At 36.3% G+C, this 144,179-nt stretch overlaps 2 protein-coding genes across 5 annotated transcripts; one reads left to right on the forward strand and one right to left on the reverse strand.

The window, feature by feature from the left end:
* Positions 1 to 43,866: 43,866 nt before the first annotated feature.
* EXOC5 (exocyst complex component 5) lies at positions 43,867 to 85,115 on the reverse strand. The gene is made up of 18 exons (XM_081050471.1): positions 84,835 to 85,115; positions 73,110 to 73,204; positions 72,350 to 72,497; positions 70,342 to 70,536; positions 69,508 to 69,572; positions 66,883 to 66,911; positions 65,618 to 65,727; positions 64,287 to 64,331; positions 64,044 to 64,184; positions 62,865 to 62,947; positions 61,586 to 61,795; positions 60,165 to 60,312; positions 55,859 to 55,967; positions 52,825 to 52,945; positions 51,192 to 51,278; positions 48,571 to 48,679; positions 48,159 to 48,374; positions 43,867 to 47,498 (listed from the first exon to the last, which is right to left on the reverse strand). Exons 1-18 carry the CDS (start codon positions 84,859 to 84,861, stop codon positions 47,310 to 47,312), a joined length of 2,127 nt encoding a protein of 708 aa, XP_080906597.1. The 5' UTR covers positions 84,862 to 85,115; the 3' UTR covers positions 43,867 to 47,309.
* Positions 85,116 to 85,231: 116 nt separating this feature from the next.
* AP5M1 (adaptor related protein complex 5 subunit mu 1) lies at positions 85,232 to 107,077 on the forward strand. Of its 4 annotated transcripts, none has more exons than XM_081047493.1 (9): positions 85,232 to 85,608; positions 89,802 to 90,447; positions 95,045 to 95,272; positions 96,664 to 96,803; positions 97,734 to 97,819; positions 97,908 to 98,026; positions 99,525 to 99,621; positions 100,901 to 100,979; positions 103,583 to 107,077. In XM_081047493.1, the coding sequence occupies exons 1-9, from the start codon at positions 85,535 to 85,537 to the stop codon at positions 103,599 to 103,601; spliced, it is 1,488 nt and encodes a 495-aa protein (XP_080903619.1). In that variant the 5' UTR covers positions 85,232 to 85,534; the 3' UTR covers positions 103,602 to 107,077. The 4 variants fall into 4 exon arrangements, with proteins under 4 accessions (XP_080903619.1, XP_080903617.1, XP_080903618.1 ...); XM_081047491.1 differs by lacking the exon at positions 103,583 to 107,077 and adding an exon at positions 101,256 to 102,976; XM_081047492.1 differs by lacking the exon at positions 103,583 to 107,077 and adding an exon at positions 101,359 to 102,970.
* Positions 107,078 to 144,179: the final 37,102 nt, after the last annotated feature.

A 144,179-nucleotide genomic window follows, 5' to 3' on the forward strand; every position in this document is an offset into this window, starting at 1 on the left:
AAATCTCCTGCCTGTTTGGGAAGGCTCCAAAAGAGTGAAAGTGAGCAGTTGTTACCAGCAGTGTTTGGATGAAAATGTAAAATCTTTGTCTTTAAAAATGTTTGTTTAACTGAGGAGCGTTTACACAACTTGCGGAGAATTATAGTAGAAGAAATTACATCTTGCTTCTACCCTCATCCATTTCTCCACCTGCCAATTGTCCCCATTTTAGACTGCTGGGGTATTAGTGATGCTCAAAATGATCAGAAAGAAATATCAACCCTGTTAAGATGAGGAAGAACGCAACTAGCTCACAGAGAGGAATTTTCATCCCTCCTGGTATAAACACTTTCAGAATAATTACATCTAAAATAAGTTTGTTAATCAGATTTATGTTCTGCTTTTTCCTTGCCCATTGCTCATGAACAGAGCAAAGAATATTTTTAAAGTTGCTAAAATGATTGACCGTTTGGCAAGCACAGAACTCTGTACCCTATAAATGCTGCAACCTGTAAATATTTGTTGACTAAATTTTAAAAAGTGAATAATGCTTGTATAAATTAGTGATTAATGGACTTACGTTCTGTTTGGGGAGAAAAACCATTTGAAGCAGGGGTAAAGTAATGAATGTCTCGGTTTCTTTGTAACATTCTCCTGTTTCCTCTTCCCTAAATTCTTTCCTATCAGCCAACCTAAAAATGGGCACCACAAATCCATGCCATTTAATAAAGGGTGAGCCAAAATGTAATGGAATGGCCCCTTTGTTCCAAGTTTCTAGAGTCTAAGTCATAATATCCTCATTAACACTTTCTTCTTCTCATATTAATGTAGAAACTATAAATCCCACAAAAGCATATCTATTCTTTATCATATTGAGATGATGATAATGTGGCCAAAAGAAAAGATACAAAAATACAACCTCAGGATGCCGTTGCTGTTTATGAAACCTCTGGTGGTTCCTGAACCAGATCATGGGTTTCATATGGGGAAGCTTTTACAAAAAGCTCATGATTCTTGGGCTCACTCAAAAAATATCTGGTTCAGTGCGTCTTGCTGAGATCTGGAGATCTAGTTTTAATTTTTTGTTTTAAAAAAACTTCCTTTCTTGGGGTCAGAGATGTCTGGGAACTATTTCTTCACTTTGCAATAGTGTGGTCCTGAAGAAGCATTCAAGCACATGTAATATACAATATGAACCCAAATACAGGAGATATTATAAAGAATATATTTGGTTTCCTGTGAAGCAGGTACTAAACTGACTGAGACACTGACGATGAGATTCTAGATTTCACTTACTTTATGTTGATTGTTCTGCAATGGCTTGGAAAACAACTAAGTTGTTTTGAAAGAAGCACCTTTGTACTCTATCAAGGTCAAACCTTTTACTTGATGTATTTAACTAACCATGTAAAATATTACATCAGCAAGCCTACGAGGCACTTAGAGATATATTCACATTTGCATAATGTCCTCTGTAAGTTAGTCTTTGGTCCTTAAGGGTGTTTAGAATAACTGCATGCAAGAATATATTTAATCCAATCTCATTTTAGCTTTTGCTCTTTTAAGATTTCAAAATTAATAAATCCTCCTGATACTCCAAATTACCATGAGCTTTTATAAGCATAACTTTGTAACTTTAACCCATTTATGAACATACCCCACAGGCAAATGTACTAATGAATAAGAAATAACATTAGAAGTTTAAAAGATGGTCTCTTTATGAAGTAATGTAAGAAAATCCTGTTAGCTGGATCAAGTACAAAAGTGTGATTTCTTAAAAAATAGAAAATCCGTCACAAAATTACATGTAATTACAATAACCAAAGGATAGAAAGTAAGAATAGTTGAAGTACCATGCATTATTTAACTTAGCACATGTTATCACTTGCTTGCATATGGATGAAAGCAGGAAGAAAGGAACCGACAAACTCTCTGCCTGTGGCTAAAGAAATTGTGGTATTTTGTACCTGACTTCCTGGTATGTGAATTCTTGACCAAAGCTATCAACACTCTTGACAGGTAGGCTGTGCTTCAAGCTCCTTCAGTCATTATCTGATGGCTCGCTCTCTTCTTTCATGCCCTTCTCACTACCGACCTCGTTATAAGGTTACATTATAGAGTAAAGGAAGTGCTAGTTCAGAGCCCAAAGAAATACTACAATCAGTTTGATCAACAAACTACACCTCTCCTTCGGTGGGGCAGAAAAATGATGCATCATATATTATTATTGTAGGCATGCCTACATGTGAATTTCTACCTTCCAAATCAGGTTGTAGTGATTTTATTCACCGCAACAATGTCATAAATACCACATTGCAAAAAGGCCTATTCCACATACTACTAAGTTTACTGACTGGGACACTGAGACACAGAGGGGGGAAATCACTCCCCAATGTCACACAGCTAAGTCCCCACCTGAGCAGAAAATGGAATCTAGATTCACTGACATTCCAATCTTCTATGGTTCACTGAAGTGATATCCAAAAAGAGAATGAAATGTTGCCATAAAGCATCTGAAAGGAAGACTATGAAGAAGAAGAGATGATATCAGATAAGTTCTGAATACAGAGCAAGAGTCCAGCATATAGACTGGCAGTCTTAATGATAGAACAGACTATGTAGCGTATCTGTGGCTGAGATTGCCAGAAGGGGTCTGGCCCTGGGAAAGGTGAAGAAGCAGTAATCCAGGGCATGCTTCCAGACTGCAAAAGTGGAGGCTGACTTCCGCAGGCCACTCCTGGAACAGGCACACTCTGGCATTGTTGACAACCTTCCTGGAAAGCACCATGGCCATCCAAAATTTTTGTATTACTCATGTTTTAAGTAAAACTGAAATGTGAGCAAAGACTTCTATTCAAAAGCTAACTTCAGACTTATTTATACGGTGAAAAATTAGGAATAACTTAAATATCCAACAACAGGAAAACAGTTAAGCAAACGATGGTATATTTGTATGATAAAAAATATTTAATGTCATGGGCAAGTGCTTTCTCTAAAATATATAGTGAAAAAAGCACATAAACTTATACAATAAGATGATTCCCAATGAAATACATTAAAATGCCAATAATGATTTTACCTCTGAATGGTAGAGCTATAATAGGGTTTAGTTTTTTGACATTTTTGATATTTTCCAAATTCTCAATAATGAGCATGTATTACTTTTATAATCAGAAATACAATAAACTTTTAAAAAATTGCCACATTGTATTCTTTTATTCTGTTGATAGATGAATCAGTATTGTTTAGTGTGCAAGAGTATATGTAAGGATGTTCATTGTAACATTATTGGTAAAAGTGAAAAATTATAGAAAACATAAATGTCTATTAGCAGGAAATAGGCAAATAAATTAATAGTAAACTTTGTTATTATTATAATTGTTGTTTTCATTATTAAATAGGTAACATGTATTGGTCCTTACCATATGCTAAACACAATTCTAAGCATTTCAAATGTTTTGACCTTTTTAATTCCCGCCATAATTCTTCACAATACATACTATTATTATCCTCACTTACAGTTGAGATATCATATTTGTATAATATACATTATATCTAGCTTTTAAAGAATGAGGTAGTCTGATGTGCTGACATGGAAAGATGTCCATGATATATCACCATGCGAATAATGAAAATCACAGAAGAGAATATTTAGGATGATTCTCTTTTTTGTTTTTAAAAATGGTGTATACAAAAACATTTGTAAGCATTTGTATGTAAAAAAGTTCTGAAACAACAAACTAAATTATTGATAGGGCTTTCTCTTGGAGGATGAGAATGAGAAGAATAAAGTATATACTTTAAAATTTTTATTTGAAAACATATATTTACTCTTTTTTTTACATATATTTACTCTTGTAATTAAAATGTGATTATGGCTTTTAAAAAACAAAGAAAACTAAAATTATCATACTTTCATACAACTAATACTTAGGAAGACAAAATACAGATGGAAAATATCCACAAGCCAATAACAGAAGTTGAAGTGCGTAAGCCAAAAGACTCTTAATGTTATCTTAGCCAAAGCTATGTAGATTTTAAAAGTGGGGATGCATGTGAGCAAATTTACTCAGAGAAGAATGAAAACTATAAGTTTTGAGGGTACAAAGAGAACAGCTTGGTGAAGCAAAGGTTATTTAAGTAAACAAAGGAAATCAATTTGATGAGGTGAGATAGTCTGTTTACATCTGGGGCTTGATTGTGTAAGTACCAGGTAACTGACATAAGTTCTAAGACAAAAAGACAACAACATAGTATGTCATAGAATATGAGAAAAAATTGATCATACAGATGATTCGGACGGCTTGGCAGAAGAAGAACCCATAGGTGGTTAGAGCTATTTCAATATCAAGGTATAAGATAACCAGAACCAGGACTCAGAAATGGAGAGGAAGAGACATATCAGGACAATCCCATTCTTAGACCCAGACAAGAGGGCTGGGATCCCCAGCTTTAGAAGGCCTCACATATTACAAAATTTAAGACCTAAATTTACTAGAGAGCCATGGACATGTCTTTCTAAATCCAATGCTCTGAATTACACAGCACAACCCATAACTCTAAACATTCACTTGGCTGACTAACACCTCTTAGGTCCTACTGAAAAGTTTTTGCATCTTTTATGCCCTAAGCCCTTAAAACAAAAGGTAGTGATGTTCAGGCACCTGTGTCCAATACTACAAAGGCTGTCAGTTGTGCTACTGCATACATTGGAAACAGATATTGCTTTGGAGTACAGGAGGGCTTGAGCAGCCAGAGTGCTTGGGTTCAAGAACAACTTGTAAAAGCCCTCCTATTAGCATAAATGCAATAGATTGTTGCATTAAAAATATATTTTCCTAGTAATATTGAGCATCCATTTTCTTGCTTCTCTTTGTTTTCCAGTTTGTGGTCTCCGAATCCTCATGAATTAGTGTATATTTAAAACAATTGCACATAGGAACTGAAGAATATTTTGCAATATGAAACAGTTCATTTACTCTTAAATTTGAGGACCTAGATATAACATGAATGTAATAAAGATTTTGAGATTGCTGGTCAAGATGGTGGAGTAGGTGTGCTTGCATTCTCTCACAACCACTTCAAAATTATAACTAAGCTACAGAATAACCATCACTGAGAATTGCCTGAAGTCTAGCTGAACAGAAATACTACAACAAGGACATACAGAAAAAACTATGTTGAGATTGGTAGAAGGGACAGAGACACAGAGTGGGCTGGTTCCACATCCATGTGTGGCAGTTAAAAATCGAGAGGGATATCTTGGCTGCAGAGGTCCCCCTCTGAGGAGTGAGGGGTCCCAACCCCACACTAGGCTCCCCAGCCCAGTGTTCCAATGCTGGGAAGAGGAGTCCCCATAACTTCTGGCTGTAAAAACCAGTGGAGATTGTGGCTGAATAAGACAGAATCCCAAGTGCTCCTCTTAAAGGGCCCATGCAGGGAATTACTTAACGACAAACTCACTTGCTCTGAGCTCCAACGCTGAGGCAGCAGGAACATAGGGAGGAACTGAGTTGTCTAGCTTCTGAGTGAGGCTGAAGTGCTGGCAGAAGCCACTATTCCTTTGTTGAGCCTGCTCCCTTCCCAGCATGCAGACTTAGGCAGGTGCCATATCTGAGTCTCCATCAACTTGGCTAATACTGTTCACCTGCCCTGGTGATTCCCTCAGACCCTGCCCCACCCAATTTGCAGGCTCACCCAAGCCACTTCCAGTGGCTTTTCCACACAATCAGCATGTCTTGGCTTATTCTAGGGACTTTCCTAAAACCTCTCAAAGGTTCACAAACCAGAAAACAAGCAGCATGTGGTTTTGGTGTGTCCCGTACCTCTTACTAAGCAGCCACAAGCCCAGAACTAGTGGCAGCAGACCTTGGTTCACAGCTTAGCCTCTCCCAGGCACCTTCAAGGCGAGTGTGGGTGGTGGCCATCTGTGGATTGTTTTGTAGCTCATTCCAGATGGCCTCAGGCAGTGAACAGGCTGTGGCTCAACTTGGCCTGTGGTGGGGCCACTCCTAGGAGGCCCCAGGGCCGGTGCACTCTGTGGTTGGCTTCAAACCAAGCCAGAGCACCACTCAGCTGCCTCCATGGATACTACAACCAAGGAGCAGACTGGGCAGGCACCAGAGCTCTGCTAACGCAAATCCTGCTCTGTAGGGTCAGCCCCTGCATCATAGTTCCTCCACTGTAGTCATAGCCAGTAACTACAACAAATCAGCCCTAGGGACAATCCCTCCCATTAACATGCAAACAGCAACTGAGGCTCAACTACAACAGGAGGGCACACACAACCCACACAAGGAACACACCTACAGCATTTGGCTCAGGTGACCAGGGAGACTGTGCCATTGAGACCCATAGGACACCTACTACATAAAGCCACTCCAATAAGACTGGGAGACATACAGATATAACTAGTACATAGAAACAAATACAGGGAGGCAGACAAAATGGGGACACAAAGAAGCATGCCCCAAATTAAAGAACAGAACAAAGCTACACACACACACACACACACACAAAACTAATCAAAATGGAGTCAAACAAAACAATCTACCAGATGCAGAGTTTAAAACACTAGTTATAAGGATGCTTAATGACCTCAGAGAGAACTTCAGCAAAGAGATAGGAAACATTAAAATGGAGATAGAAAACATAAAAAGAACCAGTCAGAAGTGAAGAACTTAATAACTGAAACAAAGAATACATTAGAGGGAAACAACAGTAGATTAGATAAACCAGAAGACTGAATCTGTGATTTGGAAGATAAGTTAGCAGAAAACATCTAATCGGAGCATCAAAAAGAAAAAAGAGTCCAAAAAAAGAAATGAGGATAGTTTAAGTCTTCTGGGATAACATCAAGCATACCAAAAATTGCATCATAGGGGTATCAGAAAGGGAAAAGAGAGAGCAAGAAATTGAAAAGTTATTTGAAGAAATAATGATGAAAAACTTCCCTGACCTGGAAAAAACAAAAACAAAAAACAAAAAACACAGACATATAAGCCCAGTAAGTGCAGAGACTCCCAAACAAGATGAACCAAAACAGGCCTACACCAAGACACATCAGAGTAATAAAAATGCCAAAGTTTAAAGACAGAAAATCTTAAAAGCAGCAAGACAAAAGCAGTTTGTTACCTGCAAGAGAGTTCCCATAGACTGTCAGCTGATTTCTCAACAGAAACTTAGCAGATCAGGAGGAATTGGCATGAAATATTCAAAGTGATGAAAAGCAAGGACCCTACAACCAAGATGATTCCACCCAGCAAAGTTATCATTTAGAATTGAAGGACATATAAAGAGCTTCCCAGACAAGAGAAAGCTGAAGGAGTTCATCACCACCAACCCAGTATTACAAGAAATTAGTCAGAGGGACATCTTTAAGATGAAAAAAATATATAAAAAATATGATAATAAAAGGCAATAACTACACATCTATCAACAATTATTTTAAATGTAAATGGATTAAATGCTCCAATCAAAAGATAGTGCGGCTGAATGGAGAAGAAAACAAGATGCTTACATATGCTGCCTACAAGAGACTCACTTCAGATCAAAAGACACATACAGATGAAAGTAAAGTGATGGAAAAAGATATTATGAAAATGGAAACAAACAAACAAAAAATCTGGAGTAGCAATACCAGACAAAATAGACTTTAAAATAAAGGCTATAACAAGAGACAAAGAAGGACCCAGTAATCCCACTTCTGGGTAATTATCTGAAGAAACCCAAAACACTACTTTGAAGGAACATGTGCCTCCATATGTTCACTGCAGCATTGTTTACAATAGTCAAAATATGGGTGTCCACCGATGGATGAATGGATAAAGAAGAGGTGGTACATATATACAATGGAATATTACTCAGACATAAAGAAGAATTAAATCTTACCAACTATAACATGGATGGACCTAAAGGGTATTATGCTGAGTGGAGTAAGTCAGAGAAAGATAAATGCCACATGATTTCACTTATAAGTGGAATTTAAAGAACAAAATAAACAAATAAAACAGAAACAAACTCATTGATAAAGACAACATTTTGAGGATTAACAGATGGGAGTGGTGTTGGAGGGATGGGTGAAAAAGGTGAAAAGATTAAGAAGTACAAATTGGTAGCTCCCAAAAAATCATGGGAATATAAAATATAGCATAAGGAATATAGTCAATAATATTGTAATAACTATGTATTGTGTCAGATGGGTACTAGATTTATTGGGGTGATCACCTCGTAAGTTATGTAAATGTCTAATCACTATGTTGTACACCTGAAACTAATATAATATTGTATGTCTACTGTAAACAAAAAGTAAAAAAAAATGTTTAAAAAAGTTTTTCACTATTTCCAATAGTTTCATTTTGACAAGAATCATTAATGAATTTGAATTCATTTTAAAAATTAAATTAAAAGGTTAGCTTAATTAATTTTACTTTAAAATATTTAAATTCATCATTTGTAGTTTGCCTTTTAATTTTAATAGATAAATTTAATATTTTAGAAGGAAATAACTTTTTTGAAAATAAATGAAAAATAATTTCAATTTTCAAATTAATTTTCATTTTTCAATGTTTAATTTACATTTTTTATTAAACTATACTTAAATTTTTATATTTCAATACAATGACCTTTCACTTTTTAATCCTTTAGATTATCCCTATCAATAGATTACAATTTATGTGAAAATCTTGATTATAACAACATAATTGGTGATTTTGCTAAAAAGACATGAAAATAAATTTTATTAAATATATATATGCAGAATAATTTATGAAATAAGTATATCTTTATTTTCTCACTCATCTAAACGTTTCCAGCCTATCAACAATACACCCAGACATGTGCAATTATAGTAATTAAATTTAGTTGTCTTTGACATTTTGCCAACTTTCAGTCACATATAAACCATAGCTTTACTCATATTATTCTACTCTGTCATTATGAAGATATTATTTGTCCCAGCATAAGGGAACATATTTTATTCAATAGTTTGTGAGCTCAATTTTTTATAACTTTTAACTATTTAGACACAGGATATGTGGGTCACTACTATTTTACTCTTTCCCTGGGTCCTTCAAGTGATAGGGCATTCTGGATTCCAGAGCCATTAATACGAAAGATGTGGGGAGCAAAGGAAAGGGAGCCATTAAGGGCAGAAAAACGATTATGAATCTTGTAGAGCCACTGACAAGAAAAGGGAAGTTGGATTGGGCAACTGGAATCCATCTGTCATTTCACAAAGCCTGGTGAGTGTGAGTAGTTACAATCAGTCATAAACCCGAAGTCTTAAACGGAGGAGCTACAAAGTCAGAATCAGTACTGTCAATCAGAAATAATAGGAGGATGACCTTGGCATCACCCCTCGCAGGACACCACTTGTATAGAAGTCCCTGATGACTGGAATAAACAGACATTCTGTTGAGTAGGATCAGATTTAGGTATTTGTACTATGAACAATTCCAGAATGGTTCTTTAATTGAGATTTCAGAAACATAGCTATTAATTATTTCATAATTTCTATATTATACCATATGGTTGCTAGAAGAAAATTTTGCTCAGTATAGTCTCTAGAGCTTTACTGTTACTGCTCTCTGAAAATCACTTTCTTTTCTCTTAAGTAGCCTATGCATTGGGGCATTGTCTTACATTATGTGGGTTCAGGTGACCTCATCCTCATGTTCCTTACATTTTATATTGAGACTACATTTTTCTCTTAGGTTACCTGATACTTTAGAGAAAGGGATCAACTACTGTCTACTTGGCCTCAGGTTTACGGCTTGACTGGTCACTTTTCCTTTCTCCTCACATTCACCACCCACTCATGGCCAGTAGTTGTGGTGGCCTCACACTGACGTGAGGCAGGTCTGGATATGTTCCCCACAAATTGGAGAGGAGAAAGAAGAGGACCTCAGCAAAGAACCATGAGGAAGACTACCCCCATTCAAAGAAAAAACAGCCTTTTCCTTCCTTTCAGGTCCTTCTGCCCCAACCATTACCACCCAATTCTTCAGCAAACTTCCAGGGTCAAAGCAATGCTTTCTGCAACTCTGACCCACACAAGGCAGTCTTTCAATATTTTTGAACCTTTTAACAGACTCTCCATGTCATTACACGAGGTTAAGATGTAGTATCCCTAACCCCTACTCACGTTCAATTTATGTTGTTTTTTAAATTCAGTTCAAGTCAATTTAGGGGGAGAAACAAAAGTGACATACAACATCAAAGTATTCCCATGTTCAAAATGATCCATTTCTGAGATAAGGTTTACTAACATGAGTATTCCCAGTGTCTATCCCCACTCCTATCCACACACATATGAGTCCCTCACAGCTAAAAGAATGTTGGCTGCTTCTCTCCACTCTCATCCTCTAAGCATATATTTTGGCCTTTGACAAACTAGTTTGGGCTCTTTGCGAGATAGGATTTGAGAAATGAGTAGACAGAAAAAAGACCCAAAAGAAAGAGGAAAGTGGTAAAGAATCTTGCTAGTGGGGCCACTTCCACTGCTCTCCTTTGTTCTAAAAAAAATCTAGAGGATGAGTAAAGCTGAAATTAATCTTTTTTTAAAGACGCACAAATGGTTTAATTGTCCTACACCATGAAGAACAGAGAAAAAGGGAGGGAACAGAGAGAAAAAATACCACAGTAGGTGTCTAGAAATTATTTACGGGATAGTGAGAGTCTCTAGAACTGCTAGGGTATGGAGTAAGTGAGAAGGAAAGAGGGGATTTTTGTCTCTGCGGGATATGAAATATACCTCTTAAAATGTTGCTTAAGTGATGCAGGTAAGAATTAGAATTCTTTTAATTTCTTGTGGTTGCTAGGCTTCTCCGAATATAATGCTTCACAGAGACTGGGCTACTTGAGCCTAAGTTAATACTTGTTTTTTCTTTCGATTTTATTGAGATGTAATTGACATATAATACTGTATAAGTTTAAGGTGTACAGCGTAATAACTTGACTTTCACATATTGTGAAATGATCACCACAATAAGTCTAGTTACCATCCATCACCTCCTATAGTTACAAAATAAAAAAAAGAGAAAAAAAGAAAATATTTTTGCTTGTGATGAGAGCTTTTAGGATCTACTCTGTTTGCAACTTTCAAATATACCATACAACAGTATTAGCTACTGTCATTTTGTTGTACATCACCAATACTTATTTATCTTATAAATGGAAGATTGTACTTTTTGACCACTTTCATCTGATTCCCCTTCTACGGCCCCCCTCACCTCTGATAATGACAAATCTGATCTCGTTTTCTTTTTTTTTTTTTTTTGTTGTGCTATTTTTTTTATTTATTTATTTATTTATTAGTTTCAGGTGTACAAGACAAGGTAATACTTAGACGTTCATCATTTATATCCCTCACACTGTGAACCCCCCTCCCCCCATCCACTATCCCTCCGACCTCACACTGAATCATCACATTATATATATATAAAATTATAGTTGGCATTCATTAATGTTTAGCTTCTGGTGTACAGTGCCATGATCAGGTATCCACAGTATCCCTGAGGTGGTCTCCCAAATAGGACGCATGTCCATCGGATACCCAACAAAATCTTTACAACATTATTGAATACCTTCCCCAAATTAATTTTCAAAAAAACCCTGAGGCCATCTTGTGGTTACCAGCTGCTTCCAAATCCCTTCACCTTTCCCCTTATCCCCAACCCCCCCCCACACACACATCTAACAACTCTCGGTTTTTCCTTTGTGTCCCCAAAACTGTTTCTGATTAGTTTATTCACATAGTCTTTTCTTTAGATTCCATATATAAGTGATGATCTCGTTTTCTGTGAATTTGTTTTGTGGGGGATTTGTGTGTGTGTTTAAATTTTTTTTATTCCATCTACAAGTGAGATTATGCAGTATTTGTATTTCTCTGTCTGACTTATTTCACTTAGCATAATGTCCTCAAGATCTATCCATGCTGTTGTAAATGGCAAGATTTTCTTTTTTTTTATGGCTGAGTAATATGCCATTGTGTATGTATAACACATCTTCTTTATCCATTTACCTGTTGATGGACACTTACATTGTTTCCAAGTTTGGGCTGCTGTAAAAGTTAATACTTAAGTTACCTAATTATATCAGACTCTGGTTGGAAAGTCTTATATGTTAAAACTCCCTTTTAACATTCCACAGGGTGAAGACAAACAGAAGAAAGAACAGGGGGAAAGTCATATTTAGGCAACAATGAAAATTTTAGTTGACCTAGAGATGCGTTCTCAACACCTCTGATGAACTCAGCATTTCCCATTGACATGCTTTCCTTTTTTTCTCCCTTTTAGGAATCTTTTGGAGCCACCTTCAAATGTTTACTTTCTTTCTCTTCCAGGAAGAAATGTAGAATTTGAAAATGATGGCCTCTTTTCTACCTGAAAAATTTATTATCAGAGAGCTTGCCATGTTCTGTTCCTTGGCCTGATGGTAGATTCAAAAATGCTCTTTGTGATAGATCATAGGGCTGAACATTTTTTATTTTTGCAGTTTTCTGATGTGAGTTTGTGGGTTTCACAATAAAAGCAGAGTTTTAAAAAATTTTTCACCTTTTTATTGTTTTTAACCTTTTTATTGCTGTTCACTAATAGTTAAAACTCAAAATGCGGGGGGGAGTGAAAGAGCACCTTTATTCTCTTTGATAATTTGAGAGTTTGGGGAACAACTTCAAAATTTGAAAACACTTAGTTTTCACATTCACTATTCCTGTCTTACTCAGAAATTCACAAAAAGACTGACTCATTTTACAACTACTCTTTACATACTTAGAATTTAGAAAAATCCTGGAAATACTTTACCAAATACTACCTCGCCTCATTTTTCTCACTTTACTATTGAAAAAAATCATACTTATTTTAAATTTCATAATGTGATGTCGATATTTGCTTAAAACTCTGCCATGTTTATTGTTTCAAGAAGTGCGGATTACTACCTGTCAAGAGTTTGCAGTCAGATTCCAAAACACAGGGCCTAACTTTGAACAAGAACCCATGGAAATTGTTATGACCCATTTTCATGAGAATATAATCTAACTCTATAAACAGCCACACTTTAAGTATGCCAGATTTGGGAATAAAATCCCTTTCGGTCTGTGAAGAGAGTTGAAATTGTAATCAACTATTTTCTAGCTCATAGAATCCCATACGGTGTTGGGTCATTTTGAACATGGGCATACTTTGATGTCGCGTTATCACTTTTGTTTCTTCCCCTAAGGGAAACTCACAACACCCTCTATTTGAGGAGCTGCGCTGGGTGGAAGCTACTCCCAAGAGCCTGTTGATATCTGTTGGCAAAGCCACCCGAGCAAGTCACGCGTGAGTAGTTTCCTTGCTAATGTTTTGGCACATGGCGATTATACATTGCTAAGTCTTTGTCAGGCAGAGACCTGTTGCCAATGTTTGTTGTTCATGCCTGGTGTTATTAATTTTCTTTCTTCTCCTCCCCTATGCAAACATGCTCTGTTGTAAATGATAAGGAGAATAAGCAAGGAAGCTAAAGGTTGCTGTCCTTTCCCTTGACTTGCAAGAGCAAAGGGAGGTGAGGTGCAGGACCGGGAGAGAGGAGGGTATCAAACAACTTCAAAAAAGGAAGTTCACTGCTAGGATTTCCTAAGTCTGAAGCAGTTGTATGCCTTCTTGGCAGCACACTGGAATCACTCAGACGAAAAGCCTGACGTCTGGACCCCTCCCCCCTGATTTAATGTGTCTGGGGATAGGATCAAGTCTTTATAAGTTCGTGAGGTGATGCTCATGTGAAGTCAAGGTTGAGAACCACTGTTCCAGACGCACTGAGCCATCGCCATGATGATCTGCTCTTTAATCGTTTTTTATTTTCTACCCAGACTCACTGAATTGTACCATCTCGGTGACGATGGGACCATGTTATATTTATCCAGGACTGGCAAGCCCAGCTAGTTTTGCCCTCTCTTTTGAGGCAGCTGTGATATGACAGAAAGAGCACTGGATCTAGGTCCGAGGACTAGACAATTCTGTTCATAGCTAATTGAACTATAATAAATCATGAACAAGTTATGGCAGCACTCTGAGTCTCCTTTTTCTAAGATACTGGACTTGGGGAAATTCAGTGACCATTATCAATGCACCTCACACAGTTTTAGGCATATGGCCATAAATAGCTGCTCAGTAAATATTTTTGTCTTAGTCTCTGTTTTTATAGATGAAGGCACTGCACCTCAAGGGATAAAGTAATTGTCTAGAGCTCTTTCTATCATATCTGAGGCCATGAGATTTCTTCTCTGGGTGTAGATTTTTTTAAATAATTAGACAAATGGACAACATATCTCTTAATTCTATCCATTGGTCACTCCTTATCTGCTTCCCCTATCAACATACAACCATGTGGTTCAAGAGGATCTACAATCCAGGAGCAAACAGATGTGTTAATGCTGCCTCAGGATTTCCAGGGTTGGACTGCTCACCAAATCATAGCTCTGAAAATACTCCATTTTGGGGGTCCCAGACAATCTATCTACATGTCTTCTATCTCCTCCATCGACAAAATGGAAAAAATTCCACTGGAGATTAATTCTTGACTGCATGGCACTTTAAAGATTAAAATGCACCACATTAAAAAAAAAAAAAGCAAAGCATTAACGATAGGGAGGAATAGGAAAATCACCAAGGGAAGAGGTAATAACAAGTGAATCAGCCAGAAGGTAAGCCTTTACTAAAAATGAGCAGCACAATTGATATAAACTTAAATTTCCTGTCTTGATCCCTGGAGAATTGGTAGTTTACTTGATTGAGACAACAAAAATCAAATTTCCTGGCAAAGCTGCTGTGCTGATATAAAGGGCAAGACTGTTTTTTAAATTAGAAAAATCCAAGGTAATTTAATTGTTTGGTGAGCATTGGGGCACTTTTTCTGTCTCTCCCTGTCTGTTTCTGTTTCTCTGTCTCTTTTTCTTACTCTCTCATTTGTTGAACTTCATATTCAAACATGTCACAGTTGGTGGTGTTTTAAGTCAGGTATTAGGACAGCTAAATATCTACCCGTAAAAAGAAGCTTTTTCTTTCCAGTACTGCCAAACGTGTTCAGAGGCCACAAAATATTTTGAAAACAGAAAACACTGCTAGGTACTAATATAGACACTTGTCCTTCATTATCACCCAAAAAGATTCCAAAGTTCCCCCAAATATATCTTATTGGATCGAATATTAAATGCTAAATCAGGTACATGTTTTCTAGAAAGCTACAACATCAGCTAGGAAAACATCCTTTGCTTGATATTATAAAGTTTGTCTTTCCTGAAATGCCTTCACTGTCCCTTGAGACAACTACATTTTGCATTTCCAGTAAGGCCCGAAACTAACTTCTTTCAAGAAACCTTAGCTGCTACAACTTACACTGCAATAACTCCTCTCCAAGTCTGTAAAGTAAAAAGTAACAAAAAAAATTTTATTTAAACATTCAAAGGCAAATTTGAATATGATAAAAGTGATGACTGGCTGCCTCCCCAGCACTGTTCTCAAAGATGGTGGTGGGTGGGAAGACGTGGTGGGCTGTTGGAAGGGAAAGGGGAGCCTACACAGGTAACGCCATCAGGAAGCAGGGGAGCCAAAGGTGGTCCCCATGTCTCCAGTTTTCCTGGATTGACCTAATGAAATGAATGCCAACTATCTGGGAGATTCCTGGAATCACTGTCTCTTTCCTAGAAGTCCTGTCAATCCCAGGACCCCAAACCATTCCACGTATATTTAAGTCGGAGTAGACAACTGCCACCAGGTGGCACCAAACTGTGGCCAGGATCAGGATGGATTTAGATGGCACAGACCCCTGGAACTCCCAGATGGCTAGTTAGCCAACCTCACTCTGGTCATTTCATTAATCTTGCAATATGATGCCAGGTTTTAAGGAAGTGAATTTTTTGGACCGTACTTCTCTCATCTTGGAGAGAGTTTTGCTCTACTTAATAGTGTACTCAATTTTATACAGTTTTATTTCTGAACTTGTATAATTCAACTCCTAGCCAACCTGCAAGTTCACTGAGCAGAGAAGAATCATGTTTTCTCTCACTCTTTTGTACCCCACAGTGTCTAATGTGATATGGATGATGGGTAGGCATTCAAGAACTACTGCTCTCATTGCATTGTTGAAGCTTTAGTACAGTATGAATTGTCTCAGTACAGATTTCTTTAACTTCCTGGATATAAATGTGTCTTTCCAAGATACTCCTCCCCCAAGTACATTCCCTCCCACACACAAGAGGCTCTTGCACTTGATTCTATCACTGGCTACACTCTCAAGATACAACCCATTCATTCCTTTATCAGAGAACTAACAAAAGAACAAACCATCTTGACTCGAAATATCTTTGTGATTCCATTGCTCAGGAATAAACATAACTTTCCACTCTTTCTGATTTTCTGGTTTGCACATAGCTACAGATCAAACCTCTATTTTTCCTATCTATGCTAAGTGATTGAGGAAAATAGAAACACACACACACACACACACACACACACACACACACACACACACACACACACTGTGTCCTTCTCAGGAGGAGCCACCAGCATAAAAGTCTGGAATGTGCTTGGCTTTGCACCCATCACAGCAAGGCATTAGAAATATTGGATTTAGTGTTGTGAGTCCACAGATATAAAATTAGGCCGACAGAAGTCTGGATCTGGGCCTCACTCCATACTGCTAACTTGCAGAGCACTGGTAGCCAAAAGGGTTTGGAACGCTTGTCTCTCTACAGATGCTGCCATTCATTTCTGTGGGAACAGGACCACTTACATCTAATTACAGTTTCTGCTTAAATTAACAGGACAGACATGACAGCAAAAACTTCTTCAGACTAACTGGTGGGGAGACCTTTAGCTGACACAGCTTATGAAGTAGTTGGCTTGCAGCAAAGTCATGTCAATTTTAAAAAGTAATTTAGAATTCATATGATTCCATCCAGCAATTTGTGGCAGCCAGCAGAAAAAAAATGTGGGGTGGGGGTGGAGAGGCAGCGGAGTGGGCAGGCAGGAGCACATACTATTTTAGAAAGAAGAATAGATTATTTTACAGAGTCACCAATTTTAGAGAGATTAGGTTATTTTACACAATACCATTACACAGCTAATAAGCAGTGGAGCTGACGTTTGAACACTGACAGCTGAACTTCAGGGCCCTTTCTTTTATAACCACCTCCAAGGATATCTAGCACCCAGACACACATTGAAATACCACTTTATCAAACAATTAAAGGAGATTCTGTGCTTAATAGTGGTTTGATGACAGTTTTACTGGCTTTCATTCTGGCCAGTCAACTTTACACAATGGGATCCAAGGTGAATTGAGCCTTCAGGATTCTACAAATCCCTAGAATGGGCCACTAAGAGACCCACAGGATTCAGTCCCTGTAAAAGTCTGCCTCCAGCCAGCAAAGGGTGCCAGGCTGCCCTTGAGGAGCTGTCCCCGCAGATGCCCAGGGTTCACAGAATTTGCCCCCAAACTGTCCTCTTGCCTGTTCTGTACCGTGTTCCCTCTCTCCCTCAGTGAGCTAAACCTCTCCTCTCCATCTATCTAACCTGCCTGTTTGATGCCCCTTACCACATTTCAGCTATTGTCTTCGTGACCTGGGCTCTGATTACCAACCCTTTACGTTGATCAAACAATCTGGCAAATGATCACTTTGGCAGGCGGCCAGGCTTAGAGCCACAGACACCCACAGACTCGCTGCCCCCAGAGACAGCTCTCACCTGAAACAGACAGTCCTGTCATCAGGGACATATGGATCTGGGATGCTTGCTCCACTTGGAGTCTAGAGAAGGCCAGGGAAGGACCCAGTCTTATTATTTGTGAAAGTAGTTACTAAAAATCAAGCTTGAAAAAGTTGTAGTGTTTCACAGCATACTACATATAAGGATCGATGTATTAGATATATAGATACAATATATACGGAGATATGTATGCACACAGGCACACAAATAATATTTTCAAGAGGAACGTCCTGCATTTAAAAGTCATATTTTTAAAATGAAGCACTTAAATAAAGTTCTCTTAATTGCTCCCCCTAATTCCTGATGTGAGGACAGGAAGTCCCTCTTTTAAAGGTATAGTTCCAGAGACTGAATCATCCGAAGAGTCAGAATCAGAAAACGATAGCTGAATTGTCTACAACTAACTGACCTTTTTTTTTTTATGTCACATAATTTTCTACAGTTCAGAATAACAAATTTATTCCAAGAAGCTCCTAAATCAGAGGTCAGCAGACCACAGCCCCTGGGCCAAAATCTAGCCCACTGCCTGTTTTTGTAAATAATGTGTTATTGGAACAGAGCCACGCTCATTTGTTTACACACTGTCTATGGCTACTTTTACATCACAGTGGCTATGCTGAGGAGCGGTGACAAAGATCCTATGGCCTGTTAAAGAAAAAACTGCTTCCTTTCTCTACTCGTAATTTCTGACACCAAATGTGTGGGTATTTGCCCCCACCCCAACCAATCCTCCAACTCTCCAGACACCGGTTCTGAGACTAATCACCCAGGGTTACCGCAGACCCCCAGGAGAAGGGCCCAGCCCCCACTTTGGACACCAACCTCAAGTCCCAGGTTGTCCCTTGTACTTCTGACCAACAGGTTATAAATCGGGGTTCTCACAACCGGTTCCTCTGGTTTGATAATGTGCTATGACAGCTCACAGAACTCAGGGAAACACTTAGGTTAATCGGTTTATTATAACAGATACAATAAAGGATACAGACGAACAGCCAGACGAAGAGGTATGTAGGGTGAGGTCTGGAAGCGTCCCGAGTGCAGGAACTTCTGTCCTGGTGGAGTTAGGGTGCACCATCCTCCAACCACATGGATGTGTTCACTAACACAGACGCTTTCAGAGCCCTGAAGTTTAGATTTTTATGGAGGTTTCATCATGTCGGTATGATCAATTATTAACTCCATCTCCAGCCCCAGAGGGTAGCAGGTGGGGCTGAAAGTTCCAAGCTTCTAATCATGGCTTGGTCTCGCTGACGGCCTGTTTCCATTCTGAAGCTATGTAGGGGCCCCCAGCCACCAGTCCTCTGGCTGACATACAAAAAGATACTGTTACCACTCCAGAGTCCAAGGGTCTTAGAACCTATTAAGTCAGGAATCTGAGTCAACGATCAAATATTAGAACAAAAGATGCTCCTAGCACCCCTATCACTCAGGAAATTTCAAGGGTTTTAGGAGCTCTGTGCAGGAAATGGGGACAGAGATAACATGTATTTTTTTATTATACCACACCCACAACATCCAAGCTACTTACTATCTGATCCTTTGCAGAGAAAGTTTGCCAACCCCCTTCCTAGGTGAATAATATGGGACCTATTAGCTTGCAATGTAGATTTTAGTGACAAAAAGTTGCCTCTTGGTAAGTCTACTTTAAGGCTAACAAAAACACCACCTCTGATGTTCAGAATTCAGGCCAGACTGTTCCAAATGGCTGATTTTTAAATTCATACACTTCACAGTCAATCATTGAAAACTCAATCTGGAACTAAAATACCAAGACATTTTTGCCAATTACTTTCTCCAGGGGGTACTCAAGTTTTAAAATAAAATCATCATCCTTTATTCTTATAGTCTCAGACTAGCAAGAGTACATATTTGCCTGGCTGATTTAAATAATTAAGAATAACTGAAAAACAACAACAAAAAAGCAGCTCACAGTGCTAACATAAAGTCTCCATTTCCTTGTAGGTGAAGAGAAAAAAGTTGGGGGGAAAATAGTGATAGAAAGTTATTTCTCCTTATAGGACAAAAAACACTGCTTCCAACTAAATAAATAATTGCTCATTTAAATAGCATTTGACTGAGTGATAATGAGATAAGACTGTAAGTTCGTGGTTTCTGCCCCTCTAAAATCTCTTCTAGACACAGAAAATAATTCTAAAACATGAACACTGAATAAAACAAAACATACTTATATCTGTGAACTTGAGGAGGATGAATGGGGCCTCCTCAAGTCTTGTCCTGGTGTTGAAGAAGCAGAGCTTGGGAAGTTAAAAAGCAAGTGCTGGGTTCATGACTATCATTACAACCATCTCTGACACCTTGGGCACATACATACAAATTTGATCTCTTTTGATTCTTATTCTGTTCATTTTATTCTCTATTTAAAAGGTGTTTCTGTTTTATTGATGCTAGACCATTGTTTGGGTTAGTCTTCTAGTTGAGGGGAAGGAGAATACAGTTTTCAGCATCTCAGTTATATCACTGGCATACTGTCTAACACTCATGGCTTCAAGGTAGAGGTAACAAAGGATTTGGGCTGGAAATCCCAAGCAGTGAATTGGGTCTCATCTCTACTTCTGTCTAGCTATGCGATCTTAGGCGATTTGCCTACTCTATGCCTGAAAAAACGTAGATCATAAAAGAGGTCCTAACCTGCCAAAATGCAAAGCTGCAGGAATAAAATGAAGTAGGAGATAAAGAATAATTCTTAAAAAGTGAAAGTCTTAATAAAAATTAGCATTTTCTCCCAGGGTATGTGTTTTCAATTCAATTTATCAAACATAAATTGAACATGTTCTTACCTCGAGTGTGCTGACCATGTTAATACAGAAACCCCATTAGTTTGGATGTACAAGGACTAGCAATTGACTCGTCTTCCCCCAGCCCTCGTTCTCCAATGGTGCTGTTTCTAACCTTCTGTGTGGAGGAGGTGGCTCTCCAGGGGAAAACACCGGGGACCAGTGAAGCAGAGGGTGGGGTCCCACATTCCCCTATACTACCATCCCAATCTCCACCACTGGATCATGCAAGCTGAGGTAATTAGCTGGGAAATTTGGGGAATTGCTACCATTGTCTTGTCAGTCCCAGACAGCCACAAAACCCAGAATTTATCCACCAGTGAAACATTGCCACAGGTGTTGTCAATCGAAGTTGGGAAATTAAGAGATTTGGATGGTTCTGTTCTACCCAGAATCCAGAAGCTAGTCAAACAGGATTGCCCTGGCCATTTCCTGGTCAGAGTGTCACTCACATTTCAGCCAATTTAGTTTTTCAGCTCCCACTTGTCCCATGATGATGAGTAAAAAATGAGACAAAAATTGGCTTAAAATGGCGGGGGCGGGGGGGAAGCCAAAGATTACTGGCTCGCACCTGATGTATTTGGTGGTGAGGAAACGAAAAAAAATCTAGCATTTGACTTTACTGATAAATCTTTGGTGAAGGGCTCATTGCCACGCAGTAGAACTTGAGTCCATGACCAAATGAAGAGGGGATCTTGCTTAGTACGGGACCTATCTCACTGAATCTCAGAACTGAATAACAACTGGAAACCACTTTTGAATTTGTAAGTGCTGAATGCCTCTTTGCTTTATCAATTAGAACTTGAGAAACACCTCTTAGATCTCAAGACCAAGAATAAGGAAAGGAAGTATTTTCCCCGTGGTTACTCAGCTGTTAATGTCATACTGAGGATCACATGCAAAACAAGAAAATATACATTACGACAGTATGCTGTTTACTTTGTACTCTTACAATTACTGTTGTAACATTACTGTTGCAAGCGCCATTTTACACAGATCTCCAGTACATTTTGAAAGCAAAAACTAACACGTAACTCTACTTAGAGAGTGAGTATGACCAGCAGTCCTTCAGATAGCCACTCCAGTGGATAAAGAAAAAGTGATAGAAATGGAAATTTTAGCCTTCAGCGCACTGGTACTATCCTCCTTCAGGCCACCAATATGCATTATGATCAAAGGAAAGGCAATTTAAATTTGTTGGCCAGAATTTTTCCCCCCAGCCTACAGGCAAGGCTGTTTTATTTGCTTGACCCTCTCTAGTCCGAAACTATTTATGGTCAGATATTACCAAACGTGTGAAGAGCCACAGAAAAAATTACATTTCTTTTAACCAAGGGTAGGGGAAATAAGTTAATTTCATGCTATTTCTTGAGGTCAGATAACAAAATGCACATTTATCCAGGAAGAGAAATCATAGACTTCTCTTCCCCAAATTGGTAGGCCTGAAAATAAAAGCCCCCGAATCCAGGAAGTTGATGAAGTGAAGGTCTGAGAGTGCAGCCAGCTGGATGGAGAACCCAATGGCAGCTAGTCAGGGTGCTTTCAGAGCACAGAGCCATAGATAATGGCTCCTTCCCTGGGTGACGACAAGGAGCGTACCTGAGAGAGGCTGCTGAAGATCCTCATTTCTACTCCCAGTGATCCCAGGGGAGAACACAGGTGGTCACAGCTCTGTAGGTAGCTGACTTCGACATCAGTAGTTCTTCAACTTGAGTGAGCATTAGAATCACCCAGAGGACTTGTTAAAACCCAAATTGCTGGGACCACCCCCAGAGTTTCTAACTGAGAAGGTCTGGGGTAGAGCTGATGCTTTGTTTGCATTTTAACAAGTTCCCTTTGGTGATACTGCGTCTGTTGGTCTGGAGATCGCCCTTTGAGAATCACTGTCCTAGATCAAGACAAGGACAGTCTTAGAACAGGAAAGGATAAAGAAACGCTTATATTTCCTACTGAATTGTATTTGCATGGCAGACTCTATCGTACAGTATTGATGAACAATCGCAAGCCCTACCAATAAAGCGCTACTCAGAGACTGCCTTGGATTAATGTTTTAGGGGACTCTCACGTCCCCCAGGGAATTACGGACCAAGAAAGGGGCCTTTAAGAGCAGAGAGACCAGTGGGCCCAAAGCTAAGATAGCGATCTTGAGAGGAACTCTAGTCTGATATCCTCAAAGCCACCTGACTCACTCTGATGGTAACAAACTGAGGTGGCTTAATCTGGAGCCCTGCTCAGGATCAGATCCACCACCGCAGCAGGCCATGCACATCTCTCTGATGCCAAATCCAGGGGCAGAGCACCCAATGAGTGATGTACCTAGAGCCTGGTGACGAAGACTCTTGAGCCAAGGCTTCAGGCAGGCCAGAGGATGAGCTCAGCACATCTGTTCTGAAATGATCCACAGACCAAGAGCAGACAGATGCCTTAAAAATACCCCCAAATCACCCAGTTCTCTTTCATGCTATGCTGAAGAGATTTAACAGGCCATGCCTATGGAAGGGGCCTTAGAAGAGGGGGAACTCCTTTGCACAGCATGTTACAGTTTACAAATTAATTTTCACATGTATTGTCATTTGATTCTCATAATTCTGCAAGTGTAAGTATTAGCACCATTCCCATTTTATAGATGAGAAAACGGAAATCAGTAAGGTTTGCTCAAGGTCAAAGACTTGAGACTCAAACCCAGGCCACGCCCGCTCAATGCATGATGCCACACTGCCTCTCAGAGGCCATGGAACAGATGTACAGCAGCGGTCCTGGAAACGTTCTAAACAAAAGTCAGGGCAACCAACAAAACCAATTAAAATTCTTCATGCCAAGCAAAGTGACAAGTGAATGGGGCAAAGGGCAAGCTGTTTGGCCAGCAAACAATGGAGAAGCAAACAAAAACAAGATAAAACTGGGATTGCTTTTTTTTTTTTTTTAAAGCAGACATTTACACAGTGATTTCACAATAACAAAACAAGACATTTCTCTGAGGGCACACTTCAAGGTTCTTATATAAACTATCCTGAGGTATCCTACTCCCATAGATATATTTTAATACTCAATTTTGCAATAGTTTTTAATTTTAAGATTTTCCAGGAAGAATCAGTAGTAAAGGAACTGAAACTGCTTTGTTAGAGGTGGTCCATTTCCGAAACCCAGCGATGTTGAGAATGCTTGTTGAGACAGTTTTTAAATATGTATTCATGAAGATGCACTTTTCTCATAAGCTCATCTTCCTCCTTGCTTCTTATCTCTCTTATGTCCTGGGTCAGAGCAAGCCCTCGGCAGAACTGACAAATAGAAGTTTATTTGCATCATCACCTCCTCACACCTAATCTCCCCGCTGCCCATCTTCCTATAAAAATCCCAGGTACTTTTTCCTACTTCCCTTCACGCAAGGACTCAGTTGTCTTTCCTTCCCAAACTCTGCCCTCTAGAAAGGATATGATCAAATTTTTCACACTCTAGACGAATGAGTTCCAACTTTGCTCATCAAAATCATCTTTTATGCCTGGGCCCCACCCTAGAACAACAGAATCAGAATTTCTGACTATCAACCTCTGGCCTCAGTATTTAAAAAAAAAAAAAAAAAAAAAAAGCCTCCATGGGACTTCAACATGTAGCCAGGGTTGAGAGTCACTGTAGAAACATTCATGGGAAGGCTTATTATATTACCTTTTCTGAAGCTATTTATATTTTATATCAGAATAAAGCCTTACTAGTGAGATTTCTCAAGCCGCCCATGAGATTGATGCAGGTTAGAGGGAGAATTGGAGGGAGAAGAGAGGATTTCTGTGTTGAAATGGCCCCCATATGGGTGGATTTCCCACGGTTTACATCTCCACTTGTGAGCCTCATGGGAGGGTCCTCAGACATGTGCCTTTGGCTCAGGATCATTCTATCTCATGGTTTGCCTCTCTGACACAGTGCTCTTTGACTGGTGTTCATGTTGTCTACACTTAGACCTGTCAGTTATCTCTTTTTCCCCCATGCTGTCAGAATATTTTCTTTCTTAGGCCTGATTCAAATACCTGCCTATGACTTCCAGCATTCAGCTACGGGAGTCCTTACTCCCTCAGGGGCCCCTATTAACATGGTAAGTGCTGTGATGACAGTCCCCTGGTCTTCCTGTAAAGAGATGGATTAAGGCTGGCTGTCTCTTTCTGGACAAGTCTCACAGGGTGGCAGTTGTGGTAGGATCACTGAGAAAGCAGGGTCTGGTTCTTAGTTTTGTGGGCTCTGAACCACAGTTTGATCATCAACCCTGAGAGCAATCGGGCCTTTATGAGGTGGACTCATACTAATCCTCCACACAAGTCATAGCCCACTGTATGCATTTTTGAGATCTTTGATTGCCAAATGGACTACTCCTATTGGCCAGCCTACACCTTAGCTTAGGGAATTAAATTCATGGCAAGAGTTTTCTTAGTGAGACTAAGGACAGAGCAAAAGTATGTAACAAAGAAGTGCCTCCACAAAATGCTTCCTGAGATCCTACCTAGAAATTCTAGAAAACCAGAGATTCCTACATTTTAGCCACAATCACTGCCTCTTCTTCTCCTAACCTTAGCAACAAAGACCGGCCTTCTAAGAGTTTGACTTTGAGAGTGGCAGAAGAATCAGTCCAAGAGAATACCTTTGTTGAAGGGATATTGCCAGACAGAGTCAATTACCCAACATCTACTGTAGTCTCTTCAACCAGACCAGTGATTCTCAAATTCTTCTGCACGTTAGAAATGCCTGGGAGCTTTAAAAAAGTCCTGATACTTAGAGCCACACTCCAGAGCAATTAGATCGGTGTCCCTAGGGGTGGGAGCCCATGGCATCAATATATTAGGTGTTCTAATAATACTATAGAAATGTGTTCCCTATGAACTCAGGTTATTATTATTTTTTAATTTCCCTGGGGTCAGTCCAAAGAAAAGCAAAGTTTGTGAACCACTGCACTATATCTGTCAAACCAATTAGCATATCCACAGATTCCTCTCTCCCTCAGATAAGCCTGGAAATAAATCCCTATCCCTTTTTCAGTCTGCCATCCTGTTTAGGATGGTTCAGGGTAAGGAAAGTTTATATTTATATGCCACACACTGAAGAGGTCTTTATATACGCTGTCTCATTAGTTCTGAACATAAGCTGCACATCCCAGTTCACAGCGCTGAGCTTCCTGAAAATATGTACGTCAACCACAATCTTCCCCAGGTCTCCTCACTCAGAAACTCTGAGATTGGGGGCTGGGAATTTGAAGATTTTTTAAAACTCCTCAAATGAGTTGGTTCAAAACTAAGGATGAGAATTGCTGAGCCATGTCAATCACCTGGAACTTGTGACTTTTGGCACTTGTCATAATAAAATCAATCTTTATACAGAGCCAGATTCTGGGGTGGACCATCCAGGCAAATGCCTGTGGTACCAATATGTTAGAAGTGCTGAAAATACCACAGAATGTGTTGCCAGTGGACGCAAGTCTCCATAAATACCTCCCAATATAAAGGGCAAAATGTAGCATGGTCCCATTTCTACTCAAGTAGATAACTTTCAGAAGAAATTAAAAGGGAGAAAAGGAAAAAGAGAAAAGAGAGAAAAGAAAACAAACAAAAGAAAGCATTTTTGCCAGTGTTGACCCCTCCTCACGAAACAAGTATTTGTGACACCCACAGTGCTCACATATGTGAATCCAGCCCTAATTTCATGTCAGATTTCACTGATGCTATTTAGATTGGCTGTTTCCAGGTACACTGTGTGAAAAAATAACAAAGCCAATGATGCTGCTATTTGTTGAGCACTTACTACATTTCTGGTGCTAAGTCTTATTATAACTTTTTTCTTCTTACCAAAGCTCTTCCTCTATAGGGAGAGAACCCATTCATTCATTCATTCATTCAACAAGTACTGACTGCCTGCTGCAGAAAAAGGCAGTATTTGATCATGGTAGGTACACAGGCTTCGGAATGACAGCATGAATTTGAGTCCCCACCCTATGAGCTCCTGGTTCTATGCCGTTGGACAAGTGATTTATTCCTTCTAAGCCTCCGAGTTTCCTCCTCTGTACAATCAGGATCATAATATCACCATAAACAAGTAACTCATTAAAGCACTGAACACAATGTCTGATAACTATTCAGTAATCACACACTATTATTGCTGCTGGGTACTAACTGTGCTGCTAGCCTGGGTGCTGGACACTTTTATCTCATGAGCCAATTCACCCATCCATTTGTTTACTCAGCTATTTAGTAATTCAATCAGTCAACAAGTCATTTTTAAATGCTGCGCTAGGCTGTGGGAGGCTCACAGGTAAGGAGGAGACAGTAAACAGTGATGAGAGCAGCAATGGAGGTGTGTGTGTGGAGCACCCTGCAGTGCAGAGGGAGGGGCCAGGAGCCTTGCTGAGGGCAGTAGGTAAAGGTTTCATGGCACAGAGGACGTTCGAGAAGCACCTGGAAGGAAGAGTGCAGCCAGTGACATGAGGGTGGGAGGTAGGGAGAGGAAGGGCATGCCAGACAGGGAAACCATGTGACAGGATAAGTTTCTAGGATGATGGCCGTCACTGATTGGAAAGGAAGGTCCTTGATTTTTCCTTGTATTTGGCATTCTGAGGGGTTGGGATTTAATTCTTGAGCCTGTAGACTTAGGTTTCCCGACTATACTTCTTACAAAATCCTCATTAAGATTTGATGAGTTACCTATGCAATTCTTATGAATAAATTCAGCAAAGCTGTAGGCAAGTAGTGTTTTCATCCTCACAATCACTCAATCATTTTCCTGCAAGAAACCGAAAGTCCAAAGGCAAAAAGGAAATTGGGGTTTAATAACTGTTTGCAATGGATATTCCAATATGGTTTTCATACTATCTTTCTCTTGGGTTTATAATATCAAACACATAATTTGGCAGCAAAAATGGGCTTTTGAAATGTTACCAGAAAGAGGTATTATCAACATTTCACTTATTAGGTTAGAATATATACTAAACACAAAGGATTCCATCACTGGGGTTTCTGTGGGCAGAAAGCTGAGCTGTGCTGGTGTAGCCATAAAACACAGACAAAACCTGTAGCACTTTGTATCACTCACCCCCACACCAGATACGGCAAGAAACACTTTCTGAATGTTCCTGCATGCTCCCAGCAGCCAGGATGTCTCCTGGGAAGTATCTTTTAACCCTTAAATCTGGACCTTTGCAACACAAAATAAGGGGGAAACACTGATGACTATATATGACAGTGATTGCCTCTAAAAATAAAAATAATATTTATTTTCTTTTTATACTTTTCAGTATTTTCAACAATGTTTTACTTTTCAATGTTTCCCAAAATTACATAATTAAGTGTATCATAACGAGAACACAGGTCAAACGCTAAATTACTTGGGCTTCACAGATAGCTCTTGCTCCCTTCTCATAAACCCATTTCGCTTTGGTTAGTGCAACTGTGACAGAGAAATGGATGCTAGTGCTTAAATGCATCAGTGAAAATCACTATTGCTACTGTTGTAAAATTCATCTGTTAACTTTCATTCCTGGGCATTTTCTTTCCTTAGTTATATCTTGTTTTGGAGTTTATGATTCGATTAATTATATTTTAGTAACGTATGCTTTTAAGTCCATTTATTTTCACAGCTGATAAAACAATAGGAATACAATGGCTGAACTATTGATCTATTCTGTTCCTTACAAAAACTTCACCAGAAAACATGTTATAGGAGCAGGAGCTTCGAGGTAATTCACTAAAATTTCTCCCAAGAACTTATAACAACCCACATGAAGCCGGTAATGACAACATATTATCATTTGTAAGTACCAATAGCTAATATATTTTAAGAATCAAATCAAGATTATTATAATCTTACAGATTGCTTCTTCTCTCAAGAAATTAAATAATAGGGGAAAAAAGTCACCTTCTGGTCATAGTCTTACACAGCAAGAAATATTTTCATTGTAAATATACCTATTAGAGCCCTTAAATTTCAAAAAGATGATGAGGAGGATGGATCTTGCATACTTACTAATCTGTAAATAGAGCACCAGGCCAGGAATCAATTCTGAAATGCAGCATCAATTGCACAGGCTTCCACTTAGTTTTAGTTGAATAAAAGCCCTACTAGATACGCAAATAACATCAAACTTGCCAGATTAAAGAGAGGCCCCTCATACTCTAAATCATGATTGTCAATCATCACCCAGGATTAAGGGATATATTTTAAAAACCTAAAAGCAAGCGCTTCCTTTTAACTTCTGCCTACTGCGCATTTTGGATTATCGCCCAGAAATAGTATTACTTGAGACAAGACTGCCTCCCTCCTACCATCTATGAGAAGTGCATTGTTACCATCTGCTGTTGTCTATTTGGAATAAAACTCAGCAAGGCATGCAGCTTAATGTTCAGAGCCCTTCAGCAGCCTATGCTTGTGTTCAGAATGCAGCTTCATATTTAAATGGAGCTGATTTTCGGTTTAGTCAGTGTTTTCTCAGCATTGCTATCCTCCCCACCAGAAAGAAGCAAATTAGTCTAAGAGCTAAAACGACCACAGCATATTCACATTGGAAAGTGGAAACTTCCTTTAAACCCTGCAGTGACCAGTGAAGCTTTACTTGTAAACTCTCCAGGTTTATTCAGGTGAATAATTTTCCCATTTTGTATTTTCTCATTAGCATTACCCTCTCCAGACATCCATATTACTTTCACTATTAGAAAATATTCTTTTAAAAGGCATGTGTTCTTAGTGAATAAGACCCCAAAGATGTCATAATCAAAGAACCTTAAAAAAAAATGTGCACGTATACATATATATGTGTGTATGTGTGTATGTGTATATATCTGTATATATATATATATATACACACATATTAGGAAACTTTTTAAAAGAGTTGTAATAGGTCTAAGAAACAACAGGTTTTGTGAAAGACATGCAAATAATACCTCTAAAGTATATATAATCACAGGTTTCTTAAGTGTGGGAGAAAAAGAATCTGGAATGGGAAAGACATTTATTTGTCTATATTATTTTGTCCTTTTTATTTTTGATATGCAAAATGTATTAAACATTTTTTTAGCAATAACCAATAATGTGCTTATTTAAAATTGTGAAAAAGAAACTATTAACATATACTACTTCTTCAAATTTAAGATAAAATCCCACTCCAGCACTAATCTTATCAGAAAATAACCTTTTAGTAAGATTATTAAAACAAAGTGTCAATTGATGAAAAGTTCAGCGTTCTATTAAATTGCTAACAAAACACTGAATTACAACCCAACAGGTTGCTTCATTGAATTCATTCATCTACTCCTGGCAAAGACATTCCAAATTTGAACTTAATTAATATTCCTTCTCCTGGTTTCCATAGTTTCTTTTTAAACATGAGTACCAGCAGAAAACTGGCAGTAACTTTACTCATATTCTCAATAATAACCCCCTCTGGCTGTCACTATGTATGAAAAGGAAAATGGTTTTTCATACTCAGGACTGCCATTTTCATGTCTTTTGTTTAAAAATATGCTAGTAACGATTCTTTCTCCCTCTCTTATTTCGTATATGCAGTTTGACGTACTTAACTCTTTCCCTTCCTGTGCTCCACACAATGCTCAGATGAAAAATGAATGCTCAAGAGTACGGTAGTAGTGTGGCCATTTTGGATCCAAACAACAGCCTCCCGGATCTCCCTTCCTATAACCTCAAAATTGCAGTGATCCACAAAAGTGGGGCCTAATAATTAAGTGTTGTGGTAGAAACCAATATCACGGCTGGAAATTTAGCTGGGTGCAGAAGATTGTTTTGTTTCTATTATGTTTTAACACCTGAATGAAGATCTCTTTGGTCACTAAACAAAAGAATGAATTGGCAAAAAACTGTATCTATGTGAGTACATGGTATGTGGGTCCATGAAAGTGGTTCGTTTGGGCACAACGAATTCCCTATATTCCATGTATTTTCTCGAAGGCTAGGTATTTTCACATAGCCCAAAGAGGATAAAAGCAGTAGCAGACCTAGTCTTGTATCTCCTCTCTGCCTTGTCTCCTCTTGGAGCCACGCTTGGCCTTGCTGGCCTGATTGCCTTCTGTGAGTCACAGTATCTCCAGCAAAATGCTGCTGGGGCTGTAGCAGCATACCAAATCCCTCTGTGTCCGTTTCATTTTAATCTAGAATGTCCTCCTATTTCTGCCATGACGCTGTTGCTATCTTTTTTTTAGAGTTTGCTCTAAATCTTCATCTAGCAGCTTCATCTCTGTGCATTTGCACATTTTGCACTGTTGGTGAAAATATCTCTGCTGACTAAATGTGTCTGCTGTGGTTTACAATAAGATTTACAGCATTACTAATCTGGGATGAGATGCATTTTTCCAGGTTTGCACAAATCAGGCCAGGACTACACATCACATCAGTCCCTGTGGTCCCTGCTTGTGCTGACCTTTGCATTCAGTCCTCATGCGCCATCGATGTCAAAGGTACACATACATAGACCCCACCCAAGAGGCCACGGGGTCATTGACCTCTCTGCCTACTCCTCTTTGGTCTTGCTGACAACCATGGCTACTCCAACAAGCAAGCACACAGAGCAGTTTGTTCTCATGGCCACTACTGGCCTTGTCTTGTCCACCACGACTCTGACTCTGAAAGTCACTGATCCCTCTGTTTTCCCCTGACAGGGATTATTTATCCTATTCCAACGGGTTTGAGTGAGAAGAATAAACTTACAAGCAAAAGACAGCTAGGAATACAACATGCCAGGAAACAAGAGACTGTTTTGTTTCTAGTTGTATATTTCTACAAAACTTTCTCCCTTATCCTATTATTATAAGTCGAAGGACAAAACGTAATATGAAAAATAAATGTGCCTTGCATTGAAAGTGCTGTCCCCACCACCTGAAAAAGTCCTAGGAATAAATTCAAATAAATAAGGAAGAAATGTGCTAACCCTGAATATAAAATATCTGCATAATATCTTCGAAAAACATAAAACCAGATAGAAAAGCATACCACATTCTTGGACGGAAATACTTTAATATTCTAAAAATGCCAATTCTCCCCAAATTAATATGCCAATGCAATGCAGTTTCAATCATAATCTCAACAGACATCCAAAGTGTGCCTATCTCCTCTGCCTGTACATATACTCCACTGTACAATCAGACTTCACTGAACAAAAGCATTAAGTTCAAAGATAAACTCATGAAGAACTTCGAGATGATGTCAGCAGAGTATTAAACCAAGTGCAGTCCCTTCAGAACATGGACCTTGTGTCCCTGCACAGATGCCACTCTATAACGTGAAGCTGACCCTGCCATCCTGTCCACCACATGTAAAACAAGAAACCATTCCCTGAAAACTCTTCTTTTTATCTCTATCCTGATCTTTTTCCCCCAAAAGCACTTACCATCTTCTAGTGTAGAATTTACTTATTAATTGTAATGATTGGCTTCTGCTGCTAGAATGTAAACTCAATATCTGGGAATTTGCTCACTGATGTATTCCATGTGCCTAGAACAGTGCCTAGCACATCGTAGTTGTTCAGTAAATACCGAGGGTGCCAAAAACATGTGTACACATGACTTGTATTCATCTTTTGTCATTGGTGTATATCAAGTATTACAATTTTAATACAGTTTTTTTCCTTTCTTAAAACGTGTATACATTTTTTCCACACCCTCTGTATTTACTCATCCGAGTGAATGATAAAATAAACACTTGAGTGCTCATACTACCTCTGTCCTAGGCTAATAAAACTCTATGAGGTGAAGTTTTGTGGTGATTCCTCACTGGAAATGTGCTGTGTTGACTTCTAAACCTTGGGCACCCTTTCATGAAGAGCAAAGGAGACCTTAGGCCTCTCCATTCATATGCTTGTATTGCTGCTCATTTGCAGGTTAATTGGGTATCCTGAAAATGAGTCCAAGTTGTCTTTATTGCCCATCTTTGAAGTTGGACCAGGCTTTGGTTCTGGCCTAGCTCCACATCTAGGCAATATTATTACCAACTGGCCTATGAATTCTTACCCACGGGCTCTAAATAACAAAGGAAAGCCTCACTCCCTCAATTATTCATGTTGGTTCACGTATTTCCAACTCTGCTCATGCTATGAAGGGCCTCATGAATATTCAACTTGTGCATATTTAAGCATGAAAGTATGGATTTCTTTAGGTGTAACAATTTTGAGAAGCTACATCAATCAAAATCCATGACATGATTGATTATTAACAGAGTTGAGCTCTAAGCAGGATTATTGGGATTTTTCACTTTTTAAATGTGTTGGTTTGTTTTGTGAAATGATCAGGCTTTTAAGGGTTGCTAAATAGTTCGGATTTCTGGTGGTAGATAAATCCATTCTATTCTGAGATGTACCTGTTGTTTGGGGATAATTATCCAGAATAGGCTTTTCTGTTACATAAAATTAAGAGTTCCTCAGTTGATCTTGGAGAAACACGTGAGTCATCAGGAGTCCAAATCCAGATGTTATAATCTGAGCAGCTGATTTTCCAAGAAATGTAACATGGTGGTGAAGAGTACAGGTACTGATATCGCACTGCCCATATTCAATCCTATCTCTACCTTCCCCTCCCTGAGTGGATTTACATTGGATTTCTCCATGCCTTGACTTTCTCATCCATAAAAGGTGATGACAATATTACTATCTACCTCATAGTCTGTGTAGATTGACTGCAACATCATTAAAAGAACATCTGACACAAAGTAAATGCTCCATGAGTGTTAGCTATCATTATTAGGAGTTCTTAGTAATTACATATGGTGTTGGCTGTGCTGGACTCTTGAAGCATTGGAGAAATGCTTTCCTATATGCAGATTTAGATGGGACTCCCTGTGTTCCCATGTGGTGTTATTAAAATAAACTAATTTGGGCTTTGAGAAATCCACTATACCGTGACTGGCCTTCTAGTCCCTCTCCCAATCATTTTAAAGCAGAAAAATGAATGGGCCTTGGAATCAGGAGTGTGCGGGTTGGGCAGAAAGAGTCTCTTTGTGTCTGGATTTGGAGCATGAAAGTTCTTGGAGAGTTTTGTTGATGGCGTTAAATTGGCCTCAATATCTGGGAGCTGGATAAACTTCACAGAGCCCCTGATATTGAATTTGGGGCTCATGAACCTGAGAAAAATCACTGTCAATGGCAGAGGAAATCACTTTTGGAGCTGTTCTTTGGTTACACCCCAAGCAAGCAGTAAAACTTTATTAACCACTGTGACCTGAGGTTTATGGGGAATTCAAGATGTTAGATTGGAGTTGTTAAAATTTTAATGTTTTTTAAAAATTAACCTTTTGTAGACCAAGCCAGCAAAGCAGTACATTACACTATATATTTCTGGTTATTCTACCTTGTATATTTCCGTAATGTTTGAAATATTTATAGTATATTACTTGTATATTTCCATGATGTTTGAAGTATTTATATTACTTTAGAAATGAGAAAAATATTGTATATACATGAGTTTTAATCCATCTACACAGGAATTACTATAGTGGGGTCTTACCGTTTTAGGTCAGATGAAGTTAATTATTTCAAAAACAGCACAAGCCAGTTGAATTATATCCAGAAAGTTCTAGAAAATGCGCCTCTGAATAGTACAGTATTTTTAGTAGTACCTCTGAATTGTATTTAAGTTATGAATATAAAACTGAAGTATTTGTTATATTCAATCATTTTCTTTCAAATAACCTTTGTATTAAAATATAACAAATTCAGAAAAGTACACAAATTGTTAATGTACTTCTCTATGAATTATTACAAAGTAAACACATTCATGTAACTGTGCCCAGATCAAGAAGTAAAACAGCACCCCAGAAGCTACGCTCTTGAGATACTACCCTCCTCAGGCACTACCTTTTCTTCTCCTCAAAGGCAAGACTGGAATTGCTGGGTATGTGTCTGCAGTAGAAAATAGCAAATAGTTATCCAAAGAGCAATATATCTGTATCCACTACAAATGTATATAAATTCCACTTGCTTTACATTTGTCAACACATGGAATTGTCAAGGTTTCTTAATTTTTGCCATTCTCTGGAATGTGTAATGGTGTCTTAATTGTGGTTTTAATTTGCAATTCCCTGATAACCAATGTTGTTGAGCATCTTTTCATGTCTATTGAGCATTGGATGTCCTCTTTGGTAAATTGTGGGTCAAACCTTTTGCCCATTTTTCTATTGGAATTTTTTCTTAATGATTTATAGAAGCTCTTTATATATTTTGAGTATTAATCTTTTGTCAGTTAGGTATATTGCAAATGTTTTTCCTACTCTTTTTATTTTCTTAACTCCCTCCCACCAACAAATTTCTTCAAGAATCTTCATCCCTTTACATCCAGTTCCCCAACCTTTGGGCCCCAGAGATTCAGAGGCTCTTTCTGTCCTTTGGTTCCCCTCACTCCTGATTGCCAAGTCCATTCATTTTCATGCCTTAGCATGATTGGAAGTTCCTAATTTTAATGTAACCCAACTTAAAGTTAACTCTTTGATACTTGCCAAGATTTTTCTGTCTATACAATCATGAATATATTTGCCTATTATCTTATAGCTGTTTTATCTTTCACATTTGGGTGCATAATCCACCGAGAATTTGTTTTTGTGTATGGTATTAAGTAGTGAGATTGAGATTCATATATACATATACTACTCATCAGTACCAATTTTATCATAACTCAAGTATTCATGTATGTGTTGGTCTATTTCTGGACCATCTCTTCTGCTCCATTGGTCTACTTTTCTATCCTTTTGTCAATATCACACTGTCTTAATTACTGTAACTTTGTAATAAGTGTTGTCATCTAGTGGTGAAAGTTCCCCAAGTTCTTCTTCTCGAAGAATATCTTGGCTATTATTGGACCTTTGCATTTCCACATGAATTTTAGAATCAGCCTGTCAATTTCCACAACAAGCCAGCTGAGATTCTGATTCTGATTTTATTAAATCTGTAAATCACTTTATGGTGATTTATAACATTGTCTTCTGATCCGTGAACATAGCATTTCACTCCCTTTATTTTCTCTCAATAATGTCTTATAGTCTTATGCATAGATGTCTTTCCTGTCTTTCACTAGCTTTATTCTCAGGTATTTGATGCTTTTGTAATAGGCACCATTTTTTAAATTTTACTTTCAAATTATTTATTGGTATGAAAAAAAATTTATATAGTTAATTTGTAGTATATTGATTTTGAATACAGTAACCTTGCTAAATTCACTTATTATAACTTGTCTATAGACTCTAGACTTTCTATGTACACAACCGTATCATCTGTAAATATAGATAGTCGTATTTCTTTCTTTCTGCCTTAATAATTTTTTTCTTGCATTATTGCATTGGCTAGAATCTCCATTACAATGTTAAACAGAAGTGGTGGTAGCAAGCATCTTTGTCCCATTACTGATCTCAGGAAGACAGCTTTCAGTATGTCACCATTACGTTTGCATATATTTTTGGTAGAAATTCAGGTTAAGAAAATTCCTTGATTCCTAATTTGCAAAGTGATATTATTATCCTCATGATCAACAATGAGTAATGAATTTCACTTTTTTCTGCTTGTATTGAGATGATTTTTTCCTTTAATTCTGTTAATATGGTAAATTTTATTGATTTTCAAGTATTTAAACAACTTTCCATTCTTAAAATAAACCTAATTTTGATATATTTTCCTTTTTATGTATCACTGGATTTGGATTGCTAATATTTTAAGATTTTAGTATATATGCTAATAAGAAATTGTTCGATAATTTCTTTTATTATAATTTCTTTGTTTTGGGCATCAAAGTTATATTGGCTTCATAAGAGTGTTGGGAAGTTCTTCCTCTTCTATTCCGTGTTTGAGAAAAACTGGTATTATTTTTTCCTTTAATGTTTGGAGGAATTAATCAAGGAAGTTATCTGAGCCTAAGTTTTCTTCACAGAGAAGAAATTATGGATTCACTATTTTTAATAGATGTAGAATTGTTAATATTTTCTATTTTACCTTGTATCACTGTTGTTTTACTAATTTTTAAAAGTATAGTCACTTAATCTAATTTTGAAAGTTTATTGGCAAAGAGTTGGTCATATTAACCTTGTTTTCTTTTTAATGTCTGTAGAACATGTACAGAAGTTTCCCTCTTCTTTTCTGACATTATCTGTTTGTACTTTTTTTCTAATCTGTTCTTGCAGAGGTATATCAGTTTCATTAGTCTTTACAGAAAACCAACTTTTGTTTTTACTGATCCTCTCTTCTGTACGTTTTGTATTTTATTAATTTGTTATTTTCCTTCCTTCTATGTGTTTAATTTGGTGCTTTATGCTAACTTTTTTAAATGGATATTTAAATAATTGTTTTCAGTTCTGCTTCTTTTCCAACATATTCATTTAAGATTAAAGTTTTCTCTAAGCATTGCTTTAGCTGCATAGAAAAATAAGCTGTATTTTTACCATTCAGTTCAAATATTTTCTAATTTCTATTGTAATGCTTTTGATTTCTGAGTTCTTTAGATATTGTTTAATTTCCAAGTGTAAGAAAAAAATTTAATAAGAAAAATAATTCTAGCTTAATTCCACTGTAGTCACAGAACACTCTGAATAATTTCAAATTTTTGAAAACTGTTAGGACATTATAGTCTAGTACGTAAGTCAATTTAGTAAATTTCCATGTGCACTTGAAAAGAATGTGTATTCTGTGTTTATGTGTAACTACCATTTACTTTTATATCTCCTTTATAGAAAATCAAAATATTAAAATCTATTTTAAAGACACCTCTTTACCGATAAAAGTTAAACATGTATTAAAATATTTACTAAATATTTTGGAATTTTAATGAAATTTATATCTATAAATATCTTCCTTAAAAATATTCAATATTTGGAAATGCTCTTTGGAGCAAAGCCTTTGGTAATCACAATGAAATAATTTGATTTCATTGTGTTAATAAAACTGTTAAAGCAGAATAAAAAGCATCTGAAATATAAGCATGATAATGTGGGCTTTTTTCTATCAGATTTTGAAATAAATTACCTCTAAAGGATTTTGCTAATCGTTTGATTAACCAGTAGCCTGCTTTAGACAATCCAGTTATGTCAAACTTCCAAAAGATCCAAAAATATTGTTTCAAAACACCCATCTAAAATCCATCAATTAAAATTAGTTTGTGTTATAGCCACAACTTGTAATTCCACTTTCCACATACTACTGCCAGTCATTTTTGTTAACATCACATGCATTCTTTGGGATTGTAGTTAAATGGCTAAGAGCTATGTTATAGATCTGCAGTGTCTTCCCAGGAGCAGCTACCTGACATCCTCACAGTTGAAGTGGAAAATTCTGGCTCAGAATTGGGAATCAAGGTGTAAAGCATTCCTAGCATGTAAACAGTCCAATCATAGGAAGTCATCTATACACTTTACAATTTAAACTTTCTAAAGGTCTGACTTCGGGGGTAACTTGTGTCACTCCATTTGAGTCTACCCATTATATCCATACACTAAAATGCTAGAGAGCTTTTTGCTTTTTTGCTTTAAGAAAACTCAACAATTATACATTTATCAAATAATATATTATTCAAATTTCAAAACCATCCCATGTTCCACACACACACAAAAATGAATTTTCTTCTGCCACGTTTCTAGTATTTCTGAAAAAATGCAGATTAAAGTTTTAAAATGTTTATGACCATAACTTCTGATAACATTCTTCCAGCACTCATTGGCATTCCCCCTAAACCTACTTAAATCAGTAATTAGTATTCACCAAGAAATCTAAGCTAAGAATCTTGGAAGTACCTTTGATTCCTTCTCTACGTAGCCTTCCACATCTAATAAGCAAAAGGTAAATCCCACTGGTTTATTCTTCCAAGTGTTCCCAGAATCCATCAACTTCTCTAGTTCAGGCTTTCACTATCCAGATTAATGCAGTTGCTTACCTTCAGCTTTCTTCTCCCCTCTCATCCAATGCATACATTCCTATGAGTCATGTTTTTAAAGAATTGCTCATGTCAGTCACCTACTTAGTCATCAATGGTTGGTCTTGTTATCTTTATGATACAATCAGCATAACACTCAAGACCCTTAATAAGCTAACCCCGTCCCAAGTATTCCAACTTGCCTTTTTTTGATTGACCACATACCCTGAGTTCTACTCACAGGAGTCGTCCCATTCAGTGAATATACCAGTGACTCATGTGCCACACCTTTGCAAGTGAGTCACTTCTACCTGGAATGCTCCTTCCCCTGCCCCATTTCCTGAAATGCTCCCTGCATTTGTAAAGTCTAGCTGAAATGTAACTGCCTTTTATGAAATCTTCTTAGAGGTAATCATAGAACAAAGAGGTTAGCACATTGGCTCTGGAAGCCTGAAGGTAGTTTGAATTCTGACTCTATTACTTTTGAGATATATAACCTAGGTCAAGTTATCAAATAACCTAGGTCAAAGTTATCCCTGTGCCTCACTTGCAAAATGGGAATAATAGCACCTAACTCTCAGTGTGAGGATTAAGTACAGTATGTTCTTAGCAAGGTGCCTGACACTTAGTAGGTGTTTAATAAAAGATAACTTTAATAGCTTTGATTACCTACACCACCCCCTACCAGTCCACAAATTTATTAACAGCTCCCCCTGGGCTCTTTCAACACCTGGTTCCATGCTACTATTATAGAGTACTTTTAATTGTTTGCATAAATTAACTCTCTCACTTGGCTAGACTTTTGAGTGCAGGATCCTTTCATTTATCTTAATAACCCTAATTTCTAATGTAGTGCCTGACAAAGAAGAGAATTTCAATAAATGTTTGTCAGATGAAGAATGACTGAATGATCTCAAATAGGACTGGAAACACCTTCAAAAAACCAATAGAAGTGGTGAAAGACAATGAAAAATGATCACAAATGTCTTTTTCTCCCCACTGTACAACACTTGCACAAGGTCATACAATTAATAAGTAAAGCTAAGATGCACATCTGCCATTTGCCTGATTCAAGAGCCTTAGTTCTTAATCACAAAGGTATATAAAGCACTGGGGGAGGATTTGACTCACATATTCTCAGTTGGGTTCAGACATGATTTCTTGAGCTAATCTATTTCTGATGCCACTACAAGCTTTTAATAGAAAGCCTGCATTTTCTTGCATTTAGAATTACAGAATTTTAGCCCTAGCAATCATAGACCTAACAAGGAAACTGAGAATTGAATAATTTGCCCACGTATAGACTCCTAGTTCATATGAAGTTTAATATGTATTAAGCCCAATCCAGATATAGACTCCTTTCTCACATAAAGTCTATCTGACTTAAATGTATTTTTATTTTTTGGCCTACAAAACAACTGTATGATCAATTTCCCTTCGAACTTTATTAGTAAATATCCTATTGGCATTCAGTCCTTAATAGTCAGATTTCCATTCACAGTTTCTCTGATGTTCTCTGTCATTAATTAGGAACTACTCTTAGTAGTAGGGAGATATATTATAGAAAATGCATAATATGATATGCATTTCAAATTTAATTGCTTCAAAATACAAGTTCTGGGTTTTTGGCACAAACACTTTACCCTTCTCAATTCAGCTTTACTAATTTGCTCACTACAGTAAAAGAAAACACACCAAAAAGTTTTTTCTGAATGCTGAAATTATGAGTAACATTTATTTAGAATTTTTAAATCTTTACACGTTTTCTGTAATGACCGTGTTCATTCCCCCAACTTTGTCCTAAAGCCAATAATGTTTCGGTGCCTTGCTTAAATGGGGTAAGGAAGTCCTCCTCCTGAGTGGGGGAGGTGAGACACCCAACATGTAATGTTGGAGCTCAAGTGGGGTGAGGAGGGAGCCACACAGATGAGTGTGTTTGTGTGTGGAAATTTAAAATATACTCATATGTATGTGTGTACCCCCTAGCACTGTCCACTGAAGAGGAATGGGGGCAGTGACTCCCAATCATAATAAGCACACCTCATCCACAAATCATGGCTTCTAAATACCAATTTCCACCAAAAGGTGGATAAATGGCTGACTGCAGAGCTCAGGCAAGGAAAATACAAGACGTTTGAAAAAGTACGTGTGTCTAGAAGTAAAAAAGAACTTAAAAAATGATGGCAACATATCAAAAGGACACAGGAGCCAACACGAAGGTGCTCCCCAAAGGCCAATATGGGACAATTTGAGATTCAAAAGAAATAACAGATAATAATCCATTGACTAGAAAACTTGAATCAAACTGATGTTAATTAAAATTTTGATTAGGAGGACATAGATATAGCTTCAAACTGTGTCTTCAGAAAATACTTACAAAGGGAAAAATAGCAACTTTATAGTGAAGAAGCCTGATAGGTAGTACCATAAACAACAGATCAAAATGAACATCAGCAGAAATGATGCAAAATGAAATTGTGCACTACCTGATAGGATGCAACGAGAACACAAAATTACTCCTGTAACATCTTTGCCAAAGAGGTACAACTGGAATCTCATCATGAGGAAACAGATCAATCCAAATTTAGGGACATTTTACAAAATGACTGGCTACAGTCTATTAAAGAGCCATGGGTAGCAAAAGTCAAGGAAAGACTGAAGAACCGTTCCCGAAAGAAGAGATCCTACAACTTAAGGTAACCCATGATTTTGAACTGAATCTTCATAAAACATTGGGACAATCAGTGAAATTTGAATGGTGTCTGAGAAGTAGATGGGAGTTATATTAACAATGCTCACTTCCTGATTTTGATGTATTGTGGTTACACAGAATTCTTTCTTTAGGAAAACATAAGTACTGAAGGGTAATGTGGCATCATGACAGCAACTTCCTCTCAAAGTGGAAATATTTTATTTGTACAGTATTTACAACCTTTCTGTAAGTTTGAGATTGTTTCAAAAATTTTTCTTTAAAAAGCAGAATGCAGAAAACTAATCAATGATTCTTATTATTCTTAAGAGTTGATAAAGAAATTCATGAGATATAACTCTAAAAAACATAATTTTCATCACAATGAACTTTGTCCAACTCCTGTTTCCACTGTGCACACACACGTTCTTCAAAACTGTTTTTTGTGCCATTAATTCACCCAGAAAATTTCTCACTTACAGAATCTTATTTAAGCCGCACACACACTCACTCTCTCCCCCCACCACTAATTAGGAGTGACTTGTTCATAGGTGCTGTTCACTACAGAGAAGCTAAGTGACTTCTATTTTTAAAATCAAACAAAAATGCAGGAATTACTACAAAAATAACATCTCCCCCTTGTGGCAAAAATTGAAAACACATTCTACTGGAGAATCCTAATAATGGAGGCACTTAGTATTATTCCCTATAAAGTATTTTCACATTTCATGTGAATCCCCTAAATAGTACACAGCATTTGCAAACAATATATGTAGAGGTAGTTTCACAGTTTCCTTTAGGTCTGCATTGTCCAGATCTATTTGGATAATATTCTCTATAGCAAAAAGCTGCAGGTTTGATAGAACTGCCACCACAGAACACGCAAGTTCAAAGGAACAAAATTTACCCACAGTATAAAGATTAAAATGATAAGCAGGTAAAAAGGGATGGCTTCATTCAAAAGCACCTGCCTATTTAAAATTATAGGGGTATTAAGAAGGCTTCCTACCTCTCAAAGTTTAATCTAAAAAAATGTGAAAGTCCACCACTGGAGATTAATTCCTTGGATTTGGTTCCATCCAATCTTCAGACTTAGTTTAATATTGAAGATACTCTGGAAAGGATAAGATATTTTCCTTCACTTAAGATCACTGATGTGAAAACAAGAGGCATTCACTCATCTTACTTCCTTATTCTGTATTTCTACCCCTATTCTTAAACCTCTATACTTCTTCCTATTAAGTCACTAGCCACTAATATGTTTTACTGACCTTCCAGTGATTATAAAGTAATTTCAGTGGTTTCTAAAAGTAACTTAATTCCAGGTTCAGAATTTTAAATTAAAAGTGGCTCAGCTGGATACTGTCTCTTCAACACAGTAATATAAATATTAGTATCTTGGCTAAAATGAATTATTGACAATTTTAATACATGTTGCACAGTACATATGAATATAGGAAAATACGTGTTATCAGCAGCATAATGTTGACCATGTTCTAATCCATTCCACCTGCTCAAATATTAGTGCAAATAATTATATATTTGTAATGCATCACTGCTGTCTAGCACAAATCTATGCCTTCTGAATAAATGACTTTCCTCTGAGGTTGTTTGCTGTTTGGAGTATGATGTGATGTATTCATATTTAAATTGGCTTTGTATGGTGAGACAGACTGCAACCTTCTAAACCACTTAGAAAATGAGCAAGTGTGGTTAATCACTTGTTTCTCCCCGCAAAAGTGATATTAACCTCAAAAACTGAAGTTTACTGTTATCTCCCAAATAATAGTGTTAAAGGATACAGGGCCCAGTTGAAAAATATCAATCTTGTTAATAAGCCCAGGGTTATCAGCCTCGCTGCTCCAAATCACCAATTAAAATTCTTACTCTCTAATGTGTCAAGTTTCTCTCTCATACACACTTGAGGGGTTGTTTCTCTCCTAAATTTGGAAAGAGAAAGGATTGATCAATGGTAGGAATAAAAGTTAAGAAGTTAAGGGAATATTTTAAAAGATAAAACATGCAATTTTTGACTACATAAAAATGACTACCTATTGTTAATACACTGAGTACATTTTCCCCTACATTTTCACTCTAGCATTAGCCATTTGTAGCTACCAATGCACTAATCAACAAAATTGGCAAACTTATGACATTAAAATAGTCTGTTTTTGAAGGCAGAAATACTGATTTTCTCATTATCTTCCAAGATAGAGTTGTCATTTACTCCCATGTTACAAAATATGGTACAAAATACCTGGACACTTTCTACTGCAAAAAATGACTAAGCAGAAACAGTACTATGATTATGTAATATACTCACTAAACAGAACTTTATGATTAAAATATTTCTATTAGATACAAGTTAATATTCAATTAAAATTTCATGACCACTTATAAAATTTTAAAAACCAAATCTAAAAACTATGACCACGCATTAGACATACTTAAACAAATTCAATAGCAAATTAGATACTGACACTGTATATCAACTTCAATCTAAACACAATGAGAACCAAACATTGGATGAAAAGAAAATTAGATTAAGCAAAACCAAGGAGCCTATCAAACTAAAGGACCTACTGAGTGTTACATAAGAACAGTGTATAAATAGTGAGCAAAAAGATTTAGGTTTCAATCTGAGCCTTTTACTAGCTGTAGACCTTCAGCAGGTCTACTTAACCATTTTGTGCCTTAAGTGTTTTATCTATCAAATGGATATAATGGTACCCAACCACTAGGGCTACTCTAGAATCAAATGAGATAATGTATGCAAAGAGCTTAGCACAGTGCATGGGACTTAAGTCAATAAATGTAGCTATAATTATCTTTATTATGAATCACAATTTAAAAATTGCCGTTTTCACTCTGTATAATTATTTACCTTTAACAATATGGGTTGGTCTTTTCCTCCAAAGTACACAACATATTTCAGGATAGACTTTCTCAAGCAGAAAGAAGTACTACAGGAACTAAATACAGTTAAACTAATTGGATGAAAGCACAGAATGCTTTGAATGTCAAATTCTCCATTAGAAATCAGGGAAATTCAGTATCCTTCTAGGAAACACGTCACACTTCTGAGTCAATGGGAAACATATGGGTAATACGTAGAATGTTTTTGCATTAAAAAAAAAGTTAAACTTCTTGATGTGAGCTTTTTAAGTCACTAACAAATTATGCACCTTATTCTCACAAACAGTTCAAGCATGCCCAAGGCACTGCCTTATAAACATGACCACCCATAAGGGGTTCTGTGGCATTTCAGGAACAAAAATCTCTTTATCTCGATACTTGTAAAATATTCAACATCATAGATGAGAAAAAGGCATTTTAAAGAAGCAGTATAATTCCCCACTTTGAATCAATCTACTGGATGATAATTCAATTATTTCATTGTGAGCCAGAAGGCTGATATTTAGTGAAATATTTAAAATCAAAGAGGAAATAAAATGGCCTAAAATATACCATGAATTAACCTATTTCTCAACTCTTTTTAAAACAAGTAAGGTGCTAAGGACTTGCAACCATGGTGATACTCATAAAATGAAGCTAATAATTGTATTGAAATAGTCAGATAGAAGATCCATTTAGCTGTTATTTAATAATTCTTCATAAGAACTATTTACTCTGGTTGACTGCCTTTTTTCAATATCATAACTTACAGAAGCTAGACTTCCTTCTTAAGCCTGTGTTCTGTATTTCAGTTTCTATACCATTTTATGCAAACATAACATACTCAAGTTTTAGAAAAATAATTCGCAGTGTTTTTGAGCATATTTTAAATTGTAAAACATTACCTAAATATTGCCTGCTACCTCATGTGGAATTGCAGAAAATTGCAAAAATTATCCTTATTCAAATGTAGGCTAAAGTTACTAATATACAAAGTCTCATTACTGCTACCTAAAATTTTACCATGGGCGTATGAAAAACATTTTACTTATTAATCGTCTCTTTTGAGCCATAAATTTTGGGCAAAATTTTATAGTGGCTATAAATATGAAAAATACTTTAAAAATTGGAACACAAAGAATGCATATTGCTATTAATATAGATATACTTTTAGAGTGTTTAGGTGAAATTTCTAATCTTGTCAAGTATTTTTATAGTCAAGTACTTTCCTGGTAAAAAAGGAAATGAAAAGATCTATGCTATGAAAAATAAGGAACATCTTAAAAATTTAAATAAAAAGTAATTTACAAAATTTAGTATGGATGTCCTTAAAATGTAAAAATTAAGTGAAATAAAATAAAAACAATTGCAGGGAATTTGTTTATTGAACATTAATGTTAACACTTCTAAATTAAGTATTCACTTATGAGTTTTGTCACTGCCCTATCAATAGACATAATGGAAAATATTGCACAGAACTCAAGCATGGAAATAATAATTAACAAAATATCTATGCAACAAATATAGGCTGTACATTTTAAAAATTAATCCAAACAAAATAATTTAAGCACTTCTCTGATTTAGAAGTCTTAAAATGTTCTCTCGTGTTTTGAGATTTCCCCCCCTTTTCTTTGTTTTTTTTTTACAAATTGATACTGTGTACAAAGAGTTCAAATGGCCAGTAAAACTACTGCTTTAAAATTGTTGGCTTTAAGTAACAGAGGTATAATTTGAATTCACATCAGAGCTTTCTAAAATGGCAATAGTACAAGCATATGACTTTCTCTCCCATCCAAAACCTGTTCTGGCTCTCCCTTGGCTAAGGAATAGAAAACTAGAGAGCCTTCTAAAGCTGCCACAATTTCCTAAAATGCTTTGATAAAAGTTGGCATACTTCGTTTCTCTTGCTTACCTTGATAACACTGAACTAAATAGAAAATAAAGAAAATTCAGTCAATAGTAACTTAAACAAGTAGCTCTAGACCTGAAAGTTTTCATAAAGTGGATGACCATTCAGAAATATATTCTTAAAAAAAAAAAAAGTAGTATTCCAAAATTAGGTCAAAAAGCCTACATTAAAAGAAAAAAAGTGCCAAGAATGAGTTGAACATTAAAGTTTATCTGTTCCTATAAGACTATGAACAAAATGGAAGCTGAAACACTACATATAGCTAAGAGAGCAAGTTTATAGTTATAGAGCAATGGCCTTTCTAAATTTCACTTGATGTTTAAAATTTTATAAGTGATTTATTATGTCACCATATTAAGCCAATTCAAGGAACTATATTCAGTAGGGATTGCTTCAGAAATGCCTTGAAAAAAGATAATGACAGAAACTATGGATTTGAAAACCAACTAGCTTTGCAAACCTTGTCTCTAGACTTAGAACATATGTTACCTATCAATTTCCAATTCCTCTTAAAATAGAAGACTACCTGCATGTTAAGCCATCCCATCTTATTCCAGTTTAGCATTAAAACAAGTATTAAAGGACTGCATTGTTGCTAAATTTTATCAGTATTTCTAATACGCACCATTTAGACTATACCTCACTTTTTTACTTCCCTTATAATATTAAAATAATGAATAAATACGGTCCTTATGTCATGGTCCTCCTCATCTTAAACGAAATATAAAATAAGGTAGTTTTATTAATTTCTTGCTAGCATTGACTTAAAATTTGTTTACCAAATAAGAAATAGTAAACTTTTAAGTTTTTTTACCCAGAAAACAGATGTATTTTGATCCATTTCTCATATATACATAAAATATTTAATCATTTAGTTTGTTTGTAATATTTTTCTTGGAATAGTATTATTGTTGTACCTCAGAAAAAATCCAATCAACCTACTACAGAAATTATGCTCAATTGTTAACCTTTTGAAAAAGGCAAAAATTCTCTAGGAAAACCTAAAATAATTTGATTAACAATTACCAGTGCTGAAAATGTCATTAAAATCGACAAATAATAAATGTAGTTTTACTGTATTTGACCCATTATTAATACAAAATAGGAAGGTGAAATTTCCCAATGAAATATGTTAAAGAACATGAACCAGAACATTGGTAACATTGCATTTGCCTTCCAACACTAACATTTTCCAGGATGAAAACCGTGACGCGTAGTTTCACAGAATTTGAAACTTGTAAGTTCAAGAGTGGAATTAAAATTCAACTTAAGGGGAAAAAATAAAATATGGCTAGTAGTGTCCAAACTTCAAAAAAAATCTCAAGGGTAAGTATGGCTGCTGTTTTCCCAAACAGTCATTTTTCCATAAAATGTTGGCTATGTCGTATATCCTGTGCTTTCTATCAACCAAGGCCTGCTGAAGTATAACACATTTCTCTTCAAAGTTCAACCTCAGCTGAAATGTCGAGCAAGGCGGGCAGATCTATAATCAGCACGAAGTTGTACGAAGGAGTGAAGAATGGTCTTGTCCAGATTAGCAAGTTGTTCTCCTGAGCAGACTTGCTTTAAGTTATCTGGGGCAACTACCAGAAGATTGCAAAGTGCATGCAGAGTATCAAAAAGCTGTAATACCAGTGGAATCTGAATTGAAATAAGAGAAGGAAAAAAAACAATATTGAAACAATAATTCCTAGGGTTACAATTAGTTTGCAAATTCTTCTCACATATGTACTTTTAGTCGGTACTTACTAATGTGGAGTTCAATATATTAGAATTTTTAAAAGCTCCTGAAGTATTAAAACTCAAATATTTCAGTTGTTACATAAACTTGGTTATAATGTTTTTGAAAAGGTTCATATTATGTCAGTTTTCTTTAATAGTAACATTTTGTGGACTAGAACTAATTATCATTAATTTTCCACTTTTCTTAAATAATTTAACCTTAAGGAAAAGTGATTTTAGAGAGATATACATGAAGAAGGAATATATTCTGCTGATGTGTAACATATATAGCATCAGTAATAGAAGCCAACATGGTCATTGGGGCTGTGGAACTGAAATACGGCCTTGTCTCAAATAAAGCATGAAGCAAAAATGTGCTAATATTGAAAATATGATTAGAACAACACCTTTTCAGTTAGGAAATGTTATTCCTCACTACTATCTATACTATAAATGTTATTTCTTCCACTAATATCACAAAAGTTAAAATATTTTTAATGATTATGTCAGTACAGATTTTTAACGATCTGATTTATGTTCTTGAGCCTATTTACAAGTTAGATGTTTGTGAATACATACCTTGAAGTCTTTGGCACACTTCCTATATTCAGCTACATCACAAATTGCTAACATGCCACCCATACAACTGTAGGAATATTGTTGAAGATGCTCATAAATAAGTCGATGAAAACGTACTCCAAGTTCCATCAACACTGTATCCACATTCTTCCCATCCATGGAATTTTTAATCTTCTCCACTTGTTTTCTTACATAAGCACAGACTTTCACACAGGCCTGTAAAATTTTTTCTACACTTATTATATAGAAACATGTATCAGCTTAGCTAAGGAGTAAATACATATAGTTCCTCATTAATCTCTAAGTATAAAAGAAAAAAATTTAAAGTATAGGAAGATATACCAATAAAAATGTTAACAAAAATAGTAACAAAGCAGATACTCTTACTAGCATATCAAATCATTTTACTCACATTAGTACATTGAATCAAAACATTGTTTTCATCTTCTGGCTTAAAATCTGTTTTCTTTTGTTCTGCAGCCAAGATATGCTTCATCTGTCCAATCATACAATTTAATGTCCTAGAGAATTAAGAACACCATATATTTGATCCATTTAATTTATTTATATTATTTATATTAAATTAAAAGTATTTAATGTCATATCATCATAAAAGTATTTTACTATTGGTAGACTTTAGATTTTAGAAAAAGTAGGTCTTGGTGTCAAAGAATTCTTGTTTTTTTATTAGCTTCCTGTTCAAAATGGAAAAGATTCATTTGCCCAATACTTTACTTGAATCTTAAAAAAATTAGAAGCCTGTGAACAGGTAAGAGGAACATGAGTTTCAGTCTAAGGAAAAGCAGGCGGCTGGAGAGAAGTGGTACTGAAGACCTAGCTGAGAAACGAGACAATGGGTTTGTAACAGCACCAGTAATGTTTGAGTTACGTGATATTTTCCAACAGCAATCAGCCACCCAGTTATGGGAATCAAAAAGACTGCACTGATTCAGAGCTTAGAATCTGTAAGACAGTTATGGTTAAAGGAAATGGATTTGGAGTAATTATGAGAGAATAATTCACGACATGGACCAGGCATTCAAAGCACAATAATGAATAAAGTAAAGCTAGCAAAACGGTAACAGATTGGCAAAAGCTATTAAGGACTAGAGTTCCCGTTGAGGTAAGAAAGCAGGTACGTGTAGCTGGAAGAATAGGAGGTTGTGGGCATTGAGTAGGGTATTCAGGTTCAAAGTTTGTTACCAATGATAACGATAGGCTATGAAAGTAGGCAGCTAAAGTGGAGATGATCAAGAAAACGAATGGGTCACACACATGGAAGTAGAAATAACCTAAGACATAAGGTTAAAAGAAAAACTATGAGTCAGATGTCCAAATCCTCAATAAATGTAGGAAACTGCCATCAATGACTGAGCGACAACAGCAATAGCAAAGGGAAGATGATGCGAGCTTCAAAATCACAGGAATTCTGGCCTAATAGTAGATGGATATTGGCCTGAGCATGGATGCAGGTGAATGCTGAGCTCACCTCTAGGCCTCACTGTACACGAGTAAAGGAGAATTAGAAGTTCACATTCAAGAGACCACCACAGACCACTGTGACTTCAACCAGACAACTAATGCAAAGACTTTGAGACTAAGACTTATATGGAAAGATGAAAAGAAATTACCTAATATATATCAAGAAGACAATTAGGAAATATGTATTTCCTGTATTTTTGAAGGCTTAACATATTCAAGATCCCCACCTCCCAAATATGATTTTCAGGTATTCTGAGGCAAAGCAAGAAGAAACAAGTTAATATGAAGAATTTAGTTAGGAAAATACATACTTCTTAAAGTGATGATTATAATGTACATAATGTATATGTATACATTATAATTTTATTAAATGAACCTCTGTGTATGTATAACCCCATGTAGCTCTGACTGAAAACAAAGGGAGAGACTAGTTGTTAGGATTCTTCTAAGGATTAATGCTTCAGTAAACTAGTCTCAGTAATTAATTCTGTAATATCCTTATGTTTTCCAGTTTTATTCTTCCATTTTGTTTTTCTTTCTCTTATTATCACATACTCTATGGTAGTTCTTGATCTTAGTAAGAAGATAAGTGGCAGGTGAGTTGTAAGTTTGTTACTATTGATAAAGTAAAAATTATTTATTTTTTTATAAATTAGAATGGATTCCAGGTTATCTTTAGAACAGCACGATAACAAACTGCATTCGAATATGCTTTCTTGAATGGAAGAGAAAGGAATATAATTACAGTAAATTAAAAAGATATGCCCAAACCTAGTAGCATGGGCTTTAGAATTTGAGTCCCAGCTCTACCACCAGAAACTGTAAGTAGAATCTTGAGCAAATTTCTTTAAGCCTCCACTTTCTCATCTGTAAAATGGAAAGATACTTTCTACCTAATAATCAGTCAGGTAAAGATCCTTGCACTGTGCCTGGCATATAGCAAATACATGATACATGGTAGCTATTATCATCATCAATAAATACATGCCCACTATCATCTCAGAAAAAAGAGAGACCACTGCTCTACACTATGAATAGGTAATTAACTACAATAAATAGTACAAAAAATCTTTGAATGTAGAGTTTGCACTCACTTAATGGAAATTACCTTTAGAAAATTAGTATGTTTACTTAAAGCATGTCAGATATAAGCCTGGAATTTCTTAATGAAAATAAAATCCTCTATGTTACATACCATTTTTAAGGAGTTTGGGAGGAGAGAAAGATGGGGAGAAGGAGTAGGGGGAGGTTACAAAAAAAGGCTTTCAACTGAATCTAGTTTAAAAGTAAATCTATTGTACACCTGAAAATAATTAAAAAAAATTAAAAAAAATAAACATACTGAGTTTGAGAAATAATAAACTTGGGGATCCAATAAAAAAAACATCTAATAAGGATGAAAACAACATGTAAAAATAAAGTCAAACATTATAGCAGGATGGTGAAATTAAGATGAAATTTTTTCTTCTCTGAAAACCAGTTTTATGCTGCTATAATGATGTATTTACAATTTTTAAAAATGTAAGAGAAAAAGTAAAACTAACAACTTGCCTATCAATGCCAGTATCCAATTTCATCTCCATTTGTTCAATTATTTCTTTTTTCTTCTGAAGGCATTCAGATAACTTAGGAGAAGAGCTATTGAATATTTAAAGAAAAAAAAATCACATTAGTAGCCTTACAATTCTAAAAGTTTTTCATGTGCATATGTGTATTGCTATATACATTTATAAACACATGTACACACATACATTATTTTGATATACGCACAAATCCAAAAACCATGTAAGTAATTACAGATGACCTTGAACAATATGGGTTTGAAATGTATGGGTCTACAAAAAATGTGCATTTTTTTCAGTAAATATAGTAAATATATTTCCTTTGCCTTATGATTTTCTTAATAACATTTTCTCTAGCTTACTTTATTATAAGAATACAGTACATAATACATATAATATACAAAATATGTGTTAGTCTACTATTTATCTTATCAGTAAGGCTTCCGGTCAACTGTAGACTATTAGTAGTTAGTTTCAGAGGAGTCAAGTCATACATGAATTTTAGACTGAAGGGGTGGGGGGTGTGGTGGGAGGAGGCGTTGATTGGCACTTCTAACTTCCTCATTGTTCAAGGGTCAACTGTACTTAGAATTCACTATGCCCAATTCATTATAATAGTCATACTAGAAAAATTTAACCAGTTCATAGAGAAGAAAGAGGAAGATTTAGATTTGTTACTTACATCTCAGAGGAAACATTCCTTAACAATATACTAATAAAAATATAATTTTGAAAATTTGGGATTATTTGGTTTCCTTTTTAATTAAATATCTGGTATAATAGTTAAGAAAACTCAGAGAATATCACTAGTCTTAAAAATACAGTAAATTGGACTAATTAAAATTTGGAGACTAACTGCCAATCCAGTTGTATTTAGCTTTCCTACATGAAAAACAAAAATTTGGAAATCACATTTGTCTTCTGAATGCTATATAAATGTCAAAAAGACCCAAAATATTAAGGATATGCAACCCATAATAGTTATGTGAATTCTTTATGTGGCTTTATTATAGCTCTCTAAAAAGTAAATTTCCTTCCAAAGTATGATTCAGAGATCGTAAGTGATCTTTTATTTTTGAGATTGCTTCTGGACTAATTTCTTGGCATATTTGTTTATAACAAATTGTCTACAATTTTATCTTTTATAAGAATATTTTTCCTCTTTTAAAATAGTACTACACATACAATTTTATAAAACATGATAACATATACATTACCTTACTTAATCCTCACGTGCTTTAAAAGTTCACGTAAATTGATAGGAAGATATAAACTAAACCTTACTTAATGCCTCATCAAAGCCTGTCCTATTAATCTCATAAAATTTGTGTTGTATGTTTCTATATTATAATAAATAGGTACAAGCTAGAGGTCCTCTTCACATCAGATATAAGTTGATGACATATTCAGTCTTTTCAAGTACAACAAAAATAATACCACAGTAGAAAGAGAAAACAAAAAGGCAAGGAAGAAGGAAAAGGACTTTTACTTTTTATTTCACACCTTCCTGTCCTGTTTGATGTTTTTATGAACATGTATTACTTTTAAAATTTAACAAAGACATATGTGGAATATTGTAATCTTCACTGAAATACCAATGGAAATCAGACAATTTGACTAACCTTATTAGTGGCATAAGGTGATCATTAAACTGCTTGTCAAAAAGATGAAAAATAGTATTGGCCTGTTGCACAACGTCCAAAAAATAGAGATTTGCATTCCTAGAATCTGAAGAAGAAATTCCTAAAATTGGAAGGCATGTATATGTTAGAATCATATTTCAGGAAGTTCATCTTGGTAACAGAAAAAAGAATGTGGTTTTATATATGCAACATAAATAAAAGGAACTGCTGTTTTAATACATCAGCAATTATTTTCGTGGACAGCAAAGTAAAATTAAGCTTCATAATGTAAGAAAATTCATCCAAATTTTCACCATCTACTCAGTCTTCATAATTTGCTGAATAGACTGAAAAATAAATCAATTAATGAATCATCTTGAACTATACTTTTTTCTTCCCTTTCCCATTCTCTTGTGCCCAATGATTGACCTGAGACATGAATACACTTCACTATTTTTCTTAGGAAAATTAAAGGCTACAAGACAAACTTATAAAAGAGGCAAAAATAAAGTCAATACACATGTAGGAAATACTAGTCCTTGCTACTGATGAGACTTGAAAATTAAGGCAATATTTATGCATATTTTAAACACTAAATTATTAAAGTCTTAAAAGAATATTCAATGATGTACAGAAAATCTGATACAGTCATACATACCAGTAGCAGTGTAAATTAATGGGAGTAGCAGTGTAAATTAATGTTTTCTTTAGGAAAACAGTTTATATATATATATAGAAATTTTTTAAAAATTGTAAAACACTTTGATCTGGTCATTTCACTTCTGGGGTTTTACACAAAGAAAATAATTCAAAACAAAGAAAACACTTTAAGCTCTACAGTGTTCATTGTAGTATTATTTATGTTACTAAATTATTGAAAAGATACAACACGTCTAAATAATAAGGATGGTCAAACTTTACAACATACGTATATTACAGAATTTTATATAATCACTAAAAACAATAGCAGTAGGAACTAAATAGTTGCATGGAAAATATTTATGAATATAAGGGACATTCTTATCCTACCATGAAATTTTCTAAGTCTTTCCAAATTGTAAATACTGCTGTTAAAATGAAGATGCTAGATTTCCATACTAGCTAAAGAAGAAATCCTTCATACCATGTGGATTCAAATTCATGTTACTTTTTTTCATTATCTTTTTAAATCTTCACATCTTTGTGGTATTATTATCCCAACACAAATTACCCCACCTTTAAATCATTTGCAAATGGCAAATGTTAAATACTTGATGTCAAGAGTCTGCTGTAATTAAGAAACAAACCAAAAAAAGTGGGATACAAAGCTCATCTACACCACGAGAGCAACTATATAAAAAAGTGAGAAAGAATAAACCACCAGGTTACTAAATTATGGACACTTTGCTTCAAAGTTAGAAACTTTATAGAATGTTGTTATATACAGTCAGTAAGTATTTTTTGAGAATCTGCTACATGTGCTTTCTAGGTGCTAGACTATATGGTGAATAAGACAGATAAGATTCCTACCCACAAGAGCTTATATGCTGTTCTCTTTACTTAAAATACTATTTCTCCAAATATTCAGTTTACTCCTTCACTCTGGTTTATGTCTCCTCAGAGAGGCTTTCTCTGACCATCCTTTCTAAAAAAGACCTGTGCCCTTCAATTCCCCATCCCACCTCTCCCCATTACTATTTTCTATCTTACTCAATTTTATTTTTCTTCCTAGTCACTTGGCTATCTTTCCCACAAGAATGTAAGCTCCATGAGTGCAGAAGGAGGCACTTAGTAAGTATGTGATGAATGAATGAATTCTGGTGAGTGGAGGCAGACATTAACAGATGAAAATTTCATTGTGGTAAGTACTCTGAAAAAAGTTAATCCAATGATGACATAATGAGTAACTAGGCTGGGAGAGGAGGGCTACTTAACTAGGATGATCAGCAAAGTCCTCTCTCAGTAGGTGACATCTTAGTTGAGATAAGAAGGTTGAAAAGCCAGACAGACCTAAGAGCTGAAGGTAAAGGGTTTAGGGGATGGGAAACATCACATGCCAAGAGCCTGAGTAAAGAAAAAGAATGAAGGTCAGAGTGCCTGGGGTAGTGAAGGAAATGCAACAGAAGATGAGGATGAATACATAAGAAGACCAGCTCAAAAGCCAAGCTTTTGTAAAGAGTTTGTTGTTGTTTTCCCCCTAAAAGTAATAGAAAGACACTAAAGGATCTTAAACAGGATAATGATAAACTGTTTCAGAGTCAGTAATTTGGAGAGTCAAGAATGTACACAGGGAGACCAGTTAGGAGTGGACAGAGATGGTGTTTAAATTAGAGTGGTATCAGTGGAGATGAAGAAAAGTAGATGAATTTGAGTTATTTTGGGAAGAATATATCACAGTTGATGAAAAGGAAGAATTATGGCAACTCCTGGGTTTGGGACTTGAGCAACTGGCAAATAATAATGCCTTTTAAAGACATGGGAAAGAATGGGAGAGGAACAAAATTAGGTGGAAGATAAAGTGTTTCATTGGGATTTGTTAAATTTGAGATGCACACTGAACAGTGGATAGGTTAAGCAGGCAAATGGATTAGCAGTACTGGAATTTAGGGAAGAAATCATTAATACACTATTAATACCAGTAAATCCAAAAGACCCAAAGCAAAAGAAAAATTGTAATATGAATCTATTCCTTTCCAGACTTATTTTCATATATTTTCCTTTCATTACTCAATTGCCTTAACCAGAATTGATGTCACCTTCATTTCTATTCCCTTGACATTTTATAACTTATAGCATGGTACTACATTCTGCCATATACTGTAGTGATTTATGTAGCTTACCCTGCCATTCTCAATATAATAAGTACTATGAGAGAACTGTGTCTTTGTATAGCTTTTGGCACCTGACAAATCCTTGCATTACAGAAGCGCAAAGAGCATTATTCATTGCACCGAACTGAATTTGACATATAGAGTTGAATATATAAAAACAACATTATGCATATGCAAGCAGGATCAAAGGAATTTAATACAAAGGATAACAGAAATATACTTACCAGCAAGTCCTGTTTCCAAAGCATAATCAATATGCTCAATACATAAAAATTCCACAAGAATGGTAAAAATTCTAAAGGCATTCCTTGGTAGATCAGAAGGATCAGAGAGCTTTAAAAACAAAAACCAAATACATCACAGCTCAAGTCTACCTTTAAAAAAAGACAACCTATTTTTTTTTCCAGCAATCAACATTGTATAAGATATAGTCAGTATTCAAGTATCAAAATGGTAACTTACATCTCTTCCTCCACACCCTAAATGCATCTCATGTACATACAATGCTCTGTATTTGCCTACAACACTACTGCCTTAGGTTAGATCAATGTTTTTCTGACTTGCATTGCAATCCATTAGGGAATTGTGATCAGAAAGAGAGAAGAGAGAACCAATAGAAAATAAAGCATAATGTACACAGTAAAACCAAATGTAGTCATGAAATTCTCTCTCTCTCTCTTTCACGCACACATAAATACATATAACAAATGTACACTGGGCTGCCATGTAAAATGCATTTCTTAATGTGGGTCATGGTCAAAGAAGTTTGAGAGCCACCAAATGAACAAAGGGTATTCTAGCAAAACTCAGAACAAAAAGTATTCTTTATTTTATTGGAGGGTGGGGATGAGGAAATCAATAAACAGATGCACTATAAAATATGACCAGTTCAAATCCCAGTTTCATCACTTTTAGTTAATAACATTAAGATGTTATTTAATCCTACCAACCCTTAATTTCTTCATCTGTAAGATGGGAGTAATATGAAGACTTATATCCTAAACTAAAGGTGAGAATAAAATGCATGTTAATAAAATATGAAAATGCATGTAAAGTACTTTTAGGTGCAGTGTTTGGCACACAGTAAGCCCACAATAATAAACGTCCATTTTGATGTTAATGCCGCTGCTGATTAACTACTCATTAAAAAAATTATTACCCTGTTTCCCAGAAAACAAGACCTAGCTGGACAATCAGCTCTAATGTGTCTTTTGGAGCAAAAATTAATGTAAGACCCGGTATTACATTATATATTATGTTATGTTACATTATATTATATGCTCCAAAAGACGCATTGGAGCTGATAGTCCGGCTAGGTCTTAGTTTTGGGGAAACATGGTAGTAGTCATGCTGAGAAAATAAAATCCTTCTTTAAAAGTTAGAAAATTACCTCTCTACTTCTTAGAATTCCTTCTTGTATTATTTATCAATTGATTGTTGCCTATTTTTAATTTCCATTCACGCGAGCTCTCAGAGTAATGCTTATTATCTGATATACACAGCTGGGAGTTGAAGCGCATAACCCACCTTAAATCTGCTAAATCTCCACTAATTATAAATACTAATTTGGTATTTCTCAATTCCCTTCCTGGTCTTCTTAATACCACCCCAACCTTTACCCTTCATCAGTCTCTCTACCGCAACCCTTATTCCCTTTCTTTGCTCACAGATGCTCTTAACAAGCATTAAAGAATATAGAGTTATCAAAAGAAACTATTAACAGACAACCCAATTTTAAAAATGGACCCAAAAAATCCCCCCAAGACAAAAAAAACCCCAAAGAGTATATATGGATGGCAAATAAAGACATGAGAAGATATCCAATATTATTAGTCATAGGAAATTCAAACTAAAACCATAATGAGGTATCACTACACACCTTAGTCAACTGTCTAAAATTAAAAAGACTGATCATACCAAATGTTGGAAATCATGTGGAGCAAATGGAACACTAACACACTGCTGGTAGTAACGTCAAATGAAACAACAACTTTAGAAAACAGTTTCTTAAAAAAAAATACTAAATCACTACTACCATATTGCTACTAAGTATATACCCAAGAGAAATAAAAGCACTGTCTGTATAAAGACAGACATGAACGTTCATAGCAATTTCATTCATAATAGTCAAATACCAAGACCAATCTGGAAGTCCATCAACAAGTAAATGGATAAACAAATTCTAGTATATTCATGCAGTGAAATAGTACTCAGCAACAAAAAGTAACATACACACAAATGGATGAATCTTAAAATAATTATGCTAAATGAAAGAAGCCAGAAACACAAGCACATACTGTACTATAAGCCCATTTATAAAAAAAAGTCTAGAAAATTAATCAACTTCTTGGAGATATCCTATTTAGCTTTCAAGACAGTCCTCAAATGTCCCCTTCTTGAGACCACATCAGGGATGATGTAGATGCCTGATCACTGCACAGTACACCTGAAGCTGAAGCTGAACGATAATGTCAACTAAAATTTATAATTTTATAATTTATATATATGTACTACATATAGTATTTATATAAATATTTATATAAATACTATATAGTATTTTTATATTTATATATATAGTTACAAGAAGTGGAGTACAGCATTAGGAATAGAGACAGTGGAAATGTAATGGCTGTATGCGATGTCAGAGGGGGTACCAGATGGGAGAAGGGGGGTTATCACTGTGTGAGGGATATAAATGATAAATGTCTAACTATTAAAAAGAAAAGATCAAGGAAGGTATAACCTTAAAGGATCAGTGTTTTTCCCCTTCTAGAAATTTATGTAGAGAGAATAATCTGAAATTTAAACTGATTTGCCAAAAAATTATCACAATGTTATTTCCAATGTTTAAAACTGCTATTGAAATAGGGGAAAATACCCAAATGATGGAACATGATAACACCTATTCAAAACTAAATTCTGCAGTATTTTTTTCTTAGTTAACAGAGAAAAACAATGTTAAGTGAAAAAATGGGATCCAAAATTATAAATTCATACTTATTTTGTAATCTTAACCCTATTTTTAATGTATGAATTGGAAGATATGTCAAATGGTAACAGTAACTGGTGTTGGAATTACAAGAGGGTTTTTACTTTCCTTTATACCATTTTGTACTTTGAAACTTTTCTCTAGTAGATAGGTAATGTTTTTGTAGTAAGATAAATATACAAAACACCAATAAAAATATTGCTGCCTTTCCTCTCTAAAAAAAATTAAAATGTCCCCTTCTTTTTAAAAACTGATCTATAATGATATAAAGCAGTTCAGTGGCTGACTGAGGACAGAAGAGGAGGGAAAGGAAAGGAGGATTATTAACAGGGCAAAAGGAAACTTTTGGGGATGATGGATGTATTCATTATTCATAATTTGTGTGGTTATAGATTCACAAATGTACACATAATTTATCACAGTTACTAACTTGTGTAGTTTAAATATATGCAGTTTACTGAATGTCAATGATATCTCAAAGTTATTTCTTAAAAAAGAAAGGAAAAAAACACCAGTCTGCTTGTTCATTACACTGCCCTTTTTAATATCCCTTAAAGTTGCCGTCAACTTTAGATGCCGTCATCTACAAGGTCAAGTGCAAATTTCTAAGCCTGGCGTATAAAGAGTTTTTGTCTACCTGTTCAACCTCCTCTCTTCAACCTCCCATGTACATTTTATTTCAAGCTTTTCATGCTGCATGATTGATCTGTATATATGTCTTTGTACATGTACTATTCTCTCTACCTAAAACAGCCTGCCAGAATCATCTTCTTAAAGATTTCCTATTTAGCTTTCAAGACACAGGACTCAAATGTCCCCTTCTTTTTTAAGTCTTCCCTGATAAATACTCTTTCTCAATTTCTTACCCAGGCAGAGCTGGTTGCTTTCTCTTGGTCCCAACCGTGCATAGCTACCTTGTACTAATTCTTTATATGTCTACCATCTTTCGCCACACTATTCAAAGGTAGTGTATTTATCTAATATTTATATCCTCAGTGTCTAATCTAACATGGCAGCTGGTACAAAGTAAACACATAATAATATTTGTTAGATCAGATTCAAATATCCAGTCTCCACCTCAATATAGTTCTCCAAATAGGAAATAATGATGGATTTGATTAGCTTAGACAAGAAAGTCTATACTAAATTGAACTGAATTTCAATCTTGTGACTTTCCAGACACAAGGTCATGATTTAGAGTTAGATGCTATGATTCAAACAATAAATATGTTGACAGCTTCATGTTAGATGATGTGAGGCTTTAGAAATATTTTAACATATTTCCAGCATTCAGAAAGTAAAGATATTACTGGACCAAATATACCCATCACTCACCCAGATGTGCCATATTGTAACATTTTTACAAACGTACTTCTAAATAATTTTAAAATAATTGTTCTCTAAAACAAAAATCCTCTGTATTTTTAATGCAAAAAATAGTCGTTCTTAACCATAGAGCAGATTTATATCTTAGTACAAACAAGGCAAAACTTAAAATACATAATTATATATAAATAAAATGAATTTACAATTACTCTTACCCTATGACATCTTTCAAAGGCTTGTTTGGTTTCTTGTAAAAGATTAACTACCACTTCTTGGGACAGGAAGGTTTCTCCATGAGTATCGATACTTGGCCCCAATGGTAGGTTGGTACGTTGTCTAATTCGCTCTTTCAAATCTTGAATACTAGTGCATTATATCAACAAATGAAAAAAAAACACTTTACATAAATTTCAAGTAGTCTCAAACTTAGTATACATCAACAAAGAAAAATGGAACAATAGCCAGGAGAACCTAAAAGTTCTAATTCTAATAATTACTTCTATAAAGTGAAGCAAGTCTTAGATCTCTAAGCAGAAGACTTTCATCTGAATAATTAGATTTGGGGTTATGATCTCTCAAGTCTCTTTCAGCTCTACGATTCTGACTCAACAGCTAAAAACTCCTTGTTTGGTTTCACTGGAAGTGGGCTATTCCAATTAAGTTAATATTCCAGGTAACTAATGGTCCTGCTTAAAATAAACTTTAAAATTTTAATATTTAAAAAATACATTTAAACATATTGCACATTTCTTCATTATTGTTAAACAAGATATATTAAACATAATTTAGCTTTTCTAAATGACCAAGGCTCACTTTGAACATTTATTGTCTGGTGGTATCATTGGAAGGTTAGATTTTTTTGTTTGTTCCTAGAATATATAGCTCCAGACTACTGCAAATTAATCTTTTTTTTAATTGTTATGATTGGTCTTTAGTTTTTCCCTTCCTTTATTTGCTACTGCCTTTCAGATGTCACTTTTTATTCCTAACTTCTCCCTGATCATTATTTAATATGACATACTGGAAAATAAGAAACTGATTTCGGTGTGTAAGTATGTGGACTCTAGACCCCAATAATATAGCTCCACAGAAGTCATTCTGCTTCACCCTAAAATCAACTGGGTTCTAGACAGTTGAGATCTGGATTACTGAGGTGCCATCAAATCTTACAGCAAATCACTTTCTTCTAGTATGCTGAAATCTTACAGCAAATCACTTTCTTCTAGTAAGTTTTAAGATATTAATATTAAATAATTTTATGCACAAGTCATTAAAAAACTCAGTGTACCTAAATTATGAACTATTTGCTGTTTTTTTCCACACCTTCAACAATCAACAAAAAAGTGATACGCTTCCGAGTTAATAACCTGGAATAATTTACTGAGTCTGAAAATACAAAAGAAACTATCAAACTCTTTATAATATTGATATTCTACTTTACATTTTAATCATTTTATATTAGGCTATTTGAACATGTAGTTCGAGAGAGAGGATTTGATCAATAGTATAAACAAACTGAGTTAAAAGAGTTCTTCAAAAAATTCCAACAACTGTCAATATTTGACGTTTGTCCAAACATATAATAAAGTTCTTCATGTCTTTAGTTTTAACTATGATATTTAACAAAAACACTCACCCTCCTGTGCCAATGGATCTCTTTTGATGGTTTTTTGAATCATAATAGCGCTGTAGGATCATAGCACTTCTGCTTTTCAAATATCCAGTCTCCACCTCAATATAGTTCTCCAAATAGGAAATGAAAATGGATTTGATGAGCTTAGACAAGAAAGTCTGTTTATCAGTACCTAAGTTAAACTCCATCAACTTGCTGGAAAGATTTGTGGTTCTTTTCATGGAAAAGGGGGAAAAAAGATTAATATATATTTTAGGTATAGTAACCACACTAAGAAATATATACATTTCTACAATATGACTTTAACAGCCTATGTTAAACCACTATTTTTTGAACACTGAGATGGTACTTAGGAAGCAGAAAGCAGCTGTAAGGGTTGTATGTATATAACTAAGGGTTATATGTAGAATGACTACCACAAACAACATTATGGTTTTGAAAACTTTCATAAACTCCTAGGAATGACCTAGGAGAGGAAACTGAAGCAATCAACCAGTCTATAAATGGCAACAAGCGGGAGAATGGCTTCAAGCATGCCCTAATGCCATTCACGACATGGTACTCAAGTCAGAATACTGAGAGGTCTATTCTCTATTCATTCTTTTTTGTCTTTGTCCATGTGGACTTTCCTCTAAGTTTCTGTTTCCCATTGTTGAAGACAGGCTCACAAAAATGTTGTTATTGATATGAACTTCTGAATTATGGTTACTTTTGAAAACCATCGTCCCAAAATAATGACACTGAAGAATAACAGCAATAGGGTTGGGTAAAAATTCCATATGAAGCTTTTCAAATAATATTTCTAAGTGTAACACTGCCCTTTACAAAAGACCAAGACAGATTCTCACATCAGACTTCAAGCTGAAATTGTCATTCCTTTTAAGAATTTGTAACTTCCTTTGTCAATTTATAAAGTTTTAACTGTAGATAAATGTAATCATAGTAATTCTTAAAGAAAAAAAACAAAACAAAGAACAGTGAATTAGCTTACAATTCAAATCAGAAACAAAATTCTCAAATCTTAGTTTAAACAAAGTAAATAAAGGTTTATGTTTCATTAAAGTACATTAATATAAAGCATATATCCAATTCCTTAAATTAATGTTCTAAGAATGCTGCTCTTGTACAATACTGGTCTATGCAGCTAAGCATTTAATGCTAAAAGGCATATTTGCTATTCGACAAACTGTTATTCAGAAATACCTGAATACTTCCTCATTTTCCATTTAGAAAAAAATAACATCTGAGATCTTTTACTGTTTTCTAATAATTAAAAATATACCTTGTATATAAATCATAGAGATTTTTGAGATACTGCTCTGCATCAGACCTTCTACATTCTTCTAGCTGGTCTTTCACAAAACTCTAAAAAAAAGTCAACATTAATATCAATTAAGTAAATATGAAATTACACAGTCAAGATGTTTTCCCCCTAAAATTACTCCACATTCTTAAACTGTTGTGACGTAATCCAATGGAAAAGGTAATGCATAGAAAATAAAACAATATAAAACAAAAATAGCTTTTTAATTTTACTGCTATATTTATTTGTATGTCTATATCAGTCTTGCGAATAAGTGTTAAGAATTTCAAATTATCTTTTTTTTTTTTTTTTTGAGAAAATAGCCTATCCTGACTCATGAAGTACATTTTAACAATAACAACAAGAAAAACCCAAAGAAACAAAACCTGAGGCTATACCAATATAGTTTTTTCCTTAAAGTAGCATTTACCAAACTGTGCTCTGGGTAACACTAATGTTCCTTGAGACATCAACAGGCATTACTGTAAAATTGGGGAATGCTGCACATTACAACATCACTTTAGAAAACCACAAATATATTAGTACCTTGAAATACATTTCTAGAACCTCGTGGTTCTAGAAAACCACAAATATATTAGTACTTTTAAATATATTAAAAGTCCTGAATTGTGTTTTAAAAACAAACATTTATTTAATGTTCCTTAATCTAGTGGCAAACATAGGTTAGAAAATGTTGCCTTAAAGTATAGTACTATGGGAATAAAGATTGTAAATTAAATTCCTGGGCTTTTTTTCTTTTCATGTAGTACCCTATTATAAAAAAACCTGCAGACTGCACTTGTAATTCTCATTCAATTTCACAAATGCCATCTATTGATTAAGGTGAAGACCCAATAAAAATAAAAACCTGAGGCTACAGTACTCAACCTGTTACTACTATTACTACTACTATTATTGGTACACAAAATTCAAACATATGTTCTGAAGACACTTAGTGATTAGCATATTTTCATGGTGAACAACAAAATATTTTTTTAGAAAGTGTGATACTGTCATCCCTTTCCCTTTCACCGAATAAGATTACTATTCCTAAGGGCATTACATAAGTACACTAATTTTTAAAAAACTTTCACAATGTAGAGATAAAATAAATCACATATTTCTTTTAAAAACTACTTAGTCATTATTTAAAATTACCTGTAGTTTTATTTCAAACACATTTTGAATAAGTTTAGCCAGTACTGTTTCTGGATTACTGAAGATATCACCAACTTGTTTGTTCACCCGTTGACAGAGTATTGCTGCATCTTCAAATATATCATTTCTCAAGTAAGCACCCTAAACAGCAGAGGCATTTTACATAGTAAATACATATTTTTTAAAACACAATTTGGCATAAAATAAAGTCCAATAAATAAATAAAGTGTACTGTTATGTTACCTCCTGGCACTGCTTTATATAAACATCAACACAATGGGAATAACCCTATGAAGAAGAAAGAAATACATCATCACTGTTCTGCTAAAGTAATAATCTCAATAAAAGAGGTATTATATGCAATAAAGTTATGTCTATGTCCCAATGGATGGCCAATAGTTCGTGAACTTAAACATAATTAATTGTAAAAAACCTATAACCTAATATAGATATCTTCTCCCAGGTGCTATCTACGATATTGATTAGCTGGTTCATATCCTTGTAGGATTCTAGACTGAAAGAAGAAAACTGAGGTACAACTGAGTTCTTTATAGTCATTTTGTCCTATCATCACCTAGCCATCTCCTTTAACTACAAAACATGCGCACACATGGGCATGCATGTTCAGGTCTTGATAAAATGTTTTATGTATATGTATTTCCTCCTTTCCTCTTGGATTCAAAGCATTTGCCTTCCCTTGCAAGAATATAGACAGGGCTGCATTTAACCGACATTCTGGAATTTTACTTTAAAAATTGAATCCATTTTAACAGAATGTGTTTAAATAAAATAATTTGTTACATGAAGCTCACTATTAGTTTTTATTAACAAATCATACATAAAAACAAGTAAAGTAAGCAATATAAGATATACTTTTGTCTCAAGAGCCATTCTTAACACTCAGATATGTTACTTCAATGAAAAGTTCAATAAATGGCCTATATTTCCCTAATCTGATACAAACCTAAAGAAAGAGATTGAAGGAAGCACTATTTCTTTAAGCACTTTGTTTGCAGAAGTACACTCCATACAGGGATTCTCTCCCTAATTCAAGTTCCAGGAAGATAATTCTGTAACACAATATTCCTTTGTATTACCACTTGAGATCCTCTAGATTAAATTTAAGTCTTTTACTAGTCACATTCCATCTACTCCCTGCTTCCTACATTTCACCAGAAGTAGGAAGACTTGACATTAAGTCATGTCTTCTTGTTTTTGACCTATTTCGTAACGTTTGACTGAAGAAAAAAACCATTACAAACCAAGAAGGCAAACAATATGATTTTCTATGTCAAACTATATGAAAATTCATATATAGCTCTAAATATATTGGTATCAAATATACATATTGGTATTTGATATAATATTAATGCTACAGAATAAAAAATCCTTATTTAAATAGTATTAAATACCTAAAATTTAGTATCACTTAGAGATATGAAATGTATATTCAAATTATTCAAAACAATGAAAATTATCATTGTAATAGAGGAAATCAGAGACTATAATATATAGAATTCATATAATCTCCTCAGTCTTGAAGACTAATCATCAGTTTAGTTTTTACCGTTTACCTTAAAATGAAGTAAAACTGCTGCTACTTCTCTCATTCTGGAGATCTCACCTCTTCTTTGAGCACTGGTAAACTCCTGAATTAGTTGGCATTCTAAATCATGGTATTTACCTAAAAATAAGAAGAAAGTCATTAGCTACAATGAGACAGACAAGGTATCCAAGTTATTTACTAATATGTGAATTATTTACAAATATAATGACTGTGGATCTAGCCTTCTTTTGGAAGAATTACAAAAACAATGTGATATTACAGGCAGTTAATCTTGACCCCTATAATATACTATGGTATATAAATATGTATTTTCAAGACAAAAATTTTCCCAACTAGCAAAACAGTGGAGCTCCCATAATCTGAGTGTCATTTACAACTATTACTAAAAAAAGCAACTGACTGGGAAAACCTCCTGGATGTCATTTCTAATAGCAGGACAAAGGAAAAATCTTAAACTTGAAACTATGGAAAGGATAAGGAAAAATACAGAAATCTTTACTAGAGTTGAGATGCCTTTACCATGAATAATGGTAAATTCAACACCAAATTTCACCTTAAGATAATATGTGATATTTGATTTACTACCTTTTTGAGGCTATTATGGTTTAGAATGAACAAATGAACTTTGGACTAACCTACAGTGATCAAAAGCATTGCCAGGAAGTCCAACTATCTATGTCATCCTTATTCTAACACTTTTGGGGAAATAGGTGGTTCTTTGAACCTCCCATGCAAAATAGCCTCCCAAACAGTGACTCAGGCTACCATGGGAGCCTGCAAATATAATGGCTTTTCCAGAAACCTAGAATGATCTGCCTAAAATAGAATCCCAAGATTGACAAGAATCAAACTAATAAGGAATTAAATAGGTATTAAAATGCTCATATGAGCTTAGCATTTTTTAAAAAAAGAAACTGCTTTAGTACATATATGTATGGATACAAAACAATCTCCAAGATACACTGTTAAATTAAAAACAGAATGTATAAAGCTACTGGTATAACATGCTACCAATTATTTTTAAATAAATGGGGATAGTAGAACTAAATTCCATACATATATACATGATTTATGTCTGTGCTTAAATACCTTTAAAATACTCTGGAAGAAAACCCAAGAACTGGTAATGGTTGCTTCAAGGAAGAGGAATCAAACTCAGGGACAGGGTAGAAGGATGTTACTGTTTCCACTATCTCTTACTATTTTTTTTTCTTTTACACAAGTAATTTTGTTACCTGTTCAATATAGTTAAATAACTAGAACCCCACTTACTTGCAATTTTGGATTTTACTTCTGAAAATCTGAAAGATAAAAACCAATGAAGTTCATTAGTTGTGACAAACATACCATAGTAACATAAAATATTAATAAAAAGGGAACCTGGGTTTGGGGATCTATGGGAACCCTCTGTACTAAAGGTCATCATAAAAAAAGACAAAAAGACAAAGCCAGAGGGAAAGAGTACTGACAGGAAGCATGCCAGGTGACAAAACTGAATTTGGGCAATTCAGATGGGGGAGCTGGTTCTTATTTAGAAAATTCACATTGAATAACCAATTCCCTTGTTAAAGCGGGAGGAATTGTATGAGGCATTAACAACAGTTCAGCCAGCCCCAACACTGAATTATTGTCCCGACTCACAGTCACTGGCATTTTAAATTCACTTGATATTTGCCTATCTCCTCTCTGCTGGGATTTTTTCATCTAACGCTCCATTATTGTTATTAAAAACAACAACAATGATAAAAAGTATATAAAAATTAGTTATTTTAAAACTAGAATAAAATAAAAGCCATAAGAAGGACACAGCAATGCACCTAGCAGATTAATCATTCAATCTTTGCAAATTCAGAAACGAAAACATCACACATATTATACACTAGAATTTTTTCAATTTGAAAATACCAAAGGGAATGCGCATTATGGAAAATTAATGTTGAGATCCCATGTAATGAGTTTGAAGAGAGAGGAAAGTGGCTAGCAAAAGATATGCCAAAGACAGATGAAGAAAGTAATAAAAATTTAGAGTTACACAAAATTGATAAACAGTCATGTGCCAATTAATGACAGGAATGGGGTCTGAAAAATGCATTGTTAAGCGATTTTGCCATTATATAAACATCATAGAGTATACTTACACAAATCTAAATGGCATGGCGTATTACACAGCTAGGCTATATGGTATAGCCTACTGCTCCTAGTCTACATGCCTGTACAACATGTTATAAAACAATACAAGAGAAAATGATGCAATCAAAAGACTGGGTAAAAACACGATGATACATGAGGCTGCTGCTGGGGTAACAGCATACTGTTCTACAGCAAACTTTTTTTTTTTTATAAATAAAAAGAATATACTCTAAAATAATGATTAAAAGTATAGTACAGTAAATACATAAAGCAGTAACATAGTCGTTTATTATCATTACCAAGTATTATGTGTTGCACATAACTGTATGTGCTATATTTTTATAGGACCAGCAACACAGTAGGTTTGTTTACACCAGCATCACCACAAACACATGAGTAATGCATTGTGTTACATTGTCACAATAGTTACAAGATCAATAGGTGACAGGGATATTTTTGGCTCCATTATAATCTTATGGGACCACCATCGTGTATGTGAGGCCTGTATGACCAACACGACATTATGTGGGGCGTGACTATATCATGGTAGATCACCGACGGATGTAAGGCCATACTGATCTTTGTGAAAACATTAAATCTGATTAGGACATATATTCAAATCCAAGGCTTGCTTGACAGGCTAAAACAAAACTGTAAGAAGTGCATGTAACTGTAATTGAGAAGTGGAAGAAGATGAGTACATGCATGTGTGTTTTGCAGAGGAAGAATAGGATGAAGAGGGGGGAAGAGAAGTAGCCAGCAATTATCACGCACCTATTGCGAGCCACACATTTTACCCATTTGAGTAAACAGTCCAACTATGAAATGAGAGAAAGTTACAGAGGTTTTTATGGGTGACTTTAAAAATCATTACTGATAATGCTGGGCAAGTATGAGATTACTAATAATAATTAAATGAAAGATGATCATTACTGCTAATCCTTTATGATGACACAGAGCTCAGAGTAAAATAAGATACATTTTAGGGGTAAGAAATTCAATCTCTATTTTTGGGATACAATGGTCAATCTTTAAGTATAGCAGCTCATTTTCATTCTACCTGTACCAGAGGATCATCAAGTATTACCAAAAGAATAACAGACATATTGTCTGTTATAAAGGAAGACCTATTTCTTTCAGGTATTCACATGGGGGAACTATTACTACCAAGATTTTATTAATGTATCTGACATTCACAGACTAAATGAAATCACGAAAAAATTTGCTTCTCAGCAAAGTTTCTTTTAGGATAAAGCAGGAGTTAACCTGAAGTCCCTAGGGACAAGTTTATGGATAGGATAAAAAGTCTACAACTCCATAAAATTGTATACAAAAATCTGTGTGTACCTAAACTTTTTGAAGAAACTTTATAGCTTTCACCAGTTTTTCAAAGGTGCCTAAGACCCCACAAAACTTAAGAACTCTCATCTAGAGATAGGAAAAAGCAGCTGAATGGCCCCACCCACCCGGTGATCAAAGTCCAAAAAATGAAAATTCAGACTCTCACTTTAGTCAATTTCAAAATTCTCCTTCATCAATTTTTTTAGAAGGAAAACAAAGGATTGAAATTATTTCCTGATATATTATTAAATTTAAGTATTAAGAGACCATATTTTTTCAATCAACTATTGTATACTGCACCTTGTACAAAGGAGGTACTCAATAAATTCTTGTTGAATTAATGAGCAAAATCATATAAGGAAAAATACAATTTTATTCTATAAATTACACCATATATCCAAATTAGCACTTAAGAAACAAACTTGCCTATCAAAAGGTAACTCCTGGGCAATTAGATGCAATTTCTGAATGATGTCTGCAGCTTCCTTTATCTATTGAAAAAACAAAAGCAATAAAATTTTAAAAACCCTTACGTATAAAAAAACAAATTTATATTTGAAAATACTAGTATGTTCACAGACCCTCTCCCAATTTTCTTTTAAAATCCACAACAAATAAAACTTTGTGAACAACAGGAATACATTTGAAGTATCAACGAGTTGATAAAACATAAACATTTGCTTTGCCAGCACTGAAATCTTACGATTTTATAATGCCACAATCCTTTCCCAATGAAATTTAGTTTGTTTACTCTGAAAAAGTTCAACTCATTGCTTGCTAAAAGCAGAAGTGCAAGTTTCTTCTGAGTTTATGAACCCAAAAAGGATAAACAAAATTCATGAAAATAGTTTGGGTCATACTGCTGCATCTATCCCACTTTAAGCTAAGTGAATAAAAACAACAACAAAAATGTTACTTCAACTTATCAAAGATTTAGGTCAGACCACCCCCTCATCCAATGAAATGTAACTATTCAAAAACAACAGAAATTCTGTTAATATTAAAAGTCAATTACAGAAAAGAAACACTCATTAATTCAGATACCTCAGCATTTTTAAAGCCACATATAATTTCATCAACAAAAATGCCAAACAACCCAATTAAAAATTTGAATATAAACACTTCATAACAATAAAAACTTGTAATAAGTCAGCTACTAAGTGATTTGAAGTCTGACTATGGAAAGTAATAATTGTAGTTTATAATTAGGATATTGTTGTTAATGCTGTATTTTGCTTTTATCCTTCTGACAGTGCTTACCTTTTCAGAATTTGTAAAAACATCAGATTTCAATTCTCCATCTAAAAACTCATTAAAGTATTTCATCAATTTCTGAGCCTCCACTGCCCGTTGTCTGGGTGTGTTTACCCCTTCCAACTGGTCACCTAGGTGACAGACCTTGGTTGCTACATAGCTGATGTGCTCATCTAGTTCTTGGAAATGTTGGAAGGCAACCTAGAAAAAATGTGCATAAGCATAAAATACAATGACAGAACCCAGTTTATAAAGTCAATGTCTATCAAAAACGAAACCACCAACTAACTCGTCACTACTCTCAAACTTACGTAAAGGTAACGTAGAAGTTATATATCTGAGATGATACACAAAAACAATTCATGCCCATTACATCACATAATCTGAAAACTTTTTAACAACGTTGCAGACTTTACATTTTTAACTATTAAAATCATATTTTATCATGAATACATTTGCTAATCCACAAAACAACATGGATACTTACTACTCATCTGTTTAACAAAGTTCCTAGCAACACTTACTCCTAAATAATGATTCTGAAAACAATGACATAAAAGGGACCAGTCATCTGAACAGCTCACTTGCTACTACACTAAAATGAGCCCCAAATGTCAGAAGACATAGATTAAAAAGAATATTTAACAAAAATTTATTTTAAATATTTAAAGAGCAACGCATTATAAATAAGGTAAAATGGTTTTTGACCAGCTTTGAAAACAGAAGACTGCAGCAATTTTTTTACTGAGGCAAAGGTACATTACTTCTTAGCCCCTTTTCCCTGGGTCACTGATTGTCCTACGATAGATGAAAATTCTGTACCATGAATGCCTTAGAGTTGCCAATAACAAAATTGCTGATAATTTAGTATGGTCCTTTTGTTCTAATCTAAAATTGAGGGTGATAAACTGCAAAGATTTACTGTTTTAAGCATATTACATGTATTTCCGTATTTAATCCTTGCAAAAAACGTATTTTATTTGTAGATGAAAAAACTGAGGCACAGAAAAGCTGAGTTGTTTGAGATTACACAGCTGATATTTGGCAGAGCAGATTGGATCCATACTTTGTTAGATTAACTATTAATACTACTACTATTATTATCAAGGGAAAATTCCATTAGAAGTATTTGGAATCTATCACCTTAACTACTTAAAAACACATTTTCTATCTTACATAATCACTGACTTCTTTATTAAATATTTTCTCATAGCCATATAAGCTTAACTAAAGGAATCTAAATAAATGAAATCCGAGCAGAGATCAGTTTGCTAATCCCTAAACACTAAAGAACAAACAGCCCCCAGGAGGCAGCAGAGCTAAACAATGTTCCTCAAACTTACAGTTATAAAGGGCAATCAAGTTTCAGATCAGACTCAGGCTATCAAATGGGGTTTGGAGGTTCCAGATTAAGTCTAGGGCCTAAGAAAGGGCTAAAGTCTACTTAGCTCCAGGGCCAGTCTAGTAATTTGGTTCTACTCCAAAATGGACTAAGGAAGAATTCTGCATCCTCTTGTCCCACAGTTACAACAGAATTCTCACTGGGACACATACCTCAATGACTTTTATGAAACTTCCCAGACTAGGTTCCTCTAGGGAAAACCTGACCCAGGCAATAGCTGGTCTCGTGTTACTTTGTTTTATGATTAAATGAGAATGCAAATGGCTACGCTAAATATCCCAGCTAATAATGAGCCCCTAAAGATACAGGTGGGCTAACGTATCATTCTTGCAAGTTTGCAATGTTAGAGGGGAAGCAAGGACCATACTGCATTAGATACTACCCCATCCTAAGAAGAGAGCACTGTAATCCCAAATCAACACTCAATTGCAAGCCAGTGCCCAGAGTGTCTATAACAATTCATTAACATTTTATCCCATGGCATGGGAACAATAGAAACCTCAACAAGTTACTACCATTTGACTAGACTTTTATTAAGAACTTAAAACCAGAAGGAAATAAAGATATTATACCGTATGTAAACTATTCATTACTAGCTAAATATTTATTTACCTGATTGCTTTTCTGGAGCTCTTGTACCTTCCTAGCAAATTCCTTGGCTTCTTTCTGACACTGTTGCTCTAGTTTCTCTACTTTCCTTTGAATCCTTTCATCCATGATCTGGAGTTCTTGAATATGATTTACAAATTCTTCTAATAACCTAATAGATAAAAAGGAGAATATGTATCAATCCATATGATTAATTTTAGGAACCAGCCAGTTCACTTATAATTGTAAATAAGGTATTAACAAGCATTTCTTGAACTAAGGATGATCATGTTAAACTCTACAGCATCTTGTTAGGAATTATCTCTGGCGTGAATGAAAATCTCACCTAAAATCTCCAATAACCCCCAGAATAGAAACCAATTTCAAAGGAACAGTCAAAAGGTAAATGTACGACATAAAAATAATATTGTGCATTCCAGGGTATAGTGACTTTCTGTTCCCCCAATTTACAACTATAGTTAAAACAATATAGTCAACATGAGTTTATTTTAAATAATTTAAAGGTAACACCAACTCTATTACTAATTAGAGAAATATTAAATTCTTATAATGTGACAAAATCCCTTCCCTCATACCAATTAAAGCTCTTCTCTAAAATAAAAGGAATGTAACGGGGGCGAGGGAATCAATCCCAAACTTCTAATACTTGTTTCTTTTAACTAAAATCCCTTTACATGAACACTGAAAGGAATTCCAAATCACATCTATTCCAGTAACAAATTTGTACTAGATTGGGTCCATGAAAACAATTTTTTTACTTCACCTTTTAGGATCAAAAGCTTCAGATCCCCCTCTAGAGCCTCCTCCTGGGGTTCTCCATACAAGACGTTCAATATACTCATCTGCCACAAAAGGCTCCTAGTTAACAAAATAAATGTTCTTTAAAAAAGTTTCATAGGAGGTAACTTAAGAACACAAAAGTGAAACAGGTTTTACTATGTGAGAACTTAAAATGAAATTAAATTACTAATACCAGTTAAAACTGGAAAAGTGAGCAAAGGACACAATTTATAGAATAAATACGAATGGTCAAGAAAAATAAAAGAGTATGCAACTTCACTAGTAATCAATTATCACTTTTTTATCTCACAAAATGACAAAGTTTTTTAAAATTATAATATGTAATGCAAGAGAGGGTATGAAATTCACACTCCCATTATGTTAGAAATGTTAACAGGTACAATATTTTTAGAGGGCAATAGATAACACTTAGGTAACATTAAAAGTATTACAGATTCTCTTACTCTTTAACCCAGTAATGCCACTTTTAAAATTTTAAGGGAAAAGCAGATATGAAAGCAAAACTTTTTGCAGAATGTTCATTGAATACTACATACAATATTGAAAACTTTGTTTAAATATTCAACAAAATTATTACTGAAAAATTACAGTAAACTTACAGGATACAAAACTACATTCCTATTAAAATCATGTTATAAAAAATTTAATGAAGTGAGAAAAATGCTCACACATATAAATCTAATGAAAAAGGCAGGATACAAAATTTTCTAAATTTTCTCAGAAAAAAAGCATTAATTATATTATTAGAGCAGAAGGGCCAAAAAAGAAAATAAACATTCAAATGTTAACCATCAGCTGATAATGTATTTTTTATAATACATAGTAATTTACATATTTCCCATACTACCCTCTTTCATGCAAATAAATACCATATATTGGCTCCCACTTAACATGTGACTTAATCAGCAGCATTTGCTGGTGATTCCAGTTTAAATTCTTATATCTATAAAATTTCCCATTTGTTAATTGTACTTTAAAAACATTTTCATTAACATTCACTGAATAATAAGATTGCCACTGCCAAGCACTCTGTTAGGTTTTGGAATAAAAAGATGTATAAAACACAAACTGTACCCCTGAGAAACTCCCAGTCTAATAGGAAAAAATATATAAAGAATACAATAGTATTTGATGAGTAAAATTAAAAATGCATGCACAAACTTCAGTATTAAAATTTCTGAGTGGCTTGTTAAATCAGTAAGTAGTTGGTGGATGGAACTGGGATACTCATTAATTCAGCAAATGTTTACTGAGCATCTACTACGTGCTGGGCACTGTTTTAGACAGTATAGAGTACAGAAATGAATTCAATAGATCTCAAAGAAATAATAGTGAATTCAAGGCCTCATAGAAATAATCTTCTAAGTAAGGATGCCAACATTAAGTAAGTAATTACAGAAATAACTAATTACAATTGTGATAAATGTGAGGGAAAGAAAAGTCCTGGATTCTCTAAAAGTATATAACAGAAACAGAGATGATGGGAGGATAGTAAGGGATGGAAGAAATAGCAAGAAGTGGGTGTTGCAACAGGCAAACTTTCTGAGAACCAGAATTAAGATGAGACCAGAAGAATGAAAATCAGCCAGACAAAAATGGAACGTATAGTTTTCCAGACCATTAGGGAAAGAGAAGACAGAGCTTAACCCATTAGAGGACTGAGAAGTAAGCATGGACAAGATCACTGAAACTACATGTGGAAGGGATATAGAGAGAGGTGACAATTAAGACCAATGTATGATATACAACCTCGTACTTTTTATCATCATCATCATTATCATCATATTGGGCACTTGGTCTATATACAATAAGGGCTTCTAGAGTGGGAAGTCCAAATAGAAGTTTCTGAAATTGCCCCTCTCTAGTCAATGTAATAATAAGTCAAGTGTAATGGCAAAAAATGAGTGCTACTTTTTAAGCTCTAAAACAAGGATCAGACAATATTTTCTTAAAGAGGCAGACAGTATTTTAGGCTTGTGGGCCATATAGCCTCTGTTACAACCATTCAACTCTGCCATTATAATACAAATGTAACCACAGATAAGCAAATAGGCAGGGCCGTGTATCAGTAAAACTTTAAAAACAGACAACTATCCCAAGGGCTGTAAGTTTGATCTAAAGGATGCAGGGGCGATGTTACCCATCATTTTCTCATTTAATTCATCAGTCTGGGTTTTGCAGAAATCAGACAAACCCTGGAGGATAACTAACTCAAAATTGACCAACGTAATATACCATGGTAGACGGCCAATGATTTGGCGGTTACATACTTTTCCATTCCTATCAACAAAGAGAATCATCAGACAGTTCAGTCACAGAGAACTGACAACAGTATACATTTACAGTTTTGTGATCTCCCCTACCCTCTATTATAACACGATCTGTGCCATACGGACATTCTGCAGAACATCTTATTGATCCATCATACATTGATATCATGCTAATTGGGCTGGAGTAAAGATAACACGTACTCCAGAGAGTGGGACATACACTACACAAAGATTCAAGGGCACACTGAATCAGTAAACACTTTAAGGTAGTCAGGGGCATACCAGACATCTCATCAAAAGTAAAGGATAAATTCTTCGATCTCCCACCATAAGGAAAGACACACAACACCTGGTAGGCCTTTTCAGGTTATGGAGGCAGCATATTTCACACATGCTCTAGCACATATTATCAGGTAACACAAAAGCAGGAAAAGGCTCTGCAAAAGTGAGGGCCATGAAACCAACCAATCGTATTAAAGTAATCAGTATTTACTAAAGTATTTAAGGTATCAGTGTTGAAAAACAATGTCATGGGCATTATGGTAAGCCCCAGTGGGATAATCACAGCACAGATCCCTGGATTGTGAAATAAGATCATGCCATCATTAGCAGTTAATTACATATGTTTTGAGAAACAGCTGGTGTGCTACTGGACCCTAGTAGAGATGGTACTCCTGACCACAGGACACAATGTGACCATGTCTCCGGAACTATACACCATGAGCAGGGGTCTAATAGATTCACTAAATGACAAGTGACCCAAAAACTATCCATCATAAGGTGGAAGGGTAAACCCCAAATCAAAACATGAACAGGACGAAAAAGCAAACTGCATAAGCAGATAGCTCAAACTCCCATGTCTCCCACCACTACTGCACTAGCAGCATCCCTCCCTCAACTCACACCTGTGGCCTTATGCGGGATCTTTTCCAACCAGCTGATGGAGAAGGAAAATGCCTGAGCTTGGTTCATGGAGAGTTGGCTAGGCATGTGGGTGCCAACTGAAAACGGACAGCAGCTATAATTACAACTTCACTTAGAGGTGATGGCCTTGAAATTCAGTGGCAAGAAAAACATCCTCCAGTAGTCCAGTAGCAATAGGCAAAGCTTCAGGAAATATACCTAGTCATTCCCTTGGGTGGACAGAGAACTGACCTGAGGTTATAATACAGTGTATGGACTCACAGACAAAGGCAAAGGGCCTGGCTATCAGAGGAAAATGATTAGAAGACTGAAGACAGGGAAGTCTGGGGTAGAGCCATGGCAATGGAACATGAGAGTGGGCATGAAGTGTGAAGATCTTTGTATTACATGTTAAAATCTACCAGAGGACATCCACCATGGAAGAATTACACAACCAAGTAGACAAGGTGACTCTGTTGACATCAGCCAGCCTCTGACCAGCATTAGCACACTGAACAGAGCAAACAGTACAGAAACGACATGGCTCCATCAACATGAGGTCCTACTTACCAAGGCTGATCCAGCTACTGTCAAAGCCAAATATTTAGCCTAACCGTGGCAGAGACCAACTCTGAGCCCTAAAACAGCCCCATCCTTCAGGTACACTACTCAGCCATCTGGTGGCTTGACTACATTGGGCCCTTTTCATTCTGCAAAAGTAATTCATTCTAATGTGAATTAGAAACATTCTGAGTTGGGTTTGCCTCTCCTCAGAGGGAGTGTTTGTTCCCCTGGCATGAGATCCCACATATCACATTAGACCAAAGGATCCATTTATGGCAAAGGAAGTGACCATGGGATCCGCTGGTCATATTACAAACCACACCGCGCAGAAGCTACCAGTCTGACAGAGCAGTGGAACAGACTGCTGTAAGCATAGCTGAAGCACCAGTTCAGAGACAATACTCTATAGAGGTGGAGCACTATCCTCCAAGGTGGAGTATACGTTGTGAACTAAAAACCTTTATGTGATGCTGTGTCCCCAAAAGGAAAAACACATGAGTCTGGGAACAAGGAGTAAACTCATGCTGCTTATAATAAACCCCAATTTGTACTTGCTATTCCTGCAATTCTGGGGTCTACAGGGTTACAGGTCTTGCTCTCCAAAGAGGGAACATTTCTGCCTGGGAACATAAAAGTCCCATTAAACTGTAACTATAGGTGCTGCCTGGGCTGCTTATATTCAATTGACACTGATCATCAGGAGGCGGCAGGACTGTTATAAACAACGGGTACAGGGAATAATATGTTTGACACATACCTCTCCTCATGAGAATCTCTTAATACTTCCTTGACCAATTCAAAAGTACATGAACAAGTGTAGCAACCCTGCTATGGCAACCAGTTAAACCACCAAGAATGGCAGAGGTACTAGCTGAAGGTGAGGGGGGTTCAAATGGAAAGTAGAGGAGGGAAACAGTGCGTATGAGTTGCAACCCAAGACATGCTGTTCATCCCACGAACCTTCTTCTCATTTTCCTGCAAAATAAGAACCCCAAATGGAATGCTGCAGGAGCTGCTCCCCAAATACAAATAAAGAAGTGGAGTCTAGTGGCACTGAATTGGTCTGTGGCAGATACAATGATATGTCATCCAGATCACCCTTCAAGAAGGGACTTGCCCTAGCTCCTAGCAGTGCTGTCCTCAGACAGCCTTCACCTCACAGTATTTTCAGGAATACCCTAAGCTGCAAAGAGCCACTTCCCTCAATGTTATACCTTTCCCAACGTGGGGAATGACTGACTAAGATGGGAATATAAAGGCCTGACTACTTTGGTCCAGAGCAGGACAACTCTGACAGGTCATTTTAGTTCCAGAACTCCCCTTAGGGGCCACCAACACTGTCATTAGACAAGCACTGTAGTTCTACTTTTCCATAGGGGCAATCTTGCCGCCTTGCCCTGCTGCTTCACAGATGTTCATTCCAAGGGTACTTCCTAACAAATATTCTGCACACTAAACTCTGCTTCAAAGTCTGCTTCTCAGAGAACTCACCCTGCAACACTGTAGTGGTCCAGTCAAGAGATGATAACGGCTCAGACGTAAGTGAGGGGGCAGTGGAGGGGGCAGTGGCGGGGTGCTGAGAAATGGTCGTGATATTTTAAAGGATGTACTCACACAAATTGCTGATAGATTAATGTGGGAAGAAATTTTAAAAAGGAATCATGATTACTCACAGAGGTTTGCAGGCTGAACAAATGTGTGAATGGTGGGTGGTGCCATTTACTGAGACTGGGGAAAGATGGAAGAGGGAGTGGGGAACTAAGAGTTTTGTTCTGCATTTGATATGTAGGAGATGCCTATTAGATATACAAGTGAAAACACAGCACACAGTCAGAAAAATAAGTTTGTATTAACAGGAAGAAACTGGAACTACATATAATTTTAAAGTATCATTTAAAACTTCCGAACTGGATGAGGTCATCTGGGAGGGAGAAGGGCTTGCCAACATTTGGAGATAGGGGGAGAAAATGATCTAACAAAAGAAACAAAGCAGGAGGGACCAGTGAAGAGGAGGGAAAATTAGGAGGAAACTGCGTCCTGGAAGAAAAATGCAGGTTTCATCTTCAGAGGCAATCAAATTACCACAGAGTTTAAGATAAATCTACTACTCGTCCCAATGTAATAGGAGTTCCAAAAACGCAAAACAAAAACAAACAAAAAACCTTTCTGATTATAAAACCAAAAAATCTCGGTAACTTCCTTTCTCAACCTTGCTACAAAGGTATTTTTAATAAGAAAAAGATCGCCAAATTAACAAATTCTAAGACTTCGAAATGACCAAGTCTTCCCAAGAGGATTCTCGTAGATCCATGTCAAGAATCCACCCCCTCCCCGAAAAATTTTACGAACTTGACAAAGGTATATTTTCACCTTCTATTTTACTACAGTAATTAAAAGCAAAAACTGCCAAAACAAAAACAAAGATGTCAGAAGAATGCATCATAGACTAAGATACTAGATACTAAATTCAACGTGACATAATTGGTTACTAGGGTGTTGCTCTATTAAACCATTCATTTCACACTCTACAAATGCCACCGATTACAAGAAAAACATGGGGTTTGTGGTCATTTCTATTAAAAATTAAGGCATCAAGCCATTGGACAGGATCATAAATCCCTAATTTAACATTCTTTCTTTGAGAAAATCCAACTAAACTTTTATATTTTCTTATAGCATCTTTCCCAAAAATAGATTCAATACAATGTGCTACACTCACCCATAACTGCCTCTCCAACCCGCCCCCCCCCCAAAAAAGGCATGTCAGCTCCCTTAAAGATGGCCAGAGTCTTCTCGAAGCTTTCCCCAAACTGCCCCTGTGGTCTCAATATCTTGTTTGGAGCCACAACTCTCACACCTAAAACATGCACATACAGATACCACCTCTTCTCATATTTCCTGAATACACTTCACCTTACAAATTAGAGTCATCTTCTATACCTGCCTTGGAATGCCCTTCTCCTGAAAAATTTTACTTATCTATCAACACCCAATTTATATGTCATTACTATATGAAACCTTTCCTAATTATACCAGGAAGAGATTCTGTACTTCCACTGCACTGTGTTATCTGTTAACAAATGTCTCCCTGTGATATCACGATATCTTGGTCTTTGTACTCAGCTCCTGGCTACAACTCCTAAAACCTTTGTAATTTCCTAAAAATAAAGGTGCTATTAGCAGCATTTGTTCTAATATTTGGTCGTTGACCCTGTTTCTGACACAGAGCTCCTAAACCCCTGGGAATTTCTTGGATGATAGGAGCATCTTTTGTTCTATTGAAGCAACTCTTGATGGGCTCCTGGATGGAGGCTGGTCATCAGAAAGATCAAGCATGATTAGAAGCCTGGAACTTTCAGCCCCACCAACTATACTCCATGGAGGACAGAAGGGCTAGAGATTGAGTTAATAATCAATTATTCCTACATGATGAAGCCTCCATAAAAGGCCCTAAAGTACGGGTTCAGAGAGAGAGTTTCCAGGTTGCTGAACACATCAAAATGCTGGGAGGGTGGCTCACTATTCCTTCCCCCCCCTACCTTGCCCTATGCGTCTCTTCCATTGTTCCTAAGTTGTATCTTTTTGTAGTAAACTAGTAACCTAGTTAGTAAACTGTGTTCCTGAGTTTTGCGAGCTGTTCTAGCGAATCAGGAATCTGACGAGGGGAGTCCTGAGAACCTCCAACTTACAGCTAGTCAGTCAGAAGTACAGGTGACAGACAATCTGGACTGAAATTGTTACCTGAAGTGGGCGCATCTTGTGGGACTGAGCCCCTAATTTGTGGGATCTAATGCTAACTCCAGGTAGAGAGTGTCAAAATTAAACTGAATTGTAGGACACCCAGTCAGTGTCTGCTGAAAAACTGAATTGTTGTGGGAAAAAACCCCACACAAACTGGTGTCAGAGGTGAAGTATTGAGACTAGTGGTATAGTGTTGAGAGAAGAAACAGAGCATTTTCCTTTCAATCCTCCAACTAGATTTTTAATTCAAAACATCTTTTAACTCCAGTACCTGGAATGACAAGGTACTCAATAAAATGTATGCTAAATGTACACATTTTCTCACATACGTGACACTATAATTGGTAGACAGGTTCCATAAACATTTATTTAATAGCTAATATGGCCGAAACAAGTAGCATTTCAGTACTTTAAAGGTAAAGGAGTGGTCCTTACTTGTGCATCTCATGTTCTTTAATATATATTGAGCTAGTTAACTGAACGAGAGATCTTTTCCAATAAGTCTGTTGAAACAGCTTTTGTAACTTAATTTAAAAATCTAAGAGACATAAATGCGTTTGTGTGTGAAAATGTGTTCTTGGCTATTCAAATTCTAACCTGGAAGTCAAACAGCCATTGTCACCACAGTAAAATTACAAGAGCTCGAATGGTATTATCAAAGCACCTACATTTACAGGAAATAAATCAAATTCCTAACCCTGGCATTTAGGACCTCCACAATTAAACCCATTGACTTTCCATACCATTCCTCTTCTTCATGCATGCTACATTCACTCCAGCCAAAATAAACTCTTCCCCTGTCTTCCAGAGTCTACATTTACCTCCTTTACGTCTTGGCTTTTATTGTCTGCTTTATTAGAAAGTCCCTCCAAACTCAGTTCTACAAATTCAAGTATAACTTATTATTTATACATCATTAAAATGCCACCTTCTGATCCTTTTGCACTTCCAGAGATAATCTTCCCATCCTCTCAACACTTTATCTAGACTTCTTTGACACTGTAACTGTATTTCAAGAATATATAGTTACATATCTATTTTCTCTCCCTTTATTTAACAATAAGGGCAGATTCCACATATACTTCAACATTTTCCAAAGTATGTTCCATGGAATTCACGAAATTAATAAGCACTATAAAATAAAAGTATCATGGTCAAAAAAGTCTGAGAAATGAACTTCTCAGAATCTTTAACGTAGTAAGGTATATTGTAAATCTCTAATGAAGCAAAGTATGCCCATTGCCAAAACTTACTTGGCCTCTTAACCACTTTGGGTTTTTTGCAGGACATCTCATAGATTAGTATTTCTATGGCATGCCCTTTGAGACATGCAGCTTCATTAATCTTGGCAATTTTTCTTGAATTTAATAGGTGCTCAGCAAATGTTTGTTGAATGAATGGGTAATTGACCCTGGTTAACAAAGAACTCTCCCATTAAGGTAACTTGCCCAGAGAGAAGGAAAGAATCCAGAAGAATAACAGGACAGAAAAATAGCAAGTGAGAGGGAGCACAATATCCTCAGTAGTGCTGTTAGAGGAAAAATATGTATGAATATTTGCAATAGAAAAAGAATTTACTATCCCAGCCACTTGTTATATGTAGAGGAGTAATTAATACAAACCACATAGGAATTCCTGTTTACAATGTCCACCCTGAGGTTATCATTTAGAAAGACTGCACATAGATCTTTTTAGAAAGATGGAAACTAAGAAGGTATTCTGTTCAATTTCCAGGATATTCACTATTAAAATAGCTGAGTAATCTATTACTAATCATTTGTCAACCAAGGAAACAGCCTATAGTTTGATTTTGTTGTATGAAGGTATTTATGTTAAAAAAGGAAGTCTCATGAGACCAATAATATTTTAAAAGTAGAGTTAATACATGAAATTTCATGGATTCAAAACATAATTTTGTATTGATTTGCCCTCTTTCACTGTGCAAAAATGAAAGCACACTTCAATTTAATAGTGCATTAAAACCAGGATGCATAAAAACAAAACGTCCTTGACTACATCCTGCCTCTTTTCCCACAGCTCTCCAGCTGTGACTAAGAAAGGGAAGCAGGAGAAAAAGACCCTCCCTCACTTGTCCCTCCTAGATCCTACAGCAGTGGCAACAGGAAATAAGAGCAATGACCGAGGTTTGGTTTGTTTGTTTTCCCTCCTCCCTCAAAAGCAGAGATCAACTTTTCACTTAGGAATAAAAACTTATTCAAGAGTAGAGTCCATTTGCAGGGCTGAACAGACATTATTTCTTAATCAAAACTATTAACATTTAATTTTAATTATTAATGTAATATGATTTTCATTTTGATGAAGCAACAAACTACATGTGGTCAGGAAAGAGAAAGTCACATGAGTTAAGCTCCACAAGCATGTTTAAGGTTTTTCTGTGAAGCCTCTGGCCACAGAACTAGTCTGTCTCTATCATCACTGGTCAGAGTATTACCGGCTACCACATAACTGGAATTACTGAGTGAAGTTAACCTTAATTTGGTTTAACTAATTTACTAAATGGTGAGACCCTAAAAAGCAAAATACATATTTCGCTACCTCCTCCCCTCCCTCTCTGGAGGGAAGCAGAAATCAAACACAGTTTCAAATAAGTTATGTGGACTTGTGTAGTCAAATATTTAAAGAAAAATAGACATAGCATGATCTGAAACACAACTGGGAATGTCAAGCAGGATTCATTAACTCAAAGATTAATGCTTTATGAACTGTATGATAAAATAAGTTTTCTATTAATGGCTACTCAAGTATTTCATTAAGACCTCAAGTTCATAAACAGTTTTCCACCTTTACAAGACATAAAAAATAAAACAAGGAACTACAGAGCTACTTTAGTATCTTGCCCAGCAACACACAGTAAAAGCTTTTAGTAAAAAGAATGTCTCCCTGCTCCTGTGTTAATCAATAAACAGATGGCACAAGTTTGGGATTAGAGAAGCTAATGTAATGTATCTCCCAGTACTTAAATCTGAGGAAACGCAATTAATATTTCCAAATTCTTTCTTGGACTTAAAATCTTTCACTCACAAATTACTACTAAAATTTATCGTAATAATAGCATTATAGTTATTCCTCTCCACAGAAGCATCATCTGTCCAAAAACTGACAGAAACCCAAAATATGTAACAGCAACAAATATGAAAAGTTCCCACTGTCATAAGAAAAACTGTGGCATTCAAATTTTAGACCAAAAAAAAAAAAAAAAACCACAACCCCTGCTGAATCTTAAACAGAAAAATACAATTTTAACTTACGGAGAAATTCTCTCCTGCCAACTGCAGTCTGCTCAATTATTGCGTACACTTTGTCGCTCATTTGGAAACACCGGCACCCACAAAAAGGGTCCTCCCTCCCTTTTTCTCCATGGTTTCATTTTTTTCACAAAAGGAGATCCTTCGTATGTTTCACCGTTTAACGGTCTAATTAGAATTTTCCCATTGTATTATCTCAAACATCACGGCTTCTTACGTCGGATTTCACTATATTACATTTTAAGTTTCAGCGACTGAAAACTCCCGAGGCAACAGATGCTCACTGCTTCAGGCGTGAAGGATCCTCCGGTGGGCGGGTAGGTGGTTCTGCCACACACTCCAGTTCCTTACGACCCGAACGCAAACGTTAACTTTAGTGTCGTCCCCCTTCAATCGGAAGAGCAAAGCGGGCCTTCATTGTCCTACGACAGACCCCGGCCTTTTCAAACGTAAGCGTCAACTGACCGGCAGACAAGCGCCACTTCGCCCATTTGCCAAGGGGATCCTTACTCAACCACGAGAAGCCCCCAGTCGCCCCAGCCTCCGGAGGCGCCCTGAGAAAATGACGCGAGCGTCCCAGCGACGGGTCGGGGCCGGGCCAACCTGAGGCTGCCGGCGGCTCTTGCCGCACCTGAGTCAGCCCTCCCCACCACTCACGCCGGGGGCACCTCCCCGCGCCCAAACCTCCAGGCGCCCCAGCCCCGCGGACACCCGCCCCCGACCCCCTTCCTTCCGGACTCCGGGCTCCGGCTTTGCCTTCCCACCCGGGTCCCCACGCCACCCCTCCCCCATTTCACGCTCCGCCCGCGCGGACCCCGGAGCCGCCACCCCACCCCTTCGCTGTGGCACCTTTCTTCCGAGGGAGAGCACCAGCTCCTCCGCTCGCCCACCGAGCTGCCGGCACCCCAGGTCTGCCACTCCCTGAGGAGCCACCGGGACCCACCTCGAAGAGCTCGGCCGTCGTAGCCATCCCTGCCGGCTGAGAGGCTCGCCTCGCACCGGACGCCGTATCCTCTTCACATGCTGCGCCTCAGCGGCGCCACGCACAGGTCCCCACTCCGCTCGCCAGCTCCGGCTCCCGGCCGCCGCGGGCTCCCCGACTCCCCACAGAGTCCTGGCGCTGCGGGAGAGCGGCCATGAAGCGAAGCCGCAGACGCCTGTCAGCTGCCTCCCGGCGCCGCCCGCGCCGCTCCCATTGTCACCGCCTCGTACGCCGGAAGTGGAGCTGCGCGCGCCGAGTTGGCTGTCGGGAGGGGCCGACGTGCGGAGCGAGCAGCCCGGGAACTTCTGAGAGGCTCGTCCCTCGAGCGACTGAGGAAGCTTGATCCTTGCGGGCCACCATCCCGGAAACGGTCTTCAGAGGAAGAGAGTGCTGGGGCTGTCGGGGATAAATCAGTTTCCCGAGATTCTAGGGGCGACTTCGCAGAACTTTTTGTGACATGGGTTGGCCAGGAGGGACTCAGACGTTTTAGTCACTGCCTCTGACGAGCTTGCCTCTCGGCTGAGCCCGACCTGTTTGTGATGGAGCAGAAGGTGGCTAAGGATGAGTGAGTCTCGGGGCTGCTGAGTGCATGTGAGAAAGCTAGTCGGTGTGCTTCTTCGTTGGCGGTCTTAAAGATAAGCTGATGCTGTAGCGGCTTATCATGGCCCAACGGGCAGTGTGGCTCATAAGCCACGAACCGGGAACCCCGCTTGGTGGCCTCGTCAGATTCTCCAGGTAAAAATGTCTGAATCCTCAGGGATGGTGAATAGGAGGGACGGACTATGTAGCATAGTTTTGTGATGCAAAGTATCCCTGGTCCGCCACCCTGGGCGAGTTACTTAACCTCGGTTTCATCTGTTTAATGAAGATTTTAACAATACTACCTCATAGAGTTGTGAGGATTAAATGAGTTTATGCCTGGCACACATTACGTTTTGCGTGTTTTCTGATACAGGATTAGTATTACTGTATCTTAGAATTAACTCCACTGCTTAGGATTGATAGGAGAGGATGAAAGGAAAGGAAGAAAACTTGTCGCGCACTACACATGTTTCAACTTTTTCTTTCACTAATAAAAATTATTCAAGGACATTTTTGCTCATTCTTCTGGAAAATCCTTGCTGAGCGGTATCAGACTGTTATTTTCACCTTATGTTTCATTACTAGACAATGTCAGATAGGTTTACTTTCAAGTGCCTAATTGCTGAAGAAAACTGAAAAAGTACAGAAATTAAATCATATTCACTTTTTCTTAAACTATGTAAGCTGATCGGGTTCCATTTTTAGAATTTGGCACATTTTATCTAAATACAATAACGCGTTATAAAATGTGGGTGGCAATGGAATAATCTGTTTCACCATTTGCTCCCATTGGCTATTGACAGTTCTTTCCGATAAATTCATTCTTCCCCAAGAAAAGGTATACAGTAAAGTAGCATAGCTCTGAATTGAGATGGAGACAAATAAAGATGAGTGTAATTTTAGGTGAGAAGTGGTTGGCAATGTGGATACGAAAAACTCCCTTTTTGCAAGCTAAACAATTTTTCTTACTAAGGGCATCAGAGTTGGAGTTTACCATTTTTTCCCAGGGTACCTGACTTAAATTTGTTTTTCTTGTTGTACCTCAAGGAAGGAGGTTAATAATATTTTTCAGTAAGATTCTTCAACCTCATTGGTCTCTCCAAGTTACTCCAAGTTTTGCTTATATATTCCCTTGGTTATCTTTATACCTGCCATTCTCCCCTGCGTTGCAGGTAACTCGTATGCCTGTCTTTGTTGCTTTCCTTATATTTGTGTATGCATTTTTCAAATTACGTAATTGTGCTAGAGACTTCATTCCCTTTTCTAACATTTGTCAGCTTTGTCAGCACTATTTTTAAGAAACTTCCATGTTACTTTGTGTTCGTCTAGAGCAGCACCCGTTCAATAGAGTTTTCTGCAATGATGGACATGGAAAGTGTTATAAGTCCATGCTGTCTTATATTGTAGCCACTAGCCACATGTAGCTATGGAGCTTTTGAAACAGTGGCTATTGTAACTGAGCAACCCAATTTTGTTTAAGTTGAAATAGTCACATGTGGCTAGTGGCTACTACGTTGGACAGTGCAGCCCTAGGCCATTACTTTTGTTTACTCTGTAGCACAGCATGGTTTACATCCTCCACACTTTACCTACCCTGCTCCCCAGTTGTGACACCCAGGTTGCCTCCAACTCTGCCATCAGAGAGAAAACTACTGCAATAGATACTGCAAAAGGTCCATAGGACATATCTATGCTGATTTTGACTAAATGTTGCCCAATAATTAGCTCCTCAGAATACCTTCACCAGTCTACATTTTCACCAGCAGTAAGCAAGGGTTCCTGTATCTCCAGTTTTTGCCACTACAGTATCTTATTTTTACTTGCTGTTCTCCATATAGCAATGATTGTTAGCCCTTTGGGTTTCCTCTTCTGTGAATTTGCCTGTACATATCCTTTGTTCGGTTTGTTTCTTTGAGAGTTACTGGCTTTTGCCTATTAATTTGCAGAAGTTCATTGTGTATTCTTGATGTTAGTCCTATATTAGTCATTTTTAGCTATCACAGATATTTTCTCATAATTTATCATTGTCAACTTACTTTATGTTGCCTGAGGTTAAACATAAATCACTAATTTTATTGCATGCAAAATAGTTAATGCTTTGGGAGATTTGTTGAAGTCTTTCCCTGCTCCTATTTACCAAAGACATCTTCGTACATTATCTTCTCTTAACTTTATCATTTTATTTGTTACATTTAGGCCTTTAATCCATCTGTAGTCCATCTTTGGATGTGGTGTAAATATAGGAATCCCATTTTGTTTTTCTCTGTACTGTACGCCAGTTTTCTAACATCGCCTTCCAAACAGTATATATTTTCTTCATTGATGTGTCAGGTTCTTGATAATTCATTATGTCTCCCATATAAACATTGCTGTCTCAGTTCTATTACTCTATTTGTTTGTTACTATATCAATACCATACTGTATTTATAGCTGTAGCTTTGTAAGATTTTTTTTTTCTGGCTTACAAAAATAAGCTCCTTGAGGAAGTCATGCTTGTTTTCAGAATTTTTTCCCACTGTGCTCAGAATATTTCAGAAGAAAAATTCAGATATGTCTGGGTAAGCATTTCTACATCTCCGGAGCAACGTGGGTTCAGATAATTTATCTGTCACTTATTAATTCTGTATTGTTGAATGAACCGGTTAAGGTTTATTATTTTCAGTTTTCTGACCTCTTGAGGCTGGTGATGGGGCTAAACAGGTATGCACTGGCATATTATTCACATATATGCCAACAGATAATGGTCATCATTAAAGAATTAAAAAGGCAAATGATCTTTTCTGCATCTAACTACTTTTCCTCCACAACAAGATTTGGTTTAGATTCTGTTTTAAAGGTTTACTGTCTGGATAGAAGTAATAGTATCAGGTTAAATTAAGTCTAACTGATGTTGGTATTGTAGCCCATAGTTGTAGGGCCATTTAAGGTTTGAGTCCTAATTTAGAAAAGGCCTAGAATAAATCTGAATGACAGGTTGAGTCATCCAACAAAAATATTTATTGAGCACATATTGAAGCATTGTAAAAGGCCCCAGATTAACTTCTTAACTTTACATTCAATCATGAGATTCTTGCCACTTAAGAAGAGCTTTAATTATCCTCTTGGTAACTACAGGATAAGACACTGTACTAGAGTTTAGTCCAAAGTTCTCATCTATTCTTTTCCAGAGACTCAGAGAAAGAAATGGCTTTCACCTACTAATCCGTTACTGGAGTGCTAGCTAATTCTTTTCTCAATGAAGAAAATGCATCAGAATATAAATAAATGAGTGAGGTTCACTAACACACTGACAACTTTGAATACGTTCTTGTTTTTCTTTTTTAGGACTGTTAATAAACATCAGTGTTTTATTAGTAGTATTAATGAAAAAATTATTTAGGCCAGATGTGTTCTTGATCCTTGATGAGAATTACTGGTATGTTCTTTAGCCACCCTTTATTTTGCAAAGAAGATAAACTTGGGAAAATTAAGTGATTTACACAGAAGTTAATAGCTAATAGATGACTTTGTTCTGGACTTTGGAGTAGAAAGGTAAGGAATAAGGAAAACATATTTTTCGAACTAAGAAAATGTGACCTAACATTTCTGTAAATGAGCAAAAGCACCTTCTATTCTGTTCCTGCCAACCCCCACAAAAAAGGGATGTGTTAGTAACTTACCATTCAGCTTAGAGCATGCAAACCATTAAAGATTATTCAGATTTTATTCTTCTTATTATCTCATAGTATCTTCCAGGGCCTAGAGGTAAACAGTTATTACTGAAATGCTCTTACATATTTTTGTAGAGGTTGGCAAAAAGACTCAGGATGCTTGTTATTCACTATAGGTTGCGTAGAATAGAACATTCTTTTTACAATTGTATCATCTCAACTAATGAATTCAAAATTGGAGAGGGTTCAATTGAACCACTTTTTTTGATCCTACTTTACTAAGGTGGCATCAAGAAAAAAATCTCTTGTAGATACCTAAAATGTGTCCAGGTATATACTCCTTGCCCACCAAGTGGAAATCTGAATGGCCAATAAACTAGGATTTTGAATTAGAACCCGTGTGCTCTACCTATTTAAAAAGTTAAATTGAATTATTTTTAGTAATAGGTAATGATACTTTGTCATTTGAGATAATATAGCAAGTATGCAACAGTAAGTTACTATAGTCGGAACTTAACTTGTAATATTTTTTTGGTTGACATTTTTTGTGGGTGTGTGTATGTATCTGTTGATGTGTTTTTTGTTATTTTTACTGTTTGCCCCATGTTTTGAGTTTTTGTTTGTTTATTTTGTGATTCGTCCATTTTTATTTTAGTTGGAAGAATCATTTATAATGTTTTTGTTTCCATAATGCAGACGGTATCCAACTGTTGAAAAACGAGCCAAAGTCTTCAATGGAGCAAGTTATGTGCCTATTCCTGAAGATGGTCCTTTTCTTAAATCACTACTCTTTGAACTTAGATTATTGGATGAAGATAAGGACTTCACAGAGAGTCGTGACAGCTGTTCACGCATCAGTAAGACCTCTATCTATGGACTTCCAGTAGGAGGTGAAGAACTCTGGCCAGTTGTTGCTTTTCTGAAGAATGGCATAATATATGCTTGTGTTCCATTAGTTGAACAAACTTTATCCCCTCGACCACCATTAATTAGCATTAGTGCAATTTCACAAGGCTTTGAACTTCTTTTTGGGGTACAGGATTTTCTTTACTCAGGTCAAAAAAATGACACTGAGCTAAATACAAAATTGAGCCAATTGCCTGACTTGCTTCTGCAGGCTTGTCCATTTGGAACTTTGTTAGATGCCAACTTACAGAATTCATTGGATAGTATTAATTTTGCTTCTGTGACTCATCCACAAAAACAGCCAGCCTGGAAAGCTGGAACATACAAAGGAAAACCACAAGTTTCTATTTCTATTACTGAAAAGGTAAAATCCATGCAATATGATAAACAGGATATAGCAGATACGTGGCAAGTCGTTGGAACTGTCACTTGCAAGGTGAGATTTTTCTCTGGTATTTGTTTTAACATCTATGGAGAAAAGTAAAGTTTGCTGACTTTATTTTGTTATATAACGTTCTTCATTTTTGTCATTTTATCAAATAACAGTCATTAGATGTTAGATTCATGTGAAAGTTTGTAATGTTACCTTTTTACATTTGTTACTAATTGTATTAGTCACATACTGCTGCATAATGAATTGCCCATTATCCCAACAATGAACATTTATTATCCTCAGTTTCTGTGGGTCAGACTTCAGGAGCAACTTAGCGGGAACTTCTAGTGTGATGTCTCCCAGGAGATCACAGTTAGGATTTCAATGGGAGCAGTAGTCACCTGAAGGTGAGATTGGGACTGGAAGATCTACTTGCAAGGTGGCTCGTTCACATGGCTGATTAATGATAGGAGGCCTTAGTTCCTTTCTGTGTGGACTTCTCAGCAAGCTGCTTAAGAATGTCCTCACAATGTGGTGACTGGTTTCCCGTAGATCAAGTGATTCGACAGAGAGACAGAGACAGGCACGAGGCACAGGTAGAAGCAATTCTTTTTATTACCAAGACTGAGAGCTCAGATAGCATCACTTCCACTATGTTCTCTTCGTTAGGAGCAGGTCACTAAGTCTGGTCCATGTTCGAGGGGGCTGGAATTAGGCTGAGCCTTTTAAAAAGAGTAATGTCAAAGAATTTGTTAAATTTGTTAAATTCATTAAATTCCATTTTCTCCAGAGGGGATTAAATTGACAAACCTCTGACTTAATATCTAAAACCATTTTGAAGTGCTCTTGTTTTATTTAAACAAGTCAATAGGTTAATACAGGGTTCTCTGGTTTAAGATCAGAAAATAGGAAAAGACAATAGAAATAACAATACGGTTAACAGTGATCAGTGCCATGTTGAAAAATGATGCAAAATAAAAACCCTCCAAGTACAAGTTCTATAAATGCATATTAATACTCTCAGATAGCTTTATTTTTCTGATATCTTCCTTTATTCTCCACATTTATGAATATAAACTTTTTATATATCAAACTTAATGTTGAATGGCTATGTACAAATCCTACAGGTAAAAGTAGATTTTAAGTACAGAGAATTAAAATAGTCCTGGCAGACAAATTGGATCTTCCTTGTTCTTTTTAACTTTAAAGTGACCTAAGAATTTATGTGTCTGTTTTAAACTCACTTCCATCATGATCAAAAATACATTCCAGGGCCAGCCCGGTGGCTCAGGCGGTTAGAGCTCCGTGCTCCTAACTCCGGAGGCTGCCGGTTCGATTCCCACATGGGCCAGTGGGCTCTCAACCACAAAGTTGCCAGGTTAATTCCTCAAGTCCCGCAAGGGATGGTGGGCTCTGCCCCCTGCAACTAAGATTGAACATGGCACCTTGAGCTGAGCTGCCGCTGAGCTCCCGGATGGCTCAGTTGGTTGGAGCGTGTCCTCTCAACCACAAGGTTGCCGGGTCGATTCCCGCAAGGGATGGTGGGCTGTGCCCTCCACAACTAAGACTGAAAGGACAACAACTTGAAGCTGAATGGCACCCTCCACAACTAAAATTGAAAGGACAACAACTTGACTTGGAGAAAAGTCCTGGAAGTACACACTTGTTCCCCAATAAAGTCCTGTTCCCCTTCCCCAATAAAATCTTAAAAAAAAAAAAAAAATACATTCCAGTTAATTACCTTTATTAGAAATAACTATAGTGAATAGCTCCAAAATTGAGGTATTCGTGGATTATGTTATTCACAAATCTTAAAGTAGTTGAATCCTTTTTCCTTACAAGTTCCAGCAGATAAAAGTAGGAAAATTCACTATTTCTCTTTTATCATTCTGTGACAATAAGTAGGGAATATGTTATCTATAAAGTACTACTAATTAATATCATGGTATTAAATATCTCAGCTCATTGATAGGCTGACCCCAGTTTATGGCGTATGGGAATTTTGGATTGGTTTCTTGTCCTACTCTGATACAAATTATCATGATGGAGAACTTTCTTCTCTAAAAACTTTCTTCTTTAAAAACACTTTATTCTAAAAATAAAAAGAATGGGGGTGTACCCTTAACCCATGCTAAATGTTTCTTTAAGCTTATATGTAAATAGTATAACTATTAGCAATACACTTTTTTAAGTACTTCAGGAGCTTAGTATTTAAAGAGTTTTATTGTGAAGTCCATTATAAATGGAAGTAATTATTTTTTTGTTTTTTCTTAGTCCTAGTAGAAAACCTGGTAAACCGAAAGCCAATGGACTGAAGATCTAGTCCCCACTCACCACTAATTTTGTTTGTCTTTGGAAAGTCACATAATTTTTAAATTTTTTTCTCATTTCTAAAATCAGATAAGTTCTTAGGTCCCTCTTCTGTTTTAATAATTCCTAGTTAAAAGTTACAATTCCTAGTTACATATGCCAGATTGACTTCAAGGGTAGTATGTAGATTTCTTCTAGAATGGGTGTCCTCATTCTGTATAGTAAATGACTGGTGATGTGGTATTTTAAATGTCTAAGAAGCAGATGATTTGTTGGTGGTTTCCACAATGTTTGCAATTTTCTAATTCTTTTGAGAATGTTAGAAGCTAATTTAATAAGTATAAACTGAATACTTTAAAATTTTATGGTATTTGCTATTAATATTTGCTTATTTTATCACCTCCATAAATACCTGTCAAGGGCCGGCCTGGTGGCTCAGGCGGTTAGAGCTCCATGCTCCTAAGTCCGAAGGCTGCCGGTTCGATTCCCACATGGGCCAGTGGGCTCTCAAAAAAAAAAAAAAAAAAAAAAAAAAAAATACCTGTCAAAAAACAAAACTTTTTTTTTGTTCTTGCTAGTTCACATATAGAGGGTTAAGTAGCAGATGGTTTAGAAGTCAAAACATTAAAGTATTTTTAAATTTTGTAGTAAGATTATTTGGCATTTTTATTTTCAAATGCGATTGCTATTATAACTGTCATTGAAAGACCTTTATAAAGCACTGATACATGGCATTGTTCATAATGCCTGCCTATTCCCTTAAGTGTTTCCATTGTATAACACATATATTCCTGAATTCACGCGTATGTCGAGCAGTAGATAAAACATAAAAAGATGAAACATTTCATGTTAGAATGGAAAACAAATGTAGGGTCCATAAGTAGAAAAAGATATCCATTCACCAAACATTTTTTGAGTGTCTCTTGGTCCTAGCAATATGCTAGGCACTCAAAATACGAAGGAAAATAAAACAATTCTCGCTTTCAAATAACTTAAATTTTCAAGGGGGAAACAAACGGGCAGAGACAAATACCTATAAAGTGGGTACTTCTTGCACGATACAGACCGCGTAAATGGTGGTGGAACTAGCCGCTTGCGTTTGGAGTTACGCATTATACTTGCTGAGTTCCACTGACTCTTACAATACCGTGCGGGTCTGGCACACGAAACATCAATAAGCTTTACATCACTCGATTGGCTAGTTTTAGTTGGGGATTTAATAAAGGTAAAGATCAAGTTAAAGTTGTGGTACAAAGGAAGAACCTGAGTACCCACACACATAAGTAAGGTGTATCAGTCCGGTTGGGTCATGAAAAAAGCCACTATACGATTTATGGGAGTAAAGGTGTTTACTATAGGAATTAGGGCTTACTCAAGTATAAGAGGAGCTGAGAGGATAAAAGTCTGATCGTCTAGCTGCAGCCTTTCAGAAACAGTCGCTAATGACTCAGTCTGGACACTGGAAGGAGACAGAGAAGCCAGGGTTCACAGAGACACATGAGGAGCCACCATGTCTCTGTTACAAACTCAAAGCAGAAATTCATGGAAATGTCTGTGAAAGTGCTGCATCTGGACACCAGAACTTTAAAGCGGGAGCTCAGAAAGAGGTTCGTGAAGCTGTCAAATCTGGTTTCCTTGACCTTCCAAGAATACTGGCTTCCTTTTCCCTTCTACCTTCCAAATCTCTACATGGCAGGGGTGGGCAGTATAGGTGAAAATAAAGAATGTAAGGCCCCAAACAACGTATAGAAAAAAGAGGGTGTAGCTGGAGGGAATCACACAAATGCATGGAAGCATAAGACATGATTTACTCCGGTAAATTCAAGAATCCAATATGTCTACAACATTTAGTTGCAGGGTAGAAAATGATTAAGATGTAGATGGGAGCCAAACAATGAATGAAAAGTTTTCAAAGTCATACAGAACCAAGAGGAAACTACTGAAAGCTCTTGAGCGTGGAAACAATGTAATTAAAACTATGTTTCCTTAATATAGCTTGATGTTGATTAGAAGAAAGCAAATCTAAATACATTCAGAGGGCTGTAACAGAAATTGTAAGGGCCTGTACCAATGTGTTTGCGACAGGAATGGAGAGAAGTCAGTGGGTTTAAAATAGCTTTCTAAAGGTTTTCGATGTAAGCAGAAGGCTCTAGGAAGGCTCTCCTGGTCTCTCGCTTGACTGTCTCGGAGCATGATAGAACTATTAACCAGAGTGCAGAAAGCAAAGAGAACAATGCCTTGAGAGAAAAGTGAGTTAAGTTGTGGAAGAGGACTCAAATTCAGAAAAGTCTCAGCCAGAAGATGTATACTTATAAGATCTCTGTAACATCTGTTTCTGTTTGTATTGCAGTGTGATTTAGAAGGAATCATGCCAAATGTTACCATCAGCTTGAGTCTCCCCACCAATGGATCTCCACTTCAGGATATTCTGGTTCATCCTTGTGTGACTTCTCTTGACTCTGCCATGCTTACTTCTAGTAGCATTGATGCAATGGATGATTCTGCATTTAGTGGACCTTACAAATTTCCGTTCACTCCACCTTTAGAGTGGTTCAACTTATGCTACTACACTTCCCAGGTAAACAACCTTGGAAAAATATGAGACTTTGCTAATCTTAATGTTTATTAATTCTGCTTTAAGCAAATCATTTATACATTTGGTCCAAATGAGAACTTTTCATGAGTTATTTACCAGACAGTAATTGATGAATGAAAATGAATATTCAGTTATTTGAATAGGATGCCTCTTGTCTCTGGTGTCTATAACAAGATTGAATGGTTTTCAAAGTAATGGGACTTTTTTTTTTCATGTTCCCTAATAAGGAGTTCATAGTATAGGATAGATTCTAGTATGATTTAGTCATGGTTTCAACCATGAACATATAAAAATACCTCTGATTCCAGGCAACTGTGGTTACAAATATATAAATTATTTATAACTATTTATTGCATATTAAATAACTGCTGTGTGTCAGATATTGTCCTAGGGACTTTACATATATTTTCTCTAGTACTTTTAAAACCCTTAAGGTAGGTACTATTAGCCCCATTTTACAAATAAGAAGAGTCAGAAGTTAAATGACTTGCACAAGATCTTATAACTGATAAGTAACAGAGTCTAGATTTGAACCCAAATTTTCCAGATTCCAAAATCCAACATCTTTTCTACTATACCATTTGTCTGTCTCTTGTCCTAATTGTGAATCAATAGTTTAGAAAAATCTACTCAACCTAGCTTAAGTAAAGGGAATTTATTTTGAGAATGCAAGAGGCAATCTCATTGTCATTCAAGGATAAAAAAATAGACACAGACCATATTTGAATTAGAACCAGAAAAATTAAATTTAAAATCACTCTGTCCTCAAGGTCTACACGTCTGTCTCATCTCTGCCTCTCAGCCTCTTTCCAACGGGCTTCCTCTGCTTGCACGTGACCTACGTGTGACTCTAGGACCTATGCTGTATAAGTAGGTCCTTCCTATTTCTAACTTCAAACGTACCAGAAAGAGTGATTGACTCACCCCAGCATGCAGATTGCCTCCCCTTTGGTCAGTTCTTGATAACCAATTTAGTAAGCTACTGCCAAGCTAGGGAGAGGGGGTGTCACAAGGTACAAAGGGGGCAGCAGGAATTACGGGCAGGGTGTCAGCGACCAGTGTGTCTAGTGCACGTCCTATATTGCAGATCATTGAGAACCTGGAGGAAGGGAACCTGGATGAGCAAGAGTAGGGAAAAAAATGTGTTGCAAACCTTTGTAAGGTACCTTTTTCATCTCTGAAAACAGAAAAAGAGTCCCTGCCCTTAAAACAAATGTACTGTTGCTCTACCATTTTTTATTAAATAACCTGAAGTAACCCATTAGTCATAGTAATGACTGTATTACTGCAAGGCTTGTTTTCTCAATCACCATTGATATTTTAGACCCATTAACCGAGAATTATATAAAAAATTTGTTTATGTTTGTGTCCAGGTTCCTGTCCCACCAATTTTGGGCTTTTACCAAATGAAAGAGGAAGAAGTACAACTGAAAATAACAGTTAATTTAAAACTTCATGAAAGTGTGAAAAATAATTTTGAATTCTGTGAAGCTCATATACCATTTTACAATAGGTAGGAATAAAATAACATGATGCTGTAATTTCTGCCTTTTTTAGTACATTTCCCCTGCTCTACAATAAATTATGTGGCTTTGTTTTTTACCTTATTAAGATATTTTTATTGAAATTAATGCTGATTCTGAACCAAAACGACGTCACAAAAATAATCTCTTTACCTTTAAATGTGTTTTCGTATTTCTGGTTAAACCTGCTAGTAAATATAAACTTAAGCCAGTGTAACTTCGTCAGGTATTATTTCACTCCAAGCTCTATTTCTAGCAATTTCTCTGTATTCTAAATACAAGTCAAGCCCAACTATCAACTACCTGGTGACTTAAGGCAGTTATATCACAAGATTACAATTGACCCTGAACAATTTGGGAGCTGGGCCACTGAACCCTGCACAGTTAAAAATCCACATATAACTTCTGACTCTGCAAAAACTTAACTACAGATGGCCCGCCACATCTGCAGGTTCCCACTGTGGATTGAAAAGTTTGACCCTTGAACAACATGGGTTTGAACTGCGTGGGAACCCATGTTATTCTAGATTCAACTGTACTTCCACATCAGTTTTTGTAAATTGATGTTGTTCTACAGCATAGTTCTTTTCAAAGGATATCTAAATGTATGGTAAACTCATAGTTTTAATGTTATGTCGATCCATGTGGTTGTATTAATATAGTCTATATAATCTTATAGTTGTCTTTAAAATTAATGATGAAATGTGTATCATCACCAAAGATGTTTATTGCATTTCTGTTGTTTTTTTGAGATATAATATTTGTTATTTGTTCTACTCTATTATGCAAACTTGAATATAGATATGCTTTTATGCTGTCCTTGCATTAAGTGACAATAGCAAGATTTGACTTAGATTTCTTAAAACTGTTATATCTGCAATCATTACTTCTTCCTATTATGTCCTTTTCTTTTTTTAAAGAGGTCCAATCACACAGGTGGAATACAAAGTTAGTTTTGGCCAGCTTGAAGTATTTCGAGAGAAAAGCTTATTGATCTGGACTATTGGTGAGCTAGGTTTTGTTTATTATTCTCATACGTTTGCTGTACAATCTACTTGATTTAGGATTTTTGAGTGGTGTACTTGTGTTTTTAGGACAGAAGTTCCCAAAATCAATGGAAATTAGTCTTTCTGCAACTATAACCTTTGGAGCTAAGAACCATGCGAAGCAGCCTTTTGACCATATTTGCATCGAAGGTACAGCATATTTAAAGGTAAATATATGGCTCGCTACATTAGAAACCTGTCCTTTCTTTCTAAATTACATGTATCTAATTGATTTTTAATGTTTTCTGACCATTTTTTTTAATTCTGTTTTTTATGTCGTGCTAAGTTCTTTTTAAAATTTTTGTGAGATTCTTTTTGTTTATTATTAATCACTTTCCATTTCACTTAATACTTTAAAACTTTTAACGTGAAACAGTTAAGTATGACCTAAACACCTCAACTTAATCTAGTTCTACTCAGCTCTAGTTACCACATTTGAGATTTGTATACAAAACATGTAAGATGTCGTCCTTGCCCTCTAGGGATTTTCAATGATCCATGTCAATAATTGATCAATTCTAACTGCTTTTGATATTTCAAGGAAGGAATGAGCACTTCTGACCAAAGTGGCCAAGGAAAGTGTTGCAATAGAGATGGAGTTTAAGGCGAACTCTGAGGCCCAGATTAGCATGAATACGAAGCCTGGAAAACTGACTAATATTTGTATAGATAGATGACTTAATCAAAGGAATGAAGGATAACAAGGTATGTTTAGGAACCAGTGCCAGGAACAGTAGTAATACATAAGGCTGGATATGGGATTTAGGTCTGGATTGTAGAGGGTTTGAATCTGACTTTTATTCCTTTGTTAGAAAATGTTATTCTGTTTTTAAGTATGGGAGTGGTCTTTCAGAAAGTAATGCTTTATGAAGATCAATCTAGAATGGATGTGAGGAAGGTGAGTGAAAAAAACCAACTTGAGACAAAGTATTATTTAGCTATATTAGTATTCCAGATAAAAGGTAATAAATGAATGATGCTGAGCTAGTATAGTGTCACAAAAAGAGAAAGGAAGGGAATGAAAGAAAGAGACTGCTATAAGAGTTGTAATAAAGGTAAAGTCTTGGTCACTAATTAAGTACACAGACAAGAAATAGTTTGAAGTCAAAGATGGTGTTACTAAAAAAAATACGTGACTTAGACCAGACTTGAAGCTCAAAGAGGGTAGAGACCGTCTCATTGAATATTCATTGTTTTACTACCAAGGAAAAGTATATCACAGTCACATAGATTAGAGATAGAAGGGAATATACAGAACACCAGACACCGTAGGGGAAGGAGCACAGCTTTGTAGTCAGTCAGGTCTGAGTTCAAATGGCAGCTCTGCTACTTACTTGCTGGGATGCTAATTGCTTCCATCTCTGTTTGTAAAATAGGGATACCTTGCAGTATGGATTAGAGTTCATATTAGTGAATTGCCTGCTGTATTTTAAGCTCTTCATAATGGCAACCTCAAGGAAGCTGCCCTAATGCAAAGGGGAAATGGTGTATGTATATGTATACATATGCGTGTGCGCACACACAATATTCAGGTTTAATATTTGTGATCTTAATTTTGTGAACTGTGTGAAGTAAATTCCTAAAATTACGTCAAGGGGAAAAAGTGTGATCATTATTTTTACCAGAGAATCACCTCAATTTGGTACATTTCTCTTCTTTTTCTAGCTCCATTTTAGGATCTTAGATTATACACTTACCGGGTGTTATGCGGATCAGCATTCAGTTCAAGTTTTTGCATCAGGAAAACCAAAAATAAGTACACGTAAGTTGGACAGATTCAAACGAACTTGAGGGAATTAAAATAGTGTTATACAGTTATTACCTAAGGTAAAATTAAAGTGTAACAAAAAGATCAGAATAATCCCAATTTATAAAAATTCTGGCCTGATCTTAATTCTGTGTAACACTTTGTGTACTTTACGTTGTCCTCTGTCTTCTCCTGTTTATAAAATTGTCTGGATGAGCAAGGGTTGGCATAGAGGTGGCATCTTTTTTATGAAGGCATAATATAGTTATGTCAGTTTGGGCAAACCAGTGGTTTTGTCTTAAATACAACAAACCACTATATTAGGTTGTACCTAATGAATGTAAAATATTAAATAATAATTTAACATTTATTGCTTACTGTGTGCCAAGCACAGCTCTAAATATTTTATGCATGTTAACCCATTAATCTTCACACCACCCTATTAAGTATTATCTCCATTTTACAGATGAGGATGCTGATGGAACGGAGAGATTAGGGTCACCTAACTAATAAATGGCAGAAGTGGGAATCAAACCCAAGTAGTCTGGCTCTAGAACCTGGCTACTTAACCAATATGCTATGTTCCCTCTCAAAAAAAAAAAAAAGATTATGAGGAAATATATCCTGCCTATACCCTTTCCATTATGAAGAAGAAAGGTAGAAAAGGCAGAATTGGATATTTACTGATGCATATAATAATAAGAATTTACATGTGTCTATCTCCAAATGAGAATTTATCTCAATTTTACATATCAGAAAACTTTATTTCAAAGAGGTAGTCGTTTGTCCAAAGCTACAAAGCTATTTTTAAAAAAGCTTAAATTTGATCAGAACTGTAAGAAACTACTGAAGCAATCTCTTTAAAACATTATTAGAAAGTCAGATGTTTATTTCTATCTTTGAAAATTAGAATGGGTAGAAAGTAGCAAGATTAGAATCAGTACCATGGTGAAGAAGTTACAAAAGGGAGAGCAATAAAAAATTTTTTTATGTTGTAGTTGAAGTAATGGTCTACAAGAAACAGAATTTAGGAAAAATGTAAGAAAAAAATTGGCAGATTTAGCATAAATGAGGGATATTGGCATAAATAGCTTAAAGATGGATTACTTAAATATATAACGAACCCATATTTTTAAAGTGGTAAAAGTTATAATCTTTGGTAAAGTCAAATTAAAATAAATGTTTCAAAATACTACCTTCCTTGAGATAATTGTGTTCCACAGTTTTAAAATAATCATGACTTTGTTCTCTTATTGAATTTAGTCTTGTCATTTATTTCTTTTTTTTTTCCCAGACCGGAAACTAATTTCTTCTGAATATTACATCTGGAATTCTAAAGCTCCTGCTCCAGTGACATATGGATCATTATTACTGTAATTGTCTCATGTTTAAATAGAATTTATACAATAGTAGTACCACTTAAATTAAATCATAGTCTTTTATTTTTAATGTGTATGCATATAACCTATGAGTGAAAAAAAATCATTGAATGATTTAATTATTAAAATGCTCTTCTTTGACATGTTTAGTCTGACATAGTGTGAAAAAACATTTTAAAGACTAATGTCTCCAACTTTGTTACCCTTTGATTTTACTCAAATGTGATTCAGAGCATAAAACAGTAGTGATTCATTTTAGGCTTATTTTAGACTAGTCCTGGGTCATCGTGCCATACCTGTTGCTTCCTGCTCCAGTGGTAGACCTGGCTAATCAATCATCGCCCTCTTTCTCCACTGATCCTTCTGGATACAGGCTCAGGCTCCTCTTCAGTGCTGACCTACAGGCAGCTCCGGATTGTAGATGATGTGCAAAATAAAAAACCATTCACTCTTCCAAACCTGAGTACCAAGCTCCTAGGACATTGTGTTGTTACAGAATACCAGCAACCACATTAGAAACAACTGTAAATCTCTTGAAAAGACAGCCAATGAAAACAAAGGAAAATTGTCTAAATAGTAACCTGTTCTTAATCAGAACTACCCTATTGACAATAAAGAATCTGCATTATTCTACTTAAAGTGTTTATCTCTGTTCTAGAGTTACTTTTCAGGTAAGTTTATTAATCTGCCACAGTAACATTTTGTTTAGGGTGTCTGCAAGTATATTAAGAGGGGTAGTATAACATTCAGAAGATGAGCACAGTGTTTTGTAATCACTTAATGTCTGTAGCCATATTTTCAAAGATATGTTGAGGTATAATATTGCTTTTTTCATGTTCTATTAAAATTAATTAATGAATGAATTCAGGTGAAAATTCAAGCCATTCTGTGGATAGAGAGTATCATTTTATCTTCAGTCTCATGTAGCATATTTTCTTTAAATGTGTCACTCGCTTTCTTACTAGCATTCTCTTCGTTTCCTCACGAACACTCTAGTCATCGTCTTTATTCTCTACCTGTCCTTACAATTATGTCTCATTCTGTTTTCAAAGCACTTCACTTGTTAAGTTGGACTTTAAGTGACCATTCAAGATGAAATCTCAATATCATCAAAACTGAATCCATGTCAAGTGTCTTTTTACAGAACAGAAATAGAAGCTTTATAAAAAATTACATTACAGACTAATATTCAATTAAACTGTATCTTGGTTTCTATTTTTTAATGAGTCTCCTAAGGAAAAGCTTAGAAAAAGCTGCCAACTCCTTGAAAGACAGCTATGATAATTTGGGGGGATATTGCATATAAATTTAGGATTTGAAATACGTTTTTTTAAATTAAGGTCAGTCCTACTCATTAAAACTCATTTTCTGCAAGGCATTATCATGGCACAATGTTCTCTGTGCAAAATTATGCCAAGTAACAAGGAAATGGAATAACTGTCTGACCAGGACTTTGTTATTCTAGCCTAACCATAGATAATCAGTAATGAAAACATTCCTCTTGAAAGAATAAAAATATTCCCCTTGATTAGAAAGCACAGTCAGTAACCACAAGATTGCCACGGGATCACTAAAGTTAATTTGGGGAATGTAATCAATAATGTAAAGATTTTTGTACAAAATATTTTGTAATGTAAAGATTTTGTGTCCGATGGACACTTGTCTCGTTAAGGAGACCATCTCAGGGAAGATGTAGATGCCTGATCACTGCACTGTACACCTGAAGCTGAAACTGAACAATAATGAATGTCAACTACAAGTTGACATTGTGTATATATATATATATATATACACACACACACACACACACACACACGTATGCATGTATGTATATAGTTACAAGAAGTGGAGTACAGCATTAGGAATAGAGACTGGAAATGTAATGGCTGTGTGCGATGTCAGAGGGATAGTGAATGGGGGGAGGGGGGTTGACAGTGCAAGGGATATAAATGATAAATGTCTAACTATTACATTGTTTTTTGCACCTGACTAATAAAAAATAAATTAAAAAAAATATTATTCCCCTTAAGTTTTTGACCTCTTAAACTCAAGGAAAGTTTAACATTTGTGTTAGTATTAATGAAGCCATTTGGACATCTTGATTGTATAAATGTTTAGCAAAGTACACTAAGATAAGCAGGAGGCATTTATCTAGTGAGTAGTAAGCAGAGAGTCAGTATAATAATCCCCTAGGGAAAACTCCTTATAAGCACTCAAAGAACCAGTGAATCTTTGGTTTGACATTTCTAGAAAGCGGAGGAAAATCTAAGGAGTACTGGAAAAGTATGGAGGCGATGGGCAACTTGATGCCATCTGTTGCCATTCCACCCTAACATAACGCTACAGAACTAAAACCAACTCATGTTTTCATCTTGTTGAGACACACTGTGATGCTTTTGATTTTGTCTAGAAACCTGTCACTTCAGGAAAATTTCTGAAGACAAAGTCTGCTTCCCGTTTGATAGGTGACCTGTTTAATGTTTTCCCTGTGTCTGGGAACTCCTTAGTGTAATTAGCGACCTTTGAACTCCACAACTAATCCTGAGCTATTTTGTATTCCTTACTCATCTTTAAGGCTGGACCTTTCTTTTCTTCAGAGTCTGCTGCCACAATTAAAGAAGAAACAGCTGCATTTCAAAGGGATTCCGATTCCAGAAGCTTAATCGTGATTGACATGTTCTTATTCTAAGCTATAAGACACTCTAAGAGTCCTTTCTTGGGTTAAAACTTCAATCATTTTCTAAAAAAATTATCTCACTATGGATTTTATTCATTTTCTTTGATAACTATTCTTTGCATTTTTTAACTTGAAAGATGCTTTGCGTTCGCAGTGAATATGAGCACCTACTTCCAGTTAGATTTGGATGGTGTCAAACCTACTCTAGATGCAAAATTGCTAAAGTTCCTTTTAGTGCCAAAATAATGATTATGAAATCTGATGTCTATCATATGGGTAATTATTCTTCAGTAGACCCAAAAGGTTCAAAAAGTGTTAAATTTCTGGAAATGTACTCCAGAAAAGATAGTTCATGATTTTGGTAAAACCCTTCTTCAGTGTTTTACTAAACAATATTTTTTAAACTTTTAAAGCTGGTAATATCCTCTCAGTGGTAGGCATTTTTTTTCATTTTTTACTTTTTAAATAATTGATTCAAATTTCAGGTTTGCAGTAATGGCCTCAGAGAATTATTTGGTCAAAAAAATTTTTTGATTAAACATTTGTATAAACTTTAATTTTTTTACACCAACTCTTTCTAATGAGCTAAAATTATTGCGATTTTATATATAGTATGATTTAAGATCTTTGAAAGCACAATTTTATACACAACAGCAACTGCTAATATTTTTCTTCTATTTTTTTATTCTAGTATTTCAAACTACTTTATAGCCATTCATAGACTCCTGCACCACTCCTGGGAGGTAGGTAGGTCCAGTTTTTATCCAGACCCTCTTCGGAGACCGCTGCCACGGCAGAACGGTTGTTTCTAAGACAAAGGTCAGAAAAGGGATGTTAATAAACAGTCGTCAGGTTTAAGGGACTTTTTTAGGATTACATCTTAAATTCCAACAAATCAGATTTAGGAGTTACTGAAAGTGAAATTGATCCATCCCTCATCCAAACTTTGCAATACTTTCCTGTTCTGACATCATTTAGATAGTTAGCTGTATTATCAGATTAGAAACCATTGTACCAGGCTGCTGAAAGGAAAAGGAGGCAAAAAGCTAAACATGGGATGAATTCTGAACCTTTTAACCTGGCTGAAGTATGTTGGTCCCTGTTATGCAAATACCTTCAATCCTCTGCTAAGTTCAGTGGAAATAATTTTCTTGAATGACAGGTTTATTCAGCAAGGATTCAGTTGGTGATTAATCCCCCTTTGATCTAGGGTATTTCACTTAACTACCAGTTACCTCTTTCTGACAAAGTGCAACTGAGATTAGGGAGATCACTAGAACACTACTAGGGTGTGCGTTTATTCTCTCTAACCTTTTAAAGCAAGGGCCAAGAATGCAATTTATTTTCTGTATTTGAAGATGTAAAGTCCTGTCTGCTAAGTTAGAAAGTCAGTTGAATACCAAATGAAGTTTATTTCTTATGTAATAGAATAAACATTTCTTTTTGCTTTGCCTAACAATGATTTTAGGAAAACATATGCTTTGGAAAAAAAACAACAACTACATTCTAAGTATATCTTCTAGTTTTATTTCATGTACTAGAGTGTATACTTATTGGCCCAGAGAGAACCTAAAAATCAAAGCAGTTGCTACAACTTTGGTTGAGAATATGCTTCTATTAAACTGCATGGTTTCTTTCCACCCTCCCCCACTAAAAAAATGTCATGCTATGTGGTAAAGGAATCCAATTGGGGAAAATGTGTAACACACAATTATTCAAATCTTGAGACTTCTGATTTCAAAGTTTTATTTGTTAACTTTGCCCTTTCTTGAGGAAAAGAACTTGTTATGTTCCCATCATAAAAATAATTGCATTCATTTTCAGAATGAAGATTTTTTTTTCATATAGAAACGTAAATGATGCCATTACAAAAATACTTCTAAATATTTTAAATTATCAAAATAACCATTTCCACAGTATTGTTTACTATTTTTTCTGCCGTTTTTTTTTTCATTTAACTGGGTACCACTTCTTCCATAACCCTAAACTTCGACATAGTCCATGGAATTTAGCACAGTGTCTTAAGAATAAAATTTTAAAATGTGTTTCACACTAGGTTTCTCAAAAAATTCTCTTAAAAACTATTGTCAATGTCAATGTCAATATTTATCTTGCAAGATACAAAATTGTGGGTGTCTAGTCCTCACATATTTCAAGATCCTTAAAAAAGAAACAATAACAAAATTTGTTTTTAATTATTAAATTATTATAAAGCATTTTTAAATGCTTTATAATTATTTATTGTTCTAGTAGCAATTTGCAATCTATATTTACATAATCCTCTTGTATGTTTTTTTGGCTCAAACTTTTTGTGACCCAGTTTCTAAATTGAAACAATGACTCAAACTTAACTTGGTACCCAACGAGGCTCTCTAGTTTCAATTTAGTAACCAAACTGTTTCCAAATATCTTTTGATAGCAAGTTACTTAACAGCAGTAAAATTGAGAGTCAGAAAAACTACAAATGAAAAGCAGGATCCCCCTGGCTATGTTGCTAAGAAACTAGTATTTTTAATAATTCACTTCTCTGCAGTAAATACAGAGGGTGTCAAAAAATGTATACACATTTCAAGAAAGAAAAAACTATTAAAATTGCAATACAATGAGTGACACTAGCATTCATTTGATTAACGCCATCTTTTGAGCGAATGTCATACTACACGTAGTTACTTAATTCAACTTTGAAAAGTAATACATAGATAACATCTCTTAAAATGTGTATACATTTTTTTGGCAACCCTGGTATTTAGTTAATAAAATATTGCACTATGTTTTGAAATACACCATCAGAGAAAGAATCTCTATAAAACATGTACGTGTGTGTGTATATTTATGTAATGTATATAATATGTTAGTATGTGTGACTTGGTGGGTTTCCTTATGAAATATTTAGTATCAGGTCAGAGTAAGAAGAATATTTAAAGTCAAATTATTCAAATATCTTCCCTCCAAACACACTGAAGAGGTTCATTAAAATGAAAATTGCCAAAGAACTCATGAGATCACTCTTACAAAATGATTAGAACTCTTATGAATTGAAGGCTTTTCAACCAGCTTCTAATGTTTTTCATCAACTTTTATGAATATGGTAATATTGTCCATATGTAATGTGGAGCAGTGCAAGGCTTATCTGTATTACTAGTTTCCTGTGTTGTAAGCAGGTTACTCTGAGGTTCAGTTTGATTTCTCTAAAGCCATGGCTAATCTGCGTAATTGTTGGCAGTGTGGCATTAACGTATGATGTACAGCATTTACAGATTGACAGATGCCCTGGGATGGAAAACACCTGCTGAACTTTTTTCCAGTAGGACGTGAAAACTGGTGTATTTTGATAATCAATTAAACATTTAAAGCCAAACTGTATTGTTTCCTTTAAATGTCTTTTTAAAAAAATTGGTCTGTATAACATACTTTTAATAAAAATGAAAAAAAGAAGATTGTTGTTATCCCTTTTAACATTTTACTTTTTCTTTCAAGGGACTTGAGTGCCCTCTTCAGGTTATAAAGAGATAATTAATGACTATTTTTAAACGCCATGATTTTTCTCTTTTAGAAGCGTAGCCTGCATAAATGTGATCTATTTTATATTGTTAACATTGTTAATTTGCCAGTGAATAAAGGAAGAGTTTCTTTTCCTTGCCTGTTTTATAGTTATGTTTAGTGTGAAGAATATAATATCATTGAATTTTCCAAAACACTTGGCGGGGGCTCTTTAAATGTTGGAACTAATACACATGAGAACTAATACACGGTCACTTACTGAAAGGAGATTGGGAAAACATTTATCCATTTTGACATGTATTAAAGATGTGGAGAATAACTTGATTACTTCTCATTACATTTTTAGAGTGTTGTGCATTTGAAATAAACCTTTTTCGATATGCATCATGTAAAATTTTAGAATTACATAAGAGTTCTATTTCTTGATCTTGTTGATGAGTAATGATTGTGTTCAAGCTACAAAACAAGGTTTCTTAGAATTTCTTTATTTAAACAAAGTTAGGATTGAACAGATAATGTTTTGGTATTAATGTTGCATGGGTCAACTGACTAGAAAGAGTATTTCTGTATGAAGAACAAAATGCAAAGGTTTCACATCTGAGACACTCATTTCAATGTACCCATACTTTCTCAACGGGTTTAACAGATTGGTTTCTGAAGGATATAGGTCATTTTCTATATATAAAACTATAGAACTGGAGCAACAGTGGCACTTCTGATTCATTTAAAGCTGCCAGGGGAACTAAATATGATGAGAACAAGAGGAATGACTGGATCAAACTAATAGAAATAGATGTTTTTTGCAAGCAACATAATGATCCTGATCATCAACCTTGAAAAGTAAATTGCTGTTGAAAAATTCTTTCAGCACTCTGCTGTTGCTACTCAGCTAGTCACGGCTCGGCCAGAGGCAAGGAAAAAAATGCGCTCAGTTTTGCATTAACAAAGGAAACATTATTAAAGTGAATGTTTACATTGTGTTTATTGAAGTGTTCCAAGAATAGTTGTTGCATCTTCAATCTGCTATTCTCCCTACTATTGCAGTACATGAGTAATAAAAATAAGTCATTTATGCATTCTCAAAATATAAATAAGTGACATTTAACAAGTGTTTCTGAAGTATCTTCCAAATATTTAAGTACCAGACTTAATACTTTTCTCTTAAAGATTTTTGTCTCCAGGAAATGTATCCCATAAAGAAAAAAGCTCATTTGCTTGAATATACCTTTTAATTATTTCCAAATGCTGTATGTAACTTTGCTTCCAAAACTACAATGCATAAGAAATAATAAGCTGAAAATCAAAGAAAAAAAAAACAAACGTGAAATTATGAAGTGTGTAATTTAATATGTAATATGTTCATTGGAGAAACTGATAATTGAGAACTTTTGTGAGCTACAATTAATCTTGAACTACTTCATAAAAATTAAGAATACACAAGACAGCAATTGAAAACAGTCTTGCCAATCTGACATCTAAAAGTTTAATAAGTATATGTACTAGTAAAATAGGAGCAGAATCAATAGTTAAAAATTCAGAAAGAATTTTACTTTCACAAGTTTTACCTGTCAAAAATGAACAATTAAATCACATATTTTAGAAGTAGAAGTATAGTATTTACCAGGGATCAAAGTACCCCAATTTCTTGGTCTCTTAGCAGGTTATTGAATACAACTCAGTATTCTGTAATCTCTCATAGGTTCACTAACTTTTGAACAACTATTAATTAGATTCACCAATAAGACAAGTTATCAGTCTTCCATGTTTCAGCATAAAAAAATCTTACCTGTCACAGCAAAGGTTATTAGACCATGCTGTAGGCTCTTGAGAACCTCTTAGCCAGATATTTTATTATTTGCCATTCCTATATTATATACATGTATACATTTACAGAGCATCATATATTTATCAGAATCCAGATGGAATTGATAAAAATTATTTAAAAGTTAAGAATTACTGTATATAAGTATACTTGAAATGAATAGTCTAACATTTTCCTAAGAAACTTCAATCTTTATCCACAATCTTAAAAAAAAAAATTTGAATCTAAAAGAAAGCGAATGCTAAGCCTTTAACTTTCTTTTTGCTAAGGAAGTAACCAGAAGTGGTTAGTAATACTTAAATAGCTTGTTAACTAATTCAAGAGGACTTTTTAACTAATGTGAATATTAGTGGCTTCATGCACACAGTATGTATTTTCCTTATACATATTAAGATAGCACATGCCGTTTGATTTAATATTAAGGGCCTAAACAATTCAACATAAGGTGTGACTTGGATTTGGAAACTGCTGAGTAATTAATTGAAATGGAGAACTTAATTTCGTCAATAAAAACTCATAATTAATGTTCAACTTTTATTATGCTATTATATGCCACTCCAGAACTAGATACAAAGACAAAAAATAGTACCCGATTTTGAATGGTATAATTCCTGCAGTGTATTAGCATTATAATATGGGAGGCTACTTCTATACATTGTTAATACAAAAATTGTCCAAAGAGGTGATGGTTGAAGTTCACTAGGCAAAGGAAAGACGGGCATCCTCGGGGCAACCACATATCTCTGTCAGTCTATCTCTCTGGCAAGCAGAATCCCAGAAATCTGAACATCTAATATGGTAAGAATATGTATGTAAAGGAAAATTTTTTGCTTCCAAATGTGTGAAATTTGGATATGTAAATAAATATAAATTTCTAAGGAAAATAATTACTACACAATTTCCAGCCTAATATACACACAAATATGAAAGCATTCCTTCATACCAAATGTACACTTCCCCAGACTGTCTCCCCCTTCTGCCTCCCTTACTAATTCTGAATGTGTCTTCACATGTGCAAGTATGAGATTTACTTCTCCATTATCAACGAAGAACATATAATGTCTAAGTAGGATTATGAGGAAAATATGTGAACTGTTACATTATCTGTTAATACGCTAATATATATTATACTTAGTCAATTGGTAAGCTACATTTTTGTTTAGGATAGTTCACATACAGAAATTCTAGCTTGCACATTCTTAGCCTTGTTTCAGTTGAATGTATGTGTAGATACTTAGATACCTTTATGTGTAAAATGAAAAATGCAAGTTCTAGAGCACTGATTTCCTATGAGTTTGCAAATCTTTCCAAACCCTACCTCCCACACTAATATTTTGAACTTCTTGAAGACAATGACATTCATCTTCGCAACTTTGTATTCCCAGAGCCACCAAAAACACAAAAGAGGCTTAGCCTTGATTCAATAAAGCAGCACAATGTTATAAATATGTAATGAAGCAGGTTGTTCTCCCACCTACGACAAATCAATGATGCTTGAGTGATTGTTTTGCACATGTGTAGAAAAAGTCCATTGTGCAAACTGGTTTAGTCCACATTCATCACAGGTGATTTCTGCTCTGTGATTGCCATCTCAGGCACTGTTCAGACAGCTTGTCACCAGTTATGAGGATGATACTACTCTTTCAGATACACTGTGTATAGCTTCAGCTCAGCCTGTTAGACAAGCAACAACTGAGTTCTGCAGTTGCTGTGTATCACAGGACACATTCTCCGCAGTTAGGCTTCACTGAACCTTAAAGCATTTGGCACTCCCATCTTAGAAATTCCCTCCTGGAACTCACTCCACAATGACTCTGAGCTTCCAGAGTCGATCCTGATTTTTGTTCAATATAATATGACCTGATATGACTCCCCTCACACCATAGAGAGCCACAGATTTCAGCGATACCCATATACTGTTGAAATGGAGTTGCCAGTATCCAAGAATTTTAAGTGATTTTGAACATTTCCATTTACCATAAAGGCAAAGTGGTATAGAGGAAATCTGCAATCTTTGAAATCATACAGACCTAATTTCAAATCCCAGCTCTGTCATTTACAGAGATTCTGGATAAAATACTTAATCTCTGTGGTCTTCACTTTCCTCCTAGCTTCACAGGGTTTTTGTGAGCATTGAGTGATACCAAGTTCTAAGTGCATAGATATCCCATCAGTCTTCATTCTTCATTCCCTTCTTGAATGGGTCCTTGGAGTTAATAAAATGGCCATAGAATTAAGTGGAGTTAAGTGTTTTATAAGATTGATAAATTTTAACAATTCATTATTAAATGAAAGACGTTTATTCAAAATTCACATAAGGTTTGAAAAAAACAGCGGTAGCCTGCCAAAATTGAGATTGAACAAAAATGAAATTAATCCACAGGAACATTAAACAAATGCAGTAATAACCCACAAACTATTGATATTAATAGAAGTTCAATTAACTTCTGTAAGGCTTTTCTTTATGTCCAAGACATGGTCTGCACCAAGATATGGTCTGCACCATTCATAACTATTTGCTACCAGTAGAAGTCATTTCTTCATAAGATAAACCACTGATTAAATCTGAGTTTGATGTCTGATAAGGAAATGAATACATTCAGAATATTCTGACACACATATTATGTAACATACTGTACTAGGCTCTAGGAAGAAATGTGAAGATTAAGTGCTTGCTTTCCCAGAATTTAAAGCTGAAAGATATAGAAATGCCTTAAGTACCAGCTGTTATCTCTTGGATTTTCTGGAGATATCTGTTCTAAAAATAATAGTAAAATATTGATTTACTTGACAACATATTTTTTTAAATGTCAGATTGCTTGATTTATTGATTTAATGAAACAGTGTTTGAGTTGTCAAACTTAGCTTGTTAGAAATCTGAAGTTTCGGAACAAGGGCACTTAAGTCTTAGTAATGCTAAAAAGAATTGAAAATAGTTTGTTCTCTTATCATAGAATAGGGACATTTTGTTTTGTTTTATTCCACCAGCCCTTTTCCCCAGATTGGCTTTATTGATAAGGTACTCTAAACTGCAGCTGCAGGTTTCTAAAAGCAGTGGGCATATTCCTTCATCTTCCCTAGGGTTGAGTCTCTACCACAATGCCAAGCCTTTCCAACCTTCAGGAAATTCATTCTGAAGGCCACGCCCCTACACCCAAGGTGGGGAAGAGCTTCCTAACTTTCCAGTTATGCACATGCCCAGTTAGTGGTGCCTGAGAGCTTCCTAAGGGCTCTTTATGTTTATTTTTATTTCTAGGAAACACACTGCTTTTATATTTTTTAATAGTGACAAAATTTCCTCCTTAAATTTAAATTAGAAATGAATGCATATAAAGAAAAATACTGACTAAATAATAGTTCCGATGATGTATGGCTAACAAAAAGATTGAATCTCAGATGAGTGCACAAAAGTTATCATGGGCTTTTAAAAAATCAATGATGAACGCTTAGGACATCTGAAATAAGAATAATTCTTTATTATGCTACTTAAGACAGTTTTCCCGTCAAGTCCGTGGAGGCGTTAATAAGCAGTGTCGTCAGTGGAGAATATACTCTGGCAAACATAGTTCAAACGCTACCTCTGTTTAAGTAAACCTTGGACCAAGGGTCCTCGTTGGTAAAGTAGGAATCTTACTTCATAAGATTGCTGTATGAATGAAGTGACACAGTACATATAAAGCCAAGGGCGCATACGTGATGCTCCTTTGACGCTCCCTCAAATAATAGTATCAGCTGTTTCTATTTTCTTAATGACTTATGAACTGGAAGTAGGTTATAATTATTTACATCCCAATTTTTTTTTGTAATGTGTTAGCAAAACAGGGAAAAGAGAAATATTAAATTCCCACATTTGTTGCACCACAGAGAAATTAAAAGTTTGTATTATGGCAAAGTCAGATTTAGATTTTCATCTAGTTACACTAACCAGCCCCACTGCTTCTCCTTACATACATACATACAGAGAGAAAATGAACTCACACATATGTCTATTCTTATAACAAATAATTTTCCTCTCTGGTAACTACAAGCTGAGAGCTGAAATTTTGACCTATATTTGACCTTTTCCAGAGCTTTTTCATATACGTTTTTGGTTTTCATCTTTGTATTGTATTCATCTTACTATACTATATTTTCCCTTTGCTTCAATTTATTTATTTTTTTATCCTATTGTATCCTATTGTATTACCTATCTTATTATATTGATCTTAATTAACGTTACGCTATTATATATTTTACTGTTAGTTTCCTCAGATTATTTTTTAAAAACTTTTATTTATTTTAAGTGTGTTTTTCCAGGCCCCATCAGCTCCAAGTCAAATAGTTGTTTCAATCTAGTTGTGGAGGGCGCAGCTCACTGACCCATGTGGGGATCCAACCAGCAACCCTTTGTAAGAGCACCGCTCTCTAACCAACTGAGCTAACCGGCCACCCCTCAAATCATTTTTAGAATAAGATAGGTTAAGAATAATTATATATGCAAAATTGTGTTATTAATCCACCATTGGTAACGTCCTTGGCAAAATAAGAGGAAAAGATTGGAGAAAATTTAATACAATCCTGAAACTGATTAAGTCAGACAGTTCCCTGGTGACTTCTAACTTTAAGCATCTCATTCTTGCTCAAACACAGCTTAGTTATGCTACCAATCATTGCTTTACATCAATAACTATCAAATGGATTAGAATCCATTTGACTATTTTTCAAAAATAATATTCACTAACAATACTACCAGTACGTGTATTAATTAGTCTCCTCTAGAGATGATTCATGGTGAAGCCATCATGGCTAGAAAATATTTAGGGGACTTTTCGTTGCAAAAGTCTTCAAAGCTAATTTTGAAGCTACAGAAGAAAAAAAATGAACCTTATGATTGGCTCTTCTTTTTAAATAAAAACCACTTTATCTTGCTTAATCAACTGTCTTATGTTCAAGGGCTCAATTTTAAGAAATCAAATCAAAACCACATGGTTTGAAAGTCATTCACAAAGAAAAAGGAATTTCCTGAAAGATTTGGCACAATGACAGAATCTTGGAGTAAATGTGTAGTTAACCAAAGAGAATACTTTGAAGCTCAGTTGCAAGTTCTGGTGTGTTTGTTTTTAAATTAATCTCAATAATAAGCACACCTTGTACAGCATAATTCTATGTGTTTCTAGGAAGCCAAAATATTTTCAATATCAGGATTTATTTGGGTTCTCTTTGTATAAAACATAAAGATAAATTTAAAAAATAGAAATAATAATTTGGGAGTCCTTTATAGCAAAGATCTATTTTGACAAGAAAATTATAGCAATTGCACCTGTAGTGGATAGGCCTGGGACTGCTTAAAATGAAGGGAAAATAAAAGAGTATTTGTGCATGTGTTTTCATATTCTAATTTGGATACTCTATCAAGAGAAACTAAAAATTATGTTTTATAGGTCATTTCTTATGACAATCTTGAGATTATTTGTATTTAATGTGAAATATTTCCTGACATTTTTACTTCTATTATTTTTAGCTATGCACCCACAAATGCAGTAAGGCTGCCATAATTACCCCTTTTTCAATCACAAAAGACATGTATTTACCTATTTGTTATAAGGCTTTTCGCGCTAGCATGCTGTTACTGTGACAAGACTGCTTTGAACACACAGTAGGTAAAATAATATCATATATTGCACAGCAACCCCAACAGCTGAATGTTAATTTAACCAGTAAAGACAAACTAATTACAATAATAAGAATTCTTATCTGCTGATGGAGTTAAAAATGGAACTTAAATTGTTCTTATATAGCCCACTGCTGGCATAGTAATCTCTAGAAAAATCAACCAAAATACAAGTGTGTTTGCAAAGCTACAACTAGTTATTAGAGATCCTAGTAAAAGATCTTAGTGTAGTTACAGTGTAGACATTTGAGGCACAGTGTATTTGGCACCCAGAATGGATTATTTTACAACACTCATCACACCTCCATATGACAAAACAATTTTCAGTAATAATCATGAAAAGAATAATGTGTCCAGAAAAGGAGAGCAGGTAGTGAAAATTGTCTTTTACTGAATGTAGGTATGTGTGTGTATGTATATATACACACATATACATATATGTATATATATATACACACATGTACATATGTGTGTATATATATACAAATATGTAGTAGAACAATTCAGACATCTCCAAATTGTACAAGTATCCTTTATTTCTCTTTAAATGGAGATGAAGCCAAGTGACTGTTCACTCTGTACCACCCAAGAAAAGTTTAAATCCTGGTCGCCAGAAGGAAATTTTGAGAGTATTCATTATCATACAAATATTAACTTACACCGTACACCCTACAAATGCATAATGTTCTAGGGTGATTCTGAACATGGACATTAATAACTAACATTTGTTAAGCACTTGCCATTCATCAATTAATCCCTAAGTAGATCCACGGAGGTTGGAGACCTCCATTTTGCAGAAGTAAAAAATTGGAGCTTGACAAAGTTAAGTGGTAGCATCAGAATCTGAGCACAGGGCAGCCAACCTTGGGACATCTCTTCTCCCTTTAATGCAGTGCCGTCCGGGAGGCAACCTTCATTCTTTGGAAGTTAGAATGAGAGCCCTCATATCTATTTTTTTTGTCTTCTTGAGGTCTCCTTTCTAGCATGGGCACACACTGAAGCCAAATGACTCACATTAATCCAGTTCATCTTTGCCCTAATTAGGTTGATGTGAACATTTCTCTGCTTTCATCTTTCTTAACCCTCCCTTTTATAAATGGTGCTATTTAGTTGATGTGTGCTCTCCATCGAGCAAGCCTGCCAACAATACTTTGTAGTCATCTGTAAAATAAACTTTTGGTTCTGCCTCCCTCTGTTTGCACAAGCAAATGACTCACTCAAATTTCATATGGAAGAGGTGAGAAAAATACAAATGTGATTCTTTGAAATTTCTCCTTCGTGTTCAGGGAATGTACATTGTAGGGGCTAATTGTCAGAAAGTTTAATTGTTACCCTGCATCTCGACCTTCCCTCGTGTGCTGGGGCACACCATAGGTGCTAATAGTGAGAAAATTTGACTATAGCTCTGCTGTGCTCTCTTCATTAAGCTAATGGAACATTTTCCTTTCATTTTCTCTCCAGGGTGGCTGTAGGAGTACAACCTTATAATTGTTGCCCTTACTGTAATTGGAGGTAGTAGGAGTATATATAATCTTATTGTCTTTCCTACGTGGTGGTAGTTTATTTATGACCTATTGATAATTCCCAGCCAGCAGCAGAAAACTCAGAGAGTATTACATTAGCATTCCCTCCTAGGAGAGTGACGACTAAACAAAGACTATTATTAACCACAAAGAACATATTCTAGGGATGGCCCAGCGTACCAAATACCAACTCGCTAACTGGACACCCTTTGCCTCCAGTCATCAGGTTAGATGGCTTTTTAATGAGCTGAGCTGAGATTTTTATTTTCTAAAAATGTGGCAGGTTTGTGGAGATTAATTCAGCATTTCTGAAATCTGAACTTCTTGTATTACTTCTTCTTTTGGCAAATATTTTCCTTTGTCACATCATTTAAGTTTAGACTCAAAAACTGTTAATACCTGGAGGGAATAAACAATCTCTGTGGGGAAGGGGCTTGATGTGTTTCCCAGTTTGTAACAGCAACTTAAATCAAGTAGGGTCTTAGAGAAAGATGTCATATTCCAGTTTCAACTTCACAACCCACTTAAATAGAGAACATACTTTTGTATAGTTAATGGTCATTTCCCAGGTCCTTAGCATCCTGTGGGTCACTGAGTTTTGCAGGAAGTCTAGCTATAAAGATCCAAAACACAGGGATTTAGGTTTGTTCTGGTTTTTAGCATGTTTGGCTCCATAGCAGATAGGTGTTCATTGCCCCCTAGCACCCATTGCCCCCTAGCACACCCCCTAGCTTGGGGAAATATTCTCCCCCTTTCTATGTGGTTCAAGTGAGGGATCATCACCATCCCCATGCCACCTAGGCCTGGCCAATCAGAATATTCTACCTCCTGACCACAGTGAGGTTCAGGCATCAAAAAGGACATGTCACCCAAGATGGTCTAGAGAGCGTCTTGACATTTCACTGCCAGAGAAGGATAGATATTTTCTCTTCCTCTTTGGCAAGCGATCAGAATAACACAAGCCTATGACTCATGCATCTTGTGATCATTTTTCCTGAACCTTGGGGGGCAGCCATCTGCCACAAGAAAGAATGTAGCCAACACCCCGAGGCTGAGAGGTAAGGGTTAGAGACAGAGAACAAAAGAAAAAAAGTTCTGATTTATCCAGCCATGCCCTTCCAGCTACCGTCACTGGACTTGCAAAGTAATGTTAGTTTGATATGGATTTGTGATGAAAATAGAGTGTATTTTTAAATTTAATTTTTCAAAAGGAGATATCATACCTCAAGTCAAAGGGATATAGTGAAAGCCTCCTCCCCAGATTGTCTTCTCTGTACAGGTTCCACCTCATAGGTTGACAGTCATTCTTAATTTTTTAATGTAGCCTTATAGATTTTCTTTATGCATATACAAGCAACTATAAAACTGTATCTCTATTTTCCTCTATTTTAAGACAAAAATATCACATTAGACATAATGTTCTCTAACTTGCTTTTTTCACCTAACATTGTATCTTGTCAATCCTTTCCTATCAATGGATAGAGATAAGCAGCTACATGGTATTACAGTATCCATTTAGATCAGAAAAACCTTGGAAATGCAGGTTGGTTTTGAGGAATTGGCTCCACCCTATGTGAGAAAATAGTGGCAAAAAGAGTACAGGATTTCTAGACCCATTTTTTTTTACCTCCTTCTTTCACATCTTAAAAAGCTAATGATTCCCCAGAGATTAACATCAAACTTTAGGGTTACAATTGCCATGGAAATTATGAATGATCCTATATAATCTTGAAAAATGAATTTAGGGCAAATGGAAGACTGTTGCCATATGTTGTAAATTGAAGACCTGCAACTCCATTTGGTTCCCAAATGTTTTTTTGCACAGTATTTAAAAAAAAATTTTTAACTACTTGCTAACATTTAAAAACTTTAATTGGACTATTTCATATTAATATATTAACATTTCATTTTATAGTATCTCATTTTAACATTTCAGATTACAATATAGATTTCTGGTTTCTGTGGACAATTTGGGTTATTCGTTTCCACAGGGCAACAACAGGCCAAAATTCGGTAGCAAGCACTCACTTACTTAGCGCATTCCCTTTGCAGTTCTCCACACTTCCTCCTGCTTCCTATAGTCCCCCCAACTCTGAGGCCAAAGGCTTCTTGTCATATATTGCTATCATGTACTACTGTTTCTCTTGAACATGACCCTATATGATACTCATGTGGCTCCTATGGACATTTGACTGTGTGACTCTTACTTTAATATATTTGAATACTGGGAATTTCAAGACCCCATCAAAGGAGAGTTACTTTTCCAAGACTGTCTTGGACATACTCAGGAGGAGTGTTTTTCCATCTTCGTCATTAATTTCCTTTGGCATAATAGTGAAATAAAAGAAGGTAAAAAATACTACAGTGTATAGAAATCTCAGTACATAAAATACTTATGTAAAGGTTTCCTTGCTCATTCTAACTGGCACAATTATTACATCAATCAGCCTCTTCCCATCTTTGATTTGGCTCTCAATCATAGGGAAATCAGGATTTTGAATTAATCAGTCCTTCCTAGGGTCAATTCTAGATTTCAGGTCAAAACTGAAAACTGACCATGATTCAATTACATGACCCAAGAGAATATCTGTGTATTCCCCAGTGTTCCTTGTACAATCTAGTCCAGGGTAGGTACTCAACAAAGGCATGTTGAACTTCAACCTAAAGATGACAGGTTAAACATCCACACTTCCTCTGACAGCCCTACCAACACACACACCAAAAACAGAAAGGTGTTTTCCTCGTTGTTTTTTCTTTTTTCTTTTAAGAGGTATAAAGTCCCAAAGACAATGGGAAAGGAGATAATAGCAACAAAATATTGAAAGCTAGAAAGCAGGTATCTCACCTAGTAAACCAGAGAAAGTTGAGTCCTAAGGTGATGGTGATGAAAGCAAAAAACCAGCATGATTTGTACAACTGAATCTCTAAAGCCTTAGGGATTGATGGCCTGAGATATTTATGAAAATGGGTATGAAGATAAAAATGAAAGCAGGAGGAGTGGTACAGGGTTGTAACCTCCTGCTGGAGTTTGGACCTCCATTCCTTCTTCCACCTGGCAGAGTATTGGAGCCTGATTCCCTTAGTTAGAAAAGAAGACCTCTGGACAAGGGGCTAGTGGTGTGGACACTATATTGAAAAGAAGAGGATTAAGTTAAATACATATGTACACATACTAAATGTGGATACCCCTGCCAGCACTCTTCCCCAACTTGGCTCCCAGAAAGCAGTGAGGTTCATATCATGCAGGCAGTAATAAAGTATCTTCTTTGGAAATCTGACCCCACCAAGAAAAATGACCTAGAAATACTGACGTAGGGTGGGAGTGCCTATAAACAGGACAGCCCAACCACTCTACAGGGAGACCCGGAGTCATCAAACTTTCCAGGCTAACCATAGAACTTTCACTGAGCTTTTAATTGATCCACTGTTAATTATTATTAAGCAGGTAAGAATCCTTAGATATCTGAGGAAAACCTTCAAACTAAAACAAGGTCCAAAATGAACTCATAGACGCAGACAACAGTTTATTGGTTACCAGAGAGGAAGAGATAGGGAAAAAAGTAAAAGAGAGTAAAGGGGATCAAACATATGATGACAGAGGGAGACAAGACTATGGATGGTGAACATACAATTCAATATACAGATGAGGTCTTATAGAATTGTACACTTAAAATCTATATAATTTTATTAACCAATGTCACCCCAATAAATTTAATTTTTAAAAATGTTGCAACTTGGAAAAAAACAAAGACCATAGAGGGAGGCAAATACTTTTTAAAAAGCTACCATAAAAATCTTCAGAGAAATAAGGGACGATATTGCATCCATGAAACAGGAGATTCTTCTAAAATGGAACATTCAGAAAAATAGTTTTAAAAGAATTCTTGGAAATTAAAAGTATGAAAACAGAAGTGAGAAATTCAGTAAATGAATTAGAAGAGAAATTGAGAAACTCTCCCAGAAATTAGATCAGAAGACAAATAGAAAATATAAGAGTAGTCATAAGAAAATAAGAGAAATACAGGAGATCCAACACCTGAATAATAGGATGACAGGGAAAATTGGGAGGCAGAAATCACCAAGAAAAACATTCATGATTATTTCCCCAAATTAAATGAAGAACATGAGTTTACACATCGAAAAAGTCCAGTACAATTAATGAAAATACACTTACAGTAGGCTTACAAATACAAGATTTTAGAACTCAGAGGACAATGAGAAGATTCACAATCTTTCCAAAAGGAGAAAACAGATTAAATATAAACACTCTGTTGCCATGCAGCAGCCTACCCATCTGTCTCCTGTACCTGCCCCTAAAGAAAGGAGAGTTTGTGAGACGGATCTTTTCAGGGACTTTGCTTCACCTTTGTGCTTGCATCTTATGTCTCCCTGTTTGGCCCCAGAAAGATGGCTGGTCAGCCAATGACAGGTAGGACTCCCCACGGGAGGGGGGGCAACCCAAGCCAGGCGGAGCCACGTGGGGACCAACAGGGGAACCCACGGGGTTGATAGAGGTGGGCACAGCCTCTCCACCTTCCCCCACCTAAGGAGAGCCTCTGCCTATGTGGCTGCATTCCTTCCCACAATCTGCAGGGGAAGAGATTCAATGATGTGCTCTCTATCTATTTATATGCATAAAGATTTTGTCCCTTGGGGAAGTACATACATCCTGAGACTTACGTTCTGCTGCCTGCAGGCAAGGGTGATTGGCTTGAATCAATTTCCTATTATAATGTATGAGATTCACAGATCTTGAGACTGACAAACTTTATCTCCTTTACTACCTCACCTAACCAATGAAAGTTATGCGTTGGCCCCATTCGGGGCTCAGTCCTTGAGGCTGGAGTCCCTTGGCCCCGCTTGCACTCTATTCTTGACGACTGTCTTTCTTAACTCTGCGCCACCCTCCTCGCTCCCCACAACCCTTGTAGCATGGGACGCGACAACAATCAATATTGAGAATCAGATAAGACTTCTCAAGGGAACACAAGAAGCTAGAAAAAAATGGAGTACTGCTTACAAAATTCAGAGGGAAAATATTTTCCACTCCAAAATTCTAGGCTCAGTCAAAACATCACTTAAGTTAGACATTTTCAGAGATTCAAGCTTCCACAAGTTTGTTTCTTATGTATCCTTTTCCATGTAACTATTGGAGGAGGTCCTTTCTCCATCACACACACACAAACACGAACACACACACACACACACACACACACACACACACACACACACAGAGGAAGTCAATTAAGAAAACACTTGGAGTCCAATAGATTGGGGATCCTCTACAGTCAAAAGGCACAGGAAGTCCTTAGGACAAAAGTGATCAGATCCAGTCTAGGTTATGTCAGACTCACAGTTCTAGCCTGTATTTCACGTGATCAGACACATGCATCATGTAAACCATTACCTTAATACAAAACATAAATGTGTTCAGACTCAGTTTACATTATGAACACTATTACCCAGAAAGGTGAAGAGCTGTGGGTGTAGGTGCGGGATGAGAGTATTTTTCACAAATAATTTATGCTTTTAAAAAGGAAAGATTCATTTTTGAGTCACATTTTCCTATTTCTCCCTACTTCCCCCCAAACTTCCCCCAACCTATCGACACGTATGTAATAGAAATAAAATCTTAAATGCCTTTTCTTTGTTTTCAATAAACTTTTTATTTTAGAATAATTTTGACCTACAGGAAAGTTACAAAAATAATACAGAGTTTCCTTATACACCTCATTCTGTTTCCCCTATTGCTGACATCTTAAATTATGGTGATTCATTTGTCACAACAAGGGAGTCAATGTCAGTACTCTATTACTAAGTAAATCTCAGTTTCTTCTGTTTCACTAATTTTTCCCTGTTCCAGGATTTCACATATTTAGTCATCATGTCTCCTGAGCCTCTTCTGGTCTGTGACAATTTCTCAGATTCTCCTTGTTTTTGATGACGTTGGCCATTTTTGTAAATGCTAATTAGGTATTTTGTAAAATGTCACTCAATTTGGGCTTGTCTGGTGGTGTTATTACGGTTAGACTGGGGTCATAGGTGTATGGGAAGAAGACCATGGCGATGAAGTGCCATTCTCTTCACATCATATCAGGGATAAAAGCTATCAATATAACTTATCATTGATGATGTTCGCCCTGATCACCTGTCCCAGGTAGTGTGTGCCACATTTCTCTGCTGTGAAGTCACTTATTTCCCCTTTTCACATGCTACTCTTCAGAAGCAAGTCACGAAGCACAGTCCAGATTCAAGGAGTGAAGAGTTAGGTTCCCCTCCTTTGATGGGGTGTCGTGAACATCTACATAAATTATTTGGAATTCTTCCTCATGAAAGATGTATCTCTTCTCTCCGTCAGCGTGTGCATAGCTAATGTCATTTTTAAAACCTATCTACCTATCTTAAGGGAGGGGAAAGATGTTTTTCATCTACACATAAAATGAATAACCAACACTAGAACTAAAATATTATTTCAGAAAGGGACAATTAAGTTAAATTAGTCCGAAATCTATACTACATAAATGTGAATTCAAAGTTAATTGTATTTTTCCCTAAAAGCTACATTTGTACTTAAAGATACAAGGCTCGGGGCCGGCCCGGTGGCTCACGCAGTTGGAGCTCCATGCTCCTAACTCCAAAGGCTGCCTGTTTGATTCCCACATGGGTCAGTGGGCTCTCAACCACAAGGTTGCCAGTTCAACTCCTCGAGTACTGCAAGGGAGGGTGGGCTGTGCCCCCTGCAACTAGCAACGGCAACTGGACCTGGAGCTGAGCTGTGCCCTCCACAATTAAGATTGAAAGGACAACAACTTGACTTGGAAAAAAGTCCTGGAAGTACGCACTGTTCCCCAATAAAGTCCTGTTCCCCTTCCCCAATAAAATAAAATAAAAGATACAAGGCTCAACTCAACTGTATCAAATGACATAATCCGGTTATTAGGCTTATGATGGGATTTAAACATTTCAGTGAAAGGAAAAAGTAAAGTATTTTTTTTGTTTAAAGTAAGTTTTGCAGTTCAAAGGATTTGTTCATTTGGGTCTCCAAGTTCCTGCTTTCAACATGAAAAAGTCTTGAAGGTAGTATCTTTGCTTCAAAGGATTTTGCTTTTGAATCTAACTTTTACTTTGAAACTAACTGAAAAGAAACTAAGTGTATCAGAACCATACTTAATCCCCTAGGAGTCACCATTGTATCAAGTTTATTAAAATTAAACACTTCTTTTTTGGTCTCCTCCCTAAATAGGCGTCTGGTAATAAAAGGCAAATCAGTTGAGTTAGGATAAAACAGGCAATGTTTTTCCTTCACTAGTTAATTTGGAAAAGTCGCTTTACTAATTGAGAAAAATTTAATGAATTTTACTTGTATTAAAATAAAGGTGATTGCTTCATGGCAACAATGTACTCATTTGAGAAAGTCATTACATTTATGTATTGTGTTTTCATGTAAATACTTTTTCCAAAATGTATTAGCAAGGAATATAATATTATGGTTGATGGTCCATGTAGTATCTGAAAAGAATAATTGTATAACTAATCAGTGAAAACAAAGTAAATGTTCCTCTTGGGTTTGTACAATAAAAATGGAATTAAAATTATTCAGGCTCAAAAATGCAAATATAATGCATCTCTACCAGCAGAAAAATAAAATTTTAAAGGCAAAGCTTGTATATATTAAGGCCAGTGTTTCAATTCATCTGAAAGTTTTAGTTTGATTCCAGAATTGATCTCATCAAAATTCACTCCATGCGTTTTATAAAGTAATCAAATATTTCACTGTTTTAAAAACAATACAATTATTAGTCATTCTCCTGAAAAAGCTCACTGATATTCCAAACACATTCTGGGGAAAATTAATGCTAATCAGGGCAGTAGCAGCAACCAAAATATCACTTTAATGTATTAAACAGTAGCATAAGATTAAATTCATAGTAAACTCAAGAGCAAATAACCGATATCAATTTAAACAGATTAAATCCTCGGAAAGGGCAAAGGTTAGAAATGGATCTAAAGGAATAACCAAATTCTAGAGAGAACAATAGGCCTTGTATTAGACAACAGCAACCCCTACCGGAAGCTTGAGGCTGTCTGAACAGGCTTTCTTGGAAGCTTCAGGGAAGGATGGGCAGGGGGAAAGGAATCGTGAGCATGCTCAGACCTCCACCTGGCAGGTGAAGCCACCATGGCATTTAAGGGCATTATCAGTTCCAGAATCATTTCTTCTCTATTGTGTAATCACAAGCCTCAGGTTCATGACCTAGCATTTTTATTACTTCTCAACTAGAAGTGAGCAAGGAATTGTTTCAGAAGGCTTTATTAGTAAACATTGAGTGCCTTTGTTCCTGAGAAAGCTAAAATTTTGTTCATGTGTTGTTATACATCACATGAAAAAGCACTATCTGCTCATGCAATGATTTTTAATTAGGCTTCCTTGGAATTCCCCCATAGAGCTCAAAATTTTCCCTGTCCTCAGCAGAGAATGTATCTGAGGATGCTTTGATCGGCCCCCCGATCAAAGCATGCTTAGTGGCTATACTTATTATCCATTTGTGTACAAATATATATGTACACATCATATACACATATATGCAATTTATAGGTCAAAGTGGAACCTGGAAAAGCCTCACTAAGATGGAAAGTCTTCACCATCGGTGTGCCCCTTAGTGTTCAGGTTTATGGCTTTTTTTTTCTATTTTCTCTTTTGGGGGGCTAAGTAAACATCACTAACAATCACAGGAAGAAAACTTCTGAGAAATTATAAAAGGCAATAATTTGACAGACTAGCCACCTATAAACCACCTTTGTTTAAAAATTAATGTAAAATGCCCAAATAGTACTTTGAATCCAGCAATTCAAATAAATCAAATATTTAAACTGTGTTATGTCATATAACTAAATTAGAAAACCTTAGTAGCTGACTTGCTAAATGTGCATAAATGCCAAAATAAGTACAGTGATCAGAAAACTAAACAGAAGAAAAATCAGGAGAGATCATTTTAACAGATGGGAGCAGAGACATAGAGAAAATGGAAGAAAGGAGGAAATTGAAGCAAGCACTAAAATCAGGTTTGGCTTGAAAAGAAACCTAAATTATTATGAAAAAATGATGAAAAAAATCATGGAAACAGCTCTCAGCTTTGCATTTTACTTTCTGAACACCCACCCTACCACCTCCAGCACCAAATGCTTTTGTTTTGTGACTTACTTGTGAATGGTTTTTATAAAAACCTAAAAACCTACTGGGGAGGTGCATTACCCAACCAAGTCAATTCTATCTCAGAGCCCATGTTCACGCTCCCAGACAGATGAGAGGAGAAGCTGACTTTCCTTCCATGCAATTTCTGAAGTGTAGAGAGGAGGCCAGAGGCAGCCGAATTGAAAGGTGCTCCATCTAAACCTCCTGCCTGAAATACAGCGTAAAATCATTTTAGAAGGGAGTTAAATATCTACGGGGAGTCATCTGCAGGTAGGAGTATTCATTTCCTGAGGCAAGAAGTACTCAACACATTCCTCAAAAAAACAAGATCAAAAGTATTTGAAATTACAGGTGCTCTAGCGAGGCAGCTTAGTAGTTGGAAAAAAAAACACTGGGTCCAGGACAGAGGAGCCCAGGAGCCTATTTCATGCTTGGCCCAGCTGTGTGCCCTTGAGTGTCATTGAACCTCTCTGTGCCTTAGTTTCTTTATCTGTAAAATGAAGACATTTGATTGTTTTTCCAGTTTTGATGACAAAAGCAATTTTAATGAGGATGTCGTGTTCACCTTCACGGAGCCATGCTTGTTTAAAAAGAGATTCTGTTCACAGAACCAGAGAACTGAAGTTAGTGATGCTTCTTCCCTGGATTCACTCATCCACGTATTTATTCTTCAACAAGTGTTTACTAAGGGCCTACTACATGTCAAACTCCAAGCCTGGAAATGGAATATGAATTTGAATAAGACTCAGTCTCTTTCCTCCAAGAAAAGAACTTGCAGCTTAGGGGGGAAGAAAAACAAATAGATCTGTTTTGACAACACAGGGGAGAGAGTCCTCTGCTAGCTCATGCCAGTGCTGTGGGAGCATGTCCAGAGGATCTCAACCAGGGAGGAAAGGGTGAAAACGTCACCAAAGCATGCCTGCAGGGGCAATACCCAAGTCCCACCTTAAAGCAGAACATGAATTAACCACTAAGAAAAAATGCCTTTTTTAAGGGCAGCCTTTGAGCTAAAACCTGGAGCAGATAGAAAACATGGAAGGCTCAGACAACTGCAAGCTGTTCAGTGTGGCTGGCGAGCAGGGGTGTGTCCAGAGCAGGGCTGCAGAGAGAGAAGTGAGTCCTGAAGTGCTGAAGGAAAAAGCTCATTCTACCCAGGCAGAGGGTGGGGAGCAAACAGGAAGAGACAGACCGGAGGTTTACAGACTGGTGGCAGGAAGAGCAGTTAAGAGCTTGTGATAAAGGTCTGTACTAAGGCCACAGCAGTAGAAATAGAGAGAAGGAAAGAAATTAGTAAATATTTAAAAAGTAAAATTAACAGGGTTTAGTGATTATGTGTGAGGGAGAGTGAGAGGGAGGTTGTACTTGAGGATGACTTCCAGATTTCTTGCTTGGATGGCTGGTGCCACTGACAGCAACACAGGATGGAGAACAATGTGGGTGAGGGAAAACAAAGAATTGTGTCAGGGCTATGGGTTAATGAGGCATTCAGCTGGAGATATCTAAAGGGATTCTAGTTGATAAAGGAGAGGTTAGAGCCAGAGATATAGATTTGGGCGTCAACTGAAGCATTGCTCCAGGATCATATTCCCACAGTTCAGTGCCCAGGAGATGAACTCTGTCTACCACCCATTTACCCAACCAAGTATTGAAAAATCCTGCGGAAGAATTCTAATTGGAGTGGATGATATGCCCAACTCTGTAGTCAAGAGGGTGCGCTGCATTGATTGGCAGCCTCTACTAGGACCATTTACTTGGAAAAATTATATCCCAAAGGATGAGAGAGTGCTATGCAGAGCTGCAGATGTTCTTAGCTTCCCTCCATCCATAATCTGAATAAGAACTCATTCTCGTGACCACATCCTGAAAATTGTATACTTCTGGGAATTCCTCCATCTCAGGAATACCATTCTCCCATCACAGCCTTCTCTTATCCCACATTTGTCTCCACCACTCTCAATCTCATACATGCACTTAACCTAATCTTCAACTTCATCCAGGACTCCAGTCCGCAATCCCTCGCTCATTTCCCCATTGTGCAGCCTCTTCTCAGCTTTACCTCCTTCCCTATACCTATTTGTATTAGTCCAGCCATCTATAATAGGTTTAGTTATGTGAGTTGGCATCTCCAAATTCTGACTACATAGGTGGATGCTGGTTCTGCAAAAGTTCAGGTTTGAAAGCCATAGAAAAGTAAATGCCACCTTGTGGAACCCTCTGGCAGAAGGTTTGCTAACCCCTCCAGCTCTACCCTTAAACAGGACCTCTGCAAGACACCTCCTGTAGCATTTGAAGAGCAACCATGATTTATAAGTCAACAAATAATGATTGACCCCACTAAATGTATATGTGGTTGTCAGTGAAAATGGTAATTCCTGTTTGTTGAATGACTACAGTGTGTCAAGAGTAGCTCTAGGTACTTTTTGAAGGTACACAAAAATAAGTATGCAGCATTTCTTTTCTTGAAATCTTATTTATAACAGTGTGCTATGGACGGAATGTGTGTGTCCCTCCAAAATCCAAATATTGAAGCCCTAATCCCCAGTGTGACAGTATTAGGAGGTGGAGACTTTGGAAGGTGATTAGGTCATGAAGGTGGAGCCCTCATAAATGGGATGGTGTCCTTACAAGAGGACACAAGAAAGCTTGCTCTGTTCTCCAACATGTAAGGGTGGAACCAGATAATGGCTGTCTGCAAACCAAGGAGGCTCTCAACAGACACTAAATCTGTGGGCACTTTGATTTTGGTCTTCCCAACCTCCAGAATTGTAAGAAAGAATAAATGTTTCTTGGTTAAGCCTATAATTTGTTATATACCAGTCCAAGCTGACTAGGACAGTAAAAATACTGGAATTGATTTAAACATCCGACCTACAATGATAAAGTGTGATCCCAACTGGTAAAAACATATACTCATAAATGAAAAGACTGAAAAGCTACACATCAAAAAGTTAACAGACAGGATCAGGTGTTCTTCTTTTTTTATCATCTGCTTTGTTCTTTTATGTATTAAATTTTTCTACAGTGAATATACAGTTCATAATTGAGAAATTTTAGTTCACAAAAAAAAGTTTAAAATTATTGTGTAAGTTTTCAAACATTGTATCAATGCAATATAGGAGTTCTTATAAAAAATCATATTGAATTTTTAGACAAAACGCCGTTTGTCTCTTTGTTTACTAAAGACTTAATTTGTCATTCTTCTTGCCCATATTTGGTCCCTCATTCAAAACAAAACCAATAGAGCAGTATCAGCCTAATTTTGTTTCATTACCATAGCAACATAATAGTGACAAAATCACACAGCTTCTTACTTCCCTCTCTCACACACATGCCCTGTTACTGTTCCTCTTTCGCCTCCTTTCATTCATCATCATTTTCTTCTATCTAATTTTTTCATCCTTTTTCACATGCTGGCTTCCTTCCTCCCCAAAATGTTTGTGTGTGGCAAGGAGAGAGTGGAGGTGACTAATCAGAACATCTTAAATTCTAAAACCCAATTTGTTTGCTGTTTTATTCTCTTTAGGGATCTTCCTAGTCAATCATAACTAAGGAATCGTCACATTTTTTTTCTGAGATGCTTATCTAATCTGTACCTCTGAATAAAAATAACTTCAATATTCAGAACTCAATTCAAATGAGCTCTTAGGTAGAAGGAGAAATGCATATTGGGGAACCCACTAGCAGTAACTGAATTCTGTTGGGCTCTATTCCACTTTCTTCTCTCATTCCACACATAAACTGTTGTGAGGAGATGGCACAGTGGCAGGAGTGATCACAAATAAACATTTAAATGCCACTTAAAGTGAAATTAGGGACATGGACACTGTTGTACTCCATACAGAGGGTGTGCAGGTGATCTCACCTATCAGGGCCATTCTGGGCCCGTCCTCTTCCTCTACCCCTTCTTCCTTCCTAAGAATTCTAAAACCCAATTCACTTAGGTATCTGCCCTTTTCCTGGAAGGGTAGCCCCAGCCTCAAGCCTAGATGGTAACTCTTGATGGATGGAAGCTAATTATGGTGATATTATTCCTTTGCCAAGATTTTGGCCTAGGCATGAGCACGTGATGCTTTTCTGGCCAATTATTCATAAGGACAAATCTGCTAGTGGTTTCTGAGAAAGCTTGTTGCGAGGTACAAGAATGTAGCAGTGACTGCTGATTGTTCCCACCATGCATGCTCTGCTTAGTCCATAGTAGTGGAGAGTCTTCCTGGGTACACAGACATCCACAAAAAGAATGCATTTCTCAGCCTCTTTTGTAGCCCATTGAGGCCTGATAAGTTCTGACCAATCGTATAAAAGTGAAGTGTGGTAACTCCTAGGCAACCATTGGACAACTGACCAGAGCCTTTTACCTACTCTTTCTCCTTTCCTTTATTCTGCTGTGTGGAATGTGAATGTGATAGCTGGAGGTGAAATAACCTCTTGGGATCATGAATGACCTTGGAAATGGAGACCATGTATGGAAGAACTGAAAAAGAAGCCACACTTCAGCTACTGTTATTTGGGGTTTTCTGTCATTTACAATCAAATCAAATACTAACTAATTCCAAAAAAGAGATGGCCCACTTTCATGTGTTGTGTCTAGAAGTGATGCCTTGAACTGCTGCAACCATTGTGCAACCATGAAGGAAACCAGCGGGACGCCAAAGGCAAACCTAAAGCTGGTAGGTGATAAGATACAGCTACAGAGTCAACCAATCCTGCAACTACCTTCCTGTGGATTTTTTATTATGTGAGAAAACATATTCATTATTGTTCAAGCCACTGAGTTGGTAATTTCTGTTTATTGCAGCTGAAAGCAATCTAGCTGGTACAGAGATGAATGGTTTCTAAGGGTTGCAAACTACATGAGCCTCTAGAAAAGCCTCAGCTAACCAAAGATTCAGAAAAAGATTAAATATAAAGTATTGAGGATGGTGTGTTATAAAATATTTAGAAAATAGAAAACGGGAAAATACATACTCACCAGTCCAAAATCACCAAGATGGTAATTTTGACCTAGGGTCTTTTTAAAAAGTATTATATGTAATTACCTATATTTTTACATGTATGTAATCACACTATGTTTAACTTTATCTCTCCCACTAAATAGAAATAAAAACTCTGGACAAAGGATAAGACGCAACTACCTGGGGACTCTGAAAAGTAAAAAAAGAACAAGACAGTTTAAATAACGAATTCAAAATTTGAAGAAAAACCACTATAGTGGTTTTCAATTTGCTAATAGTCACAGCTCCTAAGAGTTGTTCCTTTTCTTTTTGTTTTTTCAATTTATTTTATTTTTTAAAGAGTTTTATTCAAATATAACTAACATATAATATTATATTAGTTTCAGGTTTACACCATAGTTATTTAACATGTATAGACCTAAAGAAGTGATAAGTCCAGCAACCATCTGAAACCATACCACACTATCGCGACATTATTGACTATATTCCTTATGCTGTACATTACATCTCCATGACTTACTTTTTCTATACCTGGAAATTTGGGCTTCTTATTCCCCTTTACCTTTCCCCCCTTTTTAAATGTATTAATTATCGTTGACATTCCATATTATTTTATATTAATTTCAGGTGTGCAGAGCAGTGGTTAGACATTTATATAATTTAAGAAGTGATTCCCCCTGACTGTCTAGTACCCACCTGGCACTATACATAGTTATTACCATATTATTGACTATATTCCCTGTGCTTTACTCTATATCCCCATGACTATTTTGTAACTCTCAGTTTGTACTTCTCAATCCCTTCACATTCTTCATCCTGCCTCCTAACCCCCTCCTATCATCCCAACAAATCTAGTACCCATCTGATACCACACATAGGTATTACAATATTATTGACTATATTCCTTATGCTATACCCTACATCCCCATGATTACTGTGTAACAACAAATTTGTACTTCTTAATCCCTGCATCCTCCCTTCTTTTGAAAAATGTTTTGTTTTGGTTTTTTATTGGGGAATATTGGGGAACAGTATGTTTTTCTAGGGCCCATCAGCTCCAAGTCGTTGTCCTTCAATCTAGTTGTGGAGGGAGCAGCTTAGCTCCAAGTCCAGTCACCAATTTCAATCTTAGTTGCAGGGGGCGTAGCCCACCATCCCATGCGGGAATTGAACCGGCAACCTTGTTGTTGAGAGCTGGCACTCTAACCAACTGAGCCATTCACTGCCCCTCTGACAGCTCAGCGGCAGCTCGTTGTCTTCAATCTAGTTGTGGAGGGTGCAGCTCACTGGCCCATGTGGGAATCAAACTGGCAATGCTCTTGTTCACAGCTCGCACTCTAACCAACTGAGCCATCTGGCCGCCCCCCCTTCCCCTTTTTCACGTAACCCCAATCCCCCTCCCATTGGCAACCATCAATATGTTCTCTGTATCTGTGCATTTGTTTCTGTTTTGTTTGTTTATTTTGTCCTTTAGTTTCCACATATAAACGAAATCACATTGCATCTGTCTTTCTCTGTCTAACACTCCGCTCAGGACAGTACCCTCTATATCCATCCATGGGCCCACACATGGCAAGAATCCATTCCCTTCCCTGGCCAAGCAATATTCCATTGTATATACTTGTATATACCACCTCCTCTTTATTCATTCTTCCATCAACAGACACCAAGGCTGCCTCCATTTCTTGGCCATTGTAAACAATGCTGTAATTAACATATAAATGCATATGTCCCCTTGAAGTAACTTTTCAGTTTCTTCAGATAAATACTCTGAAGTGGGATTACCAGGTCATTCTTTTTCTCCTTTATAGTCTTTGTTTTAAAGTCTATTTGTCAGGTATAAGCATTGTTACCACAGCTTTTTTTGTTGTTTTTTTCATTTCCATTTTCATGAAATATCTTTTTCCATCCCTTTACTTTCAGTCTATGTGTCTTTCAATTTCAAGTGAGTCTCTTGTAGGCAACATATATCCCCCATCCTGTGGGGAAAGGCAGCATGCAGGGCAGAAGGGCAGGGAGCCCAGGGGAGTCTGCTCTCAGGAATGCAGGGTTGTCACCTAGAGAAACATCCATCTCCCTCATTACCCCACCGTGCTTTTCTGCCACACATCAAACACCAGATGGACAGCCAGCTGTCAGAAAACACTGTCTGCTTGTCTCCTAAATGGGAGTATACTGTGTGGAAGGTACCGTTTCTGAGTCTTGTACTTTCATGTGAGAAGAGCTTGTAAGGCATCAGGAGCTCAGGGTAGGGGTTACGTGTTGCAAAAATGTCCAGAAACATCAAACATTACTCTCTCTATAGAAAGGTAGGCTCCAGCTTTAGCAGCTGATTCTTTTGGCTCAAGCTGAGTCAAGCAGTACACAAAGAATAGACAAAAGCCTGCAAACGACTGGCAGTCTCCATGGGGTATGCCAAACCAATGACGACTGACTCCCGACATTGTTCCTTCTCTGTGGAAGAGAGGCTGCACCTGCGACCAGTTGAAGCTGGGCCATATCTCCTCCGCTGGACCTCTGGAAAACTCTCCACAGCAAGAAAACAGGACTCCGATCATTGAAAGCCCTTGTTTCTGTATATATTTGAATGCTTATTCATATAGAGATTTTATTCCTCAGGCTTCACCAATTTTAAGCTTGAGCTTTTTCTTTTTTTTAATGAACTATAAAACGAGGCATGGCACAACTGTTAAAAATAATTTCTTCTTCAATAACTGAACCCAAGTGCAGTTTCCTTTTTCTGGAGACATACGGCATTAGCCACATGCCTCTAATCTTAGCTCTTATATCTCCCACATAACCTTTTAACAACACAAATTCTTTCAATTATCCATTTACCATTTACTATAATACTAATCCTCACAGATCACTCTTTTGAGTGTCTTCTGACAGTTGTCATGGTATATCAACTTTTAAAAAATACCATTGTTTTCTTCAATAAGAAGTAAAATGAAAAAGCATTTTCTTTCATCGGGTGTTATGCATGCCATGAATAATAAGATATTTATGGATCTTAAGAACTATCTGCCCGTAGAGTTCATTTCTCAAATGAACATTTCCTAAATGTGTATAGAACATCCTATTATATAAAAATGAGGCACCCATTACTCTTCCCATTTTATAGAAAAGGAAAAAAAGTCCAGTTGCATGATTTCTGCAGATCCCTATTATGCAGTGGGGACATGAAAATTTTCAGGAAAACCATCAATAAAATGATTTAACTGCTTTTATGCTGTTATTTATCAATGGAGGAAAAGCCAACAAGAAATCTGCACATTTCAATACTTTATGGAATGCAAAATTGTAGAAAGCAAAAACAATTTTTACCACTTCTCCTTTGGGATTTTCTCTTGTGTCGACCGCAGGACTGGATTGCTATCCACTGCTCACAGTTTCAATGTGGTCCTGGGCATCTCTCAGACGGTCTCTCTGGATGGCTGGAGGAGGACCTCAGCACACTGGAAAAGCAGACACAAAGAGAACTGGTCCGTCATGTTAGGCTTTCTCTCTTATTTGTAGTTATGTGGTTGGAAGATACTTCTTTTGGTCAAGTATCTGTCTATTTTTATGTTCACAAAACACTGTCTTCAAAAGTCAACCTTCAAATATTGTTGAAGTTAGAGAGGCAAACAAATGTGCTATTGTTCACTTAGATGACACTGGGCACCTTCCAATGTTTGCTTTAATCTGCTAATATTTGGTGGCAGGTGGAAATAGTCAAAAGAATTCCCATGAGAGCCATTTTCTCATTTGAACAAGATAGAAATGGCACTGGATTCAGTTCAAATATTGTCTGTGATTGTAGCATATAAAGATATCCAAGAGTTTAAAATACTGTGACAACTACCCTTGCAAATATTACTATCTCTTAAAACGTACTCCTATAGCTACGAAAATATAGTGTGAAAGGGTCAATAACGTAGCTGTTTCACAGATCTAGTCATCCACGTATGTTTGGTAATTCATCCACATAGTCCAATTTTAAAAATATATAAAACAGGTGAAAATTACACTGTGATTGTTTCATTCATGGTCAATCACACAATTCCTCAGTACGAACTATGACAGTCTCATGAGATGTGCAAGGGTGACCAAGGCCGTGCAACCAAGGAGCAGCTGTAATGAAAATATGGAATATAGTATTTGTGATGTTCTAAAGGAAATTAGAACAAATAGATACAGTCTTTATTATACAGCAGACATAACTGATTTTAAACTTGATTCCTTATTAAATCTTTATTATCTCTTCTCTGTCGTGTTCTGAATGAAGAGTACAAATTAAGGAAATATGGGAAACAACCTGAGTAGTTCTATTATTTATAATTCTCAATAATGTGATTTGGAGGGTTATTGATGATAAGATATACATACTTAAACATACTTGTCATTGATGTTACAAAGTGAATATAAATTTAACTGTTCTATTAGAATTTTTGAATAAGGTATTCTTTCTTTGTATATGTTTAATTATGCACTTGTTTTCAGTTTTCCCTCAGAAGGTGTATTAATTTCAATTAGTCATTTTTAAACATTTTACCTGCTCCATAAGAATGAAACTCTATGACCATAATCTTGGTAATTTTTACAGTTTTCCAGGGAGGCTACCTAGCATATATTATTTTACCCCATCTTTACCTTAGGAAAATAAATATGTGATAAATGTTCACTGTAAATAATCTATGCCCACAAATAATACTATAGCTGAAGCAAATGAACTAGTTGGTGGAGACGGTCATTTGAAAATTCAGCATTTAAAAATTCAGTTAGCCAGTTAAAAAAAACCCATTGCTTTGGTTTACTTGATAGGAACACAGCACTTTTTTCATTTTTGAGGTCAGTCTCAAAGCCATATTTTTCTCTCTTTGGGACTCTGTGACTTCTCTTTATTCTTTCTCCAAGACATGAAAAGTATAAGGAGGATCTTATATATTGATATGTCTTAAATTTCTTATTTTGACTCCTGACTAAGCCCCTATCTCATAATTTTTGTTAATTTATGAAAATGTAGCGATTGTACTACCAAAATACATAATTTCAACACATTTATACATGCTTTTACTTCCAGGTGAGAAATGAAACAGTACTACTGAGAAAATTATTAGAAGTATGAACTACATCTCAGTCGTGATCTCCTTAAAATCAGTATTCTTTTATTTGAAGAAACAGCACCAAAAATCATTAACATAGTACCCTAGCAATTCGGGTTCAATTATAGCTCAGTCGTGAATTTGTTAGATCATTTGGACAAATTGTTTCAACAATTTCCATTTCTGCCTCTTTTAAGTATAATGAGCATAATCATCCTTGCTGGATGCTATGACTTTGAAGAACACGTTTTTGGAAAACTTTCCAGATTCTTAGGTATCTAACATAAAACAGGAAAGATACTATTTGCAAAAGCAATATCTATCAAGAGGCAAATTTTTATTAAATATATTTTAAACCATGTCCTTACCCTCATATGGGTAGCCTTCACGTGAAACTTCAGAGGAACACAGTACTTCATGAAGTGAAATCCAGAACAGGCTTTGAAAAAACTAAATAAAGGCCCTGAGGAATAAAGCAGATGAATTGATTTAAATGCCTGAATCCTGAGGGCTCTTTTATTCATTCCACATAGTATCCAAAACATGCTAACAACATACATTCTTTTGTTGATCTTGTTTTGAATTTCCCAAGTGAAAAACATACCCAAGAAGCAAAATTCAATTTAAAACAAGCTACAGAGAGAGCCGTGGACATGACCAGTCATGTTAAAATGCTGGCCTGCTTCTGCCTGTGTGCGCTAGCCACCCAGCAGCCCCTCATAGACCCAGGTGTCCCCGGGACGGCGTTTCCATGACTATCATCTACCACGTCTCTGCTCCAGCAGCCTATTAAGCAAAATGCCTCTGCTGTTTCTGACAAACAGAGTGCTTGCAAAGCCACATAATTATCTTTCATAACTTCAAATTTCCAAGAGTTTTGACCACTAGTTAAAAGAGCCATTTACCTGTTTTCATAAATGATTTCAATTTTATTATTTTTAATGGTTTTTCATATTATTACATCTGCTACTCTTTCCTCCACAATGCACATCATATTTCCATTAGGTTTTTTCTAAGACTGCCTTAAACCTCAGCTAACAAGATCGCCTATGTATAACTAGCCATTCCTTTTCTTTGAATTTCTTTATGACGGACAAACCCCTGCGAAGACACACAGCTAGCTAAGAGTACACCATCAGGTGATCATACTACAGGCAGCAACGGCTAAGAAACACCAGAGGTTAAAAGGAAATCCTGCTTTTCAGACCCAGTCAGGTACCAACTGTCTGATAGGAGCACAGAATTAGCAGATGTTAAGCCTCTGCTCATTGCTAGAGGAGGTATTCCAAATCATTGATCTTGGGGAGCTCATCAAATTTATCAAAATATCTTGGTCTTTCAGTTCTACCTGCTGTATGACCCAAGAAAAGAAATAACTACAGTGTAGGTATGGAACAAAAAGAGATTTGTAGATTTATAATGCTTCCCCTGGATCAGATAAGTTTAAGAGGTAAAACTCCTTTTTTTCAAAGATTATTATTGTGAGTGTTCAGCAATGTTAAATACGTTTAAAAAAAATCAGACCTTTGAAAAAGTGCAACATGAGGTTTGTTGATTATCAGAGTACTTTTAAAAATTAAAACATTTCTTCTTTTTCTATATTTTAAGTATAAAAAAACTAAGGATTTTTAATTTGTGCCATCAGCTATCCATGTTGCATTAATTGAAGCTGTATGAGTAAGTCATTCCTACTTTCCAGGTATTACAAAGTGTCATGCCCCTAAACAAGCAGTTTTATATCACAGAAAATGAAATTTCCAATTTGTAGTAAGTAGCTTCTTGTCATGCAGGGACTCTTGTCCCACTTCTCGCACAAGAACGCAGGATATGGTGAGGCCAAAAAGGAACAACAACTGAGCCATAGATAGGGGCTTCATACCACTATATTCTCAATGGTGCCTGGTCAAGACACAAAAGCAAATATCTGCCAGCACCCCAACGAGGCGTCTTCCTGCACCCCAGTCTCGCTGGTGGCCAGGGGAGACCCAGGAAGTAGGATCAACATGATCCACAACATAATCTGCTTGCTAACCGCACTTGCTAGCCAAAATCAGCCTCTCGCTTCTCTGCCAACTAACCAACCCCCTAACGTAGCCACAGCAGTTATATCAGTGGCCAATGGCTAACTGGTTACAGCTGATGGCCATCTACTATCCGAGCCAGCACCTTTCCACGTGAGGTCAAGAGCCTGGAAACTGCTCTCTGGGACTCTGTTCCCACACTTCCTTTCTCAGGTCCAGAGTTAAATACTGTTTGTAAAGATGTTTGAGCAGGACATTTTTTAGTGATGTTGAACTGTGCATTGACATAAATAGTATTAGAGGGTGAGTGTGGGGACAGAGTCCCAAGAGCAGTTTCCAGGCTCTCGGCCTCATGTGGAAAGGCTCTGGCTCAGTTATTAGATGGCCATCAGCTGTGATCAGATGGCCATCCACTCTGGCTGGGTGGCCATCAGCTGTTATCGGTTAGCCATTAGCCACTAATATAACTGCTGTCGCTATGCTAGGGGTTGGGCTAGTTGGTAGAGAAGTGGATTGCGGATTGCAGCCATTAAGTTTGTTTGTTGGTTGGTTGGTTGGTAGAGAAGTGGATGGCTGTGGGGACAGAGCCAGGAGTGCAGTTTCCAGGCTCTCGGCCTCACGTGGAAAGGTGCTCACTCGGGTAGTAAATGGCCATCAACTGTGATTGGATGGCCATCAGCTGTGGTTAGTTGGCCGTCAGTTGTAACCAGTGAGCCATTGGCCACTAATATAACTGCTGTAGCTACGCTAGCAAAAAATGGGGGGCTAGCAAGAAGATGGTGGCTGAGTTAGCAAGTGTGGATTGTAGTTAGGACGGCGGGTTGCGAACAGTGTGGCTCCTGCTTCCTGTGTCTCCAACCCAGCTGCTAGCAAGAATATAGTGGTATGACTCCCCTACCTATGGCTCCGTGGGTGTTCCTTTTTGGCCTCACCATGTCCTGCGTTCTTATGTGGGGATTGGGACCAGAGACCCCGTAGGCTGCCCTGCACGACAATGGCAGATCGCAGCTCCTGCTTCCTGTATCTCCAACCCAGCTGCCAGCGAGAATGTAGTGGTATGAACCCCCTATCCATGGCTCTGTTGGTGTTCCTTTTTGGCCTCACCATATCCTGCATTCTAGTGTGGGGAGTGGGACCAGAGACCCTGCATGAAAGTGGGTAATAAATTTTCCTGATTTATGCAATATTCTCTTAATATTTCTGGAAGATAAAGCTAGTTATATGGGGGGAGGGGTAGTGCGATAGAAGTTACCTGAAATTTCAATTATCAATCAAAATATCAATTATGAAATATCCATTATAATATGGTAGCCCTGCAACCATTTCCAAAAAACAATCATCCCTGTCTTAAGTCCATCTCAATGTCCTGCATTGTCTGTCATGCTAGCTCGCTTTTCCCGTCTCCATTTAGGGCTCCATGACAATGGACTCAGTAAGTCACTGACACTCAGAACATCAAGTCAAAAAATGCATGGACAAGGGACTCAGTGTCACAAAGTTAGGAATACTGTAGCCTACAGGACCTTTTAACAAATCTTTCCGAACCCAAACAATCCAACATCATTCAAACTCTCATCTGTCATTGAAAACTGGTGGAGTTTCAGCATTCACATGCTTTCACGTGGCTCCATAACTCTCACAGTATTTAGTGACTAAATTTATCATAATGTACCACCAATCCACATGGTTCAAAGTGGTCTGCTAGTATGTTATTCTTTCCTCCTTTAAGTTTCCTGAAGAGGAGGGGGCGGGACTCAGATTTACTGATGTGTGTGAGACTCCACTGGGTACCTTATGAATTTAGTGTATGTTTTTTGAGTGCACTAAGCTCTAATGATGTAGTGGTAAACTAAATAGTCACTTAATTCTTACAACAACCCTGTAAGATAGATATTATTAATTCACTTATTACAAATAAAATTGTACTATCCAAATATTTTTAACCCACATAAAAATATTAAAACTTTAGTCCTTTTACTTTGTGTTTTCAAAAGTTTCTTTCTTTTTTTTTATGATGGAAGAAAATAGGATTTGAATTGTTTTTTTCCCTATTAAAAATTGACAGTAGTTTTCCTTTAATCTTAATTATTGATAGCATGTAAGTCTGGTTCTTGACAAACTCACAAAAAGAAATCGGAATAATAAAAACGCAAATAACCCAAGTCGAAAATGGGCAAAGGGTTTGGATAGACATTTCTCCAGAGAAGATATACAAATGGCCATTAAGCACATGAAAAGATGTGTAATATCATTAGTCATCAGGGAAATGAAAATCAAAACCACAAGGAAACACTACTTCCCGCCAACTAGGATAGTTGTAATAAAAAAGACAGACAGTTAACAAGTATTGGCAAGAATGTGAAGAAATTGGAACCCCCATACATTGCTGGCATGAATGTAATATGGACCAGCTGTTGTGGAAAACAGGTTAGCAGTTCCTCAAATATAGAATTACCCTTCCCTCCTACACTTTTATTTTTAAAACTCTTTTATTGCTTCTCTTCACAATTATCAAAGACATTTCCATTGGTTATGAGGCCTTGGGAAAATAAGATTCACAGTTTAAGGAATCTTTAAAAGGACAGACATTATTGATGACTAGCTAGGTTCAGTGCAACATTGATAGTTAATATTTTTGGGTATTTATTCAACTGAGAAGAAGATAAAAAATCAAGAGTTGTATTTGAGGTCCGCTGGGTGGCTCAGTTGGTTGGAGCGCGAGCTCTGGACAGCAGCATTGCCGGTTCGATTGCCGGTTCGATGGGCCAGTGAGCTGCGCCCTCCGCAGCTAGACTAAGGGACAATGACTTGGAGCTGGTGGGCCTGGAGGGACACACTGTTCCCCAACAACAAAAAAAACAAAACAAAAAACCAAACAAATGAAAAAGAGATATATTTGAAATAGAACTTGAACAGGATGTGTGACAGACGTTAAAATAGGTAATATTGAGTAATTTAGTAGATCTATCTATGACAGAAGTAAGCATATCAAGATAGGATGCTGAATTATGAAGCTATAGAGCCTCCTGGAGATAAAAGAATGAGATCAGGGTCATTTTGACTATAGTTATTCTCAATGAAGGGGAGAATTTTAAACATGGTGGTGGATTCTCTCAGCTGGGGCAAGCCAAGGAGGCTGGAATTCTGCCCACAGGGTGGCCCTGCTTCACTTCTTCCTAGTGCCCAGGTGGGCAGAATGTGGCTGTAGTCTTCTAAAGGTTTCTTGAAACAGAAGAGGTCTCAACAAGCCCTAAACAAGCAGCAGGAGTAGATACTTTATACTCATGGATAAGCCATCATAAGGACAATTTACCTCATTGATGAATTATTGTTGGACAATTGATGAGTTGCATTATAATGTGAGAGCAAGGGAGAAGAACGCCCCATTGTACAGTAAAATCAAAATCACATTTGGCAGGGAAGGGATCCATGTAGAAAAAGAAGCTTGCAAATCTTAGTAGGTACGTGGTGGGCACAGCATGGGTAGTAATCCTTGAGATTTGTAGAAGAAAAAAATGGCATCACTGAAACAAAGGAAGAGAAGAGAAAAATTGATGTGAATCCACAAAAGGGGATTAACATCCATTCTACTTCAATACAAAAGTATATTGTGTTTGTATTGAAATATCAGTTCTGAACAATACTTCGTCTGTACCCCAGTCTATTCAGAACAAGAGTATCATCCTTGGAGAAGTCTCAGAAAGTGAGCAGTTGGAGGAAAGATGATAATGAAGCAGCTTTGATGCAATTTAATCAAAAGAAAGAGATGAAGGGGTGGTGAGTCATCTGTGTACAAAACCTAAGGGAAAGAACATTACGCATTACTGGCGTAATCTTTGGTATTTAATGCATTTACAAATTAGAATCCATTTACATCTGTCATCCTTCCTCCATCTGAACATTCATAATTTATAGTTTATTAAACTAAGTTCCTGAACAAAATGTTAAGAGTGTCCAGTCATGCTTTTATCTGACAAAAAGATTCCTTAAGGAAGGAATATCTTAGAAATGAATTTCTGGGCTTTAGGTTTCGAACTATCCTCCTTTTCAGGGCCTTTAATTGCTTTCTGTCAAACTGGGAAGTTAATCTGGAATGTTTTCAGGATGCTCATGTTCCTGCAAGCTTCATACCTAAAGCAGATTCACAGCTGTGCAGAGAACAACCTTTGAAGTTAACCATGCTTTGCTAGTATCTCAAATATTTTGCTTTGATCTGTAGGCACCATTTTTCCTAGGAAACTTTCTTGTGATTGTTGTATTTCCTGTCACCAAGTGTTTTTATTCTATAATGTCAGTATTTCTTCTGAACCAAGGGTGAAAAATATGGGCAAATATTTTGCCAGTTGTACTATAAAGGTAAGAGAAACAAATTGTTAAAGGTATGTGATTTCTTTTAAAATCTCATTATAATTGATTTTGATTAAATAGTAATTATATGTCTTTTCATTTTTACCCTGGTATTTGAATAAGAAATGTGGAGTCATTTGGAAGCATTATGTAAAATTCGAAAGAGGCAGAAAAAATAATTCAATTTCTTTTTTTTTTTTTTTTTAATAATTCAATTTCTTGATGACTTTTATTCTTTTATTTGTTACAGGCATGGGTTTTGAGAAGTCTTTATTAAAATAAAACATTTCATAATTATGTAATATGTTTTATATTTAATTAAATACTTAATTATATTGCATATGACGTTATATTTATAAAATACAATGGGGAAACAAGAAAAGTCAAGGAAAAAAGGAAGGGAGAAAAATAATTTAACAAGGGAAGATGGAAGTAAAAGTGTAAAGAACAAAAATCAAGGAAGAACATAAAAAAGAAAAAAGTAGATAAAAGAGATAGAGGGAGGTAAAAAGGAAAAAGATAAACATAAAGTGATTATTCTCTACAAATCTTCTGTTGTCATTGCTCTTTAAAATATATGTGTATATACATATTTTTTTTCTTTGAATAAATGTAGTTTATTTCTTAAGTACACACAGTACTAAGAAACAGTAGTCCTGAGTGCTTTCTTTTTTGTTATTATACTTTAAGTGAAAGAGGCTTTTTAAAGTGGTCTTTATTTCTTAATGTTCTTGAATACAAGGATAGTGTAGTGTGGTTATTATTTATGGTTAAGGAAAGCATTGCTTTTGTAGATTTTCCTACACTAATATTTGCTGTTAAGGTGTTCATGTATTTGTTTATTCTAAAATATAATTGAATAGCTGAAGGGATACTTTAGCTCCCACCAATGAAAGGTGCTAAAAATGATGTATAAATGAATAATCTATACACTCGTATCTACAAAAGCCATTTATATCTTGTCAAATTACTGTCTGAAAAACTGATACCTAACCCTTTCAGAGGGCAATGAATACATTTGTGGTTAGAATTTATAAAACATATTAAGAAAATATATGATAATCAAGACTCTCTAGTCTTGATATAAACATTTTTAATGTAGTTTTTGTTTTGAATTCAGTTTTACCACCAGGACCACCTTGTGATTATAGCTGTTATGTTAGCAGTTAGAACTCAGACTACTGCATTCACTTTCGCTTATCTGGACAATAGCTTTTTGGTCTATTGCATACCTTGAGCACAACACATCAGCTACAATATGTACAAATAGATGCATGGTGTCTGTTGCAGCATACAAAATATCTTTAAAACGAGTATCAGCACTGGGATTTGGATCTCAATTTAAGTTGATTTTCAAGGTTTCCTCCCTGTGAAATGGTGGCCTTTTAAATATCAGCCAACTGCTTGCAACCCTCGGTGCTTAGGGTAATCTATGTCAGGCTTATAAAGTTTTGCTTTTCTTGTTCCCTACCTGTGTTTTGGCACATTGTGTTATGTACAAGCAGCAGAAGTAGCTAGGGATCAAGCCAATTGGCTACAGGACATTGAAAGTCAATTGCTGAGAACAACGAAGCCAAGTATTGCCTTCTCTGTAAAGAAGAGCCAAGAAGATTCTAAATATATTTGAGGATCTCAAGAGAAATAGCTCCAGACAAGAACACTACCTAGTCTTAGAGGAGGGCTGATACTTTACTCATACCCAGCTTCTCTTCTTCTTGGTGCAGAAAACAGGACATTTTGAAATGTGCAACACCCCTGTTCCTCAACACAATGGTACCTTTCATTTATTTCTGGTGATTTTTATTTTCTTTTGTTGCTGGATCCCCTACATAATTGTAAGCATATCGCAGGCAAGCACTGTGGTGAACAGTGGGTGGATGCTTCATCCACAGATGCAGACAATATCTGCCTGGCTGGCACTGCTTAATTTGATCATTAATCCACTTTTATTCACTCTTTTAAGCCAAAGTTATGAGAAAGCTCTTAAGAACTTAAAGGAGAAGACACTTTTCAAATTTCATTTTCTGGTCCAAGGTGTTTTAGGGAGTCAGTCTGAAAATGCTAAGGGGCAAAGCAGAAAGAAAGGCCTTCCAAAGAGTCATAAACAACCCTGAGACCTCTTTTAGAGTAAGCAACATGTGTAACCTTTGTCAAAGTGTAAGACTGACACTTAGAAAGCAAACCAGTCACATGAAGAAGTATATTAGTATATTTCAAGCAATTTTTCTGATGGAACGGATCAGTTGTTCTGGATTATGGATATTTTCAAATCAAAACAAGCAGCCTTTTTGTACCCCAGCTGGAGAGGGTCTGAGGGTGAGTACAGACGCCCTATCCCACTGTCTTTACAAATTCATTGTTTACTTCCTGACCTCTCTGAGGCAGCTATAATAGTTTCCTCTCTGGTCTACCTGCTGCCAC

The sequence above is a fragment of the Rhinolophus hipposideros genome (genome assembly GCF_964194185.1).
Source record: "Rhinolophus hipposideros genome assembly, chromosome: 5".
NCBI classification, from domain to species: Eukaryota; Metazoa; Chordata; class Mammalia; order Chiroptera; family Rhinolophidae; genus Rhinolophus; species Rhinolophus hipposideros.

Bases quoted from the DNA above. Each gene is read 5' to 3' on its own strand.
- EXOC5 (XM_081050471.1), bottom strand. From the start codon at position 84,861: ATGGCTACGACGGCCGAGCTCTTCGAG. The intron at 66,912-69,507 runs GCAAGTTTGTTT...TTTATCTTTCAG, and splicing joins CAGGAGTTACCTTTTGATAG to ATTTTCAGAAGTAAAATCCA. The intron at 48,680-51,191 runs GCAAGTTGTTAG...TTAATTCTCTAG, and splicing joins TTGGATACTGGCATTGATAG to GACATTAAATTGTATGATTG.
- AP5M1 (XM_081047491.1), top strand. From the start codon at position 85,535: ATGGCCCAACGGGCAGTGTGGCTCATAAGCCACGAACCGGGAACCCCG. The intron at 90,448-95,044 runs GTGAGATTTTTC...TTTGTATTGCAG, and splicing joins TTGGAACTGTCACTTGCAAG to TGTGATTTAGAAGGAATCAT. The intron at 97,820-97,907 runs GTGAGCTAGGTT...TTGTGTTTTTAG, and splicing joins CTTATTGATCTGGACTATTG to GACAGAAGTTCCCAAAATCA.